Below are 144,179 nucleotides of genomic sequence, written 5' to 3' on the forward strand. Positions count from 1 at the left end.
CAACTATCTGTTCGCTACGTAAATTTTGCAAATTAGGCGTTTCAAACTGGACAGCGTTCATTGTAATGGAACGTGCCGCGTCATCAATTGTCGTTAAATTAACAGAGGACACAATTGAATTTGTTTGCTCATCATTAGAATTAAAATCATTACTAGTGGTCGCTACGCACTGGCTGTCAGTAAATGGAGGATTATCGCTATTACATTGAGTGTTGCAAGTATTATCGGTCAAGCTATTCGAGTCGGCTGTTTCACTCATTGCACATCGCGATGTACTGTTAACAGTTTTTCGCGGCAATTTTCACAAATCAAAATTAAGCACAAATAAAACAAAGACGAAGCAAAAATGGAACAAACACAATTACAACAAAGAGCAACAAATTGGCGATGATCTGTGAAAGAAAGAGTGACAAATTTTTTACCTTATACAATAATACTCAGGCTCCGGCATCGCTGCACCGCGACCGGCCCAACCAACATTATGCACCAGACTGGACTGACAAGCGCAGACAGGCGACTGCTCGCTAGCAACAACTTACTGCTACTGCTACACAGTTCGTACTGCAGTCAACACTGCTCTTTGGTCTCAGATTCTGTTATAGCTTACATATCGCAGGCAGCACATACCTCCTACAAACTTCCTACCAGATTAAAACTGCGTGCCGGACCGAGACTCGAACTCGGCACCTTTGCCTTTCGCGGCCAAGTGCTCTACCAGAGAGTTCTGGTAGAGCACTTGCCCGCATAAGGCATAGTTCCCGAGTTCGAGTCTCGGTCCGGCACACAGTTTTAATCTGCCAGGAAGTTTCATATCAGGGCACACTCTGGTGCAGAATGAAAATCTCATTCTGGAATATCTTGTTTGCTTCATATAGACTTTCAAATCTGTTGCAATCCTCTGCAGTACCTTTGTGATGTTCAGTAACTCTTAACCCATATCCTTGATCTGTGTCAGTATAAATCTACTCGTTTTTCTGTGCGACTCGCCATTTCCTGTACGTCCATTATGACGTTGTTTAAAATCGCGACATCTTCCCTGTCAGCAGTTCGAAACACAGTTTGAGTAATTTATCCTCGGCGTTCAACTTTTCCCTTACCTGTTAACTTCCAGCAGTTATTGCAACTGAGCTCTTATCACTTATAAAATAATGCTAGCTGTTGCTATTCACTTGTGTAATCCTATATATCTGCTAACATCTGATTTTTTATCACTTCATTCATCAAATTTAAAAACCCTTCTTACTTTGTGTCTTATCTCCCATATGCTGAGTGTAAGCCTCAGTGACCACTTATGGCTCATAAGGAGCACATCTTGTTGCCTTGAGAACAAGACTCCAGTTTCCAGCGGTAGATTCTACGTTCCACAAGACCTATATTCCTGCAAGAGGATTATGCCCACCATAAACCAACTGAGCATCATCATTGGCACCACATAGGAGAAATGAAATGTCAATAAATCCCCCTCCATCTCTCCGAACAACAAAGTAAATTAACACAACATTAATCAAGAGAATCTACATACATACATCTATTGTATCTATTCCTAAATCTAAGCTTATATGGCATATTGTGCCTTGATCTCCTTTATACGGCAGCTCCTTCTCTCATTACACAGAAGGAGATGCTTGTATTAACGCACCAGTTGCACATTTAACAGGTTTTACATGACTGATGTGGACCACACAAGTCTTTTGCTGCCACCTGACATTCCCTGGTGATTTCAGTTATACCATTTGGTATGGCATCTGAAATTTAGGAATTTCTTAGACCTACCTTTCAGATTATATGGATTCGCTAACAAAACCAGTAGCGTGCTTGTTCCTAACCTCTGCTCTCCTGACGTTCTAATGCTCTTTTATTGCCCATTTCACCTTCCACTAAACTTCCTTTAATGGTCTCGCGAACTGCTTCACATGCTCACCTACAGCACCTAACTTTAGCTGTATCACATCAAAAGATGACGGCATATTCAGCCCATACACTTCCTCATACAGCGATAGCCCTGTACGTGTGTGAACTTTAGAATGATAGTCAACTGTGACATAACTTAAAGGCACGTTCCCGTCCGAGCGCTGGCTGTTTAAATAGTAACTCAATATCCTTGTTGTTATATGGTGGACTCGCATCATATGGCCACTTTCTTATGGATGAAACAGACCGATAAATAATTTCTTGACTCTTAACAAACGGCATAATTTTTCATCACATCAGACATAAAATTTGTGCTTTGATCTGTGATTATGGTCTCTGGATCTCCATATTTGAGCAACCAGTTGTTGACCATAGCTTGCACCACTATACTTGCCTTTTGATCTGGTGTTACCCCCATTACCGAATATGTTCGATCATCATCAACACATATTTGTTCCCCGCTAAACTCCTGTTAAAGTGTCCTAAGACATCAGCCCCTATCATTTGAAATGGTTTGTCTGATTTGGGTTAACTCAGTTAAGCAAGTTGCGCATGTGGAACAAAATTCCCTACATACTGCTTCACATCTTGTTGTAGCGTTCTCCACCAAAACTATTCTGCAGCTTCTTTGTCTATTGTTCACCTGCCTCCATGACCCAAAAGTACATGATCCTGTGCTTTTCACAAAACCCAAGTTTGAAACACAACAGTAATGACGATGCATGGACTGCACTTTGTTAATCCTGCCACATACACCGTACAAGATCAAACTGCATTCTTCCTACACTCCCCACACACCATGAGCTTATCGGTTCTTACTGCACTGGTAAATCCCATCGTCCATTGATGACCTACTGTTTGGAATGTCACACACTACTTATTAGCAAGTCGCAAATGACTGAAGGAGCACATAAGCATACTGTAAGCAAACATAACAATCTCATACTTAGCAACATGCAGTTGAATGGCACAAACAAATGTCGGTGTGGAAACTTTTCAAAATACGATAAATCGCAAACGACTACCAATATAATCCTGCAACAAGCCCCTCCGATATTCTAATCTACCATACTTTTAGTTTGTCAATAGGCACTGTATGTTTGTACAAAAAATACACTCTAGAAGTGTTATTACAATCAGTTTATGGCAAACTATACGAGCCCCTGATTACCAATCAATTCTGTGAAAACCGCACATGAATAGCACTTTCCATTTCCGCAAATGTTGCAATTTTTAGGTGATTCGCTCTGTATATCACACATTAATAGGGCCAGAAATCTCATACACTGTCACCAGCAACATTAACGACAGTGAAGTACCTAGCAGTAAGCATCTGAAGCGATCTGAATCACAATTCATCAGTTGGATGCAGATTAATTTGTAGCAATTGTGAGGGGAGTAGCCCAAACACTAAGAACTATGCACAGACACATCAAAAAGAGTATTGCATCACTCCAGTACCCAAACTCTTGAAGATGGAGGTTGACTGTGGATATTGTATCACAGACACAGTCTCTTTGACTGTTCAGAGATGTCACTAAACCCGCCCAAGGGTGTAAACAACCATGCATGGGCAGCACCTATTAGATGGAGGGGGTCCGACAGCCGATCAGTTCCAATCATTCCACCAGGAAGGAGATACACGCCTCGTGTTGCCTGTAGTTCATCCATGCCTAGACGGTCAGTACCGTGGTTCAATCACGTCTGCATTGTTACTTCATACCAGGAAGGGAAGTGTCGAAGGGTCTCGGAGTGAACCAAAGCGATGTTGTTCGGACATGGAGGGGATACAGAGAGAACAGGAACTTTCGATGACATGCCTCGCTCAGGCCGCCCAAGGGCTACTACTGCAGTGGATGATCGCTACCTACAGATTACGGCTCGGAAGAACCCTGACAGCAACGCCTCCATGTTGAATAATGCTTTTCGTGCAGCCACAGGACGTCGTGCTACGACTCAAACTGTGCGTAATAGGCTGCATGATGCGCAACTTCACTCCCGACATCCATGGCGAGGTCCACGTTTCCAACCACGACACCATGCACCGGTACAGATGGACCCAGCAACATGCCGAATGGATCGCTCGGGTTTTGCATCGCGTTCTCTTCACTGATGAGTGTCGCATTTGCCTCCAACCAGAAAATCGTCGGAGACGTGTTTGGAGGCAACCCGGTCAGGCTGAACGCCTGAGACACGCTGTCCAGCGAGTGCAGCAAGGTGGAGGTTCCCTGTTATTTTGGGGTGGCATTATGTGGGCTCCATGTACGCCGCTGGTGGTCACGGAAGTCGCCTTAACGGCTGTACTATACATGAATGCTATCCTCCGACCGATAATGCAACCATATCGGCTACTTACTGGCGAGGAATTCGTCTTCATGGACGACAGTTCGCGCCCCCATCGTGCAGATTTTGTGACTGACTTCCTTCAGAACAACGACATCGCTCGACTAGAGTGGCCAGCATGCCCTCCAGACATGAACCCTATCGAACACTCGTCGCATGGATTAAAAAGGGCTACTTACGGACGACGTGATCCACCAACACTATAAATTTCTCGCAAAACGCTGTGTATTAAAGACGCTGATGACATGCCATCGTATATCTAGCGTAGGGATCATAGGATTACGATAAAGGAGGACACGTAGAGCAATATCTTTATAGACAGTCATTCGACATGGTTGAATAGCAGGTGTTATGGCTCTGAATTTGTTTGTGCAGTTCTTTTGTACTGATGATGCAGCAGCAAGGCTTCTTGACCGTTGCACAGTAGAATTATTCCCCTACATTCTACCCATTCTGCAACTGAGACCATAGAGGAGATAAGGGTATGTACAGAGAGAGGTACGTAGTATAGATAATCTAGATAATCATTTTTACCAGATCATTACGCGTGTGAGTGGAACAGGAACGTAAAAATTGGTAATACTGCTACGACATAGCCCACCCAGAGCAGTGGTTGTGGAATGCATAGACTCTTTTCTACGGCAGAGCTGCACCACCAGTAGGCTAAAGTGATATGCACAGGACCGACGACTGGTGGAGGTTGCAGATGAATGTAAATAAATGTAACGCTTGAATCTAAATAGCCAAAGAGGCTTGCTACTATCCTGTTACGCCACGGGCCACAAATCACTAGAAACCGTACCAGTCATAAAATACCTGGACATAAACATTCACAAGGTTGTGAATTTCCTCTTGTACATTAGTGTGCTTATTTTTTCTTGTTGTAACAGCTCTCCAGATAGACATCCTTCTAACTAATGGAACAGAACTGTCGCAACATTATGAGATTTCGAGTAAAGTTGCAATGATCTGTGACTTGGTTGGAACATCTAGAGCCACCCTTACTTGTCAAAATAAGGCAGATCCAAATTCCATAAATTGAAGAGAACGGGGGGGAGGGGGGGATTCTAACAGAACAGGGGCAGTGAGAGATGATCTCTGTACCACTTGTCCTAAGTATTGTCAGGAAACATATTACCACCTCCACATATGTTTCAAAGTGACTCCAACGAGAAAATTTCTGCTAATACAAAAGTTTTAAACGAAAGACGATCATCAGCAGAAGTTCCGTCTTGTGTTCTCTCGATAAATATATTATGGTGAAACTGTAAAGACAATGTATGATGAGATAAAAGAAATTATTCAGGCAGTGAAGGGAGACGAAAATTTAATAGTCATGGGTGACTGGAATTCGACAGTAGGAAAAGGGAGAGAAGGAAACATAGTAGGTGAATATAGATTGGGGCTAAGAAATGAAAGAGGAAGCCGTCTGTTAGAATTTTGCACAGAGCATAACTTAATCATAGCTAACACTTGGTTCAAGAATCATAAAAGAAGGTTGTAAACATGGAAGAAGCCTGGAGATACTAAAAGGTATCAGACAGATTATATAACCGTAAGACAGAGATTTAGGAACCTGGTTTTAAATTGTAGGACATTTCCAGGGGCAAATGTGGACTCTGACCACAATCTATTGGTTATGAACTGTAGATTAAAAAAGAAGAAATTGCAAAAAGGTGGGAATTTAAGGAGATGGGACCTGGGTAAACTGACTAAACCAGAGGTTGTACAGAGTTTCAGGGACAGCATAAGGGAACAATTGACAGGAATGGGGGAAAGAAATACAGTAGAAGACGAATGGGTAGCTCTGAGGGATGAAGTAGTGAAGGCAGCAGAGGATCAAGTAGGTAAAAAGACGAGGGCTAGTAGAAATCCTTGGGTAACAGCAGAAATATTGAGTTTAATTGATGAAAGGAGAAAATATAAAAATGCAGAAAATGAAGCAGGCAAAAAGGAATACAAACGTCTCAAAAATGAGATCGACAGGAAGTGCAAAATGGCTAAGCAGTAATGGCTAGAGGACAAATGTAACGATGTAGAGGCTTATCTCACTAGGGGTAAGATAGATACAGCCTACAGGAAAATTAAAGAGACGTTTGGAGAAAAGAGAGCCACTTGTATGAATATCAAGGGCTCAGATGGAAACCCAGTTCTAAGCAAAGAGGGGAAAGCAGAAAGGTGGAAGGAGTATATAGAGGGTCTATACAAGGGCGATGTACTTGAGGACAATATTATGGAAATGGAAGAGGATGTAGATGAAGATGAAGTGGGAGATACTATACTGCGTGAAGAGTTTGACAGAGCACTGAAAGACGTGAGTCGAAACAAGGCCCCGGGAGTAGACAACATTCCATTAGAACTACTGATGGCCTTGGGAGAGCCAGTCCTGACAAAACTCTACCATCTGGTGAACAAGATGTACGAGACAGGCGAAATACCCTCATACTTCAAGAAGAATATAATAATTCCAATCCCAAAGAAAGCAGGTGTTGACAGATGTGAAAATTACCGAAATATCAGTTTAATAAGTCACGGCTGCAAAATACTAACGCGAATTCTTTACAGACGAATGGAAAAACTGGTCGAAGCCGACCTCGGGGAAGATCAGTTTGGATTCCGTAGAAATGTTGGAACACGTGAGGCAATACTGACCCTACGACTTATCCTAGAAGAAAGATTAAGGAGAGGCAAACCTACGTTTCTAGCATTTGTAGACTTAGAGAAAACTTTTGACAATATTCACTGGAACACTCTCTTTCAAATTCTAAAGGTGGCAGGGGTAAAATACAGGGAGCGATAGGCTATTTACAATTTGTACAGAAACCAGATGGCAGTTATAAGAGTCGAGGGACATGAAAGGGAATCAGTAGTTGGGAAGGGAATGAGACAGGGTTGTAGCCTCTCCCCGATGTTATTCAATCTGTATATTGAGCAAGCAGTAAAGGAAACAAAAGAAAAACTTGGAGTAGGTATTAAAATCCAGGGAGAAGAAATAAAGACTTTGAGGTTCGCCGATGACATTGTAATTCTGTCAGAGACAGCAAAGGACTTGGAAGGGCAGTTGAACGGGATGAACAGTGTCTTGAAAGGAGGATATAAGATGAACATCAACAAAAGCAAAACGAGGGTAATGGAATGTAGTCGAATTAAGTCGGGTGATGCTGAGGGAATTAGATTAGGAAATGAGACACTTAAAGTAGTAAAGGAGTTTTGCTATTTGGGGAGCAAAATAACTGATGATGGTCAAAGTAGAGAGGATATAAAATGTAGACTGGCAACGGCAAGGAAAGCGTTTCTGAAGAAGAGAAATTTGTTAACGTCGAGTATAGATTTAAGTGTCAGGAAGTCGTTTCTGAAAGTATTTGTATGGAGTGTAGCCATGTATGGAAGTGAAACATGAACAATAAATAGTTTGGACAAGAAGAGAATAGAAGCTTTCGAAATGTGGTACTGCAGAAGAATGTTGAAGATTAGGGGGGTAGATCACGTAACTAATGAGGAGGTATTGAATAGGACTGGGGAGAAGAGAAGTTTGTGGCACGACTTGACTAGAAGAAGGGATCGGTTCGTAGGACATGTCCTGAGGCATCAAGGGATCACCAATTTAGTATTGGAGGGCAGCGTGGAGGGTAAAAATCGTGGAAGGAGACCAAGAGATGAATACACTAAGCAGATTCAGAAGGATGTAGGTTGCAGTAGGTACTGGGAGATGAAGAAGCTTGCACAGGATAGATTAGCATGGAGAGCTGCATCATACCAGTCTCAGGACTGAAGACCACAACAACAACAACCGTAAAGAAAGACAGTATCACTGCTGTACTGAAGATCTATATATTAATGGTATAAGATTTAATGAAGAAGCTGTTAAAGTCAAGGAAATGTGGGAAAAGCGTTGACATCCATGAAGGAGGAGCCCATGTATGTTAAGGGTGGTCGGTGCCCACGTCCTATTAAACTGCACCTTGAAAGTGTCGAATAAAAAATAAATGGTTTTTTAATACATCTTTTCATATATAGATGTGCGAGACATGTATCACAGCCAGTTTGTAGAGGGGGCCACCACCTTTTCTCTATTTGCATGTATCACACTGACTGTCCTAAACTGGTAGCGTGTTTGTAAACACATTAAATTAGAAGCATATCAGCCAACGAGGGACAGCCTTCCTCCATGAATTTTGTGCATCTATAAATGGATGGACAGACTAAATTTACATTGCTGACTCGTAGATAAAATCCCGTGAACGAGGTTATGGAACTACTCTGCTGATCAAAAATTTTGACTGGCATTGTTTGTGCGGGCGGTTCACGAATGATACTAGCTGTACACGACTCGTAGGAACGATACACTGTTATCTGATTGCTACGATTATGAAACTTAAAACGAGGGGAAGTCATCTGTGGAGCGTCAGTTCATGTGTGATACTTTCGTCATCATTTTCGTTAAAAAATATAAAAAAACAGGCACATGCCTTTGAAGTGGCAACGGCCTTGCCGCAGTGGCTACACCTCTTCCCGTGAGATCACCGAAGTTAAGCGCTGTCTGGCGTGGTCGGCACTTGGATGGGTGACCATCCAGGCCGCCATGCGCTGTTGCCATTTTTCGGGGTGCACTCAGTCACGTGATGCCAATTGAGGAGCTACTCGACCTAATAGTAGCGACTTCGTTCAAGACTGCCATCATAAAGACCAGGAGAGCGTTGTGCTGACCCCACACCTCTCCTACCAGCATCCTCCACTGAGGATGACGCGGCGGTGGGATGGTCCCGGTAGGCTACTCGTGGCCTGAAGACGGAGTACATGCCTTTGGAATTATATACAAGCTTTTTGTCACGGAGAACTGATGTTGCATTCGGCGTAAATGATACACAAATGCACTGTTAAGATGTTTGCTGTATACAACTGCAATGACAGAGACGGTAGAGATGACTTAACAAAGCCTGCTGTACATGTTTTGCTAAAGAGAAAAAAAATTGTCAGCATGGTAAACATTCATAAAATCTCATCTATAGAACAAGGAGACACGTTACGTAAAAAAATTTCTTAGAGTATGTGCACGTAATTAAGACTGGCCATGCCGCGCAGCGGTCACGCGTGGGGGCACAGGTAACAGGAATGTGCTATGGCACGGGCATGTGCATGCGCTGGACTGGTTGTTGCATGGCGGAAGTGTTTGAGCTCTTTTTTCACACACTAAAAGCGACTAGGGGGGATGCCCATTCGTCCATGAGGTCTGCTCCATTACATATGGCTCCTATTCACTCGTGTGTTTTTTTGTTTTTCGTTTTCTTTTTTTCAATTGTGACATGTATACAGAGATCTCGGTCATATAGACTGACTGCAGTGCAGGATGGACGCTGCGCTGTCGCCTTCGCTTACCTTCCCGAGGCGCGATAAAATTTGGAAATTTGTGGTAAGGTCTTATGGGACCAAATTGCTGAGGTCATCGGTCCCCTAAACTTACACACTATTTAATCTAACTTAAACTAACTTACACCAAGGACGACGCACATACCCTTGCTCGAACCTCCGACGCCGGCCGCGGTGGTCTCGTGGTTCTAGGCGCTCAGTCAGGAACCGCGCGGCTGCTACGGTCGCAGGTTCGAATCCTGCCTCGGGCATGGATGTGTGTGATGTCCTTAGGTTAGTTAGGTTTAATTAGTTCTAAGTTCTAGGGGACTGACGACCACAGATGTTAAGTCCCATAGTGCTCAGAGCCATTTGAACCATTTTTGAACCTCCGACGGGGTAAACTGCGCGGACCGCGACAATTGTAGGTATAATCGATTAGGGCCAGTTCTAAATTCGGTACTAGCAGCCTCACTCCGCATGCGCGAGCTAGTAGCTGTCTGCTATTGTCACGCCTCTGCCGAGTGCTGAGTCTGCAATACTGCTTTCTGGTGCACTTACCGTATGTTGAGTTTTGTTTCTCCTTATGGTCGTTTCGTTATCACAAGGAGTTTTCTCAGCAAGTGAGTAAATATTTTCACGGAAATTTTTAAATATTTGTAAATTTCGTAAATAATTAAGGATACACTAATGTGAAATCACGACCCTGGCACTGCGCCGCGCGGAGTGGCCGCACTGTTAGAGGCGCCATGTCACTGGCTGCGCGGCCCCTTCCGCCGGAGGTTCGAGTCCTCCCTCGGGCATGGGTGTGTGTGTTGTTGTTAGCATAAGTTAGTGTAGGTAAGTTTAAGTAGTGTGTAACTCTACGGACCGATGAGCTCAGCAGTTTGGTCCCTTAGGAATTCACACACATTTGAACATTTGGCCCTGTTACGCTAGTAGTGGTACTCTGTGTTTACGTCTATCATTTCAACACGCTGCGACAAGATCTTGTACGAGTTTATAATTCGGGCCTAGTACGCTTGGAGCGCTTTCTTGAACACTTCCGTTCATTGTGTAAAACTGGCTTTCGTGTTCCGTTTATCCACATGCACCAATACCGCAGCAGGCGGGCCTCGACAAGCACTGCAGTGGCGCCGCTCCAGTTAGTCGTTACGTAGCTGTAGTGTGCGGACAGACCGTCAGAGGTCCTGTCGCGGGCTTTTCTCTTGTCGTTTGGAGGATTATGGACAGGACCCTCCAAACATCTAGAGATATTGACGATGTAACGCGCCAGTTGGACAGAATTTGGCTCGATATCCCTCAGCAGGATACCTAACAACTCTATCAATCAATGCCAAACCGAATAACTGCTTGGATGAGCCAGGCGTGGATCAACGCGTATTGACTTTCTCAGTTTGTGAAGTTCTTTCTCTTGTATAAATCATCCAGCTTTTCAGACACAAGTATCATTCGTTTGTCTCCACACGTACATCACATTTAGCAATTTCCGTCCCATTCGGATAATTCCTTCATGCATCGTCGTTTTTTCGTCTTCTTAGTGTGTAATACACCGGAGAGCCAAAGAAACTGGTACACCTGCCTAATATCGTGTAAGGCCCCCGCGAGAACGCAGAAGTCCCGCAACACGATGTGGCATGGACTTGACAAATGTCTGAAGTAGTGCTAGAGAGAAATTACGCCATCAATCCTGCAGGGCTGCCCATAAATCCGTAAGAGTACGAGGGGGTGGAGATCTCTTCTGAACAGCACGTTGGATGACATCCCAGATATGCTCAATAATGATCGTGTCTGAGGAGTTTGGTGGCCAGCGGGACTCACAAGAGCGTTCGTGAAGGGACTCTGTAGCAATTTTGGACGTGTGGGGTGTCGCACTGTCCTGCTGGAATTGCACAAGTCCGTCGGAATGCACAATGGACATGAATGCATGCAGCTCATCAGACAGGATACTTACGTACGTGTCACCTGTCAGAGTCGTATCTAGACGTGTCAGAGGTCCCATATCGTTCCAACTGCACACGCCCCACACCATGGTTCAAATGGTTCAGATGGCTCTGAGCACTATGGGACTTAACTTCTGAGGTCATCAGTCCCCTAGAACTTAGAACTACTTAAACCTAACTAACCTAAGGATTTCACACACATCCATGCCCGAGGCAGGATTCGAACCTGTGACCGTAGCGGTGACGCGGTTCCAGACTGTAGCGTCTAGAACCGCACGGACACCCCATCCGGCCAAGGTCCATGGTTTCATGAGGTTTTCTCCATAACCACACGTCCATCCGCTCGATACAACCTAAAACGAAACTTGTCCGACCATGCAATATGTTCTAGTTATCAACAGTCCAATGTCGATGTTGACGGACACAGGCGAGGCGTAAAGCTTTCTGTTGTGCAGTCATCAACGGTATACGAGTGGGCCTTCGACTCCGAAAGCCCACATCGATGATGTTTCGTCGAATTTTTCACACGCTGACACTTGTTGATGGTCCAGCTTTGAAATCTGCAGCAATTTGTGGAAGTGTTGCACTTCTGTCACGTTGAACGATTTTCTTCAGTCGCCGTTGGTCCCGTTCTTGCAGCATCTTTTTTCCGGCCGCAGCGATGTCGGAGATTTGATGTTTTACCGGTTTCCTGAGATTCACAGTACACTCGTGAAATAGTCTTACGGTAAAATCTCCGCTTCATCGCTATCTCGGAGATGCTGTGTCCCATCGCTCGTGGGCCTACTATAACACCATGTTCAAACTCACTTACATCTTGATAACCAGCCATTGTAGCAGCAGTAACCGATCTAACAAGTGTAGCAGACACTTTTTGTCTCATACAGGCATTGCCGACCGCAGCGCCTCTTTGTGCCTGTTTACACTCATGCCTATACAAGTTTCTTGGGCGCTTCAGTGTATGTATATAAGCGAAGCGTTATCGGTGAGAGACAACCACTTCACCCAATCCGTTCCTTATTTTCAAATGGTTCAAATGGCTCTGAGCACTATGGGACTCAACTGCTGAGGTCATTAGTCCCCTAGAACTTAGAACTAGTTAAACCTAACTAACCTAAGGACATCACAAACATCCATGCCCGAGGCAGGATTCGAACCTGCAACCGTAGCGGTCCTGCGGTTCCAGACTGCAGCGCCTTTAACCGCACGGCCACTTCGGCCGGCTGTTCCTTATTTTCTACTAGTGTATAATATCGCTATGTAACCAGTCACCAAATCTCTAAGTTCTTTTTATTATTTGAGACAGCTTTAGGAGGCTTAGCTCCATTCCCTGTCTACAGTTCAGTTGCATTTCTGCTGGGAAACCAATGTTGTCGAAATAGCTCATCGCATCTTCGTTGTACACTTGCCTCGAGATCACCGAAGTTGAATTTAACACATTCACTGTTAACAAACTTCAGTATCTCTGACCAAGTGCATTTGTTTCAGTGTTCGTTCTCCAGGAGCAATGCACGTGAACTTAACTCCGAAACTGCCATCTGATAATAAAGCAAAGTCTCCGAAGGTCGTCGTAAACTAAAACCGGCTTTAGTGAATGGATACGATGTGTTTTTTTATATATTTTAAACAGATAGCCAGAGCTAACAGCTTACCAAATATGTGTAATGTATGTGTGAAATGCGTAAGAGTTTCTGCGTTGCTGTAGAATGCAGTTCTCGCTGGCGACCCGCTACCGCTCAGGGGGGAAAACGGGACAAAATCAATACGGAAACAGGTTCCAGGGGAGTTGAGGCCCGCCGCCGAAGTTACGCAACGGCAGCTGACGTGAAGTGCCTGCGAGGAGACGGCGGGATTCGGACACTTCCCCGTTCCGGTTCGGTTGCTTGCACTCCGGACCGGCTCTCTGAGGTTCCACAGCCCGCCCAATGCCTCGTATATAACACAACAACACAGTGCCACGTGATTTTACAGTCAGTTGATTCCGTAATTTTAAAGTAATTTCCTCTATATATACGTATTTTATCAACTAAGACGGTATTCACCATTTAAGCTTGTAATATGATTATGATAATACTACTGAAAAATACAGGGTGACAATACATGAAAAAAAGTAAATTAGTTACAAACTACGGCGCGCACACACTTTATTCAAGAACGTCGCTACAGATATTCAGATTTAGGTTGTGACATGTTCGATATGCCTGCGATAATGTGGCGCAGACGAATAGTGAAATTCTGCATCACCCGCTGAAGTGCGAGGACATCGATGACCTCCTGAATGGCCGTTTTCAGCTTAGCAATGGTTTTGGTGCTATTGCCGTACACCTTGTCTTTAATATAGCCCCATAAAAAGGAGTCGCATGTTTTCAGATCCGGAGAATATGGCGGCCAATCCAGGCCCATGCCAGTGGCCTCTGGGTAGCCCAGAGCCAGAATGAGGTTCCGAAAGTGCTCCTCCAGGACGTCAAACACTGTCCTGGTCCGATGGAGTCGAGCTCCGTCTTGCATGAACCACATCTTGTCGAAATCATGGTCACTTTGGATAATGTGGATGAAATCATCTCCCAGAACCTTCACGTATCGTTCGATAGTCTCCGTGCTATCAAGGAATATCCCACCGATTATTCCGTGACTGGACATCGCACTCCACACAGTCACCCATAGAGCGTGAAGAGACTTCTCGAACGCGAAATGTGGATTCTCAGTCCCCCAAATGCGCCAATTCTGCTTATTGACGAACCCGTCCAAACGAAAGTGAGCTTCGTCGCTAAACCAAACCACTATTATGCCCCACGGCCAACCGTGGAGTTTCAACGTCCTAACGTAAACCGTGCAGAAGTTATGACGATTTTATTTCACATAGTTCAATAGCTGTCACCCTGTACTACTTTGAAGTAGAATCGCTGGCTTTATATATATATATATATATATATATATATATATATATATATATATATATATATATATTCTTCTTACGTTGCCAATCCTAAGATTGATTTGCAGCAGCTCTCTATTCAGTGCGATTGTCGGCCAGCCTCTTCAATTCCGTGAAACTTCCGCATCCTAGGTCCTGCATTATCTGGCTTATGTACTTTCTTCTAGGTCTGCCTCTTGCCCTTTTGCCCTCCACAATGCCTTCCGTTATAGTGTGGAGAAGACTTTCATGTCTCAGAATGTGTCCCATCCATATATCTCTCCTCTTCTTGACCGTCTTCCAAAGAACTGGAACTTCCTCCGCTCTCTGCAGGACTTCTTCATTTGTCATCCTGGCCGTCCATGGAATTTTTAACATCCTTCGCAGACACCACATTTCGAATCCTTCAATCCTTCTTCTTTCGTCCTCTCCAAGTGTCCAGGTTTCGCTGCCGTAGAGAAGCACACCCCCAACAAAGGTCTTTATTAACCGCTTCCTTAACGACAGACTTATCATATTTGATGTGAGGAGTCCTTTCCTTTTATAGAATGCAATCTTTGCCTGATATATATATATATATATATATATATATATATATATATAGGAGAAATGGGTAATGTAGACAATTTTAAACCAATTTCTAGGCCACCAGTGTTTCCTAAAATGTATACAAGGCATTTCAAATCACATAATTTGCTGTCAAATGTACAGTTTGATTTTAGAAGTGGTTTAACAACTGAAAATGCTATATTCTCTTTTCTCTGTGAGACTATAGACTGATTAAATAAAAGGTTGCGAACGCCAGGCATCTTCTTTGATTTAATTAAGGCGTTTAATTGTGTCGATCTCTGATTTAATTAAGGCGTCTGATTGTGTCGATCACAAAATATTCGACCATTATGGAGTAAGGGAAGTAGCTCACAGTTCGTTCATCTCTTACTTTAAGAACAGACGGCAAATGCTAATTCTTCGCAATATTGAGAATGGCTACGACGTGCAGTACCATTGGGTCACAGTTAAATTGGGGTACCAAATGACATACCTTCTAGTACAGCAGATGATTCTAAAATATTTCTGTTTCCTGATGACACCAGCTTGGTAGAGAAGGATGTTGTGTGCAATACTGACACGTTATCAAATACTGCAGTTCAAGACATAGCCTAAGTTCGTGTGCTTAAAATGCCCCACACCTGTTCTGAAGGCAATATATACGCTACCTTCAATTCATTCTGACGTAAAAGTGCCAGCAAAGAGCTTTTTATCACCGACACGCAAGACAGTGATGGAGCTGGAAGTTTTTAGTTTTGAACGTATTTCTGGAGATATGTAAGTGTAATCCAGTCATCTTTCTGTTGATACCGCCGGAGAGATCCTTAAATAAAAAAATCCAACGACATAATATTTTGCGAAAAAATGAAAAGTTTCTTAAATTATCGTTTTCTTTTTCATTCGAGTTTACGAACTGATCCATGGAATAATTGCCGACCGAAGTGAGCCCAATACTGCCTGTTGGCAATATTACGAGGTTTCATATCATAGTTCAAATGCTTACTTACACTCACTTTTTCAATTGTTATGATTCGGTTTGACCTGACACTCATCCTCATAAAGTTTAATCGAACAGTAAGGCTTCTAATGTGCAGAAAGATATGGGGAAATGACAGACACAGTCCACTTAAAATCTTCGCTGTGTATTTCGTGCTGTCCGGAATGAAGGAACGAGAACGCTGAAAGTTCAGAAAACGTTTGCAATATCCTGACTACCTATTCAGGACTACATGATGAGAAGTAACGTTGGAGACAGAAAGTGTTAATTACTAAATGAGGGTCCCGGCGGAGGTTCGAGTCCTCCCTCGGGCATGGGTGTGTGTTTATCCTTAGGATATGGCTTGGTTCAAATGGCTCTGAGCACTATGGGACTTAACATCTGAGATCATCAGTCCCCTAGAACTTAGAACTACTTAAACCTGCCCAGGCAGGATTCGAACCTGTGACCGTAGTGGTCACGCGGTTCCAGACTGAAGCACCTAGAACCGCACGTCCACACTGGTTGGCCTCTCCTTAGGATAATTTAGGTTAAGTAGTGTGTAAGCTTAGAGACTGATGACCTTAGCAGTTAAGTCCCATAAGATTCCACACACATTTGAACATTTTTTACTAAATCAGTTAATTACAAAAATTAGTTTTATGTTATTTGGAACGAGATAAAGCAGATGGCTTCCAACTAGGAACGATCCTTCCTGTCAATTCTCTACGGGAAACGACAGTTTCTAGTCCAACGGAGCTATCATCCTCATTTTTAAAGCAGAATCCAATGTCGTCAGTCTCAACTCCTCAGAGAGGTCAGCAACTAGAAGCAGTTAATTCCATACATTATCTGGGAGTAGGCATTAGGAGTGATTTAAAATGGAATGACCATATAAAATTAACCGTCGGTAAAGCAGATACCAGACTGAGATTCATTGGGAGAATCCTAAGGAAATGCAATCCGAAAACAAAGGAAGTAGGTTACAGTACACTTGTTCGCCCACTGCTTGAATACTGCTCACCGCTGTGGGATACGTACCAGATAGGGTTGATAGAAGAGATAGAGAAGATCCAACAGAGAGCAGCGCGCTTCGTTACAGGATCATTTAGTAATCGCGAAAGCGTTACGGAGATAACAGATAAACTCCAGTGGAAGTCTCTGCAGGAGACGCTCAGTAGCTCGGTACGGGCTTTTGTTGAAGTTTCGATGACATATCTTCACCGAGGAGTCAAGCAGTACATTGCTCCCTCTTACGTATATCTCGCGAAGAGAACATGAGGATAAAATCAGAGAGATTAGAGTCCACACAGAAGCATACCGACAATCTTTCTTTCCACGAACAATACGAGACTGGAATAGAAGGGAGGACCGTTAGAGGTACTCAAAGTACCGTCCGCCACACACCGTCAGGTGACTTGCGAAATATGGATGTAGATGTACATGTAGATGTAGACATTCAGTAAGTACTGCATCTCTTTCCAGTCAGTACAAACTTTAATTTTATCAATGTATTATATACCTAATATGTTTTAGAACAGTTAGTTTAATTCTGAAGACGATGCTCATAGTAGCGTCGAAACCTGGTCAATTTTTACTTAATATTTGTGACCGAGGACTTATTTGTTTCTAAGACATTCAAGAGCTTGGGTCTTGACTTCCACTGAACCAAATGTGCTGTTTTTCTTCTCCGATTTCTCTGAAAATCAAGTCGGCTGTTCACAAGATATCACTAGGAGTAACGGCAGCGCTCAGGGCGAACGTATGCCCCCACCCTCCACCATCCTCTACTCTTACCCCATCATCATTTTCCCCCAAAAAATATGAACATAATGAAATGATTTCCTCTTGGACCCAATGCAAGATTTTATGGACTAGGATGGATCCAGAGGAGTCTGTTCATAAGTGGATGAAGCATTTGGCTTCTCTTGTGAGACCTTTGCCGAGGATCTGTAAGAATATGGATCGGGATGTTAACTAGAGGTACTCAAAGCGGCCCTCTTCATCTGCCGTAATTAATCGCAACCCTCTAAAATAATGAATAAGGTAGTGGTTATGTGTTAAATTAATCAAGTAGCACAACACAGTTCATTAAAATGCAAGTGTACGATAAATCATCTGACAGAGATTGACAAATGGAAACTAATACCTCGCTTAGTATGGTAAAGGTTCTGGGAGAAGCGTATACGTTTGCAACCGTGGCTGTGGTTGTAAGTGTGTTGATCGTAAAGTCCGCAAACCAGTCTTCAGAATGAAGCTTGAAATTACTGAAAGTGAGCAAAAATGATTTGATTGACCTTATAGTTCATCTCACTGTCGTCCCTAGGTCTCACCATATTAATCTGCAGGTGGAGGTTGAAGTTTGTGCGAATTCAGTCATTGGTTGCATACCAATAACTTGTATTTATGACTAGGTTCAACCCAGCCAGAAAATTTTCTAAGCCCCCTACGCCGGCCGGAGTGGCCGAGCGGTTCTATGCGCTACAGTCTGCAACCGCGTAACCGCTACGCTCGCGGGTTCGAATCCTGCCTCGGGCATGGATGTGTGTGATGTCCTTAGCTTAGTTAGGTTTAAGTACTCTCTAGGGGACTGACGACCTCAGAAGTTAAGTCCCATAGTGCTCAGAGCCATTTGAACCATTTTTAAGCCCTCTACTCATTGGCTCAAAGAGTTGCCTGCCTGCAGAGACGCTCGGCTGATGAAGTGATGTACCTTCTGCTTTCTAAAAGGCAGACTTGTGTTTTCGCGTTTTTCGTTCGTCACATCACATACACTGAAGCGCCAAAGAAACTGGTACACCCATGCTTATTCAAATACAGAGATACCTAAAAACGCAGAATACGGCGTTACGGTCGGCAACGCCCATAAAAGACAAGTGTCAAATTGGTTCAAATGGCTCTGAGCACTATGGGACTTGACATCTATGGTCATCAGTCCCCTAGAACTTAGAACTACTTAAACCTAACTAACCTAAGGACATCACACAACACCCAGTCATCACGAGGCAGAGAAAATCCCTGACCCCGCCGGGAACCGAACCCGGAAACCCGGGCGTGGGAAGCGAGAACGCTACCGCACGACCACGAGCTGCGGACAGACAAGTGTCTGGCACAGTTCGATCGGTTACTGCTGCTTCAATAGCAGGTTATCTGGACACATCATCCAACGACGCTACAGAGCGTCGGAGTTAGAGACGGCAGCGCCTGCCTCCAGGACACCCCTCCAGCAGCAGACGAGACTTTGTGCGGTGACGGAGCGAAGGCGGAACGTCTCGGAGCGCTGTTTGTTGTTCAGCGATTGTGACTGATTGCCGCGATAGCCACTGGAGGAGATGGGACCAGCTGCCGCGTAGACAGGCCTTGTCTCCTACAAATGTGATGCTCTGTTGCCTTGGTGGACGACGTTTTTGACGCGGTTTTGCATCTCCAGTTTATTTTTCTCCTGTATAACGAAAAACACTGGAGGTTTAGAGGGCCTCCGGAGAAAAATAAACAGCCGATGGAAACCCGTGTCCAAAACTGTCATCCACCAAGGCAACAGAGTATCGCATCTGTAGGAGACGAGGTCTGTCTACAACGCAACCAGCTCTATCTTTTCCACTGCTGATCGTGCCAATCAATCGCAATCAGCAGTGGAGAAGATGGAGCTAGTTGCGTTGTAGACAGGTCTCGTCTCCTACAGATGCGATGCTCTGTTGCCTTGGTGGACAACTTGCGAGACGTTCCGCCTTCGGTCCGTCAGTGTACAAAGTCACGTTTGCCGCTGTAGGGGTGGCCTAGTGTCAGCCGCCAGCAATCACAATTTCGACGCTCTGTAGCGTCGTTGCATGACATTTCCGGACGTGGTTTCTTATCCTCGAGTTGTCTCTCAGACACACTCTACAACCCCTCCAACTTTGACAGAACATTTCTGGTAAACCATGTAGACCACAAGAAAACTTTCAGTTGGGTAGTCGACCTATTTTATGATTATTTTTGGAAGGCGAGATACTCGATGCACTTAATACAACCAAATAACTTTACAAGAAAAGTGAGAATGATCTTTGTAGTGATCTTCAAGCGATCTCGACGGGTTAAACGCAAACCTACCTTTGAGGGGTTGAGATGTGCAGTAGACGAAAGGGCTGTTCTTGGGTGTAATGGGGACACATTTCGGGCAGGTATACTGCATCTACTTTTTTTTTTTTTTTTTTTGCATGGTGCTGGAACTGCCCATTCTGCATCTCGCTATGCAAGGAAGTGACAAAGAGGAGACAGGATTCCTTATATTCTGTAATGGTTTACATCTCCCAAGACTGTAAAACGATCCCATAACTGCCGCCACGAAAGGAAACGGAATAATTTCCCGTGAACGACCTGAAAACCACAAAATCAAGTGTCTACTAAAGCCACGGCGTACCACACAAACTTCAGTTGGTAAAGCTACGCCTGCAGTTGAGTAGAATCAGAAAGCAGCATTTCTAGAAATAAGCGAGAATTCTGAAATGAATAAAAATTCCACCAGAAATTCCAGGAGGAGGAAAGGTAGGTACGAGTTTACTTTTTCCATAGATCCTCTGAACGATTCTTTTATCGAAGTCATGTTGAACTAATTTGTTTACCGGATACGTATACAAGATTAGTGTTACCACTAGCGAACATAATATCTTTTAATCCTACTCATGCAACTACTCCTAAAAACTAGCAATTTTACGGTCTACAAGTTTTTAAATAAAAATTCGTCCCTGGAGCACGAGTTGCCCAGGAGAAACGATTTTATGTTATTTTGAAATTTGATTTCCTACCTGTCAGAGATTTTGTGTCAAAAATTTTTTTCCTGTGTATGGAACTCCTTTCTGAGCCACTGAGAACTTCAGTAATGGGTAATACATGTCATTTTTCCCTCTAGTGTTGTAGATATGGATATTACTATTCTTCTAAAATTATGATGGATTATTTATGACGATTTTCATTTGCGAATATATGTAGTGTGACGGTGCAGTTAAAATACCTAACTACATGAAGAGATGCGTATATGACGAACGCGGATGATCATCAAATGTTATTATTTCTGCTCGCTTTTGTACAATCAAGACTGACTTTCTAAGAGACGAGTTAGCCCAGAAAATTATTCCCTAAGACGTTATTGAGTAGAAATATGGAAAACATATCAGTGGTTGGAGTCGTTTTTTTTTTTTTCAAGCAGTTATAACAAGAGTTGTAACTGTAGTAGAGAGAACCACTTCCCTCTACTAGGATTTATTGTGAAACTAGTATCATTGCAAAAGCACCAGTCTGCTTGATGAATCTTGAGTGACGTGGTTGACATGTACAGAGTGGTTGAGCTGCCCCTACCGCTGTCGCTTTATGCAACCAGCAATGTTATAGCTGCCCTCCATAAACCACTCGTGAGATTTTCATACTCTCTCGCTCTTTACACGCGAACTACTAGACCAACAGAGAAATGAACAGGATCTTTTTGTAGGAAATTTTAGGTAGTTATATTTTGTTCTGGGGTACGTTTTTGCTAGAGGTCGTAGTTTTCGAGTTATTAAAGAAGAACATGCAAAAGTGACTTTCAAAGGTACCCACACCCTGCCGCTAAAGATTTCTAGCGTGATGTCCATGGCACTCCCTCCTACCACTGAATACATATTTGCGACTGCACGAAATATTTCCCACATTCGGACATTTTTGGTCTTCATTGACTGGCCTTATTACGCCACCGGCTCAGTCTGGCACTTACTATTGTAAAATTGGCATTTGCGTAAATTTTAAATAACAGTTTCACTAACGTTAACAGCATAAAGTAAACAATTACATCGTTTTGTTCGTCAGGCGTCCTGACTGTGAAACTGCTGTGCTTGTAGGGCTAACTTGGGATCGAAGTGTTAAAGTAATAAGTTTCAGCATAAGACAGAAGTCGTTTTTCTTCCATTGCTCTCACGTGCATGCTTAAATTAATAATGTTAACTAATTAGCCCAGTCAACTGGTACCAAAAAAAAGATCGAATATCGGGGCTACCTGGTGTAGTCGTAAATTTCTGTACAGTGGCAGGACGTGCCACGAACAACATACCCGAAATCGTAACTGACTGGAGATGAGTGTGTGGTGGAAGTGCACTTAAAGTTAACTTTTGCACGTTTTTCTCGAAAACAGTGGCCTCCACGTGAAATGTATACCAGTACTGAAATTAACTACTTTAAATTTCCTACAAAAAGATGGTGTTCATTTTATTCTGTAAGGCCACTAGCTTGTGCGTAGGGAGCAAGAGAATATGGAAATGTCACGCGTAGATTATGAAGGGCTTCTATAACATTGTGGGTTGTATAAAACAACAGTGCTAGAGGGAGCTGAATCACCCTGTATAAGGAATAATATTGGACCCAAAATTGAAGCTTGTGGAACTCCGTTGTTGATTTCTCCCAGTCCTTAAAATTTTTCATCCTTCTAAGTTTGTTTGAATTATACAGAACAGCTTCCTTGCATTCTTTTTGTTCAGTATGATTCAAAATAGTTATGCATAAAGCCATCAATTCAATAAAACTTAAGATTTAAAAAAAAAAAAAAAAAAGGGGGCCGGTGGTGATCCGTTGAACACTCGCTCGTTTTCACCTTGCATCTAGCCTACCCACCAGTGCCCCCGCTTGCCCACCACCCTCGCGGCCGCCTATGTTCAGTATACTGCTTTGTCCTAGGTGTACGACGACTTCGCGGAGACACCGTACAAAGTGATAATGATGATGTATGCTAATGGAAGTGGCGAAATAATGTTGTCTGCTACTGGCTGGCCCACCAGGCGAAGCGAGAGGCAGCTGTCGATTTGCACACAGGGCAGCCAGTAGACGCGGGCAGCTGGGCGGAAGGCAGGGGCGCCACCCTGGCGGCGCGGGCGGCGCCACAGGCTGGCAGGGAGGGGAGTGCGCCCTCGACGCAGGCCGCCGATTGGCCAGGGGGCGTGGCCCGAGGTCGCGGGGATGTCCCCGCGCGCGCAGGCAGCGCGCAGTAGCGAGCGACGCGCAGAGCGGGGCAGTTGACGCGGCGGAGACACGGCGGCGGCACTGCGTGCGTGCGTGCGAGACAGAGTGCGTGAGCTGCGAGCGGCAGAGTGCGTGCGTGAGGAGGAGGAGCAGCAGCAGCAGGGGGAGCCGCGAGCGACGCCGACGCGCCGCGCCGCCGGGACCGACGCGTACACACAGCGGGCTCCACCTCAGCTGCGATGGTCATCCTGTGAGTACCGACCGGCGCGCGCTTTCACTTTCCACTTAACCTGCCCGCCAGTGCCGACGTAAACACTCCGTCCCGATCGGTAGCATTCCTCGCGCCGCTGTTGCCACAAACCAACACGATGACTGATGCTTATCAAAAGCCGACACCAATCGAGGGATGTGACGTCAGTGGGTGGCGTGTACTGTGCCGTAAACAAAAACCGAACGATAATTGCCTTATCGGTGTTCGAGGAACATGACGCGATCGATACAGACATAAGCGCTCCCTTCAACTCCTACAAGGGTAGGGTGTCTATAAAAAGTGACGGAATGTATTTTCGTAAATTATGCCACTTTTTGCCCTGTAGCTGATAACAACACTACAGCGGAAGAAATTATTCCAGAGAAAAGTAGTTACAACAGCAGCTTGAGATTCGAGCGTTCAACGTGACCGACACCCAAAATGAGTCACATTTCGTACCAGCTTGATGTGGCGGCGGTCATAAGTGCGGCAGTATTGCGCAGTTGGAGAAACTGAGAAGAAACTTTGGCCAACTGTCACGTACCATCACAGCTGTATATTTGTTGTGAAATGTTAGTGGAGACTTATACAGTACAGTTCCGTCTTACAGCACATCCAAGCTGCCAAGTTTTCGTAGCTGTTACGGACTTTCCCGTTCAGGACGAGCAAGCGAGCTATGAAATAGGATCAACTATAGAGAATACATTGTAGACTAACCCGCTTTAAGAAAGTGTAATTACTTTTACAACGTACTTAACCGTGACTTACACAGTATCTGCAACCAACACGTTTAGATGTTTCGTACTCTTCTTGCGCTACTTGTCAATTTTTGGTCTGATATTTATCTGACCTATCCCACTGTGGCGTTCTGGAATTTGTCTGAGGTGCTATTTTCTGTCTATAATGTTGTCTCGACGGCAAATTCGTCTTCTTCCAAGAAGCATTGTAAGAATTAATACTGTCACTGATACTGTTGTGCCTTAATCTTTGCCTTTACAGCGAATAGCTTACCTTTCAGAGTATGTCGACGAAATTGGTGCTTCACAAGTTTCGGAGTTACCAACGGATTTGATGCTGTCATTTTCCTTCCACGTGTGTTTCCCCGCTAATTTTCTTTAATCACATCGGAAAAGATACCAATGTTGCCTCTCTGTATACTCGTAGATAAGTGGCTGTTAATACTGATAAGGTTTTTTTTTTCTTTTTTGAGGATTGCGTCAATTTTTGATTGGTCTTAAATTTTTTGTGAGACTTTTTTTATTGTTTGACGGCGTGTGGCGTGTTCCGTTGACGGTTTTGGTTGGAGTCTCGCCACCGATAAAGGCAACTGGGGCAATTGTGCAGATATTGTGCAAGGAAATGACAACAATAGCTCGTGTGTAAACACAGTTAGTTGGAAATTGTGGTAAAACGTATCAGATTCAGATGTCATAACAATGCCCAGAGACCGTGTGTTTCATAGTTACAGTACTTATGCAAAAATGTCGCAATAGTGAGTGCCCAGCTGCAACATCAAGAAACTGAAGACAACGTAATGAAAACGTATGAAAATATTGCATGAAATATCTTCTTGTGAATCTCTTGTGCGTCTTCTTGTGAATCTCACCCACCGTTCGCAATATTACCAGCAAAAGGGGAAGTGACAGGTGGTTCACAAAATACTGTCCGTCGTACACAATGAGGTGTCTTGCTGACTGTAGATGCACATGTATTCACTTTATGCGTGGTCGCGACAGACTGCCTACAGCGAGTGAGATTTCAGACTTGGTGTTTGGGGGTCGGGTGCAGCGGGTGCAGTGCCTCTGGCGGACCCTGGCAGTGAAGGGGCGTTGCTGGCTCGCGTTTAAAAGCCCGCAGCCGGCCTCGAGGCTGGCAGACCGGAGTGCCTTGAAGGCGGGCTACGCGGGACTGGGTCGGTCCTCTCCTCTCCTGTCGTCCCGGCTGGCGAGCACGGCCCGGTTGGTCCCCCCAGAAACATCGCCGTGTGTTTACATCCCGCGTCTCTGGAGAACGCGTCTGTCGCAGCAGCAGCTCGGAGACGTGCCGCAGCTACGTAGTTCCTACCTGGCAGTGATTTTTGGGAGGTTTTCGTAGAAGGTCGTCTATAACAGACCAGTAACACGTGTTAGGGTACGCAGTTCATTGTCAGTGGCGTAAACCTGCTGGCTGCCAGCTGTACAAAAATCCCCGTATTCAACACGTTTTACTCCAAAATTCCTTGTCAAATAAAAAAAAAATGTTGCTGAGGTGTCTACTTCTTTCATTAATAAAGTTCTGAAAACACGATGGTTACTACAAACCCCTTTAACGAGTCCAAAGTTATTTGAACAGGAGTCGTCCCTTACCACGCGACGCCCAGGGTCAACGGAAAGTGTCGATTTGTTTCCCGCTAGAAACGAAACAGTTTTTCATGCGCAATTTTACGAGGCTATTCGACAGAACTGTGCCAAATTAATCTAGTGCAATACACGGTTTAGAGACATGTGTTAACAGCGACAGTAAAAACCCTCGTTCTATATGTCTATGTTGCACGACTCACCCTTCTCTTGCGTGCGACCCTGGCCGGCGCTGCGTGCTACAGCCATGCAGCAGCGCTGCACAGTCTGTTCTGGAGTACTGGTAATTCCTCGTCTCTTACTGTCCCTGTTAATAACGTATCTCCAAAACAAATATGGCATTAGACTGATCTGGCTTACTCTATCGGATGCGCAAGTAAAATTCTGCTTAAAAGAATGATTTTGTTTCTAAACGGAAGCAAATCGACTCTTTTAGTTCACACTCGACGTCGCGTGAAACATGTGACGAGTAATAGTTGTCTGGGCTGACTCCAGCTACACGTTGCAAAAACGAAGCTGCTAATATCTGCCGAAACATCAGACAAAATACGCGTGGCGTCTCCCAGGTGGGGCACCCAGAATGTGTGGTGGCCATCCACAGATGGGTGTTATGTGACACAGATTTCTAAACCGTATTTATGAATGAAGTGAGTTCGACGTTTATAAACACAATCTTCACAGTAAAATGATTATTATTCTGCAGAAAATCCTGAAACTAAATCACTTGTGCCCCTTGAATTTACAATATTTGCCTTCTTCTGAAGCTAAGAACCGTGGTTTCCTAGCAAATTTGTTTACGCCAGTTGAGCCTGTCGCAGTCTATCTTTTTCTTATTGATTTTTCTTATTTTTTCCTAAAAAGTATACACGTAAATCACGCCAAACGGGGAGCCCAGTTACACAAATTATTAACAGTTCTGTATGTGACAGAGACACTCCCCCCCCCCCTTCAAAACCACAAAAATTCTGCGACCGAGTGGTACCGCTACTGAAATGATAACAAACATGAACAGGTAAGTCCTTACGTTGTCGGAATGAATGACACCATGTACCATTCTCATTGCTATCTTAAATCGCTTTATCGACTACAGAGATATTATTTTCGATTAGGACATTTCTCAATTCCTTCTCGTCATATTGTCTCAATAGTAACATAGCTATCGATACACTAACATAAAAATATTCCATGTGGGCATTTGTAACGCATGGTTCAAATGATTCAAATGGCTCTGAGCACTATGGGAGTTAGTATCTGAGGTCATTAGTCCCCTAGACCTTAGAACTATTTAAACCTAACTAACCTAAGGACAGCACACACATCGATGCCCGAGGCAGCATTCGAACCTGCGACCGTAGCGGTCGAGCGGTTCCAGACTGAAGCGCCTACAAACGCTTGGCCACGTCGGCCGGCCTGTAATGCATGCTGAATGACATTTGCTTAGAGAAAAATCGAGCAGGTGTGTGGGACCGGCTCAGCATTCTCCTCCGTCATTAAAAATAGTATAAATTTGTAAGCTGTTCACATCACGAGATGTAAAAATGTTCTATCCGAAAGTACTAGAGAATTTTTTACTCTTGGAGTCAGACATGTCCCAAAAATGTCTGACGACAACAATATGTGATGGTGCTGAGGGGAACGGTCAAGTCTATATCGAAGTCTTGGTAGAATAACGGGAAACTGCTGTTCTGTTTCCGACATATGTGCGATCGTTTAGAAGATACCTGCGCAATTCTTACTGAAGTATTTCTCAACTGTGTGATTTCCTATCCCTTTGGAGATATTAATGAAACCATATCAAAATGCACGCAGTAGTTCCTTAGATTTGCCACAACGTACATAAAGAAAAACAGGACAGCGACTTTATTTTACGTGTATATATGTCGTACGCTGAAACGACTCGTGCGTCACCTATTGTAGAATGGGTGTACTAACTGAGAAACATTGAAGGGCGTGGGCACAACAGTTCAGCAAACTTACATCGTTGTTGGTTGCAAGTTACAGGATCACATACAAGACAAACTAAGAAACATTCATATATAGGGTGTTAAGGATAAAGTGAAGATATTTTTATTGGTGATTGAGGACAGTGTATTGGAAAACATTACATCAGAATTTACTTTATTTTCAGATTAATAATTATAGTTATTAGTAGTAATAGATGCACTTAGCGGTGCAGTTACGACCTTGGAGAAAACATCAGATAGTGAATGATGTGATGTGTTTGCGGGAAGATTGTTAGACACAGAGAAGAAACAATTTACGCACTGCAGGGGCTCCATATTAAGATACCAATGATCACAACAACTGCACTTATACCCCTAGCGCAGTGTAACGTCTATATATTAATAAAAATGGTTCAAATGGCTCTGAGCACTATGGGACTTAAAATCTGATGTCATCAGTCCCCTAGAACTTAGAACTACTTAAACCTAACTAATCTGAGGACATCACACACATCCATGCCCGAGGCAGGATTCGAACCTGCGTAGTGGTCGCGCGGTTCCAGACTGAAGCGCCTAGAATCGCTCGGCCACGCTGGCCGACAATATATTAATAAACTTGTACAATTGAAAAAGCACTACGCCAAACATTTAAGTACGAGCTGCAGAGCAATTACGCAGATGTCTGCTAACAGGGGACAGGCAGAGTTTAGAGATAGGACGAAGCAAAAGGCCGCAGATTTTTATGACGCGAAGGAATCTAATGGAAGACCTTGCAGAAACCTGCTTACTAGATACCAAACACCGGCTTTGGGGATGGTGTCTGCGAATACACCTCATCTCCGCACATATCATTTCCACAGAGGTTGTGAAGCTGTAGCTAGACTAATAACAGCGCGGGCGGACGTCAAGATGTACGGTGCGAAAAACTACCCACTACCACACACTCTGCAGGAGGTACAGACGTGGATACGGAGCTTAGGACGTTGGGGACTGGTCGCAGTGTTGGTAGCGCCGCGACAAGTGTGCGCTCCGCCAGGCTACACGCGAGAGCCGCGGGAGTCGCGTGCCGGCAGGGACTGGTTATCCTTGCTGTGAGTCACCGCGCCGCAGACGGACGAGCCGACGCGCAGGGCTTAACGGCGCTGGCGCCTCGCCGTCACTGCCGCCTCACCACTGCTCTGCGGGCAACTGGCCCGGCACCGCGGGGCTGCTGCAAGAGCCTGGCCGTCCACTGTGCAGCTCCATTGTCACAAGGTGTGGGCACCAGCAGCGCCGTCCCTCAGGGCTCAATGCTTGGCCCAGCATTCTCGACAAGATACACAAACCGTGCAAATATCTGGAAGCTGGTTCAGCATAGCGAGAATTCTCCAAGAGACAGAACACCATGTCGCAAGGGAAGGGAATCAGCTGTGATGTCCCTTAGAGCACAATGCTTGGCCAAACGTTCTCCGGACCGATTGCCTTTGTAGTCTGGTCCCTTCAACCCCCACAAACCAACCAACCAGCGTTCTCCACAACCGTAAAACATCTGGAATCTGGTCAAGCATAGTGAGGCTACTACAACATAGAGATCGTTTATCATGTAGCTCCCATCTCACAAATCGAGGGCATCAGCTTCGGCTCAATGTAGGGCTCAATTCATAGCCCAGCATTCTCTCCTCAACATACGTAAACTGTATAAGTACCTGGAATCTAATTCATCACAGCAGGGCATCTTCAAGTGACAGGCCACCCATTATGTAGCTCCCATGTGGCAAGTGGTGGGCGTCATCTGCAGTGTCCCTCAGGGCTCAGTATCTAGTCCAGCATTATCTACAACATACACAAATCATACAGATACCTGAAAGCTGGTCCAAGAGACAGGCCCTCCGGTGTGTACCTTTTGTGTCACAGAAGGTGGGTCTCAGCAGTTGCGTGCCTCAGGGATCAATAACTGGCCCAGAATGCTACCCAACATACAAAAATCATACAAATACCTGGAAGCTGCTCCAGCATACCGAAGCCGCTCTAAGAGAGAGGCCACCCAGCGTGTACCTCCCATGTCACAAAAGGTGGGCGTCAGCTGTGGCGTCCCTCATGGATCAATAACTGGCCCAAATTGCTCCACAACATACGCAAACCGTACAGTTACCTGGAAGCCGAGCCAGCACAGCGACGCTGCTGCGAGAGAGAAGCCATCCAATATGCGGCTCCCACGTCGCAAGAGGTGAGCGTCAATTGCGGTGTCCCTAAGGGCTCAATGCTTGACCCAGCGTTCTCCACAGCATACATAAACCTTACAAATATTTGGATTTATCAGTTTGTAAGGGTATGAAATGGAGTCATCATACATCCCAGTGGTAGGAAAAACAAGTGCTAGACTTCAGTTAGGCGACTGGAAAATGCACTGTAGAAAAGAGAGTGGTTACCAGACTCTCATGTGATCCATCCTCGAATATTGCTCAATAGTGTAGGACCCATACCAAATAGGACTGACAACGGTATTGAATGTATACGAAGAAAGGCAGTACGAATGGTCACAAGTCTGTTTCACTCTTGGGAGAGGAGAGTATCACAAAAACGCATCACGCTGTGATTTGCTTTTAAAATCCTGTGAGAATACTTTCCTAGAAGAGTCAACCAATATATTGCTCCCGACTACATATTTCACTCTAAAAGAGCTCAGAGGTAGAATCAGAGACATTAGAGCTCACATGGAAGCTTTCCAACAAGCGTTCTTCTCTTTCACCCTTCGCGAGTGGAAGAGGAAATTGGGAGAAGGTGATATGCGACAGTAGCACAGAAAGTACCCTCCACCACACACTTTAAGGTGGCTTACGGAGGATGTATATGCTGAAAAACATGACGGCCGTCGACCGTACTGCAGCTGCCTGCCTATAAAGCTCCAACAATTTGAGCAACCACCTAGATATCAGTCCCGTAAAGACCGCAGTGACAATATGAGACTAATTACAACATTAACCAGCCCTTCTTCCCGCTCCCCATACGCAAATAGGATGGAAAGCAACTCTAATAGGAGGTACAATGGGAAGTACAGTGATCTCTCAGATCTTCTCAGCCTGGTTGATTAATGCTGTGCTTTAGAGTGTTCAGTCTAGTGAAGTGAGGCAGCTCGAATTTCCTGACTATATATTGTGGGCAAAACAGAATCAACAACTCGGCTAAACACCCGAAAGTGTAACATCAATAGGAAGTACCCTGTGCCATGCACTTCGCAGTAGTTTGCAGAGTGTAAATGTAGGTACTTATAGCTTACATCAAAGACGTTAAGTAGCCTTCTACAGAAAGGCATATCTGATAATTACACGATTACTGTGTTTTGTTTCCATTCGTTGTTGTTTGCTGTCAGCATACGGACGTCCATCATATCTTACACACTGTTAATTTTTAATTCCAAAGCAAGAATTTACTTAAAAAGTACAGCAAATCTCTCGTCAACCAGGAAGCTAGTTTGAAAACTGCAGCGCTTTTCTAGGCATAGTCCTATTGCAATTTATATGCCCTTCCCTTCCTCGGGATTTTGGACTGACTTCCTCACTAGTTTAAAGTTGATTGCGACCCACAGTGCATGTTGTCATTTTTCACTTATAAAAGTTATTTGTTATTTGTGCATTTATTGCTGAATTTTTAAAGCCGTTCCTTTGCAGTCCAAAACTAGTTACGTTCTATGCAATATATTCGAAAAACGTACATCACAGAAATAGTTCCATTATTTCAACCAATTTACTGTTAACAGTACAAAAAATCCTTATAATACTAAGCACTGACAAAGCACAATCATAATTAAAAAACAAAAAAGTCGAATTTAATAACACAAAATTAGCTTACTGCGAATAGAAGACAAGAGAATAAGAAGGTTACCTTCAGACTCCACTCTCGAGCCCGCTGGTTATGTGGGTGCCCTGGAAGCGACTTGAGGTCTGCTCACAGGCCAGCAGCTATCTCCTCTCAGTGTTAGTAGCAGTGGTCAGACTACTATGCGACAATATCCACTGCCACCTGTATATTCTCCAACACTTGTGGAAATCCGGAAGAGTTCGTATGGTGAACTAAGGGTCACACACTCACTGCTGCTTATATTACGAAACCACTGTTAACACGGTGTTACTACACTAAAAAGTACTACTGCTTACGCGCTGATTGATATTAGTTAAACTTCGAGCTGGCCTCATTGGGAGAGGTAAAAGAACCGATATGTGAGAGGAAAAAATTCCACCACCGCCTAACAATCGAGCCCAGAGTCAGGAGTCACACATGTCTGATACCTCTAAAATAGAAATCAACGAAGTATTTGTATCATACACAAACAAAAGGAAACTTGCCTGAAAAATATTTCATGCGCCTTAAGATATGCAACAGAACGTACATCATCCACAATCTGCAGTACATGATGTAGGTTGGGTTGCCCCCTTAAGGCGCATGAAATATTTTCTGGGTCAGTTTTATTTTACTCATTCTGTAGATGTAAAACACAAACACAAACGAAATATATTTTCACTGCGAACCACTGTCTGTCCAGTCACATACAACTACCTATTTACGCTTCGCATTTAATACGTGTCCTTCCTCGTGACAGGACTGCACTCGATTTTGGAAGGGACATATTTCCACTAACCAGTGCTCAGACAAACGTGCACTTTTCACCAAGTGCGCGAGACAAAAGGTAATTCATGTTTACATCTGCACTGCACAAATAACGCATTGGTTGAGCCTTCAGATTTTGTTTCCAGTAGATTGGTTCGAAATTTTCTGCGATTTAACCGTATGCGCGGAATCGTCGTTGTGCTCTGCTGGCGTCTTTTCCCATTGGAAAACCACTGATACGACGACACCTGTGCTTGCATCTTCCCGTCATATGCTTCTTTCATATCAGATGAAACTCAATGAATATGATTACTTCTCGGGGGAACAGCTGGACATCTCTCCACTTATCTCTCCACTTCACTTTGCGTCTCTTCGTGGGGTCAGTAGTACGTCGTTGCAGCAACTCTTTACGCTGCCCCTATGGGGCAGGGCTGGTAGTGCATATGTTCTGTATTTCTGAGTCAACGTTAACAGAATGATGGTACATGTGTGTTCTACTAATAAAGTATTATACGCACATGAAAAAAAGTTTTGCATCACTTCGGTTCCGAGAGTTCCGGAAACTGTACAACAAAATGGGATCGACATGAACATAAACTCCATTTCCGCCCTTTTTATTGCTCATGAAAACCATACATAGCATCTTGTACCACCATACAGCGAGACCTTCAGACGTAGTGGTCCAGACTGCTGTACACAACTGTACCTCTAATACCCGGTAGCACGTTCTCTTGCATTGATGCATGCATGTATTCGTCGTGGCATACTATCCACAAGTTCATCAAGGCACTGTTGGTCCAGATTGTCCCACTCCTCAACGGCGATTCGGCGTAGATCTCTCAAAGTGGTTGGTGGGTCACATGGTCCATAAACAGCCCTTTTCAATCTATCCCAGGCATGTTCGATAGGATTCATGTCTGGAGAACATACTGGGCACTCTAGTCGAGCGATGTCATTATCCTGAAGGAAGTCATTCACAAGATGTGCACGATGGGGGCAAAAATTGTCGTTTATGAAGACGAATACCTCGCCGATATGCTGCTGATATGGTTGCACTATCGGTCGGAGGATGTCATTCACTTATCGTACAGCCGTTACCGGTTCCTTCCGTGACCACCAGCGGCGTACGTCGGCCCTACATAATGCCACCCCAAACCAGCAGGAATCGTCCACCTTGCCGCACTCGCTCGACAGTGTGTTTGAGGCGTTCAGTCTCACCAGGTTGCCTCCAAACAGGTCTCCGATGATTGTCTGGTTGAAGGCATATGCGACCCTCATCGGTGATGCCAATCCTGAGCGGTCCATTAGGCATGTTTTTGGGCCCATCTGTACCGCGCTGCATGGTGTCGTGGTTGCAAAGATGGACCTCGCCACGTAAGTCGGGAGTGAAATTGCGCATCAAGCAGCCTATTGCGCACAGTTTGAGTCATAACACGACGTCCTGCGACTGCACGAAAAGCATTATTCGACATGATGGCGTTGCTGTCAGTGTTCCTCCTAGCGAAAATCCGTAGGTAGCGGTCATCCACTGCAGTAGTAGCCGTTGGACGGCCTAAGCGAGGCATGTCATCGACAGTTCCTATGTCTCTGTATCTCCTCCATGTTCGAACAACATCGCTTTGGTTCACTCCGAGACGCCTGGACACCTCCCTTGTTGACAGCCTTTCGTGGCACAAACTAACAATGCGGACGCGATCGAACCGCGGTATTCACCGTCTACGCCCGGCTGAACTACAAACAACACGAGCCATGTACCTCCTTCCTGGTGGAATGCCTGCAGCTGATCGGCTGTCAGATCCACTCCGTGTAATGGGCGCTGCTCATGCATGGTTGTTTAGATCTTTGAGCGGGTTTAGTGACGTCTCTGAAAAGTCAAAGGGACTGTGTCTGTGATACAATATCCACAGTGAACGTCGATCTTCAGGAGTTCTGGGAACGGCGGTGATGCAAAACTTTTTTTGATGTGTGTGTATATATCATTCATCTATAACACATTTTTATCCATAATCGGTGACCGATTTCGACCCGATGTGGATCATCTTCGGACCATTCTCCAGTAATGAAATGTGAGGACGATGGCATAAACCAGGAACTGCGAATACCACCCACTGATGTCGACATCAAATCCTTCGGACCTTCTTTAAAATTACGAAGTTAGTAGTTCTCCAAATTATTGTCTATTCCTCGGTACCATTGTCACAAGCAGTATTTTCACAATAACCCCACTTGTTCACGTCTTTTTTCTTCCTTTCGGATGCGGGCTGAATCTCGACCATTCGCGAGAGGGAAGATCCTACCCTGGAATTTACGTCGTTCGTTTTTTTAACTACCTGGGCGATCTGGGGCGTGCGTTTATACCAGAGTTGTTTCCACGTCTCCGTGATATCGTGATATCGGTCATCAGTAGCTCAACCAAAGGTGATTCTGTGACTTTAGGCGCGCTGCTGGTGGATTCTAGAAAGCGCTGCTCAGAAGCGAGGTGTGAGGAAACTATGCACCCTTGTAAATTTGTCTTTTATCACCCTCTTTATGGTCCAGAGCGGCAACATTGGAAGTAACAGGCAATCACTGAACTGGTGTCAGTATGACAATACCAGTAATGGTCTTCATGATCCCATTCAGGCCTACATCTATTCTGCACAATATTCAGTGCTGCATACTTAAGTCAAATTGCAGCATCAGTTAGCTTACCTGCATTTCCTCTCCAGCTCTTTCTGACTGCTTTATGAAAAAGATTTACTCTTTGAGCGAAGCTTCTTTGACAGATGTGACAGATATTTTAGCTAAATAGCTATGGGAAACTTCGATCCCATCAAATAGCACATGTAACTTGCTGTATGCTCCTTTATTATAGAGATGTAGCGCTGTGGTGGAAGGCTGTGACCACTGTTTACCAAAAAATAGCAAAGTAAAAAGTTAAACAGCAAGTAATTCTGTTACAAAACGGAGCTTACAATATGAGAAGAAATTTTTTTCCCTAACACCGGAAGATTTTAAACGGATGCTCGCGGTCACGGTAACTGACTACAAAGGGCAGGATTCAGCCATTCTAGAAATAATGAGTGGAAAAAAACCATACAAACTTTGGAAAAGAGACACATCAGAATCAGTAGGGATCGCGAAAAAAAATAGAATAATATGACGTAAAATGATAATGAGGTCTTTGACGATTTCCGTCTGTAAGACCCGTCGTTTGTAGGCTGAATAACACATTTTATGTGGTCTGCGTCAACATTGCCCTGCGTATTTGGGAGAACTCGGTGCGAAAAATGAGAAAATGCAGAACTGAAACCCGAGTATTTTGTGTCAGGTACGATCTATCATACATACTGCGAACTTCTTAGCTGTGGGAAAGTGTCTGGGTCAAGCCGACAACGTTTCGAATGTTATCAGAGAATAATGGAGACTCATATACTTAAAGAGGGTAAACAGATAACAGCAGCTAGTAATCTCGCGCAGCTAGGAATTTAGGAATTTCATCAAAAGTAATGCACTAAGGCAAGTGTGAGAGTATGATATTTGTCGACGAGTGGGGACATACTAGCATGAATCACTTTACTGCTTTATGGAACTGCAACCAAGCGAAAAATGCGGTTTCATCATTAGACGCACTTTACTGGAATCACATAGTTATTCTGCGACTGCGCACGAATCAGCTTGCATTCTCTCTATCAAACAAATCATAAGGTTGAATCAAGGCAGATCTCCTACCCAGAATGTATTTCAAACAGAAATCGCGGCCGAAACACTGAAAATTTATAAATTATCTTTTCTGTTGCATTACATGCTGTAGACGAGTTTTCGTTACTCTTGTTTTCAATTTAGTTTGTATCTGACAATTAGTGCAATCGAAGAGATTATAAATTGAGAAATAAATCCATTAATTCAACGTCTATGACAATTAACCACTAACGAGGCAGGAAATGTGTCAATAAGCTAACTAGGCGTCTTTTTTTAGTTACTTTTGCCTATGTTGTGCTGTACATAAGACGGTTTTCATAATTTGTTTCCTTCAGCACATATCTTGAGTTTTCCGCTTGTGGCAATTTTTTTCTTAAATACATAGAAATAAAACACTGCGGTTCCAGTAATAATTGCAGTGTTGTGCATGAGTCAGCTGTCCGCCTGGAACAGTTCTTGGTTGTCATAAAACATGTTGTGCCGAGTTCTATTAATAGTACTGGAGATTCTTTCACAGCACAGATAGTACAACAGCAAAACGAAGTAACAGTGAGTATCGACGGAGCCACTGCTTCAAAGTACGAAGTGAAGAAAACGGACTGTCACTTTAAAGATAAAGATCTCTTTTAAGTGTGTTGCGTTCTTTAATGCGCGCTACACAAGAACAAATTACTTACTTAACCACAAGGATAATGCGCGAAAGGCTTTACCGACGCTCGAAATTACTTGTTTCGATAGTACTACTTTAATCAGTGTATTGGCGTCCAGTTTAATGACGCTATTCATTCGATAACCACCGTTATTATGTGGCATTAGTCTTCTCATATCCAGCAATTAACACTCTGAATGGTCACGGACATCCCTGGTGTTCGCTTTCGGCATCAAACAAAAACGATGACTACCTGCCGCTCCCGGCGAGTCTGTAGTGACGTGTTCATCGTGAGGCGAGAGGCTGGCTGTAGCACAGAGTGGTGGCTCTCCCACTGTGGAACCGACACAAAATAAAAGAGCACCCTTTCCGATGATACACAGCGAATAGTGAATGCTTCGAGCAGACAAGTGATGGACCAATTGTGAAGTTAGCCTCAGCTGACCGAGACAGTCGAGGCATCGGACTGGAGAAGGAGCAGCGTTCGAATCCCGGGCGACCATTCCGATTTAAATTTCCCGCAGTTGAGTAAATCATTTTTAAGAAAAGAGGGGATTTTTTTTCTTTAACACGAACTCCTTTCTTCTCCGGTGTTATTCAGTAGAGTTCTGGAATTACGGTCTGCGTTACCGAAATGAATTTTTGTTCTTTGTTCGCCTGAACATGTTGAATTCGCCCACTACACTAAGTGAGGTGGATTCCGGTACAAATGCCTCTAGCCCTCCATGTTTAGCTTTCCCGTGGTTTCCGTAAAATGCTGAGATGATTCCCTTAAAAGGGACAGGTCTGCTTTCATTCCCCACACTCACCAATTCGAGTTTGTTCTTCATCTCTATTTACTTCAAAAATTATAATAATTTTAATAATTTAATGGTAATAAACTGGTGGTATTAGAATTAAAAATTATTGTATCAAAGTTTGAATGCATCTAATGACAACGTGAATAACAGTACATACAAAGAACTAATACCATTGATGCTAGCGGTGCTATAGCAGCTGCTGTTGCTGATAGTAATAGCGATTGTAGCAGATACAAAATGAATTTATACGTGACATTTTCTGACATAATGAGTGCTGAGGCAGAGAAATTTAGGTAGACTCCATCAGCTACGGACTTCGAGAATGAGAAAGGTCTTCGTCGGAAAAAAGGAATGTTAGTTGTAATGGGGTAGGTGTACGCACAGAACAAAGACAGAACTTATTGTTCCACGATATGAGAAGGGGCAGCATCACTCATAAATTTTTAATCTGTTTATTGCAAATCGATTTCAGCTACCGTGTAGCTATCGTCAGTGCATTATATCCAAGTCATGATGATTTATCGTAAATACAACACCACATTAAAGAAAACGGACATCAGTTTCACTTATGTTCGTTATCTCTCCTCGTCCTTAACGCTCTCGTCTGGACAACAGAACAGAAACACTCACTCCCATCCGAGCATATACCTTTTCTCGTCACACTGCATAGGCAGTAGTTCAATTGATGTTGGTTATCTGTAATCTCAAGTGGCACCGTATGGTATTTTATTTACGAAAATACACTGAAGATATCTTCACAGTAACTCAAATAGATCTGCAGAAAACAGATTAAAATTTGTGACCGATGCTGCCATTCCTCCTATCGTGGATCTCATTAATACAGTCGTGGAGCACGCTGCTCCTGATGGAAACAAACATAAAGACATTATTGTGTCCGCCCCCGGTTGCTGAGTGGTCGGCGCGACTGACTGTCAATCCTAAGGGCCCGGGTTCGATTCCCTGCTGGGTCGAAAATTTTCTCAGGGACTGGGTGTTATGTTGTCCTAATCACCATCATTTCATCGCCATCGACGCGCAAGTCGCCGAAGTGGCGTCAAATCGGCGAAAGGTCTACCCGACGGGAGGCCCTAGTCACACGACATTTACATTATCGTTGTCTTACTAGATATATCATCAACGGTCTTTGGGAACTGGAGTTGTTACCTGGTTATCTGATATAGTAAGGGGGATCATTCCGTTGTTGGGTTCCTGTTGCTGATGGTGTGTGACAGAACGGTGTTTGCTCTGATGGGAACGACTGTATCTGGTTTGTTGTCCAGACGAGAGTTTTAAGGCAGAGGAGAGATACAAGGGACAGTGTATGTTAATAATAGAGGAGACAGGGTGTATGGAAATCTCTCTGCTTGGCTGCATCTAGCCGCGGTAGCGCTACGTGGAAATGTGATCAAAAAGTCCATTGTCACAGATATCTCTTAAGCAGGCATTGATCACCAGTTAGAAGTGCCGAGAGGACTTCTGAGAAATACCTAGCACGACAACATCAGTGTAAGCAATAATTGAACCGGCCGGAGTGGCCGAGCGGTTAAAGGCGCTACAGTCTGTAACCGCACGACCGCTACGGTCGCAGGTTCGAATCCTGCCTCGGGCATGGATGTGTGTGATGTCCTTAGGTTACTTAGGTTTAAGTAGTTCTAAGTTCTAGGGGACTGTAGACCTCAGATGTTAAGTCCCATAGTGCTCAGAGCCATTTGAACCATTTTTTGAATAATTGAAAATACAAACGTTCGTACAAGTGCCTTTCGTACTTCTAAAGACATCGTAATCGTTCCTTTCTTCCACCTCTTGGTTATTAAACTATCGAATTACGTTAGGAGTAAATTGTGGCTATGTAGCATACCTGTGTTCGATTACAGCACTTCATTTGCAATATACGCGTGCACCTTCCAACTGCTGTTCATATTTTTTGTAAGCTTTTCCCCGTATACTTTTCTACGAAGACCGTAATATTCGTCTTTAGTTAGTGTATGAGAGAACTTTACTAGTACTTATAACTTCTGCTCTTTTATTGTTGTTATTGTACTCTTGTGTCCGATGACTGATTGATGCCGGCCTCCTCATTAGTCTATCCTGGGAATGTCTGTTCGTATCTGTACAGTTCCGCAGTCTGCTTACACCTGAACCTGTTAGGTGCAGTCGGGCGTTGATCTCCGTCTACAATTTTTACCTCCCACTCGTCACTCCATTAGCAAATTAATTGTTCCTTGATGCCTCGGTATGTGTACTGTTAACCGATTCGATCTTTTAGTCAGCCTATAAAGCTCTTGTCTCCTCGATTCTATTCACTACTTCATTATTTATCGAATATACCTATTAAATCTTCAGCCTTCTTCTGTAGCACCACACGTCAAGAGCTTCTCCTGTCTTCTTGTCTGTACTTCCAGAGCCCGCGTTCCACTGCCGTATGAGGAACATTTCAGACTAATCTATTAACAAAAAAGTTTCCTAACACTTTAAATTACTTGTAAAAAATTTATATCATTTAGAAAAGCTATCTTGCCATTGCAATTCTGCATTTTCTGTCGTCTCTACTTCTACCATCGTCATTTATTTTGTTGTCCAAATAGTAAAACTCATGTACTACCACAAGCGTCTCATTTACTAATCTAATTGCCTCAGCAATGTCCTATTTAATTCCACTGAATTCGATTACCCTTATTTTACTTTTGTGGACGTGCATCCTGTAATCACCTTTCAACACGCTGTTCATTCTGTTCAGTTGCTCTTCCAAGTCCTTTGTAGTCTCTGATTGAATCATAATGTCATCGCAAGTTTTTTTTTCCTCTCCGAATTTCTCGTTGGTTTCCTTCACAGTTTGCTCATTGTGTCGAGTGAATAACATCTGGGATGAGCTACAAACCTGCTTCACTCCATTCGCAACTACAGTTTCCCTTCCCCATCATTGCAGTCTTATAACGGCAGTTTTTATTTGTGTTCAAGTTGTAAATAAACTTTCGATCCCATAGATATCTTAAAAGTACAATCAACTAATAATCGTACGAACAGGTGCGTATATACAGTCATTCTTCCCAAGCTGCATTCATGAACTGACCTGAAAGGAACGTATAGTTTTCCTCGAGGGCGAGTGTTCATCAGAGACAAGGGTATAGTCAGGAGTGCCCCAGGAAAGTGTGATAGGATCGCTATTGTGTTCTGTATACTCGTACATAAATGACCTGGCGGACAGAGAGGGCAGCAGTCTGCATTTGTTTGCTGGTGATGCTGTGGTGTTCGGGAATGTGTTCAAGTTCATTGACTGTAAAGGGATACAAGATGGCTTATACGAAATTTCTGGTTGGTGTGATGAATGACAGCTAGCTCTAAATGTAAAAAAATGTAAGTTAATGCTGATGAGCATAAAAAACGAACCAATAACATTAGTAGTACCCTGCTTGACACAGTCACGTCGTTTAAAAATCTGGGCGTATCATTGCAAAGCGATATGGAATGGAACAAGTATGTCTCCATTGGGGTAGGGTCGACTTCGGTTTATTGGGAGAATTTAGGTGAAGTGTGGTTCATCTGTGAAGGAGACCGCATGTAAGAGGCTAGTGCGACCTATTCTTGAGTACAGCTCGAGTGCTTACGATCCGCACCAGTTCGGATTAAAGGAAGACATCGAAACAGTTCTGAAGCGTGCTTTTGTATTTGATAGCGGTAGGTTCTAACAACACATAAGTATTAGAGAGATGCTTCGGAAACTCAAATAGGAATTGCTGGAGTGAAGGCGACGTTCTTTTCGCGGAAACCTATTGAGAAAATTTAGAGAAACGGCTTTTGAAGCTGACTGTAGAATAGGTCTGCCACCAACATACATTTTACGTAAGGACCACGAAGTTAAGACAAATTAGGTCATATAGACGGTCGCGTTTTCCTCGCTGTATTTGCGAGTGGAACAGGTAGGGAAATGACTGGTAGTGGTACACAGTACCACCAGGCACCGTAGAGTGGCATTAGAAGTGTGTACGTGTCTATGTGGATGCAGAAAACATCCCCCTTGTCACGGACGATGTACTGGTTCGCAGACTCTACAATATAGAATTGTGGTGGAGATAAACGCCAAATATCGGATAACCACTGCAGGTGTGAACGCATGGCGCGGGTGACAATGAGAAGCAGCGTTCTCGCTGTCGGAGTCGTGCGAGGGGTGGAAAGAGTAATAGGGCAGCCATTTCACGCGAAGCCGCTTTCGACACCCGATAGAAGATCGGCGGCTGGAAAAAGCGCCCTGGGGAAACGAAGGGGCCGGCTATCCTTTCCACGCGCTTCCGCTTCAACCCCCTTCTCCGGCGGGCAGCCGCCGCGATTGGCTTCGCCGGACCCACCCTTCCGGCGGCGTCGCCCAATAGCGTGCCGCCGAACACTTGGCCGCGTTTTGCCATTGGCGAGCTCCAGATTCGGCCGCGGAAGTGGCGCGGGCGCGCGCCGCCGCCGCCGCCGCCGCCGCGCTGCGGGGCATATGCGGGCACGCAGTAACGCACGCGGCAGCGAGCGCGCCGGTGATCGCCCGGTCGCCACGGACTCGTCCCACTCCTGAAGACGCGTTGGCCAGCGGGTGCCGAAACGACGCCGAGAGGAAGGGACAGGAGTGGCCTTTGATGCATGCACCTGCAGCTGCTGGATGCGGACCCCAGGTACGGTGCCCGCAGCCGTCTGCACCGGTGATCAACAGTGCCACACCCCTGTCCCTCTCATGCTGCACAGTGGAATACAGTGAACAGCTTTTTATACGAAAACACTTAACGCGAAAAATCGTTTACCACGAGATTATCCTGGGTTCCGACAAAACACCACAAGCTTATCGAACGGTTTACGAATTTTCCATACAAAGCCCGGATGTTATTGAAAAAAAAATAGCCTGAAGTGTTCTGTTTAATTAGAACGAACTATTAAAAATACACCCACAATTCTTTAAAGAATCGAATCCTATGTGTTAAACGACGTCAAAGAACTACTACATTCCAAATGAGTGCTCTAATTATCAAACGCTGGATGAGTAGAGTCAGTTTTAAGAAAAGCTGCTTTTCACGCAGCCCAAATTTTATGACGCCATATCTCCTAAATGGCTCTGAGCACTATGCGACTTAACTTCTGAGGTCATCAGTCGCCTAGAACTTAGAACTAATTAAACCTAACTAACCTAAGGACATCACACACATCCAAGCCCGAGGCAGGATTCGAACCTGCGACCGTAGCGGTCACGCGGTTCCAGACTGAAGCGCCTTTAACCGCACGGCCACACCGGCCGGCCATATCTCCTAAACTACATGTGTTACAGTGCTATAATTTTGCAGGTACACGCTTGTGGCATGTGTAGATAACGTTCGCAAAATGTGTTGCTAATAGAGTTAGCAGTAAAGGAGTAATAAACTCAAACATAATTCCTGATGCTGAAGTTTTACTGCATGAACAGCGAAAATGTAAAAGATAAACCTTTTCTAATTTTAATACTTGAGATTTTCTGATAATCCCTTAACGTACTATAATACAGTGTGTTTATGATTAAACTTTCGCTTCTTGAGCCAGTATACATGGAAAACTATTGACTGTATGGATACCATACTTTATAGGAACTATGTTCAGATTGTGTGCTGCAAGGTTTGCGTTAGACGCCGAAACTCGTTATGGCGAAGCAGGATTGCAACACAAGCATCAGTGTGCATTACAGTTGCAGATAGTCAACATAGGTCTGGACAAGATGAGCAACGCGTTATCCGTAAAGCTGATTTATCAAAATAATAGTAATTGTGCTGGTGCACTTCGCGAATATTGATGCATTAAAGGAATGCAGAGAGGTCCTCTTTCGGCACCGGTGTTGAAGAACAGGATTCGAAAAGTCGAACTGACCGGCGGTTTGGAAATTGCTCCTGGACGACCGATGGTCCACTTCGCCCAAAATTGTTGAGGGAGTTGCTGTCGCCATGGCTGAGAATTGTGGCCGCAATGTGCGATCTTCAAACAGTCCGCGAGTTGTGTCACGACAGCTGAACATTTCATAGTCCAACGTTGTTTCAGACAGCAGTAGAGCAATCTCTAGAGTGATTCCAGTCTGTCATGGATACAGGTCGTCATCACGTTGATCAATGTTTGTAACCTGAAACGTAAACATGGTACGCAATTAACAAACGTCACCCTGCCACTAGGAACTGGAAATGTGCATATCCTTACATATGTTACCACAATATTTCCTTGTCGTACGATCACTCGTTTGTCGTGGGGGTCCACTCAAGTATCAAAGGTTTAACTGTAACGATCCTGCACCTATTAATGAGTAGATACGACAGCATTTGAAATTTTTGTTGCCGATGGAAGCCGTCAGATGGAGAGCCTGTAACTGGGATCGAGTGACGAGGTTACGTTTTAGCACTTTGTAGTACAGGCTAGGTATTTTCGTTTAGAATAAGCTATTACGCATGTGACTGGAAGACGATGCGGGCGGCAATCCCGATCCCTGAAATACTTTTACGTTGTTAATTTCGGGTAAACGTGGAGACTCTACAAATGGTTCAAATGGCTCTGAGCACTATGGGACTTAACAGGTGAGGTCATCAGTCCCCTAGAACTTATAACTACTGAAACTACTAACCTAAGGACATCACACACATCCATGCCCGAGGCAGGATTCGAACCTGCGACAGTAGCGGTCACGCGGTTACGGACTGAAGCGCCTAGAACCGCTCGGCCACCGCGGCCGGCGGGGCTCTACACTTGCAACAGGTCCACGCCCGATTTCGTATCTAGATGTTTGTTTAGTCCTTTCCCAACTCATTGCAAGCGGATAGCAAAGAAAATGATTTGACTTTTCTTCCTGAAATGTTTGCCTTAGTAATTCTTGCTCGGTGGTCATACGAAATGTAAGCAGACTATGAAACACTGCCAGGAGTAATGCATTGTTCATGATACTTTTCCAGTAATCGGTAGATCTCAATAACGCCGCAGCTTCTAAACTGGATGATTGACAATGAATGTTAACCTACACCACGTTGAGACTGAAGCTGTAGGCAGTTGGCATGTGCTAGAAAGACGAGAGACAAACGCAAACGTGTTGTTCTGAAGATTGGAAACCGGAAGTTGTGGAAAAATTAGATAAAGGCAGATCTCCAGCAAATATTTCCCGAGATTAGGGGATAGCAATACAAACAGTGAGAGACATAAAAAGAAAAAAAAAAGAAAACCGCTAAATTTTACAACCAGAGCTGACAACCAAGATCGGATGATCACGCGAAATTAGATGAAGCACTGCATTTGTAGTACCGGCAGAAAAGAGGAGAAAGAGTGCCCGTAAGAGGTCACACGTTAATAGAGAAAGAAAGGGAGTTCTGTATAACTCTGACGACTGAAGGAAACATTTAACGCTTCTTCAGGACGGCTGACTCAATTTAAACATCGCAACGGGATCCGGGAAACTGCTATTCGGGTTCAGAAACACAGTCGTAACAAAGTCGCGGATGATGCTTTTTTTAGTGTATTCTTTAGTTCCATCGAACAGAACAATTTTCTCCCAGGACAGATTTAATGCTGATGAAACTGCCTCATGCTGGAAGGACATGCTCACACGAACTTCAGCCAATCCGACCGAAGCACATACTAATTTTCCGTTATCTGTGTGGACTCGCGTCCGCACTAACCCTTATAATCGGTAGCTTGTTATACTAAGAGAAGTGCGGTCAGTAGTGCGCATCGTCTAAGTGTGTTCACTTTAAGTTTCTCTATCTTCGCCGCATTTGGGGGGGGAATTGTAACTGGCTAATCATTACCGTAGAGAGTGGTGTCGTAAACGCCAGATGTTTGCTGTTGCTCCTCTTTTCTTTCGTGATATTCCGATAAGAAAGCATTTATGCTATACTCAAAATCATTAGCTGTGAAGTCAACATGGAACCGCTTCCGTGTCGACTTCACAGCAGATATCTGTCATGCGGTAAGATCCAACGATGCGTTTGTCAACTAATGCGCTTTGGGCAGGGGTACTCAGAACTGCGGTGGTTCATTCAGAAATGCCTACCGTCGGATAGCAACGGACAGGGAAGGCATCAAAAGCATTTGCAGTAACGAGAATATGCCCATACATTCCTAACGTTTATTCGGCAGAGGATGTTGCTCCTTCCCGTGTAATGGCAGGAGATAGAACTACAGTTCGCATCATCGAGTACAATAACACGACAGGAGGAGATAGTAGCCCGGCGAAGGAAACCCAGCCAGGAACTTCTGCAGAGATGCTAGCGTTAGTGCGTGGCAAAGAACGTGGTGAGCACAAAAATACAGTGAAAAACATTTAACACCGACGGCACCGAAATATCTTTTCGGGTAAAAGAATTTTATGTTGAAAAAGCATGCTTACAAAGAACTGTATTCTTGATTTGGTCAAATCTTATAACATTACAGTAATTCGAATTCCTGTCAAAATTTACTCTTATACCAACATACTGTACGAAGCCTATATACAGAATATTATGGTTTTTAGGGAAAACATGTGTACTGTTTTATGGTGTCTTTTGTAGCGTCAAATTTCCGACAAATTTTTCACTATCGTTCACCGTTTCATTTATTTCGCGACTCGAATGCGCATCTGAACACCACACACTTTTCGCCATGTTCCACAGTTCTGATTAGTGTGAATGCCAACAAAAATGCTGGCAAACTCGTCGTCCACGTCGACGCGAACTTCCCAGCATTGAACGATCTGTAAAACGTCCTCGTCTGCGATAATCGGCGCTGGAAAGACGTAAGTGACTGCAAGCAAAGTTTTTGGTGGTACTGTAGGAGAATGTAATAACGAAGAAACTTTCCCGATTTCTCTGACATTTCGCGTAATAAGTGAATTTCCAGTTCCAGTATTTAAAAAAAAAAATCGAAAAAACGAAAACTACTTTGACACAAAATTGATTGAGCAAGACTCACATTTCACCGATTTCAGTATTCATTGCTGAATTCGTAATCCGACTAAAGTGTTTCTTGATACTGGGAGTACCCAGGGACGAATGTTGCCATAACAACAGTAACGACCTGTATTTACTTTGTGAGATGTAACGAAAAAAAAAAACAATAAATTTGAGTGATATCGCGACTGCAGAAAACAGGCATATTTTTTTGGCGATGAAGCGAAATATTTTCATGTTAGACAAGTATTGTTTCGTGGAAAAAGGAGAAAAACTGTGTAATTAGGTAAACGGTTTTCTGGTAAGTATACGCAGTTACGGAGAAACTACTAACATCTACTTAAGCTTTTACTGTACTCTAATTATTTATTTAGCAATCTCTCATTTAAGCTCCTACACATTAATCACTATAAAATTGAATGCACGGTTACTCTTAAGACAGACACAATAAGAGCGAAAATGCATAAGCGGTAACTGTGTACTTTTACTCTCACTGGCGGATAAGAACACTCGTTCAGTCGGGCAAGAGTTGGCACATGAAATATTTCAGCAACAGCCCCAGAGATAACGTCCTAGATTTTCATAATTCGTCCAGTCCTCACGTCACCATTCTTTACATTTATCACACTGTATACAGTCACCATCAAAATCACATACATGCCCTAGGAAAATGCATTTATTTTTCGAATAAGTTTTCTGCGGAGCTAAGAGCAAATTTCCTTTTTGCAGAACGAGGTTTATTCTGCTCTACAACGCACTGTTTTATTTTTCTCTCTTTCATTCACGTATGATTGTCCTCCTTATTCTTTTGTTTCTGTTCAGGTATATTCTTCATGATGAGATGGTTTACAACTTTTCGGTCTTCCGCTCCCGTCTGTCAACTGTCAATTTTTGGAAATGGGCATTTCAGAAATGGGCGTGTGCGCTTTCACGCCTGTGGAAGCCATATTTCGCGTCCCTTTCTCTGCTGAGAAGAAAGGATTGTATACCGCGTCGTGACGTGTGGATCGTGGCAGATAAGCCTGTGTTACCTAATCAGCTGCCGCTCAGAATCGAGACTTGCATTTTGACGATATCGCCGTCAGCGTACACGGGAATAGTGAGGGTGGTATGGAGACTGTACACAGCACGTAAAACTGCCGGGTTGCTTTGGAGCTTCCTTATAATGTTCAAAATATGAACGAATTCCGTAATCGACAGTAATTTAAAATATTACAGCGAAGGGGATCTCCCTTTCGCATCCCAGAAGACAGACGCCATGACCTTCCCGTATTGCCTTTGCTTTCTTTGGTGGTGTGGGGATCAGAATGTTTCCAGTGATTTGCCGGTTGTTTTGTCTCTGAGTTATATTAGTGGACCCAAGTTTCGCCTTAGGTCACAAAGAGGCGCAAAATATCTTATTGGTTGCTCTGCAAACGGGTGAAACATTGTTCGGACATTTCCAGTCTAAAGCGTTTCTACTCCTACGTTAAGCGCCGCGACACCCGTCTAGCAGATAATTTTATCATATCCAGTACCACGGTTAAAATATGATACGCCCTTTCCCATGACAACCCTATAGCTTCAACAGTTCCTCATACTTTCAGAAGGTGATCCTTCACGACCATTTCATGCACTTTTGCAATAATTCCTGAGGTAGTAGTAGCACATCTTGGCCGATCAGGAAGTAGATCAACATCAAAGCTGTCCCCATCGCATTTAAATTCGTCTGTCCATTTGCAAACAGCTGAATACGAGGGAGAGGAGTCGCAGTGCGTTGTTTTCACACCTTTCCCTACAAAGTACTTAATCACTGCTCGAATCTCGAGTTTTCAATCTACATAAATCACTACACGGGAATGACAACAGAGAGACGCCCGCACCACAGATCTCTACGCAGAGCACTAACAAATCACGGGTTTACTTATAAAGGACGACGTGTTATCAGACGGGAACCTCATTGTGCTAGTGCTGACATCTGGTGGTCATTCCGTGAACTTTTCAAACTTACTATGTGGTTCCTGTGCATCGAGGGAGGAAAATACGAGACCGTTCCCGTGAATCGAAGCTGGGACCTAAACGCCAGCCGCCAGTGGGGCTAATAACGAGACGAGCCCTGTATGGTCCAGTCGTTTTACGCTTGAAGGGCTATGACGGTATCCTTGGTACTGTAGCAGTAATTCGTTAGGTTTAAAAAAAAAAAAAAAAAAAAAAAAAAAAAAAAAAAAAAAAAAAAAAAAAAAAAGATCATTAATTTCCAATTACGGTTCCCTTCGATCTTGTACGGCACGAGGCTTAATCTAATTTCGCGGCAGATTAGCATATTTCGCAAGCGACCAATTTTTGTGCCTTTCGCTGCTCCACCTGTCCTTGTCGCCGAAAACATGTTTGGAAAGTGATGGTGGTCGGTGGCCAGCGAAGCAAAACAAGCAAAAACAAAACCCTACATCTGATCTTAAAAAGCCGATCACGTACCGTAGCACTGACATTGCGCCGTTAACACACAAACCGAGAGCTTAGCGCGAGTTTTGCGTTAGGGCCTTACGAGACGCGAAAGCTAGACCGATTAGGAGGAAGCCCGTGTAGAGAACACGAGGCCAAGCGGAATGAGTTATTCCGGAATATCATGCCACACGACACTGATGAAGAGAATGTGGAATACGTGACGGTTTACAGACTATTTTAAAGCTGAAAATCGCAGCGGCAATATCAAAATCTTCAAAAGTCACCAAGTTTGGTACGACGCCGCCAAGAAATAACTCAAAATATATTACTATTGCCCTTCACACAGTGTCCTGGCTTAGGAGACGGGTTTGATCTGATTATTTTACATAAAAATGCAAAAAAAAAGCCGTCAGAGAGATTGGAAGCAGGAAACAGTTGGGTATTACATTTACTAAGGGAAGTATCCAGTCTCTGACAGCTGACAACCGCATAAAAACAATTTCAAAATACTTAATTAACGAAACTTAAATCTTTACATATGTACAGCTCGCCAAAGAAACAAAACCAATTACGACCAGCAGATTCACAAAGATCGTAAATGAGTCATTATTTCGCAAAAAGCTAAACATTTTCTTCAAGCACTGCTAGCATATGTTGACACACGCAATACTTACAGAATTATATTTCCCAAAGTAGAACTTGCTTCGTTGTCATACGTACCTCTCTTGTTCCTCATAGCGGTTCAAATGGCTCTGAGCACTATGGGACTTAACATCTGAGGTCATCAGTCCCCTAGAACTTAGAACTACTTAAACCTAACTAACCTAAGTACATCACACACACATCCATGCCCTAGGCAGGATTCGAACCTGCGACCGTAGCAGTCGCGAGGTTCCGGACTGAAACGCCTAGAACCGCTTGGCCATCCTCGTAGCGGTGCAAAAGTGAAATTTCTCTTAAGTTATTAAAATACAGCAAAAATGGAAAAGCACGCACACTTGACAGGGACGACACATCGACATGCTACATCAGTTTCGCAGCCTCTCCGCCGCAGTAGTTCAGTAACAAATAAACATAATGATCACATCATTCAGATCTTTTCCACGAGCTGTTCCATTAGCTTGCGTTATAAACAATTCATTGAAATTCCCCGTTCTATGTCGTGTAAGGGAGGAGCGTACCACAACACAGTAACTTCAATTTTTGGGGACCATGTCTCTGTAAGTACTACAACTGTTAACATACGCTCGTAGTGTTTCAAACGTATGTTTAACTGCTTGCTAAATAGCACATAGTTTATGGCTTTCGTGAATCTGGTGGTCATAATTGTGTTGTTTCTTCAATGCCATCTTCTCTGAACTCTCAGACATAAACTGTACACATATGCAGAGTTTCTCAGGTAAATGACGATGATGTTTGTTATAACACACTGGTCTCCGTACTTAAAAATAGTGTTTATTCGGTTTTAGCCGTTCTAGCTGGAGATGCTTTCCCTGTTAGACTAATTACAAATGAAGGGACCCTATCGACTATTTTCGAGGCAAGAGGTAGTCCTATCTCTCTGCAGGGAATACCCACAGTAATACCTCCCTGGCAGCATGTCATTCTCAATGGCTATAAGTCTTCAGACGTAAAAGGAAATGTTACACGACCATTATTTTTTTACTGTGTATATATGGTCACCCATATATACAGACAAGAGATAACACTAGAATATTTTACTGAAATGCAGGAAGACCTGCAGAGGATAGATGTTTGGTGGAGTGAATGGGAGTTGGCACTCATCACAAACCAATGTAACGTATTGCGTCTACATAGACAGAAAGACCCATTACTGCGTCCATAACAGTCACTGGAAGCAATTATTTCTATTAAATATCTTGGAGTATACGTGCGGGGCGATTTAAAGTGCAATTACCACATAAAACTAACCGCAGAAAAGGCTGATGCCAGACTGAGATTCACTGGAGGAATCCTCAGAAAATTTAGTCGATCAACAAACGAGGTAGCTTACAAAACCCTCGTTAGACCAGTTCTTGGATACTGCTTGTCAGTATGGGATCCGCAGTGAATGAGATCGATAGAGGAAACGGAGAAGGTCTAGAGAAGAGCAGCGCGTTTTGTTCTTTTAGTAAGCACAAAAGCGTCACAGAGACGATCAAGCAGCTCCAGTGGAAGACGCTGCAAGAGAGGTGATCTCCATCGAAAAATGGTCTACTGTTACGGTTCCGAGAGCGTAAGTTTCTTGAAACGTCAACAAACACAATGCTTCCCCCTGCGTGTATCTAGCAGAATGACCACGAAGATAAAATTAGTGACATACGAATCCACACGAAGAGTTGCCGCCAATCCTTCTTCCCGCGACCCGGTCGAGACTGAAACAGAAAAGGGGAGAAATGACAGTGGTACACAAAATACCCTCAGCCACGCACCGCAAGGTAGCTTGTGGAGTATAAATGTGAATGTAAACTACAACAAGGCGAGGTGAGAAATGAGACAGGGCTCTTTGTCAAATACCAGCTGAATCTACTAAAATGCCGTGTCTAAGTATGAAGTTTAAGTGGAATCGCCGTTGCTTCTACAAAACGTGCGTGCGACGCAGTAAAGCAAACGTGAATGTATTTTCGTCGCGTTGAAGATTCAGAGAACGGAATGTCATCTGGTCTGCATTAACAATGTCGATTTCAAGGGCGTGCCTCTTGCTGCCAGAACGCGACGACGGGGGGAACAATGGCGTTGCAAAACTCCTCGAAATACGGCCCCGAATCTCTAAGAAGCGGAGCCAGTTGATCCAGGCGCTGATATCCAGAAGGGCGACACGGAGTTTGCTCGCAGGCGCGCGAACCGAACCAATACGGCATAGGACTACCTTTCGCTCCACTGCCGGCGTCCTATTCCTAGTGCAGTGCAGCCAAGAAGCTAATTCTAAGCGAGGAGAGAGTTCTACGAGATTCCGAGTAATCGCATGGTACTTATTAATACGCTTCGGTAAACAAGCGCTAGCTTTCCTAAATGCAATGTTTTATGCGACTCGACAGTTTCGTTATCTCGCTTCTTTGATCTTTGCTACCCGTCTCTACTCCCGCCTGTCTATTCTTGCCATGGGCGACCCTCGCTGTCGAACATGGAGAGTGCTTGTAGCTAGTGCCGCCGGAACGCCACCGTCTTCGTATAATAAAGCTACTTCCACTCAGTTTGCTGTTGAGCTGTATGGTGCTATTATAGCTTCAAAGTGTAGGAGCATGTAGAGGGTCTATACAAGTGAGATGAAATCGCAGACAGTTTTATAGACATGGAAGACGTCGTAGATTAATATCAAGTGGGAGACATGATACTGCGAGGACAATTTGACGGAGCACTGAAAGATTCAAGTCGAAACAAGGCCCAGGAGTAGATGACATTCTGTCACACCTGCTTGTAGTATTGGGAGAGCCAGCCATGACAAATTCTTCCATCTGGTGAGCAAGATGTATGAGGCAGGCGAAATACCTTCAGACTTCAAGAAGAATATAATAATTCCAATTCCCAAGAAAGCTGGTGCTGACAGGTGTGAATATTACCGAAATACCATTTTATAAGTTATGGTTGCGAAATACTAAAAATACTAAAATAATTTACAGAAGAGTGGAAAAATACTAAAAAAATTTACGGAAGAGTGGAAAAACTGGTAGAAACCGACCTCGGAGAAGACCGGTATGGATTCGGGAGAAACGTAGGAACACCTGAGGCTACACCGACCCAACGACTTACCTTAGAAGATAGGTTAAGGAAAGGCAAACCTACGCTTATACCATTTGCAGACTTGCAGAAAACTTTCGACACTGTCGACTGGAATACTCTCTTTCAAAATCTGAAGGTAGCAGCGGTAAAGTACAGGGAACAGAAATCATACCGCAGTTATAAGAGTCGAGGGTCATGAAAAGGAAGCAATAATTGAGAAGGGAGTGAGACAGGGTTGTATCCTATCCCCAATGTTATTCAATTTGTACATTGAGCAAGCAGCGAAGAAAACAAAAATTCAGAGAAGGAATTAAAACTCAGAGAGAAGAAATAAAAACATTGAGATTTGCCGAAGACGTTGTGATTCTGTCAGAGACAGCAAAGGACTTGGTAGAGCAGACCACCACCTCTGAAGGTCTCGCTGTATGGTGGTACAACATGCAATGTGTGGTTTTCATGAGCAACAAAAAGGGTGGAAATGATGTTTATGTTGACCTCTATTCAAATTTTATGTACAGGTTCCGGAACTCTCGGGACCGAGGTGATGCAAAACTTTCTTTGATGTATTTTTATATGTAGGCTTACTGACTTTTAAAAAAGGTGTGCAGTTGGATAATATAACAACAGTGGATGGTAGATCATAGCGTAGATTACATACTGAACTGCACGAGCAGAAACAGCATCAACAAGAAAACACAGCTGCTAACATTGAAATATATCAATTTAAAGGCCGGGAAACAGCATGTAAAAACATTTTTTTAACGTTGCACTCTATGGCTCGGAGACGTAAACGGTAGCTGAAGCAGACCGGAAACGACTGCAGGATTTTTATCATGGGGTTGGTGAAGAGTTCTACAGATTTTAGGACAGGGAGAACGACCAGCAAAAACAAGGCAGAAGAAATATTTTCAAGGAACGGAGGTACGTACCTATGGGTTGCTGATGTGTGCATACCTATGCGTTACCCCCTTGAGTTGTGAAATTAATAGAAGGAAAAATTCCTGGAAAGAATGTAAGATGAAGCCCAAGATTTTAGTTCATCAGGCACATGAAACACTACCATAAATTGGCAACATATTGGGAGCTGAAAAGAACTACGGATGATAGGTAACTGCTGACAACCAGCCTACGGATTGAATACAAAAGTAGAAGAAGGCATTTTCTCATACATTCACAGCAGTAATAGTCTACATGCAGCGCTGTCACTACACAATGAGAAGCACACAACACGCCGTCCTACTTCACACTTCTGGCAGCTGAAATTGGTTTTGTTCGCAGTATGTGATACAGCGGTTTTCACCAGCAAGGATTTCCAGCTCAAGGGAAATGCGCTGGAGGTGATGGTGCTAGGCCCGAAGCTAGAGTCACGATTCCGCTGTCGACAGCGCCAGTGGACTTACGTGCGGTCTGACACCAAAACGAGTCGACTGCTTGGTCACCTTGACAGTGGGGACTGGTTTTCTGGAGTAAACTGTATTAAATTGGTTTTTGCAGTCGTGACGTTATAAAAAATATTGTTGACCGATGCGGGAGCAGGGAACTGTCTGTAATTATGGATCAGCCTTAACGGTGAGGGCATTTACGTCCCAAACCGGGCGTCCGTGCGCGCAAGGTCTGCTCGCGGACGGCCCTGGCTTTGCTGTGCGAATTTCCTCCCGAGCAGCGTACGGCTGAGGAAGACACGCGGATCGTTACTCTGAGCACATTTTTCCGTGCTAAAGGCCAAACGCGTCACGCGTAAAACTCATTCGTAGCCAAAGTGAGCTGTAATTATTACATTCTGCAAATAATGATGGAACATTACCGCATCACCCGTGTGCGCAGGTCATTAGAGAAATATGTACAACGTTGGGCGTCCTCCAAAGGATCGTTATAGAATCACTCATATTCACAAGGAACTCATTTGGCCTTTCCAAGCGAGCGGCACTGACATGCTATTGGCTGATGCATAGCTACTCAAGAACGTTTGCAAAACGTCTAAAGGCGAAGTAATGAGTCTTGTTCCAGACTAAGAAAAACTACAGTTTTTATTTGCAGAATAAGCATTCGGCTCGTGAATTTAGCCACGCCAATTAGATAAAAAGAAACTGTGCAAGGCGATTCAGCGCGCAATAGATAGATCAAATCCGCAGAAAAAGCAACATGTGGCTGTTTGTGGAGAGATTTTGATGCATGCTACAGATCAGAAGGCACCTATCCTGCTAAACGAGTCGTAAGTCAAAAAAAAAAATAGGACATACCGGTCAGCTGCAATATATTTTAGCGCCTGCACCGTTCCATGTACTTGGTATTTCGCTACCTGACAATCGCTAAGGTATTTATAATAAAACCGAGGATGACTTTAACTACTGCTTTAACTGCTGGCCAGCTACAGAAAAGTTTAACATTTACAAGCCTAAATAATACGGAACAAATAAATATTTCTCATGATGAGGAAAGGTGTTACCTAAAACCCCAAAATGATCAATTCAGTTCCGCAAGAAGCAGGGAAGCCTAAAATGCGTAAATTTTCGCTGTTAAGGGACGTACCACAACTCCAAAGATAAACACCAGGTGGAAAAGATTTTAAAATGCGGTGATTTATTTGTTATGTCACCAACCACTGCCATTCATCTGTGAAACTCTGCGTTTATGTATAACCGATGTTTGAATTTTTACGACTCTAAAGACTCTATAGAAACGCAAGTCAGTCAAGAGATAACGTCGTGTAACAAACAACTGTCACCAACAGATCTGTCCGGTGACAGAGTGGTTAGCGCGACGGAATGTCATAGCTAACGGCCCGGGTTCGATTCCCGGCTGGGTCGGAGATTTTCCCCGCTCAGGGACTGGGTGTTGTGTTGTCCTTATCATCATCATTTCATCCCCATCGACACCCAAATCGCCGTAGTCGTGTCAACTCGAAAGGTGTACCCGATGGGAGGCCCTAGCCACACGACATTTCCATTTTACCAACAGATCTGCAAGTCATAAATGAGGTATTATTTGACGAACAGCTAAACATTTGCTTGAAACAATACATATTAACACTTGCCTACAAGAGATATTCCCTGTGTTGTATGATCTTCCGTAGTTGCTCCTCGAAGTGTAAAGGTGGAGTTTCAGTGATGTCATTAAAACGCAGCGGAATGGGAAAAATCGTGACAAAGGTCTGGATAACGTGATCCCCGTCCTTTTTGGTAATGTATTACTGCAGTGCCGATACATCGAAAATGACTTAGCATGTCCACAAGTAGTCATGTAAAGTTTACATACTGTTCCATTCCGCTCTCTCTTTATCACCTTACGGAAACAGGTAAAACTATCTAACAGACGAAAGAAGCTCCATGTAGGAAAGAACACAACGATCGAATCAAGTTATCGACTCGCCTGTCTCATGGCCGTGTCAGCAGAAGGAACAGATTCAAATGGTTCAAATGGCTCTGAGCACTATGGGACTTAACATATATGGTCATCAGTCCCCTAGAACTTAGAACTACTTAAACCTAACTAACCTAAGGACATCACACACATCCATGCCCGAGGCAGGATTCGAACCTGCGACCGTAGCAGTCGCGCGGCTCCGGACTGAGCGCCTAGAACAGAAGGAACAGAGGTAGAGCGTAGAAAGCGAAGGCCTCTGGACAGTGGATGACTGGAAACGTGTGATTTCGGTTGCTCCAGCACGGTATACCCTGCGATGGAAGAGTACGAGTTCAGCTAACGCCTGAAGAACGTTACGTGCCGTCACTGGTGGTGCCAACAGTGAAGCATGGAGAAGCTGGTTTTACGGTATGGGGGTGTGTTTCGAGATTACAGTGTGATCCTCGTATTGTGCTTAAGAAAACGGTAAGTGCGGAAGGATACGAACATATTTGACAGCATTGTGTATTGCGTACAGTGGAGAAATGGATTACGATGACTGTATCAGCACTATCGAGCACCCTGTATAAAGCAGCGTCTATGAGGCAATGGTTTAGGTACAATAACATTCGTGAAATGGACTACCCTGCCCACGGTCTTCACCTGAACCCAGTGGATGAGTCAGAACGTCGACTTCACTCCAAACCCCAGCGTCCAACTTCACTACCCTCTCTGGTCTCGGCCCTTGAGAAAGAATGAGCTGTCATTCCTCCAGAGGTTTTCCGACACCTTTTTGAAAATGTCCCAAGCAGAGTTCAGCCGTCATAAAGGTGAAGGGTGGGCACATCCCATATTAATGCCCAGTAATAGGTGTCTGGATGCTTTTGATCAGGCCGGCCGTTGTGGCTGAGCGGTTCTATGCGAGGCAGTCTGGAATCGCGCGACCGCTACGGTCGCATGTTCGAATCCTGCCTCGGGCATGGATGTGTGTGATGTCCTTAGGTTAGTTACATTTAAGTAGTTCTAAGTTCTAGGGGACTGATGACCTCAGATGTTAGGTCCCATAGTGCTCAGAGCCACTCTTTATCAGATAGTGTGTAACTCGCGAAAAGACCATGAGCGTTAAAAAAGAAAAAAAATTACGCATGCGGAGGCTTATCATTAGTCATTCTACCAGCGCCCCGTTCGCGACTGGAACTGGAAAGAGCGGAAGTGGCAGCGATGCAGGAAGTTGCCTGCACCACACGTTGTAGGAACGTTTGTAAGTATAGATTACGAACTTTCGTCCTGAAGCAGAAGTCATTGCGTATGAGAGTACGTAAGCGTATAATGTGCGGCGTGTAATCGCCCGAGCGGCGAGAAAAGAAAACAAGCGCCGGCAGAGAGAAGTGTACTGGATGCGCGGGCCAGCAGGCGCAGCGCGGCGTCCTTGGCGACGGAAAGAGAACCGCCGCGCCGCGGCGCGCTGGACTCCAGCCGCTGCCGCTGGAAGGAGGAGGAGGAGAAGAGGAAGAGAGGAGCAGCCAGCGGGAAGTGTGCCAGCCGGCCGCAGCGCGTGCCCGGCGGGCGGCGAGTGGCGCGCGCCGCGTTGCGTAACGCTGCCATAGTAACTGTTCATTCAGCAGCTCCTGGACCGGTTCCAGCCCAGCCGTCAATGGAGGCTGAGCGCCGCGTCTGCAGGCGCCCCTCGAGGTGGGCACCGCGCAGCACGCGCCGCAACGCTTGGTTGCCTGCCGTGCAGGCGCCGCAGTTTACGATACACCTTACCTGGGATACATGTATCGCGACAGGTATCGGATGGACGCTCTAAATCTTACTCCGTCCTCTGCCTCTTCCTCAGTGTTGTTGCGGTCTTCAGTGAAAAGACTGGTTTGATCCAGTTCTCCACGCTAGACTATTTTTAACCCACGATGCACACAGAGGGGTGTTATAATTTCAACGTTTGTATTTGTGGCAATGTAGCTCCCAAACGAAAGATCAGATTTTAACACAGTTCGTTTTTATTTGAAAGCTGGTTTAATCGGGACGGTTATTAGCTGGCTGTGTTCCATGAAAGCCTGTTCGGCCATATAAATTTCATCAACTAAATTATGTGAAAATGTTTTTCGCTGCGCGCTATCTTGATATAAGCCTGCGTAATACATAAGAGCTACATCAAGTTACCTAGTACTTGACTGTGGCGATATAATAAAAGTCCTAGAGAACATATGTGCATCTTTTACGGTCGACCATCAATGATAATTTTTTACTTCAGAAGTCGCCTGTTCCAGCACCTTCAAAGCAGAAAAAGGCTGATCGTGACTCAACTGTAAAAGAGTAACTTATGCTTTCGCAGACTTCTTTGTAGTTATTGGCTCTGAGCACTATGGGACTTAACATCTGAGGTCATCAGTCCCCTAGAACTTGGAACTACTTAAACCTAAGGACATCACACACATCCATGCCCGAGGCAGGATTCGAACCTACGACCATAGCGGTCGCGCGGTTCCAGACTGTAGCCCCTAGAACCACTCAGCCACTTCGGCTGGCTAGTTATTTTTGAGGTCTACAATTGACTACGAAATCAAATGATTTTGCCCCAGTAGTTAGGCAGCCAATTGCAAGAGAGCCAATGGCAGCCCATTTTCTTCCGACCTGGTTTAGAACTATCGCCACTGCTCATTGCTTATTTTACCTAAATTAGCTAAATATATACTAAAACATAGTCAATTAATATATGTGTGAGTTAAAAAAGGAAACACGTAAATCGCATAAGTGAAAGAGATCTTGCTTCTCAATCTCGTGTTCCGCCCCGGGAAGTATTTGTGTGGATGTAATAGTAAAATATGAAGTTTAAAAGCATCAAATGCACTTGAATTAAAATTAAAAAAAGAACGACATAAAAAAATTCTAGAAAGTAAAAAAATAATACGTATTTCCCCTTGAAGTTTAATATAAGTAGTAATATATTGATCCAAGCGTAGTCGCGTCGGCGGACCGATAAGTAAATAAAACAAAAACAATATACCTACAAATAGGAAAACATATGTAGTTTAAACACATGTCAGCTACCTAGGCAATCCACGTCAATATCAAAGCAATAATATCAAATTCTTGAGCCTAAGTCTTAATTAATTTGTTCCGAAAAATTCGCATTACAGACATGACCGTCAACGTCGCCTGCCCTCACACTACTGCACGTTGCGGTCGTCGCATCTGGCCATTTCACGGCACGCGCGCCGCATACCGCGCTCCGCGCGACTCGCACTCGCTATATAATGAAGCGTGAGTCAGCACGCTATCAACGTCGTTTTTTATTTTACTACACCTGTGTACGGCTCCATGTTTTTTATTCAAGTGTCTACTGTTTTTTGTCCACCATTATGTTTTGTTTTTCTGTCTTCGTTGTGTCTATTTGTACTGTCTGTGGCCGAAGAGCGGCGTAATACTGCCGCTGCCGGCCCACCTTTTGTAGAGGTGTTCAAATAACAATAAAGAAAAAAAAGCCAGTACGCTATCATCAACCCACTGCAGGACGTGGGTGTGGTGAGACAGATTAATGCATTAAGCTAACTTCGTACGTAATTATGTAAAATATGATACAAAATAAATAGGTAACTCTCTTCTTTAACAATGTTAGGTTGATCAAAGACAAACTGCTTTTCATATTTTTATTTTCTAAGTAATTATAACTTCACTAGCTATTTTGAGGTGTCGATGTAGGACCCCCAGGCCTGGAAGAGATGACGGCAAACAGACTTATAGCCAGCAGTAATGAAAGTATGCTGTTCTAAGAGTGATATCTGGTGTAAACATACTTTTATTTACTTAGCAGCCCCCCGCTGCATATACGAAACTTAAACGGGCAACACTTCAACACTTCTTTTTCTTACTTTTTAAAGGTTTTTTTCTGTCAGGTGCTTCTTTTCTTCAATTTTTAATTTAAGTTTGTGTGCAAGACTCTTCTCTGCATAGTTACTACAACCTGGATCCACTACACTACAACCCGCGGAATTACTTAGAACGCGATACTGCGCCAATAGACCGATCATGCTATGAACATGATGGAGATAAGAACTTTAAAGAAACGGTCAAGTGTTGGTGTCATTAATGGCACGAAATCATCAGCAGAACAAGCTAACGAGACCTCCGTGGGAACAGAAAATTTGGGTGCCAGGAATGTTCTTGTAACTAGTGCCTTTAGACACGTTAAAAACTTGAAAATTTTAGGCCGTAGCGGAAAAATAGAAGTTTCGAACAGGCACGTAAATTTAACAGTGGAATGCACACTCTACCCGTCTATACATATACATATTATGTGACGACTAAGCTCAGGAACTGTAGAGATTTTGATATGGTGTTCACTGATACATAGACTGATTCACGAGAAAGCTTTGTGTCCAGAATTTTTCAGCGCTGCGCAGCGCAAGTCGTCCAGCCGTGGAGTGGATACACGCTGCTGCCGGTGCAGGTCGCTAGTGTATGTTTCAAAATAAGATTCTCATGACACTTTCGATATCTTCGACAATTCCAAACTATCGCGTTCCAGCTAACGCTAGACCTCAGGCTATGCTAAGTTCAGGCTGTCACTGCAACTCAAAACATAGTTCCCCCCACTCGCATCTCCACTATACATATACAGGTCTAGTGAACAACTTCATCTAACCTACACCCCACAAGAAATACACGACATAGTATTATCAAAATATGCACCCGAAATTTAGAGTTAAAACAACCAAACGAAATATCCCAGACGTCACATGCTTACCATATGACGTCACACTTCGAAGAATACACCCATAGCCTGCGCTGTTCATTAGACGTGAATTAGCTTACTGTAGTCAAGCATTGGTCTAGTCCCGCTACTTGTTTTACCCCACACCTCCCCATCACCACACACACACTTGTGTCCCAGCAACATATCACTTCTGCTATTCAAGCTGTGCCATAGATTTATTTTCTTCGTAATTCGATTTGGCACTAGTTATCCGATCTACACGTCTTCAGTATTCGTCTGTGGTACCATATTTCATAAGCTTCTACTCTTTCCTTGTCCGAACTGTTTTTAGTCCACATTTCTGACCCATGCATGTTCAAGACCACACTCCAGGAAATTTCTTCAGAAAAGACTTCCTGACACTTACATAGTTGTTCTATGTTACATTTTTCTCCAGACACACTTTTCTTGCTATTACCCTCTGCATTTCCTAATCTAATTCCCTCACAATCAACAGATTTTTTTCTCATGATAATGTCTTCCTCAGTACTTTCGACCGGCAGATGTATGTATGTACGTATGTAGTAAACAGGGGACCTAGAAACGACGTACAGGCTTGGTCCCGCCGTAACCCTCAGTGGTTCACAACCCCAGAACAGGCCACAGCAGTCCACCCCACCGCCGCCCCACACCGAACGCAGGGTTATTGAGGGGTTCGGCCCCCAGTGGACACCACCAGGAACGTCTCATACGAGAAGAGTGTAACCCCAAATGTTTGCGTGATTGAGTAATTATGATGCACGCGTACGTGGAGACAGTGTTTGAGCAGCAATCGCCGTCAGAGTGTAACTGAGACGGAATAAGGGGAACCAGCACGCATATGTCGAGGTAAATTGAAAACCGCCTTAAAAACCATCCACAGGCTGGCCGGCACACCGGACCTCGACACTAATCCGCCGGGCGGATTCATACCGGGTCCCGGCACGCTTTCCCGTCCGGGAACCAGCGCGTTAGACCTTCATTAAACCAATCAGTAGAGCCCCACGTCCTCGGGAAATATAACAGGTGTAGTTTCGCCTCGCCTTCAACCGTTCGCAGTATCAACATAGTCAGGCCTTGTTAGCTAAGGTTACAAGGCAGATCAGCCAGTCATCCAGACTGATGCCCCTACAACTACTGAAAAAGCTGCTGACCCCTTTCAGGAACCATATGCTGCTCGGACCTCTCTGCAGATAACCATCCGATATGGCTATCTCTGTCTTTTTTTCCCGACAAAAGTTGGTGTGAAATGTTTCGCTGACCCTTGAGTACCATCAAGTGGTTGACTTCGTGGCACACACATTTGCCATCTGCAGCGCAAAGAAGCTAACCAGTGGTTGAGCGACGGACGACAGCTTCCCACCACGGTACGAATAGAGGCGCAGCCGAGCGGAACCCGATCCAGAGCGGCCCTCTGGACGCGACGGCGGTCACGTACTCCTACGCGCTCGTCCTTTGTTTCGCCACATCGCCGCCTGTCGAGGCGTCAGTGCCAAAGGGTGTTGGGTGTCGGGCCGCTACAAAAGATGGCCGGGACACTCGAGAAACCATGTTAGAACACAAAGGGCAGCCGAGAGGAGGGAGCAAGCACCCACTTCCCGTATCATGTGAGCGACGTTCTCCTCCAGCGGTTCCCTCGAGACCAGCCCGTTTAACAGATGCCAATCAGTTTAAAACTTACCGCGTATTACCGTGAGATGCAGTGATAGAGCTGCTCCCGAGCGGAACCGACACTGCCGTATGCTGTGCTATCCAGGGTGTCCCAGAAGGAGTGGTCAAATTCAGCGATATGGCAGGAACGATCATTTGAAGGAAAAAAACTTCAAATCAACATATACCTGTGAAACACGACGAATGTACATTCTCATTTATTTACTGTATAATGCAATACATTGCCAGGTTTACATATGTACAACAGCTAGTAAACATTACAACACGCCTTTTACAAAGTATGAATTGTAAAATAAGTATTTTTAACACATTCACACTACAACTGTTATGCGGTTCGCAATAAATGTTCGAATATTCCACGATCAAATTCAGTGCGTTTGTCCACTCTTGGGAGAGCATGTTCCTATACGTTCAGATGAAAAATGGGAACTTGGAAGAACGTGCTGAAAACTTTGTTAAGTACTCTACGATGGGGGATACGACACGTCGGAAAGCGCCAACGATATTCTTCGGTAGCAGGAGCACTACCATTGCAGAAGCCCTAAACATACACCATTCCTGAACAATCGTCATTAGTGTAGATGTACGGCATTTTATCCAGTGCGTGTGCAAACGCAGTTAACGAACGCTTCTCTCTGATACACTCTCAGTCTCTTCACACTATTTGGCTCCCAACACACCGAGGACAACTGTGCGTTCAACGGGCTAGTTTCGTTGCCGAGCAAAGGGGCTGAAAGCAGCACGGAAGGTTGGGCAAGAAAAGAACGTCAAAGAGGTTGGCTGGGTAACACGCATACGTCCGCTCCACTAGCCCAAAAACAAATGTACATCAAATATTTTAAAATGAACTTCAACAGTCTCGACCGCAAGAATCTCTATTATTGTGGTTACCGGTTTCGGTCAGTTACAGACCATCCTCAAGCATCATTTCATGTTCGTAGGCTTGGTGGCGAACGGAGCAGGTGTTACGAACTCCACGAACGTCAACTACAGTCCGTAACGCCTGCTCCAGCGACACCGTTGATGTTCATTTTAAAGTCCTAAGAAAATGTTCTCAAAAACTACTTATACATCAAATATGTTCTGCCGACCGCGGTGGCCATGCGGTTCTAGTCGCTCAGTCCGGAACCGCGCGACTGCTACGGTCGCAGGTTCGAATCCTGCCTCGGGCATGGATGTGTGTGATGTTCTTAGGTTAGTTAGGTTTAAGTAGTTCTAAGTTCTAGAGGACTGATGACCACAGATGTTAAGTCCCATAGCGCTCAGAGCCATTTGAACCATTTTTTAAATATGTTCTATCTCGGAAATCATTTGGAATAGGGCACATGTCCACATGAAGTTTTTTGCTTCAAATGAGCGTTTCTGTCATATACATGAATATTGATCATTTTTCCTGGGATACCCTGCACATATTCACTCAGAATTAACTGCAATCTGCCCTGCAATCAGACGAGAGAATCGATTTGTTACATCAGAAACACAGGTGGCTATTCCCATTCCCGGATGCTTATTACCAACCTACTTCTTGCTTCTTATTGTTAAAAGGAATTAAATTAAATTAGTTCTTCAGCAACAGTAGTTATTTCAACTTTTTGAGCAACATTATGGACCTTAAACAATCGTACTCCTTTCAACAATCACAGTCTCCGTTTAGTCACATACATCGACTTATTACATAAAAGTTCGAATTATGAAATTTATAAATTGCTTTTACTCACAAGAAATTGGGTAGGAGAAGAGATCTTCTTTGATCAGCAGTCGCATTTTCGAAAGCTGCTTATTGATGTCAGTAAACATTCAGAGGGTCCACATATATGATTTAAATTACACACATTATTACAAAAGTAACATGTATTAATTATTGCAGAATTGACGTGTGCTAGTTACAAACTCTATAAAACAGCTGCGATACTTCTTCGACATATGAAATAGCTCCCTGAACTGAATCTAGTTCTTCTACAGAAGAAATATCATCCTGAACACTTTCGGAAACATTTTTCGCACTCTGATGTTATTACTTCAAAAATATGGTTCTGGAAGCACTCAACAGCTTCTCTAGGTGATGGAAATCGTTTGGCAAAAGGAAACAAAAATAAGTAGTCAGGATACAAATCAGGTGAATATTGGCAATCAGACGTTAACTCCATGGTTTTCTCCGTCAACTAATCAAGCGTTTGACGAGCTGCATAACAAATGGGATTGTCATCATGAAGAATGTTGCGACGTCGTCTCCTGTTTTTCCTGATTTAATGAATGATGTGGGACAAACACATTGTTTCCAGAATGAGATTTTTCACTCTGCAGCGGAGTGTGCGCTGATATGAAATTTCCTGGCAGATTAAAACTGTGTGCCGGGCCGAGACTCGAACTCGGGACCTTTGGTTTGGAAGGTAGGAGACGAGATACTGGCAGAAGTAAAGCTGTGAGGAGGGGGCGTGAGTCATGCTTGGGTAGCTCAGTTGGTAGAGCACTTGCCCGCGAAAGGCAAACGTCCCGAGTTCGAGTCTCGGTCCGGCACACAGTTTTAATCTGCCAGGAAGTTTCAAACAAATTGTTGTATATCGTTGAGCAATAGCTGTTCTTCGATCTTCTATTGTAACTATCGCGAAATGTCAAACGGGCTGATTTTGATTTCGGTTCATCTGGGAACACCCATACAGTTGACTTCTGTTCAGTTTCCGGCTCATTCGAATGTAATGAGGTTCATTTCCCTTTTAAGACGTTGTATACAGATTTTACGTTTTCTCGGTTCACTTTTTTCTGCGTTTCTTCACACTTAGCAAGCTCGTGTCCGAGCTTCGGTCAAGTTGTGTGCAATCTATAGTGAGCAGACAGATCGTTTTCGCAGATGGAAGTTCACGCAAACTCTACAGTGCCGTAGTCTTCAGAAGCCTAAGGGCGACACTGTCTCATCACAAGTAAGTCAGGTGCTGATCCACTTCAATCACAGCTTGGACGACTTTCTCTCTCTCTCTCTTTATTTTGTTTTTTTTTTATTTTATTTTTTTACGACGATCGATTTTGATTGAATTCCTGCAGACGATTGGTGCTTGGTGCAGCATTTGACCGTTGACCCGGAATGTAAACAGATTTAACTTACTGCGTATTAACAGGCAGAGAGACTCACTTTTGTATGATCACACTATTACAGAACACTCACTGGAAACGGTCGCATCCACAAAATATCTAGAAGTATGAGTACGGAGCGATGTAAAGTTGAAGTGCCACATAAAATTTATCGCAGGTGAGGCAGATTCTACACTGAGATTCATCGGAAGAATCTTCGGGAAATGTGGTTCAGTCACAAAAGAGGCAGCTTGTAAAGCCCTAGTTCGACTAACGCTATAGTATTGCTCGTTATTTTGGAATTAGTACCATAGAGGATTGATAGAGAAGATCCAAAGAAGAGCAGCACCTTTTGTTACAGGCTCAATCAGTAGGCGCGAAAGTGTCACGGAGGTGCACAACCAACTTCTGTAGCAGACGCTGCAAGAGGGGCATTCTCCATCACGTTATACCCTGCAGCTAAAATTCGGAGTGCGTAGGTTCCTAGAAGAGTCAACCAATATGTAACTTCCTCCTAAGTTATATCTCATAAAAAGACCATCAAACTAATATTAGAGAGATTCTAGCCGAGAGGGGGGCTTACCAACAACCGTTATTCCCGCGTTCCATTCGCTGCTGTATCAGTAAAAAGGTGGAGTGATCCGATACACAAAGTGCCCTCCGCTACACATCCTAAGGTAGTTTGCGGTTTATGGGTGTAGGTGTAGATTGGTCGTTGATGGAAGCGTGACCACGACGAAATTCTGTAAACCAATTACAAACAGCATTTTCTGGAGTTGATTGGTTGCCAGAACTTGGACAAATGTTGAGTTCTCTCTTTTTCAATTCAATTTCCTGGTCCGCTGCATTAACTCAATGTGCCACTATCGATTTGCTCGGTAACTGAATGTTTGCCAAAAGCTAGATATCACACACGTTCGAAATATTTCTTTAACACCTTTCATAAATTAAAGTCAGGGCACCTTAATACTATTGTTGTTAGGGGTTGGTGACTAACTTTCTCGTTTACCGTCGATGTAAATGTATCAGATAATTTTATTCGAACACGCCAGTGATATTACTGGATCGAACGGCAACAATACTTCAGTTGGCAGCGCTCTTGTTATTAAAATACCACGCCAGCGATTCTCATATGACTTTATTTTTCAGCACGTAACAATTTTTTAAAATGCAAACGCCTCGGCCTGAAAATGCACCTTGTTGATATTTTTTCAGAGAACTTGATACGGATATTCAACCGAAAGTTATTCTGCTGTTACAACGCATAATAAGTTTGGAGGTTCTCTACCAGAGATCAATTTTTTTGCATCATATGTTGCATTTAATTAACGTACATTTTATATTTGGAAAATTTAGTTCAGTGTTTTAATAATTAATGTTACAAAGGCTCATATTGAAATTATCTTTTTATTGCATATCAAACTATCAGACTGAGCTAGAAAGATAACTAACATTTCACATTGCTTAAGAAATACGGGACAAAAATGTTCGTTATTGCCATATACAAGGTCTTGTAGTTTTCAACATCCGATTGGTCGCGAAATGGAAACCACAGTGAGAATCAAAAAACGTTTTATTTGTAACAATTAGCCATAACTTCCTGCTACCTCTCTTCATACTCGCCGCTTCAACTTAGACATGACGTCTGTGATTTCAGCCAATATTTCCTACGCTGGTCTGCAGCTCGTTGTGTAAGCCGAAATACCGTCCGCATAGCCAGTGGTTCATGTGAGCGAAGAGATGGAAATCAGAGGGATTCAAATCTGGACTGCGTGTTGGGTGGTGGAATACTTCCCGCCGGAAACACTGCAGAAGCATCTTCGTTGCACACGCAGTGTGCTGCCAAGAATTGTTATGGAGAAGGGAACACGTCACAGTTATGCGGGCTGCGTGAAGTCAGGCAAAACCCCTCAACAGGCACTTCACACTTGCCAGGAGACACTGTTTTACAGGCACCTTTACGTGCTCACTAAGCGCTCAGAACTGAAAAGTGCGCCAAGGACACTACCCAAAACATCTGCCAGATGCTTCACTGGATTTTCAATATGGTTTGAACTTTGCGACTGATTGGAAGTTGAAAAAAACATACTAATTATATCTACTGGAAATACAGCTTTTCTGCTTCAAATGAAATGTGCATTTATTACTTGATTCACCCACTGTAGATGTAGATGTAAACAAATAACTAGGCCAATTTCTGAGCTGTCATTGTTTTAAGAATAACAAATGATGAACTGTAAAGCAATAGTAACATCACATCTGAATAACCTCATCTAATGGTCGTTCAGAAAAACTTGAAAAGAGATAGTCGTATTAGATGTGTACACTTTTCCATAGTCGCAATATTTCCACCGCCCAACGCAGCAGAGCATTAAAGTTAATCTCTTCTTCCCTTGTACACTCAGTGATGGAAGATACCAGCTCCGCGACGAGTATAAATATCTTACCGGACCAAGAATGCCGGGGCAGAATGTTGTTGAGACGCTGTTGCAGTTGCCAACTGGAATACGGCGCAAGTGGCTCTAAGCCGCCGTTTACCTGTTCCGCCAGCCCCTAATTACGCGGATGGTTTCTTGCTGCAGCTCCCGTTACGCCGTTTAAGGCACCCGCCGCTTAGCTCGGCGATATTTATAACCCCTCGCAGCACTCTGTTACTTGTGTTTTCCATCGTACAGCACAGGAAGAATTGCTAATGTCCGTGGTCAGCACTCCGCGGAGTTGAATTTACTCGGTCTCTGTGTGTAATGTGACTCTGATGGCTTGTCCACGACACAGAGGTACACAGAATGCCGCGCCAAGGCAGGTTCTCTTCCAATGACACTCAACATGCCCCGCACGTGGGAGCTCCATTACTGCAGAAACAGCAAAAGGTATCTCCACTGAGCAAATAATGTGCAGTAAACAGTAGCAGTCATTAACATATTTGCTGTGGGCGTCTCCATTTTAACACGAGATACGAGAATACGAAAACTGACACGAATCGACGGTTAAATTACTGGAACATTTAAGCAGCGCGACATTGCTAGCTAATAAACAGAACCAAACACAGCACGTGTGTTGCATCGTAATGTTGAAAGAGTCGGGATACCGAATGGTGAAACACGGTGACTTAAACTGCCACACGACCAACTTACGCCCTCGCATTTGCACAATAATTTGTTCGCATTCCTACTCTGTTGTTGCTACAGGTGATATAGGCTCCCTTTCGTTAACTACTACTTTTCATCCCATTTGGCGTCGCAGCCTACCATCCCCTCTTGAAATAATAAATCCCACGCAATTTGCGTATTCCGGTACCAACTCTCACTAATAAATTTTATCATACAATACAAACGAAATGTATTCTACCTTGCCTAGCTCCTCTTTATTCTTATTTTACCCATCCCTATAGCTTTTTACGTCTTTCTCTACCACAGAAATTCTCACTCTTCTACGATTCACACATCCCGTATTACTCCGGCGTCTCTTCTAACTGACGTTGTTTCGTCTCAGCCTCTGTTTTCATCGTTACGTTACGTATTTATCCGTGGTTGTCAAATCCTTGAACAGGAGCGAGTGACTGAGGAAAATGTGTACATACGCGTCTCGGAATACCAGATCATTGAAAACTTTGTATCTCATCGCTGTCGATTTCTTTCGTACACATTGGAACACTTTTAGCAAGCAGTACAGACTTCAGGCTTCATAGTATTGGCTAGACATGATTTTTTGGCTACTTCTTCTTCTGTTCTAAATCCCTGCACTCTTTCGGGCTTGGCTGACCTTTTCGTCAGTAACTAACTGAGTACTGTTTTCGTTCGATTCTTTTTTTTTCGTTTAAGTCTCGTACCTCTCGTCCTTAGAATCCTGATCTCTTCTCTCTCTTCGATAGGTAACTTTGTTATATTTGCCTCCTCTAGACTATCCTGAATGTCTTTGAACTAATTCTCTTTAAAATGTCATATTTCAAAACCTTCAAGAGCTACTGATGAAATGAACATTTATTAACTGCTAGCTTCGATGAATGTATCATACAATTATTTACTTTAGCTTGTCTCGTAACGTTTTACTGTGGCGTCGAAACCAAAAAGAAGGTTTTTTTAGCTCCACAGAAACTGTCGTCAGTAACAAAACGCAGTGATATATTTAAACATTGTTCACACTGTCAAAATCATCCTCCAATGTGGAGCAAACTCTGCACACTCCGTAACATAATTTTATAGCTCTTATGACGATCGGTGGACTGAAGCAGGTAGCTGATCAAGGTTTATTTAGGATTTAAAAAGTAATCAAACTGATTTTTGGTCTACTAATATTCGTTTAGACGTAAAGGTTTCGGCTTATCGAGTCCAGAGTCAGGAAAGAACTGGTTGGCGTCCACAAGAGACATTAGTGTACAGGAAACGGAATGCTAGAAACAAAGATACTATCAACACACACAGAATCTTTATTCATGCGATTAGTTGAGAAATGTATAATCTTGCGTCATCACTAGAGTTATGCACCAACGTTGTTAAATCACAGTGTTAAATTACGGTTTACGAGCTGGATTGTGCCAAAGTCATTACGTAACGAAAACACACAATATTAAAATATATAAGTTGTAATGAAAAACTAAGTAGGGTGTAATGACGATTCCACAGATTTGTGGGATGTATGTGATCATTGGGACTGAATTCTGGGAGCGTATAGCTGGTTTGATGGATCAAGTTAAGCTTAAGAGTGAAATTGTGATCAGCTGTAACTGATCATTTAGAACCAAGTGGGGATTTGAACTAAGTCCTTGCTCATCTCTAGTGCTTCTAATAGGTTAAATTATCTTCTGTTTGTTGACTATTTGCAGCACTTCTGTGCTGATGTTGTATCTGTGACCTTCCTCCTGCACATGTTCAACAAAAGTACTGTTCAGCCAGTCTCCTTGCTGTAGGTTATTCCATCAGCAGTTCTCGGTGTATTTGAAATGTGATTCTTTTCAAATATTTACTAGCTCTGGGGCACCACCCGCTCAAAACCATGGGTCTTGGTTTTGTCTTTCCGAAAGTCGCTGAGCTGTTGTTTCAATACCCGCGCTTTCTAATAATCTCGATATGAGACAGAGAAAGGCATTTCTCCTTCTGCGCATTGTATCTACTCTTCATTCATTTTATTAGGTATCAATCTCCGTCAACTGAAAATAAAAGCTGCTGCATCCAGCCATGTTTATTATTGCGTTGTGTATTGTGTGTATTGAACCGGGGACCTACAAACGACAGAGAGGCTTTGTCCCGACCTAGCCCTCAGTGGCTCGCAACCTCACAACAGGCCACAGCAGTCCAACCCAGGGTTATTGTGCTGTTCTGCCCCCAGTGGAAACCCCCCTCCCCCCCCCCCCCCCCCCCCCCGCCAATTGTTTGCGTGGTAGAGTAATTATGGCGTACGCGTACGTGAAGGCAGTGTTTGCGCAGCAGTCGCCGACATAGTGTAACTTTGGCGGAATGGGGGGAACCAGCCCGCATTCGCAGAGCCAGATGGAAAACCACCTTAAAAACTATCCACAGGCTGGCCCGTACACTGGACCCCGACAGTAATCCGCCGGGCGGACTCGTGCCGGGGACCGGCACGCCTTCCCGCTCGGGAAGCAGCGTGTTAGACTGCACGGCTACCCGGGCGGTCATGTTTATTATACTTTCCGCTACATCTTTCGATTCGAAGGATGAAACCCAGGTCTGTCTCACCCCCTCCCTACCCCTCACACCATCTCAGACATCAGTTGCCTTTCCGCGGACTCATAGTAAGACCTGTAAAAATTTTCACTTGGCGCTCAAGTGGCCATTTATTTGCTTTTGCCTTGAACCTGTCCCTACTTCACCTCCATTACGTGGATTTGTGTCAGTAGCGCATGGCTGTATTGTATGTACGACTTTCGTGTAACCTGTGGTACTGTCTCCTCTTGCAGTCGTGTTTACGTCACATACGCACTCTGCATACTCAGTTAAACAAAGGTGTTTGCAATGCAGTTTGTGTGTAGTCCAGAGACAGTTTATCCATGTGGCACATGCCGCAGGCCCCGTGCGCTGGAGAGTTTCGCAGTCGCGCTGTCCAGTTTTGTGCAGTAAAATTAATCTCTAGCAGTTTTGGACTGAAAATATTAATGCTGTTTAGAATCATAAACGCATGCTTGTACAGCACAGGCAATAAAAAATCATTGACGCAACATTTTATATATGAGGAGCGGTCAAATGAAAACGAGACACAGGGCAAAAAAGTAAGTTAACAGTTCATTATTTCAAACGTAATCGCCATTACTGTTAATGAATTTATCCCATTGTGAGACAGGATGGTCAATGCTTTAATGGAAAAATGTTTGGGGTTCCCTAGTGAACAATGATTCCACCCAGGCGTGCTCCTCTCCGTTCGAAGAAATTCAAAGGAGACGAATGTTTTTCCTCCGGGCTCCAAAAGTACGAAAATGTCATGGGGACAGATTGGGACTGTATGGAGGATTTGTAAGGACTTCCCATTGAAACTTCTGCAGCGTACTCGAAAAACCTTGGCAACATGTGGCAGGGCGCACATATCCGTGAAGGACTTGTGACCGTCTTGTGTCACAGTGGGACAAATTTATTAACATTTATGGCGATTACTTTTGAAATAACCAGCTGTAGTTCACATAACTTGTGCTGCAATATTTGCTCAAAAAATCATTTGCTGATAATACGGTACCCTCTCCCTGAATGACTTTGGTTGCCAAGCCAAACAGTCGGACAACCAGAATTCGTTTTAATTAAGATTTCAAATTCATAGAACATAGTAGGTACTCCCATGAGTTTCTAACACATCATCTGTTTCTCACTCTTGGCTTTTATTTCTTCTCATTGTTATTTTATTGCTATTTGGTAGAGTATTTATAATTGTCCCATAGGCTTCGTTAAATTTTATGATCTTGCTACCGATTTCATGCTCGAAATTGCGTCCTGTGTAACAGCTAAGATTCTGAAAGTAGGTTGCTCCTTCCAGTATTACATTATTTATTGTAATTTTAGATCTCAAATGGCATTTTCCTTGGAAAATCCTAGTGGAATATCCTAATGGAAAAACTGGTAGAAGACGACCTCGGGGAACATCAGTTTGGATTCCGTAGAAATGCTGGAACACGTGAGGCAATACTGACCCTACGACTTATCTTAGAAGAAAGATTAAGGAAAGGCAAGCCTACGTTTCTAGCATTTGTAGACTTAGAGAAAGCTTTTGACAATGTTGACTGGAATACTCTCTTCCAAATTCTGAAGGTGACAGGGGTAAAATACAGGGAGCGAAAGGCTATTTACAGTTTGTACAGAAAGCAGATGGCAGTTATAAGAGTCGAGGGACACGAAAGGGAAGCAGTGGTTGGGAAGGGGGTGAGACAGGGCTGTAGTGCCTCCCCGATGCTATTCAATCTGTATGTTGAGCAAGCAGTAAAGGAAACAAAAGAAAAGTTCGGAGTAGGTATTAAAATCCATGGAGAAGAAATAAAAACTTTGAGGTTCGCCGATGACATTGTAATTCTGTCAGAGACAGCAAAGGACTTGGAAGAGCAGTTGAATGGAATGGATAGTGTCTTGAAAGGAGGATATAAGATGAACATCAACAAAAGCAAAACGAGGATAATGGAATGTAGTCGAATTAAGTCGGGTGATGCTGCGGGAATTAGATTAGGAGACGAGACTCTTAAAGTAGTAAATGAGTTTTGCTATTTGGGGAGCAGAATAACTGATGATGGTCGAAGTAGAGAGGATATAAAATGTAGACTGGCAATGGCAAGAAAAGCGTTTCTGAAGAAGAGAAATTTGTTAACACCAAGTATAGGTTTAAGTGTCAGGAAGTCGTTTCTGAAAGTATTTGTATGGAGTGTAGCCATGTATGGAAGTGAAACATGGGCGATAGATAGTTTAGGCAAGAAGAGAATAGAAGCTTTCGAAATGTGGTGCTACAGAAGAATGGTGATGATTAGATGGGTAAATCACATAACTAATGGGGAGGTACTGAACAGAATTGGTGAGAAGAGGAGTTTGTGGCACAACTTGACTAGAAGAAGGGATCGGTTGGTTGGACATGTTCTGAGGTATCAAGGGATCACCAATTTAGTACTGGAGGGCAGCATGGAGGGTAAAAATCGTAGAGGGAGACCAAGAGATGAATACACTAAGCAAAGGATGTAAGCTGCAGTAGGTACTGGGAGATGAAGAGGCTTGCCCAGGATAGAGTAGCATGGGGAGCTGCATCAAACCAGTCTCTGGACTGAAGACCACAACAACAACATCCTAATCTTTGTTTTATTAGTGGAAATGTTCATCTTACAATTAAAAGCCAGTAAACCAAGATGATAAACGGTTCTTTGAAAATTATCTTCATTCTCTTGAATTATTACTTGGTCATCTGCGCATAGTAGAGTATAAAAACATTTCTCTTTGTTGGTATGTATGCCGTAGGTGATAATTTGTCCCCATGCCCTGACTAGGTCATCTATGTTAATGTTGAAGAGAGTTCGAAAAAGTCCACATCCTTATCTAATTCCCTGCGTTACTGTTATTTGTTTTGAGAAGTTTTATCCATCTTCGATAATAGTTTTGTCTCTTTGTAAATAGCTTTTACAGAATTTCTTCGATAATCTGGTACACTAGGTGTCTATTGACTTCTTAACAACACGGTTTTCCTTAATGGGAGTACCGCGACCCTTTTGTAGCCTGTTACGACGTTGTCAGGTGAGCCGTTGTGGTGACCCTGCCTGCCCCTGTGTTTCAGGAGCCGCCGGGCGGGCGGTTCCCCGCCGGCCATGAGCGTGCCCGGCGCCGGGCACTGCCGCCTGACGACGCAGACGTCGACGCCGTCGCGCCATCACGCCGACTGGGACATCAACGACACCAGCATCCCCAGGGTGCGTACCTTGACTCTCCTCTACTGCTTTGCTCACGCTGTGAGTTACAGGCGCTTCAGATCACACTGACCGGCCGGCAGACGTTAACCTTTCTGGGTTCACGTTTGGCCTAACAGAGTGAAGTTCGATGAGTCTCTTTGAAATCGGGTCCACAGTTACCTAGCATTTCTAAAACGGCTCCGTGCCTCCTACAACAGTTGGATTTTCTTACCTTTACGCATCACTTCACAGTTCAGGCCTTAGACCGTTTTCAAGTACCATTCGTTAGTTGTTTAGTCATCAAAAATCTCCGATGGCAAATATTGACATAATTGTCAATTGTCCATCCAGTCCATGTTGTACAGGCTGAGCAAAATAAACATGGTCTGGAAAATACTAGTATTTCCTCCACTGTAATATAGGCTACCCGACTTACATCATCTGCTGCAGTTCCGCAAAATGTAAGTTTGGCTGCCTATCTTGAGGTGCAAGAAATATTTACTAAGCTAATTTTATTTAGCCCAGTATGTGTATAAAGTGCGCCTCGTAGCCTAATACTTATCAGTGCAGATCCCACACATATAATCAAAACGCCAATGGTATGCTGACACGTCATGACATTAAAATCATATACAGGGTGATTCAGAAAGAATACCACAACTTTAGGAATTTAAAACTCTGCAACGACAAAAGGCAGAGCTAAGCACTATCTGTCGGCGAATTGAGGGAGCTATAAAGTTTCATTTAGTTGTACATTTGTTCGCTTGAGGCGCTGTTGACTAGGCGTCAGCGTCAGTTGATGCTAAGATGGCGACCGCTCAACAGAAAGCTTTTTGTGTTATTGAGTACGGCAGAAGTGAATCGACGACAGTTGTTCAGCGTGCATTTCGAACGAAGTATGGTGTTAAACCTCCTGATAGGTGGTGTATTAAACTTTGGTATAAACAGTTTACAGAGAATGGGTGTTTGTGCAAAGGGAAAAGTTCTGCAAATTCCACAATCAACTGTATGGAGAGTCCTACGAAAAAGGTTAGTTATGAAACCTGAACGTCAACTACCCGAGGCGATGGATCGGCCGCCAGGCAGCCCGTGACAGAGCACTTCATCACTGGCCTCCAAGAAGCCCTGATCTTACCCCCTGCGATTTTTTCTTATGGGGGTATGTTAAGGATATGGTGTTTCGGCCACCTCTCCCAGCCACCATTGATGATTTGAAACGAGAAATAACAGCAGCTATCCAAACTGTTACGCCTGATATGCTACAGAGAGTGTGGAACGAGTTGGAGTATCGGGTTTATATTGCTCGAGTGTCTGGAGGGGGCCATATTGAACATCTCTGAACTTGTTTTTGAGTGAAAAAAAACCTTTTTAAATACTCTTTGTAATGATGTATAACAGAAGGTTATATTATGTTTCTTTCATTAAATACACATTTTTAAAGTTGTGGTATTCTTTTTTAATCACCCTGTATAATAGCAAAATACATTATCATACTCGACGTACAGGGCGTGGCCCTCGCCTCGCACGGATGGGGCTGAGCCGTTGGCGGTACAAAGCTTCCCACTCTTCAGGTTAATCGTTTTAAAATACGTGTACCGATATAACATGATTAAAAACATGAAACATTTACGCAAGCTTTTAGAATAACTGAAAAACGTCATACTGTTGATGATATATTAAATAATTACTGACTTTTTATCGTCCTTTGAAACGATACTAAAAAGTAAAATAAAAAGATGTCACTAGTAGGGGGACGATGCTGAGAAGAAGCACTATACATTCATTGTGAAGGACCTGGACAGCGAAAGGAGACCTGAGGGAGAGTTAGGAGTGTAAAGGGTAGGTATGAGCATAAACAAAGGCGTCTTCTGGGTTGTAAGAAGTGGAGATCATTGTAGCTTGGGTAGTAGTGAGGGGAGGGGGGGGACGGTATAGACGTAGGAACAGAAGTGGAGTAGGGAACCCCAGCGTCAGGCAGGCTATGCTTTGCAGAGGAAAATAAGCTTGGAAACGTAGAAAATAAGGTCGGCGTGATATAGGCTATGGAAGGAGAAGAATATCACAGATCATAGGATGGATAGATTTGCAGTACATTTTTTGTTTGTTGGAGTTCCTTTACAAGGTAGAGCGGCGTGCCAGCTGATAAAACCGCTCGTCAGTGAAATATTTCACATATCTAACAGTTTTCGTTACATAAAAATATGAATTAATCCTGTTGTAAAATATACGTTTCTGAAGATTTTTTTTTTAATTTGGATGAATTTACGCAACAGTCAGAACATAATCAAAGATCAGGATGGTGATGTTACTACGACATAATGACTATGCTGGTGGTGCAGAAAAATGATCATGTTCATGATGGAGATCGAAAGGCGACCGCTACAATAGGGCTCTGTAGAACTGCAGCAAGCAACTAACAGCTTTTGAGGGAGAGGGCCGGTGGAGGAGGGTCAAAACCGAAGGACGGGACGAGATGGAGCGTTGTTGACAGGGATGCAACGAAGGGTACATCACGGCATAGATTTCATAGTGTGTTGTGGGATGGACTGAAGTTATGGAAGGTGAAGATGGAAAACGGGATAAGGTTGTAGAGGCACAACGGGGTACCTCGAATGGTGGTTAGTGTGATTAGTGGATAGGAATGTTTCTGTGACAAATACATTGGGTCGGAAGTTGGTCCGAAAAGGGAAGAACGTGTGGGAAACCTACGATTAGGTGTACGATTCTGGAAGATAGGTGGGCGCAAAGGGGCGAGGCATCTTTCTAGGATTTCAAGGGATTCATAGAATTTAGGATAGGTGAAGATCGAAGCATCAAGTTGGGATGTGGCAAGAGGTGTTAGTAAATAGCGATAATGGCAGAAGGAGGTAGACTCGAGGTGCGGCCTTTTAGTAGTTTCAGTTGGTTTTAGGTTTGTGTCGAGTGGTAAGTACCTGTGAACTCCACAAAAATTTCCTGTCAGGAGTTAGCCCTAAATACCTTACTGTGTCAGTGAGAGAAATGAATTGGTTGAAGATAGACAGGGTTAGCATTATCTAAGGTGACAAAAGTCGTGGGATATCTCCTACTATTGTGTCGAAACTTCTGAAGTACCATGTTGACAACTTTGGTCCAACTTTGGTCTGCGCCACACTCGAACCCTGCCATCATCTCTTACCAACTGCAATCGGAACTGATCTGACCAGATCACGAGGTTCCAGTCGTCTAGGATCCAACCGATTTGGTCACGAGCCCAGGAGACGTGCTGCAGACGACGTCGTGATTGTAGGAAAGGCACTCGGGTTGGTCGTCTGCTGCCACAAACCATTAACGCCGAATTTTGCCGCAATGTCTTTACTGATACGTTGGTCGTACGTTCCACATTGATTTCTGTGGTCATTTCACGCAGTGTTGCTTGTCTGTTAGCACTGACAACTTCATGCAAACGTCGCTGCTGTCGGTCGGTAAGGCCGTAGCCACGGCGTTGTCCGTGGTGAGACGTAATGCCTGGAAAGCTGTACTCTCAGCATACTCTTGAAACTGTTATTCTCGGAATACTGGATTCCCTAACGATTTCCGAAGTGGAAATGACGCGTTCAAAGTCTCTTAACTCACGTCGTGCGGCCATAATCACGTCACATGATCCGTCTGAGTAAAAATGACAGTCCGCCAATGCACTATCTTTTTATACCTTCTGTAAGCGATACTACCGCCGTCTGTACACACGCATGTCGCTATCCAATGACTTTTGTCACCTCAGTGTATACCTTTCTTTATGTACTCTACTGGATATTAAAATTGCTACACCACGAAGATGACGTGCTACAGACGCGAAATTTAACCGACGGGAATAACATGCTGTGATATGCAAATTATTAGCTTTTCAGAGCATTCACACAAGGTTGGCGCCTGTGGCGACACCTACAACGTGCTGACATGACTGTTAGCAGAATATGGAATCGGTGGGTTCAGGAGGGTAATACGGAACGCCGTGCTGGATCCCAACGGCCTCGTATCACTGGCAGTCGAGATGACAGGCATCTCATCCGCATGGCTGTAACGGATCGTGCAGCCACGTCTCGATCCCTGAGTCAACAGGTGGGGACGTTTGCAAGACAACAACCATCTGCTCGAACAGTTCGACGACGTTTGCAGCAGCATGGACTATCAGATCGGAGACCGTGGCTGCGGTTACTCTTGACGTTGCATCACAGACAGGAGCGCCTGCGACGGTGTACTCAACGACGAACCTGGGTGCACGAATGGCAGCCGGTCGCGGTGGTCGTGCGGTTCTAGGCGCTCCAGTCCGGAGCCGCGCTGCTGCTACGGTCGCAGGTTTCCAACCGATTTCTCATACACAAACAGCAGTTGACCGGCATTGCCTGGAGAAACGTTGTTGTGATGCCTCGTGTAAGGGGAAGAAATGCGTACTATGACGTTTCCGACTTTGATAAAGGTCGGATTGTAACCTATCGCGATTGCGGTTTATCGTATCGCGACATTGCTGCTCACTTTGGTCGAGATCCAATGACTGTTAGCAGAATATGGAATCGGTGGGTTCAGGAGGGTAATACGGAACGCCGTGCTGCATCCCAACGGCCTCGTATCACTGGCAGTCGAGATGACTGATGACCACAGCAGTTGAGTCCCATAGTGCTCAGAGCCATTTGAACCATTTTTTTGCACGAATGGCAAAACGTCATTTTTTCGGATGAATCCAGGTTCTGTTTACAGCATCACGACGGTCGCATCCGTGTTTGGCGACATCGCGGTGAACGAATATTGGAAGCGTGTATTCGTCATCGCCATACTGGCGTATCATCCGGCGTGATGGTATGGGGTGCCATTGGGCACACGTCTCGGTCACCTCTTGTTCGTATTGACGGCACTTTGAACAGTGGACGTTGCATTTCAGATGTGTTACGACCCGTGGCTCTACCATTCGTTCGATCCCTGCGAAACCGTACATTTCAGTAGGATAATGCACGACCGCATGTTGCAGTTCCTGTACTGGCCTTTCTGGATACCGAAAATGTTCGACTGCTGCCCTGGCCAGCAATTGAAAACGTCTGGTCAATGGTGTCCGAGCAACTGGCTCGTCACAATACGCCAGTCACTACTCTTGGTGAACTGTGGTATCGTGTTGAAGCTGCTTGGGCAGCTGTACCTGTACACGCCGTCCAAGCTCCGTTTGACTCAATGTCCAGGCGTATCTAGGCCAGAGGTGGTTGTTCTGGGTACTGATTTCTCAGGATCTGTGCACCCAAATTGCGTGAAAATGTAGTCACATGTCAGTTCTAGTATAATATATTTGTCTAATGGATACCCGTTTATCATCTGCATTTCTTCTTGGTGTAGCAATTTTAATGGCCAGTAGTGTATATAATTCGTCGGAATGCAAGCTGGGAAGAGACAGTGTAAGGTGAACCACGCTGCGCAGAAAATTAGGATAAGTATTGGATTTTTGTGCTCGAGAAGTGAGGCTGGACTGTGCTGTGTGCCCGGCAGGTGAGCGAGTTCGACCGGTGGCAGGAGTGGGCGGACGGCCACTGCCGGCTGGTGTACCCGGCGTCCAGCGAGGAGGCCAAGCGGCACGCGTCCGGCTGGGCCATGCGCAACACCAACAACCACAACGTGCACATCCTCAAGAAGTCCTGCCTGGGCGTGCTCGTCTGCTCGCTGCGCTGCGTGCTGCCGCACGGCGACAAGGTGCACCTGCGGCCCGCCATCTGCGACAAGGCGCGCAAGAAGCAGCAAGGTAGGCGACAGCGCACTGTGGAGGCAGCGCTGGCGTGTGCACAAGTGCTTCTCTTGGAACACCACTATGGGTCTAGACTAAGAAAATAGGGTTAACATTGCTTGGAAGTTATACGTACCAACTTCAAGTTTTAGTTGGAAATGTTCCTAATTTATTTGTTTATACAGTCATTTGAACTACAGATTAAGGGTCTTCAGGGCCTTTCCTGCATCTAACCAGACATCATCAATGGTTCAACGTTATTATAAGCAGAATACAGGGGGGTGGACAAAGATACGGGAACACCAAAAACACAGCGCATTACCAAGCCTAATACGGTGTAGGAAAAGCGTTGACATCCAAAACAGCATCTAGTAGACTCGGAATGGGTAGATACAGATCCTGTACCGTTTTCAAGCGAGATCTTATACCACTCGTCTTGCAAAATAGTGGCAAGTTCAGCTGACGATGATGGAGGTGGTTAGTGATCGAGCACCCTTCTCTTCAAATTAGACCACAGAAGCTCAATAATACTTAGATATTGTGATTGTGCTGGCCAGGGAAGATCGACAGTTCATCCTAATGCTCACAAAACCAGTCCTTCAATTATTCAAAAACAGTCTATATCGCATTTATTATTATTATGCCGCCAACAGGTTTCAACCCGACGTAGGGGTCATTTTCCGGGCGTTTACACCATTGGTCGAATGCTGGTGGTGTCACTCCTAGTTTCCTGCCGTTATGTAGACAGGAGTGACACCACCAGCACTCGACCAATGGTGTAAACGCCCAGAAGATGACCCCTACGTCGGGTTGAAACCGGTTGGCGGTATAGTAACAACAAATGCGTTTAAGACTGTTTTTGAATAATTGATTAATCATACTAGTCTCCACAACCATGTTGTCCAAAAACCAGTCCTTGGCTATGCGAACTGTGTGAGAAGGGTTCCTGTTGTCTTGGATCGCAGTATCGCCATTGAAGAACAAACACTGTACTATGGGATGGACCTCATCAGCCAAAATCGTCACAAAATCCTTGGCAGTAGTGTCACCTCGCAGAGTAGCCATAGCTGTCCAAATCATCGCCGAACCCACTCCACATTTCACTCTTGAGGCGTAAACTCGGCCGGCCGGTGTGGCTGAGCGGTTCTGGGCGCTACAGTCTGGAATCGCGCGACCGCTACGGTCGCAGGTTCGAATCCTGCCTCGGTCATGGACCTAAGATTAGTTAGGTTAAAGTAGTTCTAAGTTCTGGGAGACTGATGACCTCAGAAGTTAAGTCCCATAGTGCTCAGAGCCATTTGAACCATTTGAAGGCAAACTCGGCCAGAAGTTGGAAACAAGACTCATTCGACCAAATCAGAATATTTCATTGCTCCAACTTTCACGTTTTATGACTTTGGCACCACGTTCTCCTGTTACGGGTATTTGCACCCCCCTGTGCGGCCTTGGAATACCAGCTCGCCCTGCACGTCCCTGCTTATGGAGCTCCCGCCGTTTTGTTTTGGTGCTGACAGAGTTCACGAGTGCGACATTCGGTTTTTTCCTGACTTTTGCAACTGTTGTCCTCTTATTTTTCCTCACAATCCTTCTCAATGACAATCAGTCACGAACACTCCACACACACTGTCATCCGCGTTCTAACTTACAGGATGATGTCTTTCGCCTTCACTGTATGAGGTATAAATCTTCCACACGGTGCTTCTTGAAACACGGAAAAGCTCAGCTACCAGCATCAACAATATGCTCACTTCCAAAGTCACTGAGCTCCAATATAATGTACTCACAACTACACAGAAAACTGTCTGACCACTACTGACACTTCAAATGTATTGGAGACACTGCATAGATGCTACTAGTGGTCGGAATACAACACTGCAACCTGAAAGCTTGACATTTATCTTCGAGCACGGACTTCTCGCAGTAAGTCCATACTTTTGTCCACCTCCTGTATAATATAATAACGCGAATAACACGTAAGTAATCGTAATAATATGTGTAGTACATGACGAGTATATAATCACAATTGTGCACATGTACTAAATGTACTCTAGTGATTACTACATCTATTGTTATTACTTATATACTGCTGACATAGATTTAAGAATCTCTGGAAATTTGTCAGTAATATAAAAACTGCATCAACATTTTTACACACGATATTGGTCAAGTAAAAAAGGCCAAAACGTTGAAGAATCTAGGAAAGGTAATGAACTAGAAAAATTTGCTGTAGTTCAAAGGAACGCAAAATGGAAAGGGAGTCATGAATAACTAAAAATACATAAAATAAAGAGTGCATATCAAGAAGTGCCAGAGTAATGCATTACAATATGGCAGTGAAACTAGAATGCCTCTAAGCAAGTGAATGCCTACCACTGAATTGTAGCCGGCCGCGATGGTCTCGCGGTTCTAGGTGCGCAGTCCGGAACCGCGCGACTGCTACGGTCGCAGGTTCGAATCCTGCCTCGGGCATGGATGTGTGTGATGTCCTTAGGTTAGTTAGGTTTAAGTAGTTCTAAGTTCTAGGGGACTGATGACCACAGCTGTTAAGTCCCATAGTGCTCAGAGCCATTTGAACCACTGAATTGTAAATTAAACAGACTAAAAATATTAGAGAGAACATATTTGGTCCCATAAGAAGCAAACGAATCTGGCAGTTAAAAGGTATTGATGAGGAGTATCATAATACATATTTTTGGCGCTTACACAGGATGAATGACAATAAGCTGACGAAACACATCTACGAGTATCTGACGGAACAGAAACCAAGACGGACCAAAGTAACTAGGAAAAATTTACATGAACAAAACACAGAAGTAGGACACACATACACACTTATGGTAGAAAAAGCTGAAAAAAATACTGGACGAAATGTAAAGAGTCTGCGAGAAGGAAATGAGATAGTCGCGTAGCCGCTAGTCGGCCGAAGTGGAAGGAATTTTTTCGATTATAGGTACAAAACAGAATTCTGTAAATTTCAGTCTTATTCAAATTTTGTTTAGCGATTTCTTCATTACTTGCTTGCTGAATGTGTATATTGACATCGAACGAAATGTGTGGCAGCAGCACAAAAGGATTCAAATGTAGAGAAGGACTTGACTGGTTACAGAAAGAACGAGAAGTAATAAGTTAAGGTTAGCGGATGAGCTACAAGAAGACAACAGAAACAGATGTGCATTGTTTACGGTGTGACAGTGATGCTGGTTCACTGATGGACTGAAGGAAACCGGCAGCGATATGGCGAGAGGTAAAATATATGTTGATGTTAGTAGATAAAATTTCAGTCTCTTTTTGAATGCAGAGTGGTTTTGTGTGAGACAGAGGTTACTGGTTAGTTGATTCCAGGATCATATAGCTAAAATAGAAAAGGAGCTAAGGAAGACGACACGTTGAGGTCCTGTCGACGGGTAGGTCATTAGAGGCGGAAGAAAAAGACAGGTATCTTGGCACACTTGTTGCATAATCAGTGTGTTCTTAGTTTATTGATACATGTATTACAGTTATTTTCGTCAGGAGAATCAAACAGTACTTTTTGATTTACTTATCTCGTATGTTCAGTTTTGCAAATAATAGTTAATAATAGTCAATAGTGAATAATGTAGTCATGAGTTATATTATTTAGCATTTCTGATATTCCAAATAAAGACACACATGCATGAAATATGTTCGTATACTCCATTTATTGACATTTATACGTTTTCGGTTCAATTCACATAAAAACTTTTATATACACTTACTGCCACAGTCCTATGGTGTGCCATGATCTGAACTTGCACTGTTTAACTGGTGACGTGGTCCGGTTTGGCGGGCGCAGCAGCTGATGTACATATAAGTTCTAACAATAAGAACTAGGTCACCTATTACTGACCAGAGTATTTTAACTAAATTATAATTGCAGAAATTGATTATAGAAATACTGAAAGGCGCCATGGCGTACTTAATGAAACGTAAACACAGACATTATAGTCAGTATTGGATAGTTTACATTCTTTTAGCCTTATATTTACATCGTAAGAAGTTTTAACCATCAAAGATTATTTTAATGAAACATGTTATTACTTTGCCAGACATGTTACCATTATTTGTGCCAGAACATTTGATCGTATAGAGTAATGCCGCGAGCCGGCCGCGGTGGCCGAGCAGTTCTAGGCCCTTCAGTCCGGAACCGCGCGACTGCTACGATCGCAGGTTCGAATCCGGCCTCGGGCATGGATGTCTGTGATGTCCTTAGGTTGTTAGGTTTAAGTAGTTCTAGGTTCTAGGGGACTGCTGACCTCAGATGTTAAGTACCATAGTGCTCGGAGCCATTTGAACCATTTGAACCAAATGGTCGAACTGGAAGATCGCCGCTTCATCACTGCCTCGGAGATGCTCTGTCCCATCGCTCGTGCGCCGACTATAACGCCACGTTCAAACTCACTCAGATCTCGATAACCTGCCATTGTAGCAGCAGTAACCGATGTAACAATTGCGCCCGACATTTGTTGCCGCCGGATTAGCCGAGCGGTCTAGGGCGCTGCAGTCATGGACTGTGCGGCTGGTCCCGGCGGAGGTTCGAGTCCTCCCTCGGGCACGGGTGTGTGTCTTTGTCCTTAGGATAATTTAGGTTAAGTAGTGTGTAAGCTTAGGAACTGATGACCTTAGCAGTTGAGTGCCATAAGATTTCACACACACTTGTTGTCTTATATAGGCCTTGCGGACTGCAGTGACGTATTCTGGCTGTTTACATATATCTGTATTTGAATACACATGTCTGTACCAGTTTCTTTGGCGCTTCAGTGTTGTAAAAGGGTGTATCGTATTCTGCAATTACTTCGTCCCGCTGTGTTATATTACAGCAAGCAGGCAGAACGCAGTCCTCCGTAAACGGGGCTTTTGCCTGAGCATCAGAACACCGAAGGGCGGTGACGAGGCGGACCGTTTTGTTGTGCGCAGGCAAGCCGTGCCCGAACCGGCAGTGCTCGGGGCGGCTGGAGATCCTGGCGTGCCGCGGCCACTGCGGCTACCCCGTGACGCACTTCTGGCGACACACGGAGCACGCCATCTTCTTCCAGGCCAAGGGCGTGCACGACCACCCGCGGCCCGAGGCCAAGTCCGCGTCGGAGGCGCGCCGCAGCCTGGGCGCCGGGCGCCGCGTGCGCGGGCTCGCCGTGCTCCTGGCCAGGGACGCCGCTCTGGGCTCCAAGGTGCGCGCAGCCGCGCTGCTACCTGCTGCCCGGTCTGAGCACTGGGCTGGTGCAGCTCTCCATGCTACTCTAGCCTGTGAACACCTACTGCAACCTACAACCCGCTGAATCTGCTTACTGTATTCACCTCTTGGTCTCCCACTACGATTTTTACACCCCCCCCCCCCTCCCTCCAAGCTATTCCCTTCAATACGAAAGTGGTGATCCTCTGATGTCTCAGAATATGTGCTACCAACCGATCCCTTCTTTTAGCCAGGTTGTGCAACAAATTTCTCCCCCCCCTCCCCCTCCCCAATTCTATTCCTCATCATTTTTGTAATCTACCCACCTAATTTTCAGTATTCTTCTGTGGCACCATATTTCAAAACCTTCTATTCTCTTTTTGCCTAAATTTTTTATCGTCCATATTTTACTTCTATACATAGATACACTCCATATATATATATATATATATATATATATATATATATATATATATATATATATATATATATATATTTCTCAGCGATCACAGGCCCTGTAGACCACGCGCTGCATCAAGAACCTGCTTCCACCGCCTTCTATCTCTCACAGCCTCTCTCCACCCTGCGGAAATTCCTAACGCTGCGGTGTCCTTCTCTATGTCATCTTTCCACCTTGTACGAGGTCGGCCCAATGGTCTTGTTGCCTGAGTTCCTTCAAATGCTTTCTTGGTGATTCAGTTGTTTTCCATTCTGGCCACATGTCCAGCCCATTGCAGTCTCCTACTTTTAAGTTTCTGGATGATAGTGGGTTGCTTCATTAACTGATAAATTTCATTTTTCTTTCGAATTCTCCATGCGCCATTCTCCAACACAGGTCCCCAGATTTTTCTCATTACTTTTCTTTCGAAAATATTCAGTTTTTCTCTTTCATTCTGTGTAAGCGTCCAGCTTTCTGACCCGTATAGTATATAGGATGATACAACTGTGCATGGATGGCTCCCAGGCAGCAGTGAAGTTCAGAGGATCCTATATACCTTTAGAAAAGGATTTCTAAGACTTAGCCGCTAGGGGTAGCCGCGTGGTCTTAGGTGCCTTGACACGGTTCGCGCGGTTTGCCCCGTCGGAGATTCGAGTCCTCCCTCGGGCATGGGAGTGTGTGTTGTCCTTAGCGTAAGTTAGTTTAAGTTAGATTAAGTAGTGTGTAAGCCTAGGGGCCGATGACCTCTGCAGATTGGTCCCATTGGAACTTACCACAAATTTCCAAGTTTCTGACACTTAGATCTATATTCGATGCATTTGAAAAAAATATGAAAGACGAAGTAGCAGAAATGAGAATGCCAAAAATCTTAACAACAGAACTAGGGATCACAAAATACACAAAGTTAAGGAATTCAGCAACCTAGGCGGTAAAATAGCCCTTGATAGGCAGAGCAAGGAACACATAAAAAATAGACTAGCACTGGCAAAAAGGGCATTCCTGGGCAAGGGAAACCTACTAGTATCAATACCTGGTGCTAATTTGAGGCATACATTTCTGAGAATGTACGTTTGGATCACAACATTGTATGGTAGTGAAACATGGACTGTGTGAAAACCGGAACAGAAGAGAATCGAAGCACTTGAGATGCGGTGCTGCAGAATAATGTTGAAAAATATGTAGACTTATAAGATATGGAATGAAGAGATACTTCAGACAATTTGCAAGGAAAGGAATATGTGTAAAACACTGACAAGAAGAAAGGGCAAGATTATAGGACATGTGTGTAAAGACATCAGGGAATCTTTTCTTCAGAAACGCTTTTCTTGTCATTGCCAGTCTACTTTTATATTCTCCCAACTTCGACCATCATCAGTTAGTTTGCTCCCCAAATAACAAGAGTCATCTACTACTTCAAGTGCCTCTTTTCGTAATTTATTCCCTCAGCATCACCTGATTTAATTTAATTTCATCCCATCATCCTTGTTTCACTTTTGTTGTTTTCATCTTATGCCCACCATTCAGGACACTGTCCATTCCGTTCAACTACTCTTCCAAGTCCATTACTTTCTCTGAGAGAATTATAATGTCATCGGCAAACTTCAAAGTTTTTATTTCTTCTCCCTGACATTTATTTCTTTCTCCAAATTTTTCTTTGGTTTCATTTACTGCTTGCTCAATGTACAGATCGAATAACATTAGGAGAGGCTATAACCCTGTCTGTCTTCTCAATCACTGCTTCCTTTTCATGCCTCTCGACTCTTACAGCTGCCGTCTGCTTTGCGCACAAGTTGTAAATAACCTTCCGCTCTCTGTATTTTACCCCTTCTACCTTCAGAATTTCAGAGTAGCCTCGTCAACTTTGTGAAAAGCTTTCTCCAAGTCTACAAATTCTATAAACGTAGGTTTGCCTTTCTTAACCTATCTTCTAAGATAAATCGTGTGTTCGTACATTTCACCCGAATCCAAACTGATCTAGCACGAGGTCGACTTCCACCAATTTTTCCTTTCTTTTGTGAGGAATTCGTGTTAGTATTTTGCAGCCATGACCTATTAAACTGACAGTTCGAAAATATTCACACCTGTCAACACCTGTTTTTTCTAAAATTGGAATTATTACATTCTTCTTAAATTCTGAGGATATTTCACCTGTCTCATGTATCTTGCAGACTAGATGGAAGATTTTTGTCATGACTGGCTCTCCTAAGGCTATCAGTAGCTCTGAATGAATGTCGCCAACTCTGAAATCTTATTTCAATCAGTAGTTGCAAATACATTTTGTGATGCTTTACTGGATACGACAAATTAATTTGTCATCTTCAGAATGTTACAAAATTACGGATATTGAATTCTTTAAACCTTGGCTATAAATTTGTGTGCAGTATAAAAAGTATATTACAGAAACTTACTTAGTATTGATTTAGCAGATGTCAGTACTTTCTTCATAGAAGCATAACGCCATGGTATGTCCAGAAATGTACATATCGTATGTGTTTATTTTAAACACTCGTTGACAGTTTACAGTAACAGAATCACATCTATGTATCTGCTGTGTTAGCGACAAGGAATATATATAAAAGCGTATGTAAAAATATAACTAAGGTATATAAACAAGTTATATATAACACCTTTGAGAAAACATGACACATACTTCTAACATATAAAACGAATGGGCTAATTTTCACATTTTATAACAGATGATATACAATCACAATAGTGTCTGTTTTTAATGCAAGTTGATCATTCAACAAATCTTTTGAATTTAGGTGGGCATGTTTATATATTTAAAATTCTTCTAAAACCTTTATTTTGTAGCCCATGTCAGCTATACGTAAAATTTCCATGTTAAACAAGGGTGAAGGAGGAAGTATGTGTTTCGTTGTTTTGAGATGTTCTGCAAAAGTTGACATAGATGAAATCTCGCCGTTTTATACGTCACATTACTGTATAGCCAAGGTCTGATTTATTATATCCCTAGTTTTGTAGGCTTCTGAAGATGACAAATTAATTTGTCGAAACCGGTAAAACGTAATAAAAATTTATCAACAGCTCACAACGTAATAAATTGTTTTCGGTGATCAATAAGTTTGCAAATTAAGGTTATCCAGATCTCTTATATACTCAAACGACATGATACTAGTGCGGTTTTAGCTTAAAATAAACCACCTCAGCATTAACGTCATTATATTCAAAAGACCAGGTTTTGCCCCACCAACGGGGTAAAATGAGATACCCACTTAAATAAATGGAGGAACTTGAAAACAAGAAAAAAATATATGAAAACATATACGAGGGACGTTCACTAAGTAATGCAACACATTTTTTTCTGGAAGTAGATTGGTTTTATCCAGTATGCCAATACTCCATATTATTTCCTCTTTTGGCTACAAAACCCTATTTTCCTACGTAGTCTCCGTTCAATGCGACGGCCTTGCACCCCCTTACTTGGAGGTCCTGTGTGTCCGCATGGTACCACCCTACTGGTCGACATCGGAGCCAACATCTTGTTACATCGATAACCTCCCCATCATTCACGCACTGCTTTCCGCGGGGTGCATCCCTCATTGGGCGAATCAGATGGAAGTCGGAAGGTGCGAAATCCAAGTTGTAGGGTGGATGAGGAAGAGCAGTCCAGTGAAATTTTGTGAGCTCTTCTTGGATACCCAGACTTATATGAGGCCCTGTGGTGTCATGGAGAAGTTCGTTTGCGTTTTTGTGGCGACGAACATACTAAAAGCCGTTTTTCAATGTCCTTGGAATATGTGGAGCGGGCGGCACAGGGGAGGTCTGACAGGTTTTTGCTACTTTATAAAGGTGAAAGACACCTTGGTCAACGACTCACCGTGCTTTAGTTCACTCTCAGATCTCCACGGACGTTACGCAGTCGCTTCTGAAAATCTGTGATGCATTTTGAAGGCTACATACACCGGCGCCACCTGTCGGAGCTTCATGAAACTATAAAGGCTGAAGCAGGAATATTCCATTATGTCCCATAATAAATTCTGCATTGTTTTCAACATCAAATGGCCTACAAAAGAAATGTGTTGCATTACTTGCACAGTGCCTCTCCTATAAATCCTTATAAATACTACCAAAAGCGTCATAAATGTATTTTAAGTAACAAATCTAGTTTCTACAGGAAACTTCAAATTTTCGAAATATTACACTAATATAGACAAGGTTCTCAATATCTGGTCGTAGTAAAGAACAGAAACACACGTTATTAAAAACAGAAATCGCAGACGAAGTAGCTTTCTTCCTCAGCATCGGAATATTGTTCACGAGGCCAGCCACGATGAGACAGACAATGGTTCCAGCCATTCTTCGACAGTGAGTCTGAATGTAGCCGTATGTGTTTTTCGACTGCGTCTTCTTCACCTGATGAAGTCAAAGTAACTTTTCTTTCAATTTTTTTGAGCCAGTCCAGTCTTTATAAATATCATTTTCTGCTTCTTCGACTTCTTTACGACTGGGACCTTTTGATTCTTCACCATAAAGAGTTTTCTTTTCTACTTTTTCTTTCCAGGATTTTTCTTTAGCTTACAAATGATATCTGCTTGGAGAGGAAGTCAGTATTACTCTTTTGTCACTTTTCCTATTGGTTAATTTTTTCCACTATCTACCAAGTCAACATTTTGAGGAGACCTTAGAACCTTTGGTACACAGAAAGGACGATCACGCACTTCCAGCAACTGTTACTAATCTGTCCGATGTCATTTCTGAGGTCCCAGGAACAGCTATCAATTCATCTTGTGGTTCAGGAAAGTTTTCGGTTGTACAAGATTCAGGAAATTAGAGGCGGAGCACATCGACTTGAGTTGCGTCATCTTAAAATATTTCAACTGCTGATGCTTCCTCGTCTTGTGGTACTTTGCATTGTGGTTCTATTCTTTTCTTTTAAATCCGGGGTTGGCTCGGTTTTGCCTTACCTCGTCTACCCAGTTTTGCCCTCCCCTACGCCCCCCGCCCCCTCCCCTAGTGACAAACTGAACAAATGTGACATGTGACTTTGGAAAGTTAACATTCACATTACGTTCATCACATAGACATTGAAATATACTTAAAGTCGTCCAGCGCACACTCCGCTGCAGAGTGAAAATCTCATTCTGGAAACATCCCCCAGGCTGTGGCTAAGCCATGTCTCCGCAATATCCTTTCTTTCAGGAGTGCTAGTTCTGCAAGGTTCGCAGGAGAGCTTCTGTAAAGTTTGGAAGGTAGGGGACGAGGTCCTCGCAGAAGTAAAGCTGTGAGTACCGGGCGTGAGTCGTGCTTCGGTAGCTCAGATGGTAGAGCACTTGCCCGCGAAAGGCAAAGGTCCCGAGTTCGGGTCTCGGTCGGGCACACAGTTTTAATCTGCTAGGAAGTTTCATATCAGCGCACACTCCGCTGCAGAGTGAAAATCTCATTCTGGAAACATCCCCCAGGCTGTGGCTAAGCCATGTCTCCGCAATATCCTTTCTTTCAGGAGTGCTAGTTCTGCAAGGTTCGCAGGAGAGCTTCTGTAAAGTTTGGAAGGTAGGGGACGAGGTCCTCGCAGAAGTAAAGCTGTGAGTACCGGGCGTGAGTCGTGCTTCGGTAGCTCAGATGGTAGAGCACTTGCCCGCGAAAGGCAAAGGTCCCGAGTTCGGGTCTCGGTCGGGCACACAGTTTTAATCTGCTAGGAAGTTTCATATCAGCGCACACTCCGCTGCAGAGTGAAAATCTCATTCTGGAAACATCCCCCAGGCTGTGGCTAAGCCATGTCTCCGCAATATCCTTTCTTTCAGGAGTGCTAGTTCTGCAAGGTTCGCAGGAGAGCTTCTGTAAAGTTTGGAAGGTAGGGGACGAGGTCCTCGCAGAAGTAAAGCTGTGAGTACCGGGCGTGAGTCGTGCTTCGGTAGCTCAGATGGTAGAGCACTTGCCCGCGAAAGGCAAAGGTCCCGAGTTCGGGTCTCGGTCGGGCACACAGTTTTAATCTGCTAGGAAGTTTCATATCAGCGCACACTCCGCTGCAGAGTGAAAATCTCATTCTGGAAACATCCCCCAGGCTGTGGCTAAGCCATGTCTCCGCAATATCCTTTCTTTCAGGAGTGCTAGTTCTGCAAGGTTCGCAGGAGAGCTTCTGTAAAGTTTGGAAGGTAGAGGACGAGGTCCTCGCAGAAGTAAAGCTGTGAGTACCGGGGGTGAGTCGTGCTTCGGTAGCTCAGATGGTAGAGCACTTGCCCGCGAAAGGCAAAGGTCCCGAGTTCGGGTCTCGGTCGGGCACACAGTTTTAATCTGCTAGGAAGTTTCGTTACTTAAAGTCGTGTTTAATCGAATTCATTATGTAGCTATTTCTTATCAGGTAATGTTTCTCTTTAAACTATTGCTCCAACAACGGAGAAACTTTGAGAAGAAACATTAAACCAGACTAGAAGGGAAAGTACAAGGAATCCGCTGATGATGATTACCAACAACTCCCCGAAATGGATGAAGCTGGGGTTCTGAGCGTTATCAGACAGGTGCCCTGTTTTACCCAGCTCTTCACTAATTTAGAGGTATGCGCGAACGCGGATGTATCCTCCACGAGAGAGCTGTCACGCTGTACAGACGGTTAAGAAAAGCAAATACATCACACAACTGGTATTTTTTGTGTCATCAGCCATCTGGCCGGTTTTATGCGGTCAGTCACCACTTCCTCTCCTGTGCCAATCTGTTAATCTCAGAACAGCGCCTACACCCAACTTCTTCAGTTGTATGTTGGATATACTCCAGTCTTTGTCTTCCCGTACAGGTTTTACCCTGTACAGTTCCCTCTAGTGCCATCGAAGTTGTTCCCTGATGTATCAACACATGTCTCACCTTCTTTTCCCTACCTCTAATCAGTGGTCTCCGTACGTTTCTTTCCTCGCCGATTCTGCGGAGAACCTCCTCATTGCTTCCTTACCAGTCCAACCAATTTTCAACATCATTCTGTAGAACCACGTCCCAGACGCTTCGAGTCTCTTCTTTTCCGGTTTCCTCGCAGTTCCGGTTTCATTTCTGTACATCCCGTGTTCCAGACGAACATTCTCAGAAATTTCTTCCTCATATTAAGGCGCTTATTTGATACTAGTAGACGTATTTCGGCCAGAAGATCCCTCTTTGTATGTGACAGCCTCTTTCTGCGTCCTCTTTGCTTCGTCCGTCATACATTATTTTGTTTCGAAGATAGCATCATTTCTTCACGTCATTGACTTTATAGTCCCCGATTCTCACTGATCTCATTTCTGCAACTCCTGATCACTTTCGTCTACTTCTGTGCTCAGTAGACTGTTCACTTTACTCAGGATGTCCTGTAATTCTTCCTAGCTTCCACTGAGTACAACAATGTCTTTTCTTTCAAGCTGAATTTTAATCCCACTCCTCAAATATTGGATTCTCTCATTTTCAGAGTCTTGAATGGCGATCTGTTTTAATTGGTAAAAACTTCAAAAGCCAAGATCGTATAAAATATTTCTTTATTTAAGACAACTTGTTTCAACTGTCTTTGCTGTCACCTTCAGGTCTTAAACATTTTTTTGTTGAGAGATATGTAGATGGACGTAGCCTTTTGGACAAGATGTTTCATGTTTTTTGAAAATTTTTGCGATGACAAACGTTTATAATGGGTCGAGTTTTGTGCACTTGACATTAATTGCGTGAGGTTCAGCGTGAAATGAACATATTTTACAACAAAAAGATGTTTAAAACCTGAAGATGACGGCAAAGACAGTTGAAACCGGTTGTCTTAAATAAATAAATATTTTATGCGATCTTGGCTTTTGAGTGGTTTTTAACTCCTCAAATACTCTTTTATTTTCATCGTTCCTCATTAGATGTACAGATTGAACAGTAGGGGATATGAATTGCATCCCTTTCTTGCACACGTTGTTAATGCGACCACTTCGTACTCTAGTCTTCTACCCTAATCGTTTCTCCTTTCGTGTTAAGTTACCCACCTTTGTATATAACGTAGACCTATTCTTCTGAGAATTTCGAACATTCTGCACAATTTTACACTGACGAATACTTTATGTAATTACACACATCCTGTGAAGGTCTCTTGATTTTTTTTAAGTCTTGCTTTCACTATTATTAAACGCAGCGCCAAAACTAGCTGTCTGATGCCGTCACCTTTACTAAAACCAAACTGATGGTCTCACGAAAATGTTCAGGTTAAATATCAATTTTTCGCAACACTGTTTCGTTAAAAGCTAACTGTAAAAAAATTACTCGACTAGTTTCTGAGTTCTCATTGTTTTAACAATAACCACTGACAAATTTTAAAGCAAAAGAAATGTCAACACATCAGTAGCGTCCTCTGTTGGTGTTCTGTGAAGAGATAAATGGCGAGCCTCGTATCTTCAAGGTCACGCCACCTGATAGCTGCCGCTTTGTGCATTTCCGTTTATCGCCGGTTCACTGTCTAGCTTGGCAGGAAGTCATCGCGTCATAACCGCTGACGTCACGCTAGTCTGTTCCAAGTAAGATGGCACTGTGCTTATACAGTCACGACATATTCCGTAGGAGCAGTCTTCAAGTCGATGCTAATGTACGTTCCCACGGTTTCGCACAGTTTCCTGGTAGCACAGGACGATTCTCCAGACAAGTCCACGATCGGTTTCCTCGCTCTCGTTCTACCAGGTGTTTCCGTAAGAGCGTGCAAAAATGTAACAGAACACAGAGAATGCTCCAGTGAACAATTTGAGTTAGGGAACCTAGGGTCGGAGAAGCCAGCTTGGAAGTAAACTTGTCTGCCACTTTGTGTAGCATTACCATTTTGCAGCTTATTTACAACTAACATGCGTAAAAGTTTACACGTACTGTGACGTTTATTTACGTGTACATACTTTATTTCCTGCAAGGAAACAAGGAGGACGAGCCTGATTACTAGAAAGTCACGATGCAGGTTTTGTTTACTTTACTTGTCCATAAGCTGGCTCTGTTTTATTGTATTTACATTGTCCAATGACAGAACGTGCTATGACTCAACGACACACCCTTTCATTACTCAGTGCTATTCAGGGACGTACAGTGCAGTAAAATATATGACAGTGGTGAATGGCCTGAGGACTTTTTGACAACAGTAATGATTCCATTACCGAAAAAACAAGGAACCAAGAAATGCAGCGAGCACAGGACAATCAGCCTCATTTCACATGCAACCAAAGTGATGTTAAGAATAATTAATAAAAGACTTGAGAAAGTAATAGAGGAGAATCTCGGCGAGGAGCAGTTTGGCTTTAGACGGAATACGGGCACCAGAGATGCAATAGGGCTCCTACGAATCTTGGGAGAAAGGTTTATTGAAAAAGGAAGAGACCTATATATGTGCTTCATCGATTTAGAAAAGGCATTTGACAATGTGGTTTGGAACAAGCTGGTGACTATTATGAGGGAAAAGAGAGTGGACTGGAAAACCAGAAGACTTATAAACTCATTGTACCTTAATCAAAAAGTTTCAGTTAAAGTGAGAGGAGAAAGTACAAACTGGATCAGACTAGGGAAAGGAGTAAGACAAGGATGCTGTTTATCACCTACTCTTTTCAACCTGTACTTGGAAAATATGATTGACCAATGCTCATTAGATGACAAAGGAGTAGAAATTGGAGGAAGAAGAGTAGGGTGCTTGAGATTTGCTGATGACATGGTCCTTCTAGCCACAGGGGAAAAAGAATTACAGGATTTGGTGGACGCCATTGCAACTAACGGAAAAAAATATGGAATGAAAATTAACACAAATAAAACAAAAGTATTGGCAATAGGAGGAAATAAGGAAATAAAAATTGTGCTGAATGGAGAAACACTAGAACAGGTGCAAAATTTTGAGTATCTTGGAAGCAGGATAGACACCGACTGGAAGTGCACCACAGAAATTAAAACAAGGATAGCAATGGCAAAAGAGGCGTTTTATAAGAAAAGGAGAATCTTCTGCAGCGGTCTGGACAGAGAACTCAGAAAGAGACTCATAAAATGTCTTGTATGGAGTGTTCTTCTATATGGCGCTGAAACATGGACTATGAGGAAAAAAGACAGAGAAAGGCTGGAGGCTTTTGAGATCTGGACATGGCGGAAGATGGAAAGAATAAGTTGGATGGACAGAGTAAAAAATGAAGAGGTACTGAGAAGAGTAGGAGAGAAAAGACAGTTACTAGATATAATAAAGAGAAGAAAAAGAAATTGGATTGGGCATATATTAAGAAAGAATGACGGACTGATAAAAACAGTTCTAGAAGGTTATGTACAAGGGAAAAGGAAGCGAGGAAGGAAGAGATTCCAGATACTGGATGACATGATGGACGGCACAACATACAGCAGCCTTAAGAAGGAAGCAATGGATCGCAGAAAATGGAGAGGCAAAGGAACTGCTAATATAGCAGATAACTGATGATGATGACAGTGCAGTACGATGGATCAGTACCGGTACAGTTTCGCAAAACTCACTAACGTACACCTTGTATATGGGGAAGTACGTTGCAATGCTCTCGCTGCTGAAAGGCTGTACAGGGAACGATTTCCTAACAGGCTTCATCCGTCGCGATGAATGACGAATGCGGGAGACTGGTTCATTGGAAAGAAGAAGCGAGGAACCTGGCAACACGAGGACCACACCTGGGATATTTGTCATGGTGCGTCGGGATCTTGTTCGCGGATTCATGCTTGCATTGAGGTTGATAGCTGTCAGTCTCAGCACGTTTTGTAAGATACAGTACTAATAGTACGATAATTGTGCCAATGATGGTATTTCCACTTAATTGTAAGTAATGGAAATAAAAAATACACAGCAATGTGGTTTTATTCGTGTTATCTCCTCAAGCTGGCTGCTCCGATTCCAGGTTCCCTGCATCAAATTGTTCAATGGAGCATCCTCTATGTCCTGTTAAATTTTTGCGCGCTTTTACCGAAACGCCTTGTGTAAATGAGCTTGACTCGTTTCATTGTAAAAAAATAATATCACTGTAGGAACGTCGTTTTCTAAATCCGCTTTCATCTTCTCGGAAGAATGTGTCAGCTCTAACTGTTATTTGAGATGTCGTAGTAAAATTTGTATGCAGCATTCAGCAAGCTGTTGCCTCTGCAGTTTCCGCATTCGTACCTATTCCTTTCTTTTGAACAGAGAGATAACTTCCGATGTGTTCCACGAGTTGCAAATCTCGCACCTTTTCCAGCTTACGTTGATCAGATAACAATGAAATATAAATGAACATACAGCTAGATACACAGGAGACTAAACATGTACGGGTACGACCTTAACTAACCAAAGCTATTAAAAACTGCCGGCCGCGGTGGTCTAGCGGTTCTAGGCGCTCAGTCCGGAACCACGTGACTGTTACGGTCGCAGGTTCGCATCCTGCCTCGGCCATGGATGTGTGTGATGTCCTTAGGTTAGTTAGGTTTAAGTAGTTCTAAGTTCTAGGGGACTGATGACCACAGATGTTAAGTCCCATACTGCTCAGAGCCATTTGAACCATTTATTAAAAACTAACGTACTTATTTAGGGTAGTTTACGGTATCCTACGGTAGTTTTACAACTCTGTCTGCACTTACTGCGGATGAGCCTGCCTGCCCTGCTGGAAGACGTGCCTTCAGTCGTACGAAAGGTGACGTGCTACTGCGTGACGGTTCTGATCTCTTGAGTGTGTAGCTGAAACACTAGTTCAGAGAGATGACTCGCACTTGCTTGGGATTGATCTCAAGTGTGCTTTGAGTCATTGAAACCAACACTGTCAAAGATCTTTTATCTCCAAGTTGACGTACCTCCCTTAGAAGGCACTTCCGGTCATATGTCCATATGACCTTATTTCCTCCTTATGCTGTCGTGTCTCAGGTATCGTTTCCTGCAGTTTGTCACAATGTGGCATAATTATCTTGTATAAATGACACACAGAAAGAGAGAGACTAAACATTAGTGGTGACCGTGGCTTTCCTTCCGCAGCTGCTGTCCCTGCGTGAGAACAAGAGGCCGGCAGACGGTAGCTGCGACAGCAGCCCCCGGAACAGCCTCTGCGCGCTGGAGCCGCCCCCGCCGCTCATCTCGGACACCGAGAAAGGTACGTCCGGCCACTGCAACAGCTCGCCACTTCTTTTCAGTTTCAGCTCATATTCTTATCTGTACGACGGTAATCTTTTAACACTCTGAAAAAATAAAGTTCCTTTAATTACCATTCAAAATCAATCGTAAGTTGCTGAACGTTCTTTCTTAAGTTAAGAACGACACGTTTCGCCCGGATAGGGCATTATCAGGTTATGTCATGCAGACGAGGACAGGCGTAGCAGCACAGAGCGGGACGTCGCGCGCAAACCGTAAACAGCCGTACACTACATCAACCCCAGAGGCCCGTTCGCGCGGGCGAGGTCCTGTTGTGCGCCGCTATGCCTGTCGACGCCTCCATGAAATAACCTGATGATGCCCTATACGGGCGAAACGTGTTCCTCTTAAGTTAATAAAGAATATTCTGCAACGTACGACTGTTTTTTAAATAGTAGCAATTGAAGTTTTCTGCACTACCAAGCTAAAATGGAATGGAATAATTTTTAAAATGGAATGGTATAATTCTCCTTTAATTAATTTTTGTTTGTTTACACGCATATTTCTTTAGCATAAGTACGCACTGAAATCCCCGCGCCACAGTACATCTACATCTACATGACTACTCTGCAGTTCACTCTTAGGTACCTGTCGAAGGGTTCTTCAGACTATTTCTCTACCGATCCACTAACAGCGCGTGTGAAAAATGAACACTTAAATCTCTCTTTACTAGCTCTGATTTCTGTTATTTTATTACGACGATCTTTTCTCATCATGTAGGTTGGCGACAGTAAAATATCTTCACAGTCAGAGGAGAAAGATGGTGACTGGAGTTTGGTGAAGAGATCCGGCCACAACGAATGAATGCCACCTCAACTCGCTTATCATATCCGTCACACTCCTTCCCCTATCGCACGATGGAACAAAATGAGCTGTCGTTCTTTGAACACTTTTGATGTATGCCGTCCATCCTATCTGCCAAGGGCCCCACAGCGCACAGGAATACTCTAACAGAGCACCGAGAAGCGTGAAGCGTGGTGTAGGCGGTCGGTTTGGTGGGTCGTATCTCTTCCAAGTGTAAAAAAAAAAGGTCTTTTCTTCGCCTCAGCCACAACATTATCTCGTCGTCGTTACAATTTGTTCGTAATTGTAATCACTACATATTTAGTAGTCATAGACCGTGCGGCTGGTTCCGGCGGAGGTTCGAGGCCTCCCTCGGGCATGGGTGTGTGTTTTTGTCCTTAGGATAATTTAGGTTAAGTAATGTGTAAACTTAGGGACTGATGACCTTACCAGTTAAGTTCCATAAGATTTCACACACATTTGAACATTTGAACTCATTTAGTTGAACTGATTTAACTGACGGCCTTTAGATTTATGTGATTTATCGTGTAACCGAAATTTAACGGCCTTCTTTTAGTACTCATGCGGATGAACTCACACCTTTCCTTATACAGAAACAATTGACAATTTTCACACCATGCAGATATCGTGTCTAAGTAGTTTTGCAGTTCGTTTTGGTCTCCTGATGACTTTACTACACGGCAGATGGCAGCGCCATCTGAAAACAGTCTTTCAGGACTGCTCAGATGGTCTCCTAAATCGTTTATACAGATTAGGAACAGCAGAGGGCCTATAACATTTACTTGGGGAACGCCAGATATCACTTCTCTTTTACTCGATGATAAACGCTAGATTACTCACGTACTATGAGCTTGATGAAAGGAAAACACGAATCCGGTCACACGACTGAAACGACACTACACAGGCTTGCAATTTGATTAGAAGTTCGCTTGTGAGGAACGGTGTCAAAAGCATTTTTATTTATCATTTACAAGTGGCAAGGGCCTTATCGACCGTACGCCTGCTCTAAAAGCCTCTTCCACTTTCTTCTGTTGAGTGCGCTCTTTATCCATTCACTGTTCGTGTTCATCCTGGTTGTGTTCTCCCGGATGTTATCTCTCCACCTACTTATTGGTCTCCCTCTTCCTCTCGTTGCCCCTACTACACTCCTGGAAATTGAAATAAGAACACCGTGAATTCATTGTCCCAGGAAGGGGAAACTTTATTGACACATTCCTGGGGTCAGATACATCACATGATCACACTGACAGAACAACAGGCACATAGACACTGGCAACAGAGCATGCACAATGTCGGCACTAGTACAGTGTATATCCACCTTTCGCAGCAATGCAGGCTGCTATTCTCCCATGGAGACGATCGTAGAGATGCTGGATGTAGTCCTGTGGAACGGCTTGCCATGCCATTTCCACCGGGCGCCTCAGTTGGGCCAGCGTTCGTGCTGGACGTGCAGACCGCGTGAGACGCCGCTTCATCCAGTCCCAAACATGCTCAATGGGGGACAGATCCGGAGATCTTGCTGGCCAGGGTAGTTGACTTACACCTTCTAGAGCACGTTGGGTGGCACGGGATACATGCGGACGTGCATTGTTCTGTTGGAACAGCAAGTTTCCTTGCCGGTCTAGTTATGGCAGAACGATGGGTTCGATGACGGTTTGGATGTACCGTGCACTATTCAGTGTCCCCTCGACGATCACCAGTGGTGTACGGCCAGTGTAGGAGATCGCTCCCCACACCATGATGCCGGGTGTTGGCCCTGTGTGCCTCGGTCGTATGCAGTCCTGATTGTGGCGCTCACCTGCACGGCGCCAAACACGCATACGACCATCATTGGCACCAAGGCAGAAGCGACTCTCATCGCTGAAGACGACACGTCTCCATTCGTCCCTCCATTCACGCCTGTCGCGACACCACTGGAGGCGGGCTGCACGATGTTGGGGCGTGAGCGGAAGACGGCCTAACGGTGTGCGGGACCGTAGCCCAGCTTCATGGAGACGGTTGCGAATGGTCCTCGCCGATACCCCAGGAGCAACAGTGTCCCTAATTTGCTGGGAAGTGGCGGTGCGGTCCCCTACGGCACTGCGTAGGATCCTACGGTCTTGGCGTGCATCCGTGCGTCGCTGCGGTCCGGTCCCAGGTCGACGGGCACGTGCACCTTCCGCCGACCACTGGCGACAACATCGATGTACTGTGGAGACCTCACGCCCCACGTGTTGAGGAATTCGGCGGTACGTCCACCCGGCCTCCCGCATGCCCACTATACGCCCTCGCTCAAAGTCCGTCAACTGCACATACGGTTCACGTCCACGCTGTCGCGGCATGCTACCAGTGTTAAAGACTGCGATGGAGCTCCGTATGCCACGGCGAACTGGCTGACACTGACGGCGGCGGTGCACAAATGCTGCGCAGCTAGCGCCATTCGACGGCCAACACCGCGGTTCCTGGTGTGTCCGCTGTGCCGTGCGTGTGATCATTGCTTGTACAGCCCTCTCGCAGTGTCCGGAGCAAGTATGGTGGGTCTGACACATCGGTGTCAATGTGTTCTTTTTTCCATTTCCAGGAGTGTATTTCAGGTAGTCTTTTTTCTGTCATTCTTCCTAAGTGGTCCTCCCAGTTCAACCTTCTCTTCTTTACCACAACTACGGTGTAGAGCTCCCTTAATTCTTCATTTTTCCTTATTCTCCATTCGATGTTACCTTCATCATATACTGGACCAGAAATTTTTCTCAGTATTTTTCTTTCAAATATTAACAGTTTTTATTCATCTTTCTTTCTAAATATCAATACTTCACATCCGAATAATGTTACTGGTATAATGGTCGACTGATACAAACCTAATTTGAAGTTAGTACTAAGTGATCTTTTCTGTAAGGGTTTGATAAAACTAAGGAGTGTTTTGTTCGCTGTTGCTAGACGGGCATCTACTTCTATCTCCATTCCATTATTGTTACTAAATAGACTCCCTAAGGACTTGAAGCGATCAACTGTTTTGAAAGTGAATCCATCTGCAGACAAAGGTGCATCACTTTGGTTTTTCTTACTTATGACCAGATATTCTGTATTTTCTTCATTAACATATAATCCCGCTTTCTCAGCAATTTCGTAATAATTTTGCATCATTTTGGTTAATTCTGTTTGGGAACTACTTATTAATGTTACATCATCTGCATAGGCAAGTCTAGTAATTTTCATCCCCTGCATTTGGATCAGTTTAGTTTTACTAAATTCTCTATCGATCTTCTCTAAGACGAGGTTAAATAAGATAGATGAAATGGCGTCTCTTTCTCTCAGTCCAGTGAACACCTTAACGTTTTCTGTTTCTCCTACAGGTGTTTCGATCGACATAAAGTTTCATCTGTACATATTTTAATTAATCTGATAAGCTTTGATGGTATTTCAAATACCCTCAATATATTTAGTAGTGTCTCTCGGTGTATGCTATCGTAGGCCATTTTGAAAAGCCTTTTGGAAATCTAAAAATGTGGAATCAATTTGACATCGCCTGTCGGTAGTTATTACTTCGTGCGAATAACGACCTAGTTGTGTTTCACAAGGACGATGTTTTCTGAATTCATGCTGACTTTGTGTCAACCATCCTACTGTATAGAGATGTTAGTGGTATGGGTCTGCAATTCAGCGGAGCACATAGCTAGATCAGACAAAACAAAATGGCGCGGCCGATCCTCCTTATCAATGGAATGCGCCACCTTTTTGTGGCCACTCCTAATAGCTATGATCATTAGTCAGCAAAGGAGTAAATACTGATGTAATGTTGTACAGTACACTGTTCTCAGTCACCAATAAAAATATCTGCAATTATGCACATCGCCCGCATCTCGTGGTCGTGCGGTAGCGTTCTCGCTTCCCACGCCCGGGTTCCCGGGTTCGATTCCCGGCGGGGTCAGGGATTTTCTCTGCCTCGTGATGGCTGGGTGTTGTGTGCTGTTCTTAGGTTAGTTAGGTTTAAGTAGTTCTAAGTTCTAGGGGACTTATGACCACAGCAGTTGAGTCCCATAGTGCTCAGAGCCATTTGAATTATGCACATCGCACCCTGTATGCCAGGACTGCCGGCCGCTGTGGCCGAGCGGTTCTAAGCGCTTCAGTCCGGAACCGCGCTGCTGCTACGGTCGCATGTTCGAATGCTACCTCGGGCATAGATGTGTGTGATGACCTAAGGTTAGTTAGGTTTAAGTAGTTCTAAGTTCTAGGGGACTGATGACCTCAGATGTTGAGTCTCATAGTGCTCAGAGCCATTTGAACCATTTATAACCTGAAAATAAACAGGACATTAGTTACGTAACTTCGTTTTTCGAGGTGATAATACTGCCCAACAACTATTTTTTTCACTTTGCAACTCAAAGTTTAGTCGTTTTGGATTGATAAAGCGGCTATGACAAAGAAGAATGTTAATTAGCTGCAGTTTCTGTGATATACAGTAGGTCTAAGTACTTTATATCAATAGATTAAGAGAAAACGATACATTTTAATTAGGAATGCCAACAACAGTGAAAGTACATTTTACAGTTTCTTAATGACGATTTCTGTTGTGTCGGCTACCATGGGAGAGATCGCCGACACAAACAAGGAAGGGAAGAAGTTGTGATGGCAGGTGGCAGGAATCCAAAGTGATCTGTATATAATACTTTAAAAAAGTAGAACATTTTATTTCTAAAAGGAAATAACCAGGTCGTTGTTGTGGTCTTCAGTCCTGAGACTGGTATGATGCAGCTCTCCATGCTACTCTATCCTGTGCAAGCTTCTTCATCTCCCAGTACCTACTGCAGCCTACATCCTTCTGAATCTGCTTAGTGTATTCATCTCTTGGTCTCCCTCTACGATTTTTACCCTCCACGCTGCCCTCCAATACTAAATTGGTCATCCCTCGATGTCTCAGAACATGTCCTACCAACCGATCGCTTCTTCTAGTCAAGTTGTGCCACAAGCTCCTCTTCTCCCCAATTCTATTCATTACCTCCTCATTAGTTATGTGGTCTACCCATCTAATCTTCAGCATTCTTCTGTAGCACCACATTCCGAAAGCTTCTATTCTCTTCTTGTCTATACTATTTATCGTCCATGTTTCACTTCCATACATGGCTACACTCCATACAAATACTTTCTGAAACGACTTCCTGACACTTAAATCTACACTCGATGTTAACAAATTTTTCTTCTTCAGAAACGCTTTCCTTGCCATTGCCAGTCTACTTTTTATATCCTCTCAACTTCGACCATCGTCAGTTATTTTGCTCCCCAAATAGCAAAACTCCTTTACTACTTTAAGTGTCTCATTTCCTAATCTAATTCCCTCAGCATCACCCGACTTAATTCGACTACATTCCATTATCCTCGTTTTACTTTTGTTGATGTTCATCTTATATTCTCCTTTCAAGACACTGTCCATTCCGTTCAACTGCTCTTCCAAGTCCTTTGCTGTCTCTGACAGAATTACAATGTCATCGGCGAACCTCAAAGTTTTTATTTCTTCTCCACGGATTTTAATTCCTACTCCGAACTTTTCTTTTGTTTCCTTTACTGCTTGCTCAATATACAGATTGAATAGCATCGGGGAGGCACTACAGCCCTGTCTCACCCCCTTCCCAACCACTGCTTCCCTTTCGTGTCCCTCGACTCTTATAACTGCCATCTGCTTTCTGTAGAAATTCTAAATAGCCTTTCGCTCTCTGTATTATACCCCTGCCACCTTCAGAATTTGAAAGAGAGTATTCCAATCAACATTGTCAAAAGCTTTCTCTAAGTCTACAAATGCTAGAAACGTAGGTTTGCCTTTCCTTAATCTTTCTTCTAAGATAAGTCGTAGGGTCAGTATTGCCTCACGTATTCCAACATTTCTACGGAATCCAAACTGATCTTCCCCAAGGTCGGCATCTATCAGTTTTTCCATTCGTCTGTAAATAATTCGCGTTAGTATTTTGCAGCTGTGACTTATTAAACTGATAGTTCGTTAATTTTCACATCTGTCAAAACCTGCTTTCTTTGGGATTGGAATAATTATATTCTTCTTGAAGTCTGGGGGTATTTCGCCTGTCTCATACATCTTGCTCACCAGATGGTAGAGTGATGTCAGGACTGGCTCTCCCAAGGCTGTCAATATTTCTAATGGAATGTTGTCTACTCCCGGGGCCTTGTTCCTGACTCTGGTCTCTCAGTGCTCTGTCAAACTCTTCACGCAGTATCGTATCTCCCATTTCATCTTCATCTACATCCTCTTCCATTTCCATAATATTGTCGTCAAGTACATTGCCCTTGTATAGACCCTCTATATATTCCTTCCACCTTTCTGCATTCCCTTCTTTGCTTAGAACTGGGTTTCCATCAAAGCTCTTCATATTCATGCAAGTGGTTCTCCTTTCTCCAAACGTCTCTTTAATTTTCCTATACGCAGTATCTATCTTACCCCTAGTGAGATAAGCCTCTACATCCTTACATTTGTCCTCTGGCCATGCCTGCATAGCCATTTTGCACTTCCTGTCGATCTCATTTTTGAGACGTTTGTATTCCTTTTTGCCTGCTTCATTTACTGCATTTTTATATTTTCTCCTTTCATCAATTAAATTCAATATTTCTTCTGCTACCCAAGGGTTTCTACTAGCCCTCGTCTTTTTACCTATTTGGTCCTCTGCTGCCTTCACTATTTCATCCCTCAAAGTTACCCATTCTTCTTCTACCGTATTTCTTTCCCCCATTCCTGTCAGTTCTTCCCTTATGCTCTCCCTGAAACTCTGTACAACCTCTGGTTCTTTCAGTTTATCCAGGTCCCATCTCCTTAAATTCCCACCTTTTTGCAGTTTCTTCAGTTTTAATCTACAGTTCATAACCAATAGATTGTCTTACAATTTAAAACCTGGTTCCTAAATCTCTGTCTTACCATTATATAATCTATCTGAAACCTGTCAGTATCTTCAGGCTTCTTCCATGTATACAACCTTCTTTCATGATTCTTAAACCAAGTGTTACCTACGATTAAGTTATGCTCTGTGCAAAATTCTACCAGACGGCTTCCTCTTTCATTTGTTAGCCCCAATCCATATTCACCTACTATGTTTCCTTCTCTCCCTTTTCCTACGCAGCCGGCCGATGTGGTCGAGTGGTTCTAGGCGCTTCAGTCCGGAACCACGTGGCTGCTACGGTCGCAGGTTCGAATCCTGCCTCGGGCATGGATGTGTGTGATGTCCTTAGGTTAAATAAGTTTAAGTAGTTCTAAGTCTAGGTGTCTGATGACCTGAGATGTTAAGTCCCATAGTGCTCAGAGCCATTTTCCTACGCTTGAATTCCAGTCACCCATGACTATTAAATTTTCGTCTCCCTTCACTATTTGAATAATTTCTTTTATCTCCTCATACATTTCATCAATTTCTTCATCATCTGCAGAGCTAGTTGGCATATAAACTTGTACTACTGTAGTAGGCGTGGGCTTCGTGTCTTGGCCACAATAATGCGTTCGCTATGCTGTTTGTAGTAGCTTACTCGTACTCCTATTTTTTTATTCATTATTAAACCTACTCCTGCATTACCCCCATTTGATTTTGTATTTATAACCCTGTATTCACCTGACCAAAAGTCTTGTTCCTCCTGCCACCGAACTTCACTAATTCCCACTATATCTAACTTTAACCTATCCATTTCCCTTTTTAAATTTTCTAACCTACCTGCCCGATTAGGGGATCTGACATTCCACGCTCCGATCCGTAGAACGCCAGTTTTCTTTCTCCTGATTACGACGTCCTCTTGAGTAGTCGCCGCCCGGAGATCCGAATGGGGGACTATTTTACCTCCGGAATATTTTACCCAAGAGGACGCCATCATCAGATAAACATACAGTAAAGCTGCATTCCCTCGGGAAAAATTACTGCTGTAGTGTCCCCTTGCTTTCAGCCGTAAGTAGTACCAGCACAGCAAGGCAGTTTTGGTTAGTGTTAAAAGGCCAGATCAGTCAATCATCCAGACTGTTGCCCCTGCAACTACTGAAAAGGCTGCTGCCCCTCTTCAGGAACCACACGTTTGTCTGGCCACTCAACAGATACCCCTCCGTTGTGGTTGCACCTACGGTACGGCTATCTGTATCGTTGAGGCACGCAAGCCTCCCCACCAACGGCAAGTTCCGTGGTTCATGGGGGGGGGGGGGGGGGGGGGGGGGGGGTAGAAGCATTACTTCACGTTATGATTGGCGTGATGATCTCCCTGTGTCTCTTACATGCAATTACGTTTACATTCTATTACTACTCGCGGAACACAGGCTAAGTATCATCTTCCTATTATCAGTACTGAACCTCTCGAAGTCTGCGACCGAATTGGGCCCGACCAGCGATCGGCGGCTGGTTAAGTCAGCGTTGACAGGGGGCGCTGAATTCTGTTTTCCTGGAGGTGTGGCGCTGCCTGCTCTTTCCACTGGCCCGCTGGTCAGCGCCTTGCTGATTCCTCGGTGCTGTGCTGGTCAGTGTGCAGTCGATGCTTGAGGACTGCACAGTTACAATTTAAGAGTTCTAAACTGATGCAAGAATTCCTGGCAGTGGGTTGGGTCTGAAGTGACAGTAGGGTTATGAGATTGTTGCCTTTTGGTTTGCCTTGGTCCGAGTGATTTATCATCTTTTTCTCCAAAATCAGACTCATGGCTTGTGGAAGCTTGTCGAGTTCTTCTACTTCCACACTGTTTTCATTTTGTACTTGAAGCTCATAATTTTAGGGTGAAGTAGGAGCTGGTCGATTATCAGACTGTGGAATATGGCGAATAACAGATGGAATGTTAGGGTATTGAACGGTTCCTCTTTTCTTTATTGACAATCGTGCTTTTATAGGTGGAGTTAAGCAGAAATAGCAGTCATCTGTATGATCTGTAGACTCCCACCAAACCACAGGTACAAAAAAGCCATAGATCTCTTCATTTTTCAGTCATTCCCGTACTAAGTTAACAACAGCTGCACAACTTATGCGGGGCCCATGACTAAATCCTGGTTCCATAGGTTCATCCCATTATAGTTCTGATAGGCAGTCTTCACAACAGGTATCAGATTGTGTTTCTCTGGTGAAAATGTCATTTCACCACTAACACAATAAAATTATCCACTGAATTTAAACATTTTCGTGGAATTTTAGTTGAACAAATTTTACAGTTCAAAAGCGCAAGTAAACCAGAAATTCTGCACTAAGTGCAACTTAGTAATATAAAACTCACAGTCACAGTAACAGTAAAAATGTTCTTAACCTATGTACAGCTCGTGAACGTGATGTGATAACTCCAAAACAAAGTTACACCACACTGACAATGCATACCAATGACCTGTCGTTGTTTCTCCAAAACAAGAGCTAATCGGTCATTTTATGATGATTTTGTCATTAAGCTGGTGAAAACATGTAAGAATAAGCAGTGTTTGAGCCCACAAGATTTTCATTGTTGGGCAGTGTAATTAAAACTTTCTGTGTATCCCTGGGACTGTAAGAATTAAGCGGTATTTTTAGGTAGCAATGTTTTCCTCATGTCCATTGTCGACAAAACAGCAATACATTAACACTGTCTCATTGCTCGCAGGTTTTTCCTGTTCCTGTCCTCCGTTTGAGTGCGTCTGCACACGGCAGACAGCGGGCCCGCAGGGCAGCTTCTACACTGGCTCCCAGTACCAAGGCACTGTGGCACACACGGACTGGCTGCAGGAGCACCTGCACCAGATGGGGGCTCTGCCAGTGCACGAAGAACCACCCCCAGTGCCGCCCTCCTTCTTCGGCCTGCCGGCCGAGGACAGCAGCGGTGCCATCCAGTCGCACCACCACCAGCAACCTCAGTACGACTTCACTGCCGCCGCCGGGGACCTCTTCCAGCCGGACGAGATCTTCCAGTTGGACCAGCCATTGCGGACTCCAGACTACGGCGCCCTGTTGCACCAGCAGCAGCAACCGCCACACCCCCACCACCAGCACCACAGCCACGAAGACCTGCTGGAGCAGGGCCGGAGTGGCAGCGAGGCAGCACACTCGCCCCCCATGTTGCTGGACTTGGGAAGTGGCGTCGTCAAGTCTGAGCCAGCACCAGAGCCCTACTGGCTGGTGACGCAGCCGCAGCCGGCGCAGCACCACATCACCGCCGCCGATGAGAGTGACAGCTGCTCCAGCAGGTTCGCCGCCTGCTCCCCAGACAGTGGTGCGCCCATCACCACCGGCGTGGACGACTCGGTGGGCAATGACGGCCTCGGCTTCGGCGACCCCTCCTTGCGGATGCAGTGTGCTGAGGGTTTGCAGAGCGTCCCCTGCACCACGCCAGACTTGCAACCGGATTTGGCAGCCTCAAATAAGAACGACGTCGACTGCGTGCCAGTGCTCCCCTATGGTCTCGAAGACGGCAGGGATAAGATGCAGGTGGCAAACGGACAGTCCAGTTCTGTGCACAACGTCCAGGGCATGGTCTACTATGACGCGAGGGACGCTTTCCAGCACCACGATGAGGGCCTACACGAGTTCCATTCCTACAGTTCGAGCAGCGAACACCTGTACAAAGGACGCCCCCAAGACCAGTCTGACCGAGTCACGTGTGATGCGAGTAATGACCTCCTCAAGAACTACCGGTATCCCACTGGTGACTCCACGTTCGACCCACGACTGCAGACCAGGGATCTGATTACCCCGGGTTTCGCCACAAACTGTTCCTCTGGTGTAGCCATGGGTGACGAGAACGTTCACTGCCCAATCGTCGATTACCCACTCAACAGTGTTGTCGGGATGTATTGCACAGATGGTGACATTGAAATGCAGGACAGGAGAAACACTGCGAGTGGTGATAGCCTGAGAATGATGTGTGTGAACGCTTCTGATGACCCCATGCACGAGTTCCGAATAAACTGCTCCTTACCCAGTGACGGCTTCCACTCACCTCCACACTTCCACGGCAGTCCTCACTTCCAGCACGTAGCAAACCACTGATGTCCAGAGCGAACGTTTGCACGTGGCGTTTTATTGACTGGCTCACTTTTGTTTTACAAAGTTGCTGTTACAGATTACTTCTGAAGCTTCATGTTTGTACATAGAATAAATGCTATATTAGCAATTCTATTATTGAAAACTTTTTTAACTTTTTTACTTTATATGCATGAAATCCCACAGTGTTATTCTTATGGTTGAACATAAACCTGTACCATATTTTACCTTCGTGTATTACGCAATGAACTGCATGAACAACCTGGTGAGTTGGTTTTTCGTAATAGAAGGGCTTTGTTCCAAACAATCCAGTAAATCTGATTGTATTAGTACAGATCGTCTACCAGGTTACTGTTCAGTCAAAAGCGAAATGCCATCTGATTTGTGGAGACCACCAAATTACCCGTATCAAAAATGGTTCAAATGGCTCTTAGCACTATGGGACTTAACATCGATGGTCATCAGTCCCCTAGAACTTAGAACTACTTAAACCTAACTAACCTAAGGACAGCACACAACACCCAGCCATCACGAGGCAGAGAAAATCCCTGACCCCGCCGGGAATCGAACCCGGGAACCCGGGCGTGGGAAGCGAGAACGCTACCGCACGACCACGAGATGCGGGCTTACCCGTATCAATCAGTATGCGATTATATGCGATAAATACCATATATTACACTCTCTTCTGCTTCACAAGAGCACTGATAAAAAGATGGTCTGTATTTTATCAACGCCCTTACTTACTGACTCATGTTACCTACAGTTTCACAAATGTCTTGGTCGTATCCAAGTAAATCTGACTAAAACTTAAACTAACGTTTGTCTGATGAAATATTCCAAGCATTTAGAATATGTAATACTTGTAACACAGACACAACAGTCATCGATATAACTCGCAACAAATAAACCAACAGCCGTACTTTCATCTCTAATTTATTCCAGAGGCAACCGGTTTCGGTATTCCATTAAGTCAACATCAGTCCCTTTATGGCAACATAGTGGCTAAACCTGTACTGTCAGATAAAATATAAAGCAAAAGCGAACCAGTATCCGCACCGGCGTATGTATCACAGCTGTATACTCGTAAACGATCTGAGCGTTCAGATATTTTACGACTGTACAGCCATGGTATGGTGCGGATAGTGGTTTGCTTTTGCGTGATACTCATATTTTGTCTGACATTACAAGCTCAGCCACCATGATACCATAGAGGGCTTGATGAGGCATGATGGAATGTCGAAAAAGGTTGCCTCTGGAGTAAATCAGAGATGAAAATTCGGCTGTTGGTTTATTTATTGATTGTTATATCCATATATCGTCCTGTTGTCCCTCATAGTAAGGATGGATTAAGTGAAAAACTCATCGACAGCTTAAATTTATGTTGAATGAAGCGTATTCGTAGAAGCTGTCTACTAAAAGGGTGGTCAGAAGAAGCACTAGCGACGGGCGGAGAATCAGAAATGCTGCAGTAACAATATTAACAGTTTGGTTGTGACAGAGTGAACTGGAATTGTTTGGAAGTAGCACCTTGATTTTTGATAGCTGGGAATCTGAGGCTTCAGTTGGTACCACAAACGTCTTGTCAATGGACGCCGTAACTTCCTCTAAATTATAATCAATAATAACGTCAGAACTAGCTAGGTACAGTGATATAACTAAAGAGATCCAGTAACAAGACAGTTGTGACAAAACGCGATGCACAAAAGATGTTACTGCGATAGGAATCTAGTCCAAGACTAGAAATCAAAAAGCAACATCGTTAGTATAATTATCCTATAATAGCGAAAAGAAATTGAATGTTCTTAACTGCATTCCAACAGCCAGCTGAAAATCATTCGTCAAATTGAGTATCCGGATTTGAAAACCCCTGACACTTTGTCATCGCAGTTAGGAGCATCAACGTCAAACCAATGCAACTACAGACAGAACGAGAAACTAAAGTAGACTTACCGAGTATCTAATAAAACAGTTTATGTTCGATCTGTGTGGGAGCAACCTAGTCTGGTATTATCGGCTATATTTCCTTTTTCGCTTAATTTACATACGTTGTGGCAGAACTATTAAATTTTACAATGAATCATTCAAAGAAGAAATATCACCTTGATGTATTTACGTTCCTTTTGCAGTGTACTGGAAAATTAAAATCGCGAATGTGATCCTTCTTTCAGAAGCATTAATTTTCGTTTGTAGTTTACGATAATATAGGTGTAAATATCCAAAGGTGGAATATTTCAAATCTTAGCCCATTGCAGATGTCATATCTTTTCAAAATTATCCCAGCATGCTGGAATAATGGCACATGGCTTTCCGGATGGAAACGTTTAGGAGGGGAGACATTCCAAAACTATTGTTAGAAGCCAGAAGAATGGAGTTAATTTCCGTTTAGTTTGTTACTGAGATAGGCCCAGACGAAAATATCGAGGTAGGTGCAGCCTGCACCACCTATGTGTATTAATTTTAGAGGTTATACATTTGTGACGAGTCACATCTACCTTTGAGCTATTGTTTCCACCTCGGTTCAGACTGCAGGACGCTCCTGAGTAGAGCTAAGCTATTAATAAAATTCGTATCCAAGATTCGCCATCTACTGTCTATTCAACTGAGACCAAAATAGTGAGACGCAACAGTACTAATAGGAGAGCCAGAAAACATTAAAATGGGTGTTCACAGACCACAAACCGGTAATCTAGAATTACGCCCCGCTCCGTTTATCTGCGGCGGTAACTTTTTTTATTGTTGTGTCCATCAATCCTTTAGGTACTCCGTAGAACGTGTTTCTTCTATCCTGAGTATTTTACGTATTTCCCTTCACGGTAGTAGCTCAAATCCGAGCAGTTCTGTGCATTTCAAGCAACAGGCGAAATTTTTTGCCACTGTGTCCTTTAAATCTCACACGAAAATCGTGTTTAGTTATGCCATCGCCCATCTTTATAAATTAAGTACAGATATTAAATCCAGTAGTTGGTAAAGATTTTCGATTAACCACAATTGTACTATAAAAAGAAAATTCTTATTTTTTAATTTTTATTAACAACCACGTTACATCAAAAAATGTTTTACATGTTGAAACATCATACGTATCGAAAACAGAAATAAAATCGATAATTTTTAGGTCAACAGCTTTTAACATCTGTGTTACAAAGAAAACAAATCTCGTGTTTTAATCAAGTTCCTTACGCTATTATTTTGATTCCACTTCTCTTAGAAACCATATTCATCTGCCAGTACAGTCCACCGTGAAGTTTTTTTTTTTTTTTTTTTAAAAAAAATACTTGTCAGGGAGATGTGGCGAAAATCACTCTCCAGATTGTAGCGCTCCAAGAATGGTGTTTCCCACTGTTACATTTCCCTCAATTTTCGGCATAGATAACTCCCACACAAGCAAGAGAAAACAGCTGAAAATCTGAGACGAAGTCATTTGTTCTGTTCTGATTTCTTTCTGGGTCAATAAGAGTACCGAGTGAGGTTCGGTGGCTAGGTAGGAAAGTAGCAACTATGAATTCAAATGTTTCGGTTTCGATCCCCAGTGACTTCGAGGACTTTCATTTGTCTTTTATCGCTTCTGTCTCATCTGTAAATGTTTATTAATGCAAAAACGCCGATCTGCACCGTAGCTCTGAATCCACGTTAAACTGTAGGATTCCCCTACAACTGACTGGGTAAGTCAGTTCAAAGTTCGGAGGAAGACAACGGCATATCACCTCCAACTGGATCATGACTAGTAAAGCACTCCCGCACTCAAACAAATCTTCGGATTGATGAAAGCTTTACCTTTTGAGAGTACTTCCCCACTGGAAAACGTGCATCTCTATAATGTGTAAGAGTGTTGCTTTGTGACCGTAAATTCAATAAACTTCGTCACATTCAGGGGTTGCACGTATTATGACAATATACAAAATTTCTTGAATGAAACATGAAAGTACACTACTGGCCAATAAAACTGCTACACCAAGAAGAAATGCAGATGATAAACGGGTATTCATTGACCAAAAATATTATACTCGAACTGACATGTGCTTACATTTTCACGCAATTTGGGTGCATAGATCCTGAGAAATCAGTACCCAGAACAACCACCTCTGGCCGTAATAACGGCCTTGATACGCCTGGGCATTGAGTCAAACAGAGCTTGGATGGCGTGTACAGGTACAGCTGCCCATGCAGCTTCAACACCGTACCACAGTTCATCAAGATTAGTGACTGGCGTATTGCGACGAGCCAGTTGCTCGGCCACCACTGACAGACGTTGTCAATTGGTGAGAGATCTGGAGAATGTGCTGCCCAGGGCAGCAGTCGAATACGTTCTGTATCCAGAAAGGCCCGTACGGGATCTGCAACATGCGGTCGGGCATTATCCTGCTGAAATGTAGGGTTTCACAGGGATCGAATGATGGGTAGAGTCACGGGTCGTAACAAATCTAAAATGTAACGTACACTGTTCAAAGTGCCGTCAATGTGAACAAGAGGTGACCGAGACGTGTAACCAATGTCACCGCCGGGTGATAGGCCAGTATGGCGATGACGAAAACACGCTTACAATGTGCGTTCACCGCGATGTCGCCAAACACGGATGCGACCATCATGATGCTGTAAACAGAACCTGGATTCATCCGAAAAATTGACGTTTTGCCATTCGTGCACCCAAGTTCGTCGTTGAGCACACCATCGCAGGTGCTCCTGTCTGTGATGCAGTGTCAAGGGAAACCGCAGCCGTGGTCTCCGATCTGATAGTCCATGCTGCTGCAAACGTCGTCGAACTGTTCGTGCAGATGGTTGTTGTCTTACAAACGTCCGCATCTGGTTACTCAGGGATCGAGACGTGGCTGCACGATCCGTTACGGCCATGCGGATAAAATGCCTGTCATCTAGACTGCTAGTGATACGAGGCCGTTGGGATCCAGCTGAACCCACCGATTCAATATTCTGTTAACAGTCATTGGATCTCGATCAACGCGAGCAGTAATGTCGCGATACGATAAAGCGCAATCGCGATAGGCTACAATCCGACCTTTATCAAAGTCGGAAACGTGATAGTACGCATTTCTCCTCCTTACGCGAAGCATCACAACAACGTTTCACCAGGCAACGCCAGTCAACTGACATGGAAACGTTCCTCGTGTCAGCATGTTGTAGGTGTCGCCACCGACGCCAGCCTTGTGTGAATGCTCTGAAAAGCTAATCATTTGTATATCACAGCATGTTAATCCTGTCGGTTAAATTTCGCGTCTGTAGCACGTCATCTTCGTGGTGTAGCAATTTTAATGGCCAGTAGTGTAGTTATTTCATCTGTTTTAACTTTTGCTGATGGGAACAGAAGGACATAGGAAAACTTGTTCACTTTTGCAGCAGAGTGTGTGGAAAATAAACCCTTACAGCGAGGTACAAGTTGTATGACGAATGAAGAGCTGTCTCCTTTGGGACTGCTCAGTAAACGTTTTGTGCTTCGATGGTGATGTGAGGAGGGCCGTTGTTGATGCAGACTCACATCCTTCGCAGAGCAGCTTTTCGCAGTTTCATCTTTCTTAAAATTACCATTTCGTACTCGAACATATAAAAGCGCATTCACTTTTGTACTTTGCTCCAGAATTAACGTGGCCGGGTACCTATACTGGAGAAAGAGCACTTCTGCCCGGTTATTTTGTTCTCTACATATTTGTTTGGCAGGAACCATCGAAAAAGATTCAGGTAGATGAGTTATCTATCCGTGGCAAATTGATACATCCACGTTCCGTCACATTACGATCTTCACCCACCACGTGTAAAACTGTTAAGTATTAGTAAGCAGAGCTTCAGACTATGAATCACCTGTCCCTGAATTAAATATTGCTCATCCTACTGCGAACTCTTTTGGCCAGAGGATTCGAGTGTAACGTTTTGGAGATGGCCTCTGATCCGACTCTGAATCATATGGTACCTGCAGACATTCTCCGAACTCGAATCGCCGTTACTTCGTTAAGTGTTTTTGGGCGCCTGGATCTGTTTCATCCAGAAGAAAAGTGTGACACTGTTGTATTCATTAGCAAACAGAAGCCTGTGATTCTAAGAACAGTTTCACACGAAGTGCAATCGTTCCTAGCACTAGCTTTTGCATGCCAGGAGACAACCCGAGAGTAGAAGGAGGCTAAAGCATTCCCTTGCTTGAAAGATAACAAGTGTCAGTAGCTTCAATTGTCAGGAATAGGTAACCAGAGAGTGGTGCTGTGAAATTACGACCGTATGATTTTCAACTCCAGGCATCAGTCAAATATCTTGGTTTATTCATGGGCAATATGCTCCCGGGAAATTTACACATTGCACACGCTACCGAAAAGCTTGGAAAAGCACTGAGTTTGTTACGTTTCCTAATGTGATGCAACTGAGGGAACATTCCAGATGGTAGGACAACCATTATACCATAGTTTTATATAGCCTTATTTTCGTAAAGTCAGGGTGCTGTGGTTTGATTTCTCATTCGGCATTACGTCGTACTGACTTGTTGCAGTCCAAATCATCGATAGTCCCCCTTGCGCCCATGATCCGCACCAACTTGTGTCCTACTCATGTTGATGAACGATCACCCATTTAATATAAGACGTCAACATCTCAGTGCGAAATTGTTATTAAAACCGAGAGGACATAACGAAAAACAAACTCTTCGCACACACTCATTCTGTAAACTACGCAGTGACCCGTTCCACGACCAAATACGACGATAAGTCAATTATCATCCGCGAAGCAGTTATAAAATTTTATTGTAATCAATTAGGAAACTTACAAGAACATCATTTTTCGACATAGTCTCCTTGCGTTTCAACGCACTTGCTCCATCGTTGTACAAGCTTCCTGATGCCCTCATAAAAGAAGGTTCTCAGTTGAGGTGCGAGCCAGGAATGCACCGCTTCTTTCACTGCTTCGTCCGAGGCAAATCGACGGCCACATAATGCCTGTTTGGGTGGACAAAACAAGTGATAGTCAGCAGGGGCAAGATCGGGACTATATGGAGGATGACCCACAACTTTAAATTTGAGTTTCTGGAGCGTTTCAGCAGTGTGGGCAGCAATATGCGGATGGGCATTGTCGTGCAACAACACAACACCTTTTGACAGCAATCCTCGGCGTTTGCTTCGAATTGCAGGCTTTAGCCTGGCAGTAAGCACCTTACTATAACGGACTCTGTATTTTGTTGTGTCCGTTCCTCCATAATGTTCCAGTACTGGACCTTGTGCGTCCCAAAAAACCGTAAGCATCAGTTTTCCTGCGAACGGTTGGGTCTTGAACTTTTTTTTGCACGACGAATTTGAATGTTTCCATTCCATACTCTGCCGTTTACTTTCCGGCTCGTAATGATGGATCCATGTTTCGTCATCAGTAATGACCCTGTCTAGGAATTTGTCCCCTTCGTTACCAAAGCGATCCAAATGTTTTTTGCAGATGTCCAAAAGCCTTTGTTTATGCAACACTGTGAGTTGTTTTGGGGCCCATCTTGCACAAACTTTATGAAACGCCAGACTGTTGTGGATGATTTCGTAGGCAGAACCGTGACTAATTTGCAGACGATATGCCACTTCGTCAGTAGTTAATCGTCTGTCTAAGAGAATCATTTCACGTGAACACTCAATGGTTTCTTCCTTTGTGGCGGGCCGGCCGAGGTGGCCGCGCGGTTCTAGGCGCTACAGTCTGGAACCGCGCTACTGCTACGGTCGCAGGTTCGAATGCTGCCTCGGGCATGGATGTGTGTGATGTCCTTAGATTAGTTAGGTTTAAGTAGTTCTAAGTTCTAGTGGACTGACGACCTCAGAAGTTAAGTCCGATAGTGCTCAGAGCCATTTGAACCATTTGAACCTTTGTGGCGGTAAACGGTCGCCGGGCTCCTTCATCGTGCGCAACATTTGTGCGACCATTTCTGAATTTTTCAATCCATTCGTACACACTCCGTTGTGGCAAAACACTGTTCCTGTACTGTGCCGAGTTTTCCGACCACAAAAATCGGATCACTGAACGTTGCTCTTCTTTGCTGCAAATAGGCAGCGGAGCAGCCATGATTAACCTCACGGCAGCGGTGACGAAACTAACCTAGGAGCTCGAAAATTGCAAAGATATAACGACAAATAAACAAAGTATGCGTCATCAACGTAAAACGACAGTACTACCCAAATAAACAAAAATATAACTAAATTGAGGATAATAATTAACTTATCCTCGTGGTTCTGGCTCGCGTGATCGTAGCGAACCTGATAAATAAATAACAATTATCGACGTGAACGTTCTCTTCAACTATAGCCTGGACAGAGACATCCCCTCACTCGTGGCGGAGTTTACGACTGCATGTCTTTACGCCAACGGAAAATCTGTCAAGGAATTACGCTTCGTTGATCCCAGCCACCAGTGTATCTTCTTTCAGCCGGAGATCTCGCTAGCCCTCTCTCTGCTGGTTAACACCGACAGCACCTCGTTTGGTGGCAGGGGCATCACTTTTGATTGGGCAGTGTGCGTTTTTGAAGGAGCCAAATTTCTCATGCCAGGGAAACGCCGGTATGCGGTCTCCTCTTTGATGTACAGACAGAACCTCCAATTTCACCCTCAAGCACCCTCAAGGCGAGAGCTGAGCAATCCAGCGCCCTGGCAGGCAGATTAGTGCCAGCAACCGTCGTCGATAAGTATTCTGGGAAACAGTACCGTTCAGGCGAAAACTGGAGACAGACGGCGTCCACTCCCTGCGACTGAGACACTATGAAAAGCATTCTGCCGGCATCACGGGACTTCCGAGCTCTCGTTTCTGGCGAGAAATCGAATACTTGCCACTCTCAGGAAAATGTATCGAGCTCACACAGTTAATCATCACAAAGAGAAATGTGACAGCCATGTCACATCATCCCTTCATCCCTCTTCAGAAAGGAATATAATCCCCATCTAATATAATCACATTCGTCCACCACTTGGTTTAGGCATCCAAGAAACAAATTGGCCAATGTAACCAAGCAAAAGTAAATATCAGGACACGTGACGGTCTTCCAAGACAAATATTTGATCTGGCAAGGTGTCAAATTGCCTGCATGCTTTATACAAAAAATGGTTCAAAGCACTACGGGACTTAAAATCTGAGGTCATCAGTCCCCTAGACTTAGAACTACTTAAACCTAACTAACCTAAGGACATCACACACATCCATGCCCGAGGCAGGCTTCGAACCTGCGACCGTAGCAGTAGCGTGGTTCCGGACTGAACCGCCTAGAACCGCTCGGCCACAGAGGCCGGCATGCTTTATACAGCAAACAATAAATAGAAAAATGTGAGACTGACTGCGGTGCCTCAGATTTTGCTCTTAAGGTAAATGGGTAAGCAACACAAATACATATGTGTGTAGAATATTGGTCCCACATGTAGATTTAAACTGCAACTGATTAGCCTTCAGCCTGGGTTTTCATTGCAGGCCTGATTTCATTAGTTAGATCGTTAATGACTTCAAAATTTTGGTGAAATTTGTGGGAATGAACATATAAAGATCTAGGTATAACATGTAAGTGCTGTGGATCAGTGTCTACTTTTATCAAATGGACCCTAATATCACAATAATATTGTAAATTATTTAAATAATAGCTGTTATTTGAAACTGCAAGTAGCAAAAATTTAATTTACAACTAGGTTTTCTCCTCTTTGAGAGTGTAATGGTGTATAAAAATAAGGTTTCACCTATTTACCCGGACGACATAACGTTATAGCAATATGTGTTTGCGTAAGAATAACGAAACGAACGTTAAAAACAATTGCTTTTGACAAGAAACATAGTTTGAACACAATAGATTATCTCACAGTAAAAAGGCTTTACAGTCCTGTCAGTCTATATTAAGTAACAAAATTTATTGTGAAATTAAATGTGTTTGCACAAAAACAAGTCTACTTAATAAATTTGGGGCTTCGTTAATGAAAAATCACACTACGTTGTACCAAAAGACAATAAACAAACTTTATTTCTCAAAGTATGCTCGCTCCTGCTACATGATCAATTGATAAATTAATCATTCATTTACACTACATTCAGCTACCTTATATTTGTGGTCTATTTAAAATTAACTCATGTTTACAAATAATCTCCCACAAACGAGGTATTTCCCATGTATGAAATACAACAAATAGGAACTTCTCCATCTGCGTATGTGCTCAGTATTAACGACGACTTTATTTTTATATTTCGTGCATTTCTAGCCCATTTTTACCTGCATGGTAGCGAACTGGCGCTCACCTCTCCTCTGCAACGGTCAGAAATATTCCAATTAGCATCTTAGGCACAAACATTTTTTCATCATCACTTGGAAATCCTAGGATGTAAATCCGTGGTTGGATATGATTTTTAAAGAAACGTTAAACTGTGTAGCCGCTGAAGCATCTAAAAAATGGCTCTGAACAAAAAAATGGTTCAAATGGTTCTGAGCACTATGGGACTTAACTTCTGAGGTCATCAGTCGCCTAGAACTTAGAACTAATTAAACCTAACTAACCTAAGGACATCACACACATCCATGCCCGAGGCAGGATTCGAACCTGCAACCGTAGCGGCCGCACGGTTCCACACTGTAGCGCCTAGAACCGCACGGCCACTCCGGCCGGCGGCTCTGAACACTATGGGACTTAACTTCTGAGGTCATCAGTCCCCTAGAACTTAGAACTAGTTAAACCTAACTAACCTAAGGACATCACATACATCCATGCCCGAGGCAGGATTCGAACCTGCAACCGTAGCGGTCGCGCGGTTCCAGACTGAAGCGCCTAGAACCGCTCGGCCACACAGGCCGGCAAGCATCAAAAATAAAGAAAAACTTTAAATGTTTAATCACATAGTCAAATATACTTAAATGACAAGTTCCTACAGAAATATAAGTGTAGGAGATATCCAGTTCTCTCATTCAAATCTACATCTAATAAAAAGTATTCCCCAAGAAAATTGAACGTTAATTTTCCTGTACTATTCCATTTTGTTAGTACAAGCCATGAAAATGAGTAAGATACGCACTAAACAGGTAAGTTCATAGAGGGTGACAAAAATTCGCTCAAAACTATATATCCAACCACTCATAGCTACTTGGCGTTCACAAGTGCCACAAAAAAATCAGTAGTCGCTCACAAAAATAAGATTAAGCCCCTCGGCACTCTTTTGGCGAAAATGATGTCTGACAAAACCATACTCTGCAGTGCGTCCTTTTGCCACTCAGAACCTCAAAATCCCGTACACATAATCGTCTCTCATACATCAATAAAACGACCCTCGCCGTTCAAAACTCAATAGAAGTAAGAGAATCCACACCCAGGTGATAAAAGCCATGCGATAGCGATATTCACATGAAATGAAATGAAATGTCGTGTGGCTAGGGCCTCCCGTCGGGTACACCGTTCGCCTGGTGCAGGTCTTTCGATTTGACGCCACTTCGGCGACCTGCGCGTCGATGGGGATGAAATGGTGATGATTAGGGCAACACAACATATACAGCTGTCATTTCTATCCAGATGATTCACATGAAAAGATTTCCGATTGGAACTAGACACATTAGACATTCAGTTTCGGAAATCGTTAAGGTATTCAATATTCCGAGATCCATAGTGTCAAGAGCGTACCGAGAATACCAAATTTCATGCATTACTTCTCACCACGACTAACACAAAGGTCGACGGCATTCATTTAACGACCGAGAGCAGCGGTGTTTGTGTAGGGTTGTCAGCGCGAATACACAAGCAACAATGCGTGAAGTAACCGCAGAAATCAACGTGGGACGTACGACGAACGTCTCCGTTAGAACAGTGCGGAGAAATTTGGTGTTAATGGGCTGTGGCAGCAGACGAGCGATGCTGGTGCCTTTGCTAACAGCACGACATCGCCTGCAGCGCCTCTGCTGGGGTCATGACCACATCGGTTGGACCTTACATGACTTGTAAACCGTGGCCTGGTCAGATGAGTCCCGATTTCTGTTGGTAAGAGCTGATGGTATGGTTCAAGTGTGGCGCAGACCCCACGAAGCCACAGACCCAAGTTGCCAACAAGACATTGCGAAAGTTGGTGGTGGCTCCATAATGGTGTGGGCTGTGTTGAAATGGAATGCATATTCGGCTACTTGGAGACCATTTTCAGCCATTCGTGGATGTCATGTTCCCAAACCACAATGGAATTCTTACGGGTGACAGTGCGCCATTTCAATGGGCAATAATTGTTCGCCATTGGTTTGAAGAACATCCTGGAGAACTCGAGCGAATGGTTTGGCCATCCATACCGCCCGACATGAGTCCCATAGAATATTTATGGGTCATAAACGAGAGGTCAGTTTGTGCACACCACATACTCCACCGGAAATACTTTCGGAATGATGGGGCAGCACAGCACAGCTCATTATTTCTGCAGGGGCTCCACGACGAGTTTCTGCACTGTGCCGGGAGAAGGGAGGTCCGACAGGATACTAGCTGGTATTCCATGATTTTTGTCGCCTTAGCATAAAGTCTCCACAGAAGAAAATTGACTGTCTTAACAAAAAAGATAAACACAGTGTTCTTGGACACAGCACAGTAGGGATGAGAACTTCCATAGGACAAGTTTATTTCCTGTAAGCACATATCGACTCACATCTCTCGCTGACTATATCTACAACATTCCAAAAAGATGTATTACACTTTTTTCAATCACATTGCCAAGTCATCCACGTGCAGTGAGAGGTAGAAGTAAAAAAAAAAAATACATGGGTTCTCCGGCACTCACGTCACTTTGCTAGTCGCGCCTGAATCCGACGCCCTACGCACAACTTCGCAAACAAAAGAAATTATTATGCTATTTCGCTGATAACTGCAGGAGTATTTAACGGTGACACAATATTGTCCCACAAGAGAATCAATACACGGAACTACACTACTGCCCATTAAAATTGCTACACCAGGAGGAAATGCAGATGATAAACGGGTATTCATTGGACAAATATATTGTACTAGAACTGACATGTGATTACATTTTCACGCAACTTGGGTGCATAGATCCTGAGAAATCAGTGCCCAGAACAACCACCTCTGGCCATAATAACGGCCTTGATACGCCTGGGCATTGAGTCAAACAGAGCTTGGATGGCGTGTACAGGCACAGCTGGCCATTCAGCTTCAACACAATACCGCAGTTCATCAAGAGTAGTGACTGGCGTATTGTGGCGAGACAGTTGCTCGGCCACCATTCACCAGACGTTTTCAATTGGTGAGAGATCTGGAGAACGTGCTGGCCAGCGCAGCAGTCGAACGTTTTCTGTATCCAGAAAGGCCCGTACTGCACCTGCAACATGCGGTCGTGCATTATCCTGCTGAAATGTAGGGTTTCGCAGGGATCAAATGGAGGGTAGAGCCACGGATCGTAACACATCTGGAATGTAACGTCCACTGTTCAATGTGCCGTCAATGCGAACAAGAGTGACCGAGACGTGTAACCAATGGCAACCCCTACCATCACACCTGGTGATACGCCAGTATGGCGATGACGAATACACCCTTCCAACGTGCGTTCACTGCGATGTCGCCAAACACGGATGCGACCATCATGATGCTGTAAACAGAACCTGGATTCATCCGAAAAAGTGACGTTTTGCCATTCGTGCACCCAGGTTCGTCGTTGGGTACACCATCGCAGGCGCTCCTGTCTGTGATGAAGCGTCAAGGGTAACCGCAACCACTGTCTCCGAGCTGATAGTCCATGCTGCTGCAAACGTCGTCGAACTGTTCGTGCAGAAGGTTGTTGTCTTGCAAACGTCCCCATCTGTTGACTCAGGGATTGACACGTGGCTGCACGGTCCGTTACAGTTATGCGATAAGATGCCTGTCATCTCGACTGCTGGTGATACGAGGCCGTTGGGATCCAGTACGGCGTTCCGTATTACCCTCCTGAACCCACCGATTCCATATTCTGCTAACCGTCATTGGATCTCGACCAACGCGAGCAGCAATGTCGCGATACAATAAACCGCAATCGCGATAGGCTACAATCCGACCTTTATCAAAGTCGGAAACGTGATAGTACGTATTTCTACTCCTTACACGAGGCATCACAACTACGTTTCACCAGGCAACGCCGGTCAACTGCTGTTTGTATATGAGAAATCGGTTGGAAACATTCCTCATGTCAGCACGTTGTAGGTGTCGCCACCGGCGCCAACCTTGTGTGAATGCTCTGAAAAGCTAATCATTTGCATATCACAGGATCTTCTTCCTGTCGGTTAAATTTCGCGTCTGTAGCAAGTCATATTCGTGGTGTAGGAATTTTAATGGCCAGTAGTGTATTAACCACAAGTGACAGAGTACATGCGAAATCATATCAAGCCTTATTAGTAACACGGATGCTATGGGAGTCATGCTTATTTCCAGCTTCCTACCCCCACGCTGCATATTAAACGTAGTACACAAATTGGTATTCGACCGAGCGAGGTGGCGCAGTGGTTAGCACACTGGACTCGCATTCGGGAGGACGACGGTTCGATCCCGTCTCCGGCCATCCTGATTTAGGTTTTCCGTGATTTCCCTAAATCGTTTCAGGCAAATGCCGGGATGGTTCCTTTGAAAGGGCACGGCCGATTTCCTTCCCAATCCTTCCCTAACCCGAGCTTGCGCTCCGTCTCTAATGACCTCGTTGTCGACGAGACGTTAAACACTACCCACCACCACCACCACCACACAAATTAATACCTCTTTGTTATGAGCACAAAATGAAAATTATTTACGTCAAAGTATCCTGGTTTAAACGCATACAGAAATGAAAGTCAACTGATTTGGTTAACAGGCGAATATCGAATCTCTGCCATTCCATTCCTCCGTTTTCCTGCTCTCTTTATGGACCTCGTGCAGCGTTTCGCTGACAAAATCTATCGGCATTGTTTCCACACCCCTGATTGCGCCAGTTTCCTCTATGGTTCCGTGACCTATTGCTGTTCCTCCTCCAAAAATTTTCGTTCGGAAGTTCATCCTCAAATGAATTGCCTTGTGGCCGTCTGTCATAAAATTCTCTCTTCTATCCCATCACAAAATTCTCTCTTCAATCTCCTCTCACGTGTTTGTCCGGATCCGTTAGGATCAATCTGCAAACTTCTAGATCACCCTTCTCTACAGAAAGTAGGGATCTGTTATGTTCCGTGGGCACCATATTGATGAAGAGCTGCCTTAGCTCACCGGTATTAAAGAGGTGACGAAGAAGCTGATTTCATTTTAAAACAAGATTAAATTACGTAGTGTGTGTTTGGAGCTGTGTAGTTCACAGAGGTAGGATCTCATAATGCTATGAGCATTCGATTCTGCTCCACGGTTGACCAATACAGTTTCTTCAATTCTGCCTGAAATATGCAAACGTTCTGCAGTCTACCCCTCTCGGATCAACGAGCGAAAGTCATCCTTGTGCAAAAATACATCTAAACAAGATTATTCTTTCCTTCACAACACAGTATTCTAGAACTGCGTCAGGAAAGGTATTTCCTTGTGTTTTTCTATGTCCTCTTCAGACACAAGCAAAATTTTTCTATTATTTCAAATATTTATTGTTAAGAGCGTGGCATATGGACGTCTTAAATGAGCACTGTAGTGGTAGTTCTTAGTTACTACTCATCCGGATAGAGATTTTCCTATGTCTATTCGGCTGGACTTCATAGTTTACTTTTGGAAATAATTAAGAAGTGACAATGTTAAGTTGCTACAACATAATTTGTGGGTCTATCTCCGACAACAATGACGATAAATAATAACAGAAAACTGGGTATGACATTCGTACTTACGTTTCTCTCTAGAAGACAGTGCAGAGAGATCGCCAGCTGTGGCCGCCATGTCACAGTGAGCGTAACATTTCAGTGTAGCCGGCAGCACAGGAGAAGTATCACTGAGAAAAAATTCTGGAGACAGCTAAAACATCCAGCGTACTGGACGCATGGTTACAGCCCAGAAGAAACTGTTAATTTCTCTTCAAGCAAAATAGAGAAGTAACGTCCAGGCAGCTGGACACGGGGACTGCAGAGGATATACGCAAGAACCACCCCGGAAAATTGATCGGATCGTTCAAAAAAAGTTGATGTTATGACTCAGAAATTTAAAAAATGTTATTGTGACCTGCACAAAATCAAGGAAGCTCACGAAAATGTTGCGTGAAGAATTTTTTAAATGTGTCGTTCTTCCATACATGTGACAAGAAAAATTTCTTTGAGATACTGACTCGTGCCGAGGACAGACTGATCAGACATTTTACGATCAAATGTTTGTAGATGAAAGAAAGGTATGTGAAGTGTTGGCAGAAGAGCCAACACCGTGTTGCTAGAGGAGGCCTAAATGCACGCTGTTAAGCTCACGCAGACTGGCGTGAGGTCTGGAACAGGTCAGACAAATAAGACTAGCAAAACAGGAGGTACTGGTAGAATACTTAACTTTAATCCACAATCGGTGTACATCTCTCTTGACTGTACATAATTTCCATTTCAATATACACTGATAATGGCGCCTTGCTAGGTTGTAGCAAATGACGTAGCTGAAGGCTATGCTAACTATCGTCTCGGCAAATGAGAGAGTATTTTGTCAGTGAACCATCGCTAGCAAAGTCGGCTGTACAACTGGGGCGAGTGCTAGGAAGTCTCTCTAGACCTGCCGTGTGGTGGCGCTCGGTCTGCAATCACTGACAGTGGTGACACGCGGGTCCGATGTATACTAACGGACCGCGGCCGATTTAAAGGCTACCACCTAGCAAGTGTGGTGTCTGGCGGTGACGCCGCAGTATGCATCTACATCATAAAAATTATCCCGCCCTAATACACTTCACTACCCAGGTTAAAATTTTCACGAAGAATATTCAAACTGCTCCCAACTTGCTAAAGATTGACAGAGAAATCGCTTCGAGAGAAGATCCCATAAAAACACATTCTTCAATTTTACATCAAATTGGTGTACCTGCTTTCACAGGAATGATCAAATATTCGTGGATCGCATCGAAGTTGATCGTTTCTGAAAAATCCTTGTGCCTTGTGCAAGGCAGTTACAAAATTGGAGAGATGCTGTCCCCATTCATATGTGTATATTTTCTGTATGTAGTGTAGATTTCCCATATACATATTCTGAAATCCTAAAGGTACTTATAAATAACTCCATATAAAGGTTGATTCAGCTGCTCTTCCTATGGGTTTTATGCAACCCACAACACCTTCAAAACCACAGGTGAGATTTGCACATTCTGTTGCTCACTATGTGCAGACTATTAGTCTGCACAATAACCCTGGGTTCGGTGTGGGGCGGCGGTGTGGTGGGTGGACTGCTGTGGCCTGTTGTGGGGTCGTGAACCGCTGATACCGTCGACAATGCAGTACGCTGCTGTGCTGGTTGCTGTAGGTCTCACGCAGAACACTCCCCTCTGCAAAGGCAACCAGAAAAAGTGAACAGACTTTATTTATACACTCTGCGAGTGACATAATTTTGGTTGCATGATTAATTTTGGGGTAATAACTCAAACTGCATTACACTGAAAACGTTTCGCCTCTCTTTCGCTGATTGGTGTCTCATTATTGTTTCTATGTTTGAAGACGTATCCAAGCGAAAAAGACGTATTAGTAAGTGTGATATGTGAAAAGAAGACGTCGTGGACGATTTTTTTGTGTCTGAAACTGCGTGGTGGGATACCGGCTGAGAGGTTGGGGAGGAGGGCAGGGGAAGGAGGGGGGGGGGGAGGGAGGAGAGAAGGAAGGAATGGTGGTGGCTTGAAAATTTCTCACGCGGTGGTAAAACCCCTCGAGCCCATCCTGCGTGTATCAGCTGACGCTGTGACGTCACTAATGATCAGCTTCTGCTTCGGGAAAAGCGCTATAACGTGAGAGTCACCTATTTAGCCGTTGTGTTTGTAGTATTTTTAGTTTCTGCTGATTTTTTAAGTCACGCATGTATCGAACTGAAATATGCAGAAGAAAGCGCCAGGTGTAATCTGTGTTCGAAATGAGCATGCAGTTTTCTAAGTTAATTTTGCGAAACATTTTAACGGGTAAACAAGATATGTATAACGCTCATTTTTATTCTCTATTCAGCACTGTATTCATCAACTAATTGGTAGACTTTTTTGCTCAAGAAATCATACAAGTGTTTTATTTGTAAAGAGCATCTAAATTATACTCCGTACATCATAAGAATAAACCTGATGTAAAGAAACACAAACGCGGTGATTGGTCAAAAGCCGTAGCACACATACACTGGTGTTGTTACGCTCTTGGAAGTAGTTCCTAATTATGTAAAATAGATGTTATTACTAAGTTACGTTAAATGAAACTTTAAGATATTCAAATATATTAACAGCCATCAACGTTTTCCTTAATTACGCTTTGGTTACGTGGTTTTATTTCAAAAATCGTGTATAGTCGTCTCTGCAGTGATGTGCCCTGATTCTCGCGCTATTAATATGCAGTATGAAAATGGCTGAGGCTGCTTCCCGTTCTGCAGTGAAACACGCGTGTAGAACACGGTTAAAAGTGCAGAGAAACAGGTTGTTCTTAATGTTTCTCATAAATATACCGAGATAATCGGCTTTAAAGTTTCCCGAAGCTGTGTAGTAGATACTGTTGTAACCCAAAGCAAGTTAGAGTACAGAGGAGTCGGTAGTATACTAGATTGATGGTTTATTGCAGCACTTGGTTCGTTGGTTCAAGTCTCGCCTCAGTCATTTTCTTCTTGTTTAATTTGAATTACCTTCATCTCGTAAGTGTAAAATTCATCATTTTTATGAATAACGCACGTCTTCTTCATTCTAATTACATATTGCACTCGAAATTCCAGTCCGCCCCGATAGCTGAGTGGTCAGCGCGACTGCATGTCAAAGGGCCCGGGTTCAATTCCCGGCTGGGTCAGGGATTTTCTCCGCTTGGGGACTGGGTGTTGTGTTGTCTTCGTCATCGTGTTGTGTTGTCCTCGTCATCGTGTTGTGTTGTCTTCGTCATCGTGTTGTGTTGTCTTCGTCATCGTGTTGTGTTGTCTTCGTCATCGTGTTGTGTTGTCTTCGTCATCGTGTTGTGTTGTCTTCGTCATCGTGTTGTGTTGTCTTCGTCATCGTGTTGTGTTGTCTTTGTCATCATGTTGTGTTGTCTTCGTCATCGTGTTGTGTTGTCTTCGTCATCGTGTTGTGTTGTCTTCGTCATCGTGTTGTGTTGTTTTCATCATCATCTCATCCGCCGCGGTGGCGACAAGAAGGGCATCCGGCCACCCCTTCAATTAACCTTTGCCAAGTCAGACGATAATCATTCCGACCCTGCGGAGTGCGGGACACAGGCACAAGGGAAAAGAGAGAGAGATGCACTCGAAATTGCTGTTTTCATTTCAAGTATAAATTCTCAAATATCGATATTTTATGAAAGACTGTAACAAAGATTGGACCGGCCGACGTAGCCGAGCGGTTCTAGGCGCTTCAGGCTGGAACCGCGCCACCGCTACGGTCGCAAGTTCGAATCCTGCCTCAGGCATGGATGTGTGTGATGTCCTTAGGTTAGTTCGGTTTAGGTAGTTCTAATTTCTAGGGGGCTGATGACCACAGCTGTTAAGTCCCATAGTGCTCAGAGTCATTTGAACAAAGATTGATTAAGGAAACATAACAATTTTTTAAGGCAAAGATGAAAAACTAAATACTCTATTTGGACTCTGACCATTGTTTTATACCACAGATGTGCCGTAGAAACATGAAAAACAATCATTTTCACAGCATCGAGCACACCATACAAATGATGCATTTTTACATTTACCACTGTACCATTACAATATGAACCCAACAGAACTGATCTGGAGTCAAGTTAAGGGATTTGGCCCGAGAAATAACAAGAGTGTTATGCTGCCAGACGTACTGCATCTAACGCACGCAGCTTTTTCACGTCACAGCCGAACGTTGGCGGAATATAGAATGACACGTCATAAAAGAGGAGAAAATAGGGCGCCTGGGTGGCTTCGTGGATTCTTTTGTTGATTGACTCGTTATCAACGTTGCAGATGACACTTCCAGTACTGAAATGTATTTCTCTGATTCGGATAAGGAAGGAGCTAAGAGATTACCAGACGACTGACTGTAAGTAATACCTTCAGTGGCTTCAGAATTCAACAGTACGGTGAAATCCCTGCTGTATACTTTTGCATCACACATGGCTCACTCAGAAAAATTACGCTCTGTTTAAGTTAGGAATTTTCATCACTCTTGTTTGTGATTATAATGCTATGTCGAGTGAGAACGAGTGCATTTTATGCTTTCCGTCTGGTGACCTAAGAAGCGCGCGGCAGTTTTGCCGAGTATTATTTCATTTTCTTTAAAAATTAAATGACATTCGAAACTGTATTGTTTCTTTCTCCGTCCCTTTTTACGTCTGAACTGCGATTTCTCACATCATTGCCAGTTAGTGATTGGCTGGCTGGCCAGTGTTGTCGAAGTATAACGCGCCTGTAAAACTGTTGTCCCACACATTATCGCTCAATCTGTGTGCGTGTAACACAACATAAAACGTATTCTTATGATCGTATTTGACTGTACTAGTCACAACTTGGCTTCCGCTGCACGTGAAACGAAATCCAATGAGATTGAAGCAAACTCGAAAGAATATATGGCGTAATGTTTACATCAGGTTTTTTCTTGTAATGAACAGAGTATAGCTAATCTAACCGAAACATCCTTCAAAATTGGTGCAAATGGCTCTGAGCACTATGGGACTTAACTTCTGAGGTCATCAGTCCCCTAGAACTTAGAACTACTTAAACCTAACTAACCTAAGGACATCATACACATCCATGCCCGAGGCAGGATACGAACCTGCGACCGTAGCGGTCGCGCGATTCCAGACTGTAGCGCCTAGAACCGCTCGGCCACTCCGGCCGGCCCTTCAAAATTACCCAAGTGGCAACTAAAACTGCGGTTTATCCAAGAACGCAAGGTTGACACTGCAGGTAGATGACATCCCAGTTTTTCCTGAGAAAATTGTAAATTTTCTGCGAAACGGCGCGCAAAGTAATCGACTTGCAAATGTCTTTGACTCATTGAAATTGTTTTGACTCTACAACAAACTTCTGATTTGACTGGGTAAAACTATTGTGCCCAGTATTCGATTAATTCCACGAGGCACAAGTGCATTTTTGCTACTTTCTTCATCGTGCAGATGGCGTTTCTTTGGCAACAACTCACTTCGAAGATCTTCGCAACGTCATCATAATTTCAAACAGTTCTTCAGCTGAGCATTTCTCCCCTATAATGCCGCTAAGGAATTCTGTTAACTGGCTTTTTCTGAATCATTAGAAACAATTCCATCTGTAAATACACGTTTATCAGCTCTCTTCTTCCGTGACGAATGCTTTTCTAAAGTCCATATGCTCCTATCGATCTAACGTTTGTTGAAACATTCTTTCCTTTCTTCTGTTGCACGTGGTGCGCTATCTCTGGCGCCGCTATTACGGGCAATATTCAAAAAGTAAGTGCACTAAACTTTGATTTTTTTTTTCGAAAAGACGTAATTACAAAATAAAAAAAAGGTTAGTGTGGATGCATTTTTTGATTGTTTTTCCACATAATCGCCATCCCGTTCAATATATGAGGTGATCTGTGGCACAAGTTGTAACACGCACGGGGGTACAACTGGTGCAGCACACTTAAACTGGTTCTCGCTTTGACCGTGCGCCCTGTCCACGCCACGTGCCTGATACTCCCGCGGCTGTCGAATTATTTCTGCTCCACACTGCTGCTGGCTTGCTTGAAATTATGTGTATAAATATGCATGCAGGTTTAGGGGAGCCACTAAACACAACACTGTCCTAAGTCTGGTATGAACAATTATATTCTACGACGATAAGAAAATCGCAGGTTGCAGTGCTCACACCCAAAGTGTTGATACCAATTAACATTCTTGCTGATTTCCTGAGAGGTCATAATTATCATTCCCTTATTACTGTACATCATTCTTGACTATGTTAATGTCTATTACTATTGTACTTCACGCCACACGTAATTCACAGTCTTACTATGGCCGAACCTTGGGTTATAGATACACAGGCAATGATGATGATTATCTATCCACAGTTACCGTATCACTTGGACGAGCGTACGCGTAACCGACACGACGCCGCTGATTGTTGATGATGCATAAACACTATGACCGAACGCTTGTTCTCACGTTCGCTACAAGACACTGGCACTTGATTGCTCTCCTTTGTGGTAAACTATTTTCCTAGTTGACATTAGTTTCATTCTGAGAGTCCGAACACGACGCAGATGATTTATGTTGAACGCTACGATACGCAAACGGGCGAATATTCAAATACGTTATCGCCAGCACTGCTCATATTTAATTCCATATCTCATTACTGAACAATAATAGTACTTGAAGCCACACTTGAACTTCCGTAATAATGCCATTCCCACGCAGAGCTACCCTCAACACAACATTGCAGCTCCGCGTCGCGTGCTCTACTCTGCAAAAGGCGGTCGTTCGCACAGACACTCCGCAACCAAGCCAGCGATATGACAATACGCTTACAAAGTTTCCATATGTCCTCCTCGAAGAACCCTCTCGCCAGTTTCTTCTCCCACTTCAGAACCTCTTTCTGCACCTACTTGCCGATTGAAAATTTAATTCCACTTCAGTTTGCCTTCAGGAAGCTGAAAAGATGATAACCTGTAGGCGCCAACTCAGGAGAATACGTGAGGTGGTTCAGAACATCCCAACCAAATGAGTGCGTTGGGGGCTAAAGCTTTGCGAGGACGGGCGTTACCGTGCAACAAGTACACTTATCTCAGCAGCATTAGTCACCTTCTATCTCGAGTGCTTCTTTCGATTTATTTCGGACCTCGCAATACCGTTGTGTATTGATAGCCTCCTCCTGTGGCAGAAATTTGACCAAAACTCTGAGGCCATGATTTTTTGCCCGAAACTGTAATTTTAAATTTTTTGGCAGCTGGGAAACTGGTGTGACGCCACAGTCTTTTTGTGTCAGGCGTGCAATAAGCCACCTACGTTTCATCTCTAATCACAATAGTGCAGATAAAACTCTCACCTTCCAATTAAAATCATTCAAGAAGGTAGCGGGTGCTCCTGATGCGATTTTTCCTGTGCTGCTCTGTACGGTACCTTGGGGCTCATCTTCCACACTGTTTCCGGTAGCCCAGCGTTTCTGCGAGTGTCTCGTATAGGAGAGTTCTACAGAGTCGAGGAAACATAGCAGAAATTTCATCCCCTGTCAATCGGCTGTCTTCACAAAGAATTTACTCAATTTTTTGCACCGACCTATCAGTCAAATTGGAAGTTCTTCCACTCATTTGTTATTCATGAACGTTTGTTCTGCCTCCACTAAACTCCCCGCACTACTTAAAAACACTCACTCTATTCATAGCACCTTCACTGTAAAAAATTTCGATTCGCGAAAAAATTTCGGTAGATGTCACTCCTGCCGCGAGTAGAAGCGGATCACTGTGGTACGCACGATTTCTTACCGACATCTTTCACGCAGCCGATACTACAACGTGAGTTTACGTGCTATCCTGTTCCTGGTCTGATCAGGAGACCACCGTCTATCACTCAGTGTTGCCAACAGTCAAAAAACTAAAAAATCACGGCCTATTATCGTCACAGTGAAACTTCCTGGCAGATTAAAACTGTGTGCCGGACCGAGACTCGAACTAGGGGCCCGAGTTCGAGTCTCGGTGCAGCACACAGTTTTAATCTGCTAGGAAGTTTCATATCTGCGCACATTCCGCTGCAGAGTGAAAATCTCACTCTGGAATCGTCACAGTGCACTTAACTTTCTGGACATGCCTCGTACGAGGCAAATAACGCAATGGGAATCACTAATTCTTGAACACTCGTTTCCTCGATAAATTTAGCGCTTCCGAGCGGAAGTTTTTAACATAATCAGTTTCTCTGAAATGACGAGGGCACTTTCTTGCATTTGCTACACTAACAGCATCATTTCCACAGCATTTCGACAGCCATATCTCTTGCAGACTTGCATCGGGAGGGAAAGCACGAAGTGCTACGTCAGTCCCTTTACTGTTGTGATTGTGAGAATTACAAGTACAACCAACCAATAGCGCTCAACCGATAGACGGTAGGGAGTGGGGGCTGGACCTAGGGGTATGGAGTATTTTTAATTTTTTGGAAGACTAATGGCGACTTATAAGTAGCCACAAAAAAATTCCAGTTCCAACCCTGTGAAAAACTTGCGTAATACCGACTTTTATATCATTTTCTTGAAAGAAAACACCTGACTGCTCTATATTATTTCCCTTACGAGGGTGGGGGAGGAGGGAAGCTGAAGTGTCAGCCCCGTTGTGCACAGATGTGATCTCCCTTGCAACCAACAACAGCACAACCTGGTATTGCTTGCACACACTGAATATATTTTCACTTGTAAATCATTCACTACACAAAAGCAACAAAGCGAAAACGACAAGACTCGCCAAATCACCCAGCATCTAACAAGGGAACCTCCCCATCGTACCCCTTCAGACTTACTGGTAAAATGTCCCAGTGGACAGCCCGTCAAAAAGTGAACGCAGATGAGGAATGAAAACAGGAAGAAGGTGTACTGAACTGTGAAAAAAAAAGCAAATTATAAGTAGTGAACGATCCAAGCCAACGATGGACAACATCAAGCAACTTGTAGCAACCACGGCTTCGTGGTTGTGAGGTCACGATGATGGAGTGCAAAGTAGGAGATCAGCGTTCATAGCTCCCTCGTGCCCCAATCATTTTTCACAAAATTATGAACTTTCCGTCCAGTCATTGATGTGTCTGTTCTTCTGTAGTCTTGGCAATTGTCATACTACAGAATACGAGTCATGTGATAAAATTATATTACCCTTACAAGTAAATGTGATGAATAGTGAGAGCAGGCGATATGCCACATAGACCTCTCACAGAAATGAAAACAACAAATAAACGGGTGTGAACTAGCTACAACAAAGGAATTCAAGGGTCAAAACGTACAAAACGGAACGCAAGCGTCGTAACATCTGGTACTTGCGTAGAACAAATAGCAGATACGTACGTCTGGGGCCCCTTCCATACACCTCGCTGTTGCAAACGGACGTTATACCACGGAAAAGACACAAATCTAAATACAGCGAATACAAACGTCAATGACCGGACGGACAGTTCATTATTTCGTGAAAAAAAAATAGGACGACACGAGAGAGACTTGAACATGAACTCATCCTTCTAAGTTCAACACCGTGACCACGTAACCACGAAGCCGTGCCTGTTACAAGTCGCACGATGTCGCACACCATAACCCGGAACCTTTCACTATTTCATTTTCCTTCTTTTTTCACAGTTCAGTACAATTTCTTACTGTTTTCGTGCTTCATCTGCCTTCAGTTTTTGTTGGGCTATCCATTAGGCCATCTTGCCACTAATCAGAGGGGCGGTGCGACGGGGAATTTTCCTTGTATGATACAAATAACGGCGTGAAGTGTTCCTCTCTGACGTTATGTTGGCAATAACAGAAACGCGTTTGCTTCTGCGCAGCGCCGGCTGCGCCCGCCGGGAATAGCTTCCTTTTTCTGTTTATGACAACTGCGGATCATCAAACTTCATGAGTACTTAACATCAATGTACAGAATGAATTTTCACGCATAATTTGACTTCACTCAAGGTCGACGTTTATTTATACTCAGTCATTTCAAGAGCGACTGCGGGAGCATAAAATAATTTGCAGTACACTGAGCTGACAGTAGTCATGGGATACCTTCTAATACAGTGTCGGGCCTCCTTTTGCTCGGTGTAGTGCAGCAACGCGATATGGCATGGACTCAACAAAAAATAAGTGCATAAATATTGAGCCAACTGCCTCAACAGAGGTCCAAATTGCGGAAGTATGCCGCGCGGGATTAGCCGAGCGGTCTAGGCCGCTGCAGTCAGGGACTGTGCGGCTAGTCCCGGCGGAGGTTCGAGTCCTCCCTCGGGCATGGGTGTGTGTGTTTGTCCTTAGGACAATTTAGGTTAAGTAGCGTGTAAGCTTAGGGACTGATGACGTTAGCAGTTAAGCCCCGTAAGATTTAACACACATTTGAACATTTCTTGCGGAAGTATCACCGGTGCAGGATGTTGTCCACGCACTGACCTCACGATTATGTCCCAAAACTGGTCGATGGAATTCATGTCCTGCGATCAGGATGGCCAAATCATTCGCTCGAATTGTCCACAATTTTCTTCAAACCAGTCGCGAACAATTGTGGCCTAGTGACACGGCGTATTGTCATCCACGAAAAACCCATCGTTGTTTGGGAACATGATGTAAATGAACGACTGCATGCCCCCAAGTAGCCGTAAATAGCCATTTCCAGTTAAGAATCGGTTTAGCTGGACTAGAGGAGCCAGTACATTCTATGTAAACAGAGTACGCACCATTATGGAACCATCACCAGCTTGCACAGTGCCTCGTTGACGACTTGGGTCCATGGCTTCGTAGGGTCTACACCACCCCACCATCAGTTCTTACCAATTGAAATCGGAACTCATCTGACCAGGCCACGGTTTTCCAGTCGTCTAGAGTCCAACCGATATGGTCACGACCCTGGAGAGGCGCTGCAGGCGACGTCGTGCTTCTTGCGAGGGCACTCCATCGGTCGTCGGCTATCATGCCATGGCTCATTAACGCTAAATTTCACTGCACTGTCCTAACGGATAGGTTCAACGTACGTTCCACATTGATTTCTGCGGTTGTTTCACGCATTGTTGCATTCACATGAAGTGTTGAGTGCTATTGAAAAGGGATTTCAGATCGATTCCGTATTTCTGGATTTCCGGAAGGCTTTTGAGACCGTACCACACAAGCGGCTCGTAGTAAAATTGCGTGCTTATGGAATATCGTCTCAGTTATATGACTGGATTTGTCATTTCCCGTCAGAGAGGTCACAGTTCGTAGTAACTGACGGAAAGTCATCGAGTAAAACAGAAGTGATTTCTGGCGTTCCCCAAGGTAGTGTTATAGGCCCTTTGCTGTTCCTTATCTATACAAACGATTTTGGAGACAATCTGAACAGCCGTCTTCGGTTGTTTGCAGATGACCCTGTCGTTTATCGACTAATAACGTCATCAGAAGATCAAAACAAACTACAAAACGATTTCGAAAAGATATCTGAATGGTGCGAAAAGTGGCAGTTGACCCTAAATAACGAAAAGTGTTGAGGTCACCCACATGAGAGCTAAAAGGAACTCGTTAAACTTCGGTTACACGATAAATCAGTCGAATCTAAAAGCCATAAATTGAACTAAATACCTAGGTATTACAATCAAGAACAACTTCAATTGGAAGGAACACATAGAAAATGTTGTGGGGAAGGCTAACCAGAGACTGCGTTTTATTGGTAGGACACTTAGAAAATGTAATAGACCTTTAAGGACACTGCCTACACTGCGCTTGTCTGTCCTCTTTTAAAATACTGCTGCGCGGTGTGGGATCCTTACCAGATACGACTGGCGGAGTACACCGAAAACGTTCAAAGAAAGGCAGCACGTTTTGTATTATCGTGAAACATGGGAGAGAGTGTCACAGAAATGATACAGGATTTGGGCTGGATATCATTAAAATAAAGGCGTTTTTCGTTGCGACGGAATCTTCTCACGAAATTCCAATCACCAACTTTCTCCTCCGAATGCGAAAATATTTTGTTAACACCGACCTACATAGGGAGGAACGATCACCACAATATAATAATGGAAATCAGAGCTTGTGCAGGAAGATATAGGCGTTCATTCTTCCCGCGCGTTATACGAGATTGGAATAGTGGAAAATTGTGAAGGTGGTTCGATGAACCCTCTTCCAGGCACTTAAATGTGATTTGCAAAGTATCCACGTAGATGTATAGGGCTATTACAAATGATTGAAGCGATTTCATAAATTCACTGTAGCTCCATTCATTGATATATGGTCACGACACACTACAGATACGTAGAAAAACTCATAAAGTTTTGTTCGGCTGAAGCCGCACTTCAGGTTTCTGCTGCCAGAGCGCTCGAGAGCGCAGTGAGACACAATGGCGACAGGAGCCGAGAAAGCGTATGTCGTGCTTGAAATGCACTCACATCAGTCAGTCATAACAGTGCAACGACACTTCAGGACGAAGTTCAACAAAGATCCACCAACTGCTAACTCCATTCGGCGATGGTATGCGCAGTGTAAAGCTTCTGGATGCCTCTGTAAGGGGAAATCAACGGGTCGGCCTGCAGTGAGCGAAGAAACGGTTGAACGCGTGCGGGCAAGTTTCACGCGTAGCCCGCGGAAGTCGACGAATAAAGCAAGCAGGGAGCTAAACGTACCACAGCCGACGGTTTGGAAAATCTTACGGAAAAGGCTAAAGCAGAAGCCTTACCGTTTACAATTGCTACAAGCCCTGACACCCGATGACAAAGTCAAACGCTTTGAATTTTCGGCGCGGTTGCAACAGCTCATGGAAGAGGATGCGTTCAGTGCGAAACTTGTTTTCAGTGATGAAGGAACATTTTTTCTTAATGGTGATGTGAACAGACACAATGTGCGAATCTGAGCGGTAGAGAATCCTCACGCATTCGTGCAGCAAATTCGCAATTCACCAAAAGTTAGCGTGTTTTGTGCAATCTCACGGTTTAAAGTTTACGGCCCCTTTTTCTTCTGCGAAAAAAACGTTACAGGACACGTGTATCTGGACATGCTGGAAAATTTGCTCATGCCACAACTGGAGACTGACAGCGCCGACTTCATCTTTCAACAGGATGGTGCTCCACCGCACTTCCATCATGATGTTCGGCATTTCTTAAACAGGAGATTGGAAAACCGATGGATCGGTCGTGGTGGAGATCATGATCAGCGATTCATGTCATGGCCTCCACGCTCTCCCGACTTAACCCCATGCGATTTCTTTCTGTGGGGCTATGTGAAAGATTCAGTGTTCAAACCTCCTCTACCAAGAAACGTGCCAGAACTGCGAGCTCGCATCAAGGATGCTTTCGAACTCATTGATGGGGACATGCTGCACCGAGTGTGGCAGGAACTTGATTATCGGCTTGATGTCTGCCGAATCACTAAAGGGGCACATATCGAACATTTGTGAATGCCTAAAAAAACTTTTTGAGTTTTTGTATGTGTGTGCAAAGCATTGTGAAAATATCTCAAATAATAACGTTATTGTAGAGCTGTGAAATCGCTTCAGTCATTTGTAATAACCCTGTAATTGACAGCTCTAAGCAAACGCCGTTAGACTCGGTTCTTAAACGAATGCCGTCGGTGACTGCGTTGTCCGTGGTGAGAAATAATGCCTGAAATGTGGTATTCTCGACACACTTTTGATACTGTGGGCCTCGAAATACTGAATTCCCTAACGATTTCCGAAATGCAATGTTCCATGCGTCTAGCTCCGACTACTAGTCCGTGTTTAAAGTCTGTTAATTTTCGTCGTGCGGTCATTATCTTGTCGGAAACCTTTTCACATGAACCACCTGAGAACAAATGACAGCTCCGCCAATGCACTGTCTCGTTACAACTTGTGTACGCGATACTACCGCCACCTGTATAAGTGCATATCGCTATCCCACGACTTCTGCCATCTTAGTGTAGTACCTGATAGCCCCATCAGAATGAATACTAGAACTGCTGAGATTTTTAAAATAATCGGGAGCCTGATATATCGATATTTTAAAAAGATCTTTATCGGCCTCGGGTATATCGAAAAAAATTACGAATGTATCGACGGAAAAAATAGCAACATACATACTGGCCTATAAAAATATCGGCTGCACATTGTAAAGATAGTGCCAGTTTTAGAGCTACATATTTAAGTACCGGTTTATTACTACATATTCTGCATATCAACAAGATATCAGCCTGCCTGTTCTCCTTAGAGCAAGAATTGAAAGGAAAACGATACACGTTCATGCTTGGCGATAACCACTTTGCTAACAATGGTAAATGGATGTAAGTGGCACAATGAAAGGTGTCAGACGGGTCCGTCGTTCGGTTTCGTCACATACATGATTCATCTGGAACAGTTCATGTCAACTTCCCTGTTTTGTCATTTTTTGCAAACGCTAGCGAACTAGCAATCGCAGAGTCAAAATTGCGAGGTGAAATTAATAGTTGCTGTCGCACACCATGTCACTCTATTTAATGAACACAGATTTGATTCTGACGTCTATATATAGGGTAAGCACAAAAGATATTTACATTTTCAAAAACTCATACAAAGGAGGTGATAAAATTTGATCGTTTAAAATCTGTTCTTGTTAACAGAGTAACTCTTGAAGGGTTTTTTTTTTTCTAGACATTTTCTCCTCGAGTCACCGAACAAACGTCGAGACGACATTCGTACCCCTCACCTTGTGCAACATGTCGACACGTCGGAGGCAATTAACTCCACCACAGCTGAAATTCGTTGCAGTTGCTGTGGAAACGGTTGTGGCAGGAGTGGGACAAATATTTTGCATAACTTCGTAAAAAAAAAATCACGTAGGGTTGAGGCTGGTGATGGTGATGGGCATCTGCACCGCATGTCATGACCAGCTCCTGCACGACCGAGCAGGTGAGTTTAGGTATTCCCGCGCAGCCCCAGTGGAAGTGAGGAGAAGCAGGATAAAGTCGCTGAACTCTTCCTACAACTGTGGCAAAGGCCACAAGGAACACATGTCGAGATAGCAAACACCTGCAACCGTTTTCGCCATGAAAAAGAAGGGCCGGCAAATCCTCTTCCTCGGCATTCCATAGAATACATTGACCCTATGTGAATTTCGTTCAAGTTCGCAGGAGAAGTCGGTATTTTCTGTTCCGCGAAAAACGAACATTTTGTATATTAACTTCACCATTTGTGTGAAACGTTACCATGTCACCATAAATTAACCTCTCTGACGTGTCGTTGTCATTGCCCATAGTTGCCAACATCTCGGTACAGCATACTCTCCTGGAGTGAATGCGTGGACCTGCCGCAATCTGTGCGGTTCCATACGCAAGCGTTTACGCGGGATTTTGAAAACTGTCGTTTGTGAGATGTGAAACTGTGGTGTCACCGCCAGACACCACACTTGCTAGGTGGTAGTTTTAAATCGGCCGCGGTCCATTAGTACATGTCAGACCCGCGTGTCGCCACTGTGTGATCGCAGACCGAGCGCCACCACAAGGCAGGTCTCGAGATACGGACTAGCACTCGCCCCAGTTGTACGGACGACTTTGCTAGCGACTACACTGACGAAGCCTCGCTCCTTTGCCGAGCAGATAGTTAGAATAGCCTTCAGCTAAGACCATGGCTACGACCTAGCAAGGCGCCATTAGTAGTTTATTGCATGTACCGCCACAATCTCCAGATGTACCACAAGGATGGATTAAAGTTAAGTATTCCAGCAGCTACGTACTTTTCTTTATAGCATTCATTACGTATCCTGTTTCAGACCTCACGACATCCAGCTTTAGCTTAGCGCGTGCCTTTCGACTTCCTCTCATTGTGTCTAGGCTGTCTTGTCTAGACACAACAATTTTTGGCGACGAGGATGGGATCACTCTGCCTTCAAAGTCCATGGCTACGACCTAGCAAGGCGCCATTAGTACTTTATTGCATGTATCGCCACAATCTCCAGATGTACGACAAGGATGGATTAAAGTTAAGTATTCCAGCAGCTACGTACTTTTCTTTATAGCATTCATTACGTATCCTGTTTCAGACCTCACGCCATCCAGCTTTAGCTTAGCGCGTGCCTTTCGGCTTCCTCTCATTGTGTCTAGGCTGTCTTGTCTAGACACAACAGAAACTCACGGCTTGATTTCTGTAGGCTAAGTGGAATACTGCTCCTAAGGGTTCAACATTTTTCTCCGACACAAGAGGCCGTCCAGCACTTCTACCTTTGCAAATACAGTCCCTCTCTGCAAACTGTTTGTACCAGGCATAAATGGAGATGGTGCTGAGTGGCACCTGGTGGAATTAGGTTGGAAGTTTTTTGGGCAACATGATTGTGGAGACAGCAGCGATTAGTATGATTAATCAATAATTCAAGAACAGTCTTAATCGCGTTTATTATTGTTATAATACCGCCAACCGGTTTCAACCCGACGTAGGGGTCATCTTCTGGGCGTTTACACCATGTAGACAGGAGTGACACCACCAGCAGTCGACCAATGGTGTAAACGCCCAGAAGATGACCCCTATGTCGGGTTGAAACCGGTTGGCGGTATTATAACAATAATAAATGCGATTAAGACTGTTATTGATTTATAGGTTGGAAGTGCTCGTTGATCAGCAAGTACCAACTCCCTTCGCGATAAGTGAAGGACACTCCAGCTCTTCTGTTGCGGTGATGGCGGCAACAGCACAACAAAATAATAGCGTTCATACATTAAAAAAATGAGTGACTAAAAGATGGAAGCTGCCTGGCACTCAGCTGAAATCAGCCGGCCGTCACGTGACGTCCTTTGCTCGCACGGTGCTCGCTTTGTCTTGGCAGACAATTTACCAAAGCGTTGTTAAGGACTCTATCACAGCTAATTAGAATAACGAGCCAAAACATTACGACCACTGCCCATCGCGACGTTGGATGCCGCGTGGGGGCGTTGCGGGCACCTGACGCGGTACCGAAATTACGAGGGTAAGCCGATTATTCTCCGCAAAGTAGTTATAAAATTTTATTGTAGTCAAATAGGAAACGTACAAGAACATCATTTTCGACATAGTCTCCTTGCGTTTCAGCGCACTTGGTCCATCGTTGTACAAACTTCTCGGTGCCCTCATGAAAGAAGGTTCTCGGTTGAGCTGCGAGCCAGGAATGCACCGCTTCTTTCACTGCTTCGTCTGAGGCAAATCAACGGCCCCTTAATGCCAGTTTGAGTGGACCATACAAGCGATAATCAGAAGGCACAAGATCGCGACTACATGGATGATGATCCAGTACTTCAAATTTGGGCTTCTGTAGCGTTTCAGCAGCGTGGGCAGCAGTATGCGGACTGGCATTGTCGTGCAACAACACACCTTTTGACAGCAATCCTCGGCGTTTGCTTCGAATTGCAGGCTTTAGCCTGCCAGTAAGTATCTCAATGTAACGTAGACTGTTTATTGTTGTGCCCCTTTCCCCATAACGTTCCAGAACTGGACCTTGTACGTACCAAAAAACTGTAAGCATCAGTTTTCATGGGGACGGTTTGCATGTTTGCATTCCATACTCTGCCGTTTACACTCCGGCTCATAATAATGGATCCATGTTTCGTCACCAGTAATGGCCCTGTCCAAGAAGTTTTCCCCTTCGTTACCATAGAGATCCAAATGTTTTTTGCAGATGTCCAAGCGCGTTTGTTTACGCAACTGTGTTAGTTGTTTTGGGACCGATCTTGCACAAACTTTATGAAACCCACGGCTGTTATGGATGATTTCGTAGGCAGAACCGAGACTAATTTTCAGACGATGTGCCACTTCGTCAATAGTTAATCGTCTGCCCAAGAGAATCATTTCACGTGCACGCTCCATGGTTTCTTCATTTGTGGCGGTAAACGGTCGTGCGTAACACTGGTGCGACCATTTCGGAATTTTTCAGTCCATTCGTAGACACTCCGTTGTGGCAAAACACTGTTCCCGTACTGTACCGAAAGCCTTCGATTAATTTCGGCCCCTGATACGCCTTCCGACCACAAAAAACGGATCACTGAGTGTTGATCTTCTTTGGTGCAAACAGACAGCAGAGCAACCCTGATTAACAGCACGGCAGCGACAACGAAACTAACCTAGCAGCTTCAAAGTTGCAAAGATATAACAACAAATTAACAAAGCGTGCGTCATCAATGTAAAACGACAATACTACCAAAACAAACAAAAATATAACTCAATTGCGGATAATAATTGACTTACCCTCGGAGCAGACACGAACGGGGTACCATCCTAGAGAAGATACGAACTGCAAATGAAGAACTACATTGAGTTAACATCACTGACTAAGAGTAGATTATTATTACGCAGAGAATGAGTGTCTTGAAAACGACGAAACCTGTCGAATGTTGACGTGCTACTGACGTGAGCATCTATGGAAAGACGTAAGACAGTGAATTATTACTAGGTACTAAATGGTTGGGCGTCCACGACTCATCACAGAACGTGGTGTTCGGAGACTTGTCTGCTCTGTAAAGAGGGATAGACGATCCTTGGCAATCTCTGCCGAAAGAGCACAATGCTGTTGCATGCACAAGTGTTTTGGAGCTCATCGTTCATCGTACATTGTTGAACATGGAACCCCGCAGCAAACCAACCATAAGTGTTCACATGTTGGCCACACGACATAGTTACGATTGCTGTGAGCACGGGACCATCGGGATTCGAATGTCGACCAGCGGAAACGTGTCGGCTCTTCGAGTGTCTCACATTTTTGCTACACTAAGTCGCTGGTCGTCTCCACAAACGTTGTCATCGAGGTGAATAGTGGCTCGAAACGTGCAGCACGCCACGGGCGCTGGGCATTGGCAGGGGTCTGTCACTTGGTGGGGGACATCTACTCACTAAAACCAGACGAATTCAAATCCTATACATCGAATACTGGAAGATTTATGAGGTAAGTGATGCCCTGACAAAAGGGGAGTTGAGAAGTGAGCTCTATACAGTTAATTCTAAGTACTGTAGATAAACATACGATTCACAAAGTGACTTCAGTGTGAAAATTAGGGCCTAATATGAAGGTTCTATTGAGAGACAAAAAGCAGCAGAAGTTCCATCTTTTATTTTCTCAATAAAGGCGAGACAATATTCTCCCATGAGTTTTGTGTGCCTATAAATGGGTGGACTGACATCTTAATAGGTACACTAAATTTGCATCTACATCTATATGCATATCTCAAAAGCCATCATATGGTGCGTGGCAGAGGGTACCCTTTACCACTCCTAGTCATTTCCTTTCCTATATCACATAAAAATATAGCCAGGTAGGAAAGGACTGTCTGTATGCCACCATATGAAAGCTAATTTCTCATATCTTATCTTCATGTCCTTTCATGAAATGTACATTGGCAGCAGTAGAATCCCTCTGCAGTCAGCTTCAAATGTCAGTTTTCAGTGGTCTTCCTCGAAAAGAACATAGCATTCCCTCGAGGGATTCCCATTTGAGTTCTCAAGCATCTGCCCTCTAATTTGGTGGCAGTCAATAGCAGTGCTTCTACAGGGCCATATTCTGAGGTAACTCATGTTTGCAGGCTCACATACGTTTGCCGATGGTGATG

The 144,179-nt window shown here is 44.0% G+C and overlaps 1 protein-coding gene across 2 annotated transcripts; it reads left to right on the top strand.

Annotated features, from left to right (window-relative positions):
* The first annotated feature begins 23,087 nt into the window (after positions 1-23,087).
* Positions 23,088-109,163, top strand: LOC124615777. Of its 2 annotated transcripts, none has more exons than XM_047143878.1 (6): positions 23,088-23,192; positions 73,780-73,912; positions 79,379-79,628; positions 84,543-84,793; positions 97,149-97,263; positions 107,653-109,163. In XM_047143878.1, the coding sequence occupies exons 1-6, from the start codon at positions 23,182-23,184 to the stop codon at positions 109,032-109,034; spliced, it is 2,142 nt and encodes a 713-aa protein (XP_046999834.1). In that variant the 5' UTR covers positions 23,088-23,181; the 3' UTR covers positions 109,035-109,163. The 2 variants fall into 2 exon arrangements, with proteins under 2 accessions (XP_046999834.1, XP_046999833.1); XM_047143877.1 differs by lacking the exon at positions 23,088-23,192 and adding an exon at positions 41,694-41,837.
* The last annotated feature ends 35,016 nt before the right edge of the window (positions 109,164-144,179 follow it).

Source organism: Schistocerca americana, chromosome 5 (genome assembly GCF_021461395.2).
Source record: "Schistocerca americana isolate TAMUIC-IGC-003095 chromosome 5, iqSchAmer2.1, whole genome shotgun sequence".
Lineage (NCBI taxonomy): Eukaryota > Metazoa > Arthropoda > Insecta > Orthoptera > Acrididae > Schistocerca > Schistocerca americana.

Bases quoted from the DNA above. Each gene is read 5' to 3' on its own strand.
- LOC124615777 (XM_047143877.1), top strand. From the start codon at position 41,806: ATGCACCTGCAGCTGCTGGATGCGGACCCCAG. The intron at 41,838-73,779 runs GTACGGTGCCCG...CCTGTGTTTCAG, and splicing joins CTGCTGGATGCGGACCCCAG to GAGCCGCCGGGCGGGCGGTT. The intron at 84,794-97,148 runs GTGCGCGCAGCC...TTCCTTCCGCAG, and splicing joins ACGCCGCTCTGGGCTCCAAG to CTGCTGTCCCTGCGTGAGAA.